The 144,179-nt window shown below is 35.6% G+C and overlaps 2 long non-coding RNA genes across 3 annotated transcripts; one reads left to right on the top strand and one right to left on the bottom strand.

Moving 5' to 3' along the window:
- Window positions 1-52,011: 52,011 nt before the first annotated feature.
- LOC141423077 (uncharacterized) lies at window positions 52,012-88,713 on the bottom strand. 2 transcript variants are annotated; one of them, XR_012447733.1, is made up of 4 exons: window positions 88,678-88,713; window positions 88,092-88,209; window positions 77,974-78,124; window positions 52,012-55,546 (listed from the first exon to the last, which is right to left on the bottom strand). It is a non-coding gene; the product is annotated as an uncharacterized lncRNA (long non-coding RNA). The 2 variants fall into 2 exon arrangements; XR_012447732.1 differs by lacking the exon at window positions 88,678-88,713 and adding an exon at window positions 88,463-88,649.
- Window positions 88,714-90,713: 2,000 nt separating this feature from the next.
- On the top strand, window positions 90,714-142,120 carry LOC141423076 (uncharacterized). Its single transcript, XR_012447731.1, has 3 exons — window positions 90,714-90,938; window positions 136,166-136,230; window positions 141,816-142,120. It is a non-coding gene; the product is annotated as an uncharacterized lncRNA (long non-coding RNA).
- Window positions 142,121-144,179: the final 2,059 nt, after the last annotated feature.

Here is a 144,179-nt window from a genome sequence, read left to right as displayed (position 1 = left end):
GGTTTTGTGTCTGAAATTAACTTGGAAATTTCATAGTTATTATTACTTCAAATATTGTTTCTGCTCCTTTCTATCTTCCTCCATGTTTTAGTATTTCTATTACGCATGTGTTATAATTTTTGTAGTTTTCTCAGTTCTTGAATATGTGTTCTGTTTTCCTCACTCATTTTCTCTTTGTTTTTTAGAAATTTTAAAAGTTACTATTGTGATATACTTAGGCAGAGAGAGTCTTTCCTCAGTCATGTTCTTTCTACTAATCATCCTATCAGACATTCTTCATTTTTTTTTTACATTTTTGATCTCTAACATTTCTTTTTATTCTTCCTAGAATTTTCATCTCTGCTCACATTATTCACTTGGTCTTGCATGATGTCTGCCCTTTTTTACGTTAAAGCTCTAACATACCAATTACAGTTTTAAAAAAAACTTGTCTGATTATTTCCAACACACCTGCCATATTTGACTCTGCTTCTAATGTTTGTTCAGTCTCTTCAAATTGTGTGTGTGTGTGTGTGTGTATTTAATGTTGTTGCTTTTGACTTTTGGTATGTCTTATAACTTTTTGTTAGAAGGTAGATATGGCAAACTGGCTAAAAAGAGTTGTGGTAAGTGAGATGATAATAATGTAGTAGTAAGGTGTGATTCTACGAGTCCTATGATTAGCTCTCTCTCTTGAGCTGAGCCTGTTTCCCTAAACTGTGAACTCCATAAGACATTTTCAGTTTCATTTTGATTTTGTTTTTACCTCATTAGGTAGAACAGGATGGCTGGAGTGAATCAGAATTATATACTTCTCCCTCATGTGAAAGTCCATAGAGGGCTAGAGTTGGATGTTTCCCTTCCCCTAGGTAGGCTAGATTTAGACAGGCTGTCCTGAGGACAGGCCTTGGTAAGAACAGAATGACTGAAATACTTCAGAATGATTCCTTTTGCCTTACCCATGTTGGAGGCATGAGAGAGATTTTTCTTTGTTATTCAACCAACAGTGAGGAGTTGGTTGTCTTTGGGCAGGATAAGTAGTCCTTCAGAGATCTTATTTCGCAGGCTTGTCTGCTCTGAGCCTCCGGCAAGCCATCGATGACACTAGGTTTTTCCACCTGGTATGGTCCCCACAATGGTTTCTGCTCATAGATTTCTGCTTGGGTGAAGTTACAATTCACTGTATCCATTTTTCTTTCTCTAATTTGGGGTACTGTGGTCTACTGTATAACCTCACTTCTGTGACATATGTAAGAAGAATTATTGATTTCTTTTTTACTTGTTAGGATGAAGACTCTAAGCTCTTTGCATGATGGACCACAAACTTAAACTTTACCTTTTTTCTTTTTTTTTAAATAAGTGATTTTTAAATTAAGATAAATTTTTTTTTCTTTTTCATTAAACTTTTTTTTATTTATTCATGTATTCATATGTGCATACATTATTTGAGCCATTTCTCCCCCCTGCCCCTACACCTTCCCACGCCCCCCCACCCCCTTGCTTCCAGGCATAACCTGAAGAGTATATATAAGCAATAATAAGAAAGACAAAGCGTTTTTCTAGTTGAGATAACGACAGCTATGCAGAGATTCCTAGCATTGCTTCCATGCACTTGTGTATTACAACCCAAATTGATTTATCTCTACCAGACCTTTTCACTACTTCCCAGTCACTTTCCCATAGGGACCTCTGCCATTTTAAGGTCACTATATTAACTCCTCTATAGTGGGCATATCAAACACTTTCAAGTTTTGGGTGTCCTACCTTTCCCTATTCTTCCTGTATGTATTCTCCCCTTAGCATGTGACCCAGTCCAATAATATTTCTGCATTTGTTTTAGATCTAAAGTCCACATATGAGGGAGAACATATGATTTTTGGCCTTCTGAGCCTGGCTAACTTTGCTTAAGATGATGTTCTCCAGTTTCATCCATTTACTTGAGAATGACAAGATTTCATTCTTCTTAAATGAAGAGAAAACTTTAAGAAAATAATATTTCTTGTAGCAAAGGAACATTACAAATATCAGTGACTTCAGGCTCATTTCACTTTGTGTTACTGCTTCCCTATTTAAATGCAGTAAAATTAATCACTTAAAATTAACGTAGTCCATATATAGAGACAGATACAGATATAAATGTATAAAATGCATGTTTATATGTTTTCTGAAAAGGACATTTCTTATTTTTTTATTTCTCTTTGTTATATCTATCTCTTTGTTTGGTCAATTCCTAAGAGTAAAGATTTGTCTGAAATGACTTTATTCTACTGTAGTCATAGGATCCATGGTTATTATTTTATTCTTCTTCTACTTTACTGGGCTAAATGAATAACTAAAATGAAATCCCCAATTGATATATACAAAAACACTATTATCTTTAGGAAGTAAACCTAATCAATACCACTATCATTCCAAATTCTCCAAGTTCTTGCATGGTAGAAATGAATTTATTTAATCCTCATGTTTAAAGAATAATTTTGTTAGTTGTGAAGATATAAAAGTAATGTTTTCTCAGATTGTGAAGACATGTTTCAATGGTATTCTAGTATGTAGGATTGAGGATCTGATTAAAAATTAATCTATATTACATAAATAAGCATTTTATATGTAATATGTTTATAATTTTGCATAGATATACACATATACATACAACATACAGTGACTACTAAAGGTATAAAAGGTGAGAATAAGATACTCAGTCCAGCATTTAATCATACTGCATATATCTTTGAGACTTTAATTTCTTATTTTTTAAAGTTACATTTAATGCAATGATAGACTGTAAGTATCTGTCATTTTAGGAATTCAAAATAGCATGTGCCAGGCTTAAGTATGTATGTGTGCTAAGGATTTAAAATAAACCTTGTAGAATATGTATTACTTTCAGAAATAAAAAAAGAAATGTATTTTTCATAACATTTTATTGATAACAGAATAAAGGAAATTAGATTTATTTAAATTTAATTTATTAGAAGGCCATGTTTAATTTTAGGAATATGAGAATGGCATTTCATTAATATTTTATGACATTAAATACATTATTTACTATCTTATCATAGTTACAGTTTGACATTAAAATATTATGCTTTCTACAATGAGCAACATTACTGAATACATCCCATTAACATGATTTCTTGATTTGTCTTTAATGTTGGTGTTTAGTGGTATGGAGTTATCTTGGCTTTACCTCAGAGAGAACCTAAATTTCCCTGAAATTTACTGTGCTCAGGACTTCTTATTAGGAGATAGAGGGGGAAAAAAATCCTTCCGTATTACTTAAGTTACATTAGATGGCCTTTGTGTTACTTATCAAGGAAAGTATCCTAATGGGAAAAAAACCCTAATTTTAAAAAACTTACTGACAAAATGTATTTTTTTCATTTAAGGAAACGTACATGTTTCATGTGTAAGTTAAATTTCATTGATAAATATTATTCTGTTTGCTTTCCTTGCTGCTTGAAAAGGACTAAAATGGATCATGGGCAGATGCTAAGGAACAATTCCAGAATGGAGTTAAATGTTTATATCACAAAACTACCTAGCCTGGCTCTCAGTAATAATGGCCATGAGTGACTTATTTTGAAATGGATTATAACATGCAGTATTGGCAAGGTAGTTTTTCAGGCTACATAGCTATGAATTGTTATCAAATGTCCCATTTGCTAAAACATCTCTGGCATGAGCCTTTATCTATTACATGTCCTTGTCCAGAGAAAACATTGACTTGCATAGAGCCACAAAAAAAATCATATTTTACACTAAAGTAGATTAGGTATAGACTTAAATAAGTCAAATAAAATTTAATAAAACTCTACACTGACTAAGTATGAAGCAGTAGTAATAATAATAATAATAGTAACTATTATTAATAGTAATAAAAGAGGGATACTAAGTTACTCGGAGAGTTTGAGGAAAAGTTTTTTTTCTGACCAGCAATCTCTCTCTCTTTTTAACTTAACTTTATTGTCTAGAGGAATTGCTATGCACTTTTGCATTTTAATTTTTGATAATAATATGTTTAACTAAGGTGTTTAATTTAATCTTTACTCACAGCTGATGGAGGCTAGTAAAGGAGGCCCTAACTTTTTTTTTTTGGTGGTACTGGAATTTTATCTCAAAGTCTTGCACTTTCTAAGCAGTTGCGATACCATTTGAGCCCCAGCTCAAGCCCTTTTTGCTTTAGTTATTTCTCAGATAGGGTCTTTTTGCCCAGACTGACTTCAGAAAGCTATGCTTTTACTTTCATATCCCAAGTAGCTGGGATTACAGGCATGAGCCACAGTGCCTGGCTTGAGGCCCACTTGATAGTGTTTGCAATTGCTATATGATAGATTATGTAAAATATTCCTTATTTAAGAAAAGAAAACAGATGACTCAGTTAGCACTCATTCTGAAAGAGTTCTGTTTATAGCTTTGACTTTGTACATCGTTTAGTTTTTGCTATGTGGGACAACCCAAAGAAGAAATTTCGTTCAGGGTCATTTATTTTTAAGTTCTCAACTTATTCTGATGATTAAATGTTTTTGGGGAAGTCCCACACAGCCATCTTCACAGAATCTTACAAGCAATAGAATTGGAATCTAAGAAACCTGGTGTCTGTTATAGATGACACAGTAACTGGGTGGCTTTACCACATCACTTTGACCACTGATTTTGGGCAAACCCAGAACTTGGTGGATAATAAATGTGAAAGTGCTCTGTTGACTGCCAAGTTCAACAGCAGGGTGAAGCTGCCCAGAGTTTCTGTTTGGGTCAAGAAAACCAGGAGTTCTGACTTTGAATACATCTCCAGTTTCCTTTGTGAACCTGGACATGAGGTTTTCTGACTGGCTCTTATCTCATCTATAAAGTGAAAAAGATGGATTATATCATCTCATAAATTCCTCCCAGTATTTATATTGAATGAATCCATCATTCACATTTAAACAACTTAAAAATTGTTTAAATAGTTCTGGGAGTTGATATAGAGCTGTTTGCTATTATTACTGTTAGAGCAGGAAGATAACACTGCTGAAAGGATAGTGATATCTGGGACTGCTGTGGGTTTTATTATGTTTTCTCCACCTTACTCCATTTTTCTGTTTGTAGGAATCACATAAAATATGGTGATAGGATGTTCTAGGAATAAAGACAATGACAAGCTCCCTCACACTGACTATCACTTTTCTGTCAAAGGAGGTTGTCATTTTAGGAAGCTTAAAGTAAGGTTGAGACCTAACGTATCAGGCACTTTTGTACCTTAACTTAGATCAGCTGGAGGTCCTCATTTAAAGCAGAATTCCTGGCCTGTTTACAATAAAGATGGATCTATTTTCATACTTTTGATGCCACCAAAAGATCTACTTGCCAAAAGGAAATTTAAAGAACATTGGAGGTCTTTTTATTTGTTTATTTTTCATAGTTTCTAGCCCTTTATGAAACTTCCAAATTTCAAGGTGTTTCCTGAGGAAAGGGAAGAATCTATGGAACATCAGAGAGGAGAGAAACATGGTCATACTCCTCAGGTGTATCACGGAAGAGTTTCTTAAAGAAAAGAAAGTATAGGATGACTATGGCAACGGTAGGGTTGAGAGATGTCACTGTGAATTTTTTTCAGGAAAACATACTCTGCTGCACACTTTCAAGGCCCCCACATTCCCACAGGCAGGTTCTTTCTTCACGTTCTCACTGTCTGACCTCTTAGACCTGGTCAATTAGGATCTTGAAGTTCCATATCCCACTTTAGGAAGACAAAGGTGAGATTATCCAAGCACTCTAAATTGAAGCACATTTTCCCACACAAACTTAGTTTTATATGATGTTCTGTCTTACATTTATTTTAGTTAAAAAAAATGTATATACACTGTGGATTAAGTAGCTTTTTTGTGGGATAAACATGGATGCTTAACCAACATACATATCATGGTTTCCCTAAGAAAATGGGACTTCAGTTCCAGAGCACAAGTTTGCACTTCATCTTCTGAACATGCCCTTCAGAGACTGGGATGAAAGATGGAGTTCTGGTCTCCCTATGGCTTGGTACTTGGTGTCTCTTGACAATCTTGGGAGGACGGCTTGATCTCCCTGAGCTTTTACTTGCTTGGTTACAAAGTGAAGTAGGGCATTTCCTCCAGTTCATGGTGAGATGCCAAGCATCTTCTAATAATCCTTACTTTTGATTCTGTACTTGACCATATTGAATTCCTCATTCCCCAGAAAAACCATGCTTCTCTTACCTCTGATGTCATACACTCTCAACATCTTTAAAGATTCAGTCCAAATGTCATGTCCAAGAAAACCATTCCAAACACTGTACATGTACAAAACAAACACACACCATACATTTCCCACAAGAGTTTCCACTGGTGTTTACCACGGTTGCAGTACATATCTCACTGCATAAAATAAGGCTCTTTGCTTGTTATCTCTAACATTAGTTACTGTAAACTTTTTTGAGAACAGGGGTCATATTACTTGCCTTTGTATACTTGTCATAGTATTTGCCTTTATATACTTGTTCATTTGCATAATAAATACCTCTGGCATAAATGAATGAATGCATGAATAATAATAAAGCATTTTCCTTACTAAGCACACCTCTTTCTCCGCTTTCTACACTGAGTCCCCTCCTAGTTTACTGTTCGGTCTACCTGAGCCAAACTTAGCCTGAGTTGAATGAGTAATCCAAACTGCTTCATCTCCCAGAACTCATTAGCAAAAACCCTGCAGGGCGAGACCATACTCCTTCCCCTTAGACACCAGTCATGCTGACAAAACTTAGGAGATGTGGGGAAGTGCCCAGGGCCCACACCCTTCTTTTAGGCTGTACCACGTCCCCTTAGGCACAAAGTGTTCCAAAGTCTGAGTCAGCCATCCCTGCCCATTCACATGCCTGGCTGCTATCCAAGACTCAGATAAGAAACCACCCAGGTGCTTTGCCCCAGAATGCCAGCAACAAGGTGGTCTTGGCCAGCAGAGACCAAATTAACCAAGTACAGAATAAAGGAGGAAGTAAGAGCCAGATGGGATTGAGGATACCCTGTCTAGTTTCTATACAAACATTTCACATATGGCAAGTCATTTCTCTCTGGGTCTACTTTCATCATCAGGACAGTTAGTGGGTTTAGTCAGATGACCTCAGGATCTTATTTAATTCTGAAATCAAGGGCAGGCTAAGCAAGTCCCACACCTTCATGGTAATGCTATTTATGTGCCTATAGCAAAGCACTCCCAGGGCAGGGTCCAGCTCAAGCTTACTGTAGGCAGAGGTTCAACACACACACAAGACTTTGTCTTAGTCCTGATTTCACTGAGGCTTAGATTCTAAGAAAGCTTAGACTCACTCTTCTCATCAAACCTTATTTATTGCAATGGGTAGTGTTATTCTAGAACCAAGCAACAGTATGCCCTGGGCCATATTTATTACTTAAGTGAGCAACCTACTGCTCTATCCCACACACAATATGTGTACCTGCACTATCTTCTCTGCAGAGTCTACCTGAAGAGTCTCCAGTGATCATTGCATTTGTATCCTACAGATAGGCTGGAATAAAAAATGGATACTTGGTGTGGACCAACAAGTATAATATAAACAGCCATATTTCTACCAAGAGTAGCATCTTTAAAAAATTTTTTAATTAGGATCTATTCATTATTCATGGGGAATTCATGACAATTCTGATTACACTTACATTGTACATTATTTACATTGCCCCCATCGTCTCTCCCCCTCCACCCCAGTTAAAGCAATTGCAAGAGGTTTTTTAGTTCTGTTTCATATATGTATAGGAAGTTCAGCACCATATACCATCACTTTAATCTCCTTCCTTCACTCTCCTGCCTCCCTCTAAAACCCTCCCACACACACTGTACCTATTTTACAGTCCTGGTTTTCATTATTAAGATTGAAGTTTTTTAGTTTATGAAGTCCCATTTGTCTATATTTTCCCTTAGTTGCTGAGCTGCTGGGGTTCTATTGAGGAAGTCCTTGCCTATACCTATTACTTCCAGAGTGTTTCCTGCTCTGTCCTGTACCAACTTTAGAGTTTGGGATCTGATATTAAGGTCCTTGATCCATTTTGAGTTGATACTAGTACAAGGTGATAAACATGGATCTATTTTCACTTTTTTACAGGCAGCTAACCACTTTTCCCAACAACTGAAGAGACTACTCATAGAGTGGGAGAAAATATTTGCCAGCTATACATCAGACAAAGAACTGATAACCAGAATATATAGGGAACTTAAAAAACTAAACTCTCTCAAAATTAATGAACCAATAAAGAAATGGGCAACTGAACAAAACAGAACTTTCTCAAAAGAAGAAATTCAAATGGCCAAAAAAACAAATGAAAAAATGCTCACCATCTCTAGCCATAAAGGAAATGCAAAGCAAAACCACAGTAAGATTCCACCTCACCCCTGTTAGAATAGCCATCATTAAAAACACCATCAACAACAGGTGTTGGCGAGGATGTGGGGAAAAAGGAACCCTCATACACTGCCGGTGGGAATGCAAACTAATGCATTGGAGGCTTTTAAAAATATAAACTTAGATCTGCATTATGATCCAGCAATCCCACTCCTAGGGATATACCCAAAAGAATGAGACACAGGTTACTCCAGAGGAACCCGTACACCCATGTTTATTGCAGCACTATTCACAATAGCCAAGTTATGGAAACAGCCAAGATGTCCCACTACTGATGAGTGGATTAAGAAAATGTGGTATTTATACATGATGGACTTCTACTCAGCCATGAAGAAGAATGAAATCTTATAATTCACAAGTAAATGGATGGAACTGGAGAACATCATTCTGAGCAAGTTTAGCCAGGCTCAGAAGACCAAAAATAGTATGTACTCCCTCATTTGTGGACTTTAGATCTAGGGCAAATACACCAATGTGATTGGACTTGGGTCACATGATAAGTTGAGAGCACACACAGGAGGTATGGGGATAGGTAAGAAACAAACAAACAAAAAAAAACATGATAGTTTTTGAGGTCCTCAATGCAGAGGAACTAATACAGAAACTCTAAAGCAGCAGAGGTCAATAGGAAAAGGGGATCAGGAACTAGAGAAAAGATCAGTTACAGATGAATCATCTTAGAATGTAACACATTTATACATGGAAGCAATTCTAGGAATCTCCCTGTATAGCTATCCTTAACTCAACTAGCAAAAGAGCTTTATCTTTCTTATTATTGTTTATACTCTCTCTTCAACAAAATTAAAAATAAGGGCAGAATAGATTCTGCCTGGAAGCAAGGAGGATTGGGGGAAGAGGAAGGGAGAAGGAGGTATGAGGGAGAAATGGTCCAAACACTGTATGCACATATGAATAAACAAGAAAAAAAAAAGATTTAAGTTGATGTTCAAAGGGGTGTCTCAATGCATGCCCACTGCGGATATACTTTACTTTGGTCCATTCAACCCCTTCCATTATTCTCTCTTACCCCTTTACCTCCCACACCCGATTTTTCAACAGCTTTTAGTACACATCCTTATATCCTGTGTCTTTACATCTTATGCCATGTTACAGAAGCAGTAGCACCTTTAATTCAGTGCTTCCAAGACTTGTGCAATGTGATCCTTTACTGATATTATTCTCATAATCACTCCATTAAGGCAACATTTTTATCCTTACACTAAAAAAGAAGAAGCTGAAGTCAATTTTAATGTGATTTAGATAAAATGTATAAACTGGCTAGGAAAGGCTAGAGGACAGTTATAATTCCCAACATTTGTGTGGCATTTTAAGCATACAAAGAACATTTTACAGCATCATTCTTTTGGAGTTTCATTATGATGTAGTAGCTGAGTAATGACTCTACTTCAAGGAGTGAAAATTATATACAAGGTGAGATGAAGTGATGGTATTTCTGATTCTTGATTCTCAGTTGTGGGCCTTCTTAGCAAGCTAGTAATGTGTATCAAGATACCTCAGAGATAAAGTATGGGTTGGTTCAGGGATATTCCTGAAAATTACTATCCAAAAATGGGGTATCAATTTCTAAAGCAGCAGATGGTTCAGGGTATGAACACATGGGAAGGTGAAGGAGGACAAGTGAGCTGAGACCATTTTAGCAGTGTCAAGGATTATATGTAAATAATGCCAACAGTGCAGAGTTGGATCTGTGCTTAGCTCATTTTCAGCAGCACAGAAAAAAAAATCACAGTGTAGTAAAAGAGGTCATTCTGGGTAAAGATGGTTCTGTTTCTGCAGGGACTTTTGTGCTCATTCAATTCGAAACTTCTAAAATAACTCATTATGTGTGCAATAGCAGGTGTTCACATTCAGTATATTTGTCACAGTAAGTTCTCCTCTTCTTTTTTACCTAGTGCCACACCATTAGAATGAACCATTCACAATGTTTAGAAAAGAGTTACTTGTCTGAGTCGTTATGAAAAGGAAGATTGGCATCTCAACTTCTGAGTAAAACTAGGATTGGTAAAGTTGACAGTGGTCATTCTGATATTTGATGAAAATGATATCCTAGAAAAGTCAGGCTTGCTCTTATTCTGTCAGAGCTTAATGCAAAAAAGAAGGGCAGATAAAACTTTTATGAAGAAATTAGGATATCTATTTATGCTTTAGCCTCTCAATTATATTCCAGATGTCCATAACTTGAAGAATGACCAAGTCAAAGTCAGCCCTCGGCAATGTCTATGTTCCTTGAACTTCCCGCTGAACATTTCATGTGAATGAACACAAACATTTGAATGTGAATATTTTATATGAAAACCATAACAATAATCCCTATCCAGAGTGTATTATTTTTCCTGCCCTGATACTGATTTATCAGCCTTCCTTCTAACTTTCTTCTCTTTTCATCTACCTTTGACTGCTCCCTTCATCAGCCATCAATAAGCCATTTATCCTTTGGCAATGAACACAATTTTCTCTTAGTTTTAAGCTTCAACATCATTTCAGTACATTTATTTGTTCATTCACTAAACTGTGAATTCCTCCAATTCTATAATTATGTGTGCTTTTATATCTTTCTATTCAGATAGAAAGCCTCAAAAATACTATTAGAATGGGTATTGGGAAATATATTTCAAAAAATTTCCCATATTGCAAGGAGGGAATTTGCTTCATTTCTTTCTTACTGAATGATCCAGCAAAACCTTGCCTCTTGACTTCTTTTTTTTATAAGATAATCCTTATATATAATAATGGCTGGTTATTTTAAGTTGATTTAACTCAGGCTCCACGGTGATGGACTGAACATAAGGCTCAGAAGGTTCGTGTCTTTCCTCTTTAATGCTGAAATCCAGGGAATAAACACTTGGAGATTCTGTGTGGCCCTGACATATTTCAGTGTTATTCATACCTTCAAATTTCCATTCTTTCTTTACATTAAAACATTGGCTATTGAACCATTGAAAGATTCTGGAAAGAAATGTTTTTAATCTATAGCATGAGGAGCAAAATGTCACTTTCTAATGAAACATCATTTTTTATTTAGGGACATTGGTAATATCTTGGAAATGTAAACTTGTTTTTGTTTGTTCCTATGGGGTAAGGAAGTTAAATGCCATTTTTACCTATTCTCTTTCATTTGTGGGTAATAACTAGAATCTGAAAACTCTCACTTTATATTCTGGCTTTTCCCCATAGTATGTTTGTTTGTTTGTTTGTTTTTTCACTTCAAACAAGATATCTAACTCAGTTTCCTTAATATATATCAAGTGTCTATGTATGTAATGCCTGGAAAGGAATAAGATAGCTATTAATCTTTCCTTTTTGAACATATCATATAGGTATTTCTCACCTTGGATCATTTTGTCATTAGACAAGTATAAATTACAGATTCTGGAATTATACAAATGATAAAAGTTATAAATGTAAGATTGTTTTGGTCAGTGTAGATCCTTTCTATTCTCACTCAAATTTTAGAATTACTTTGTTAATTTCTTCAAAGAGCTTGTTGGGATCTTGATTGACATTGCACTGAATTGGGAGACTTACCTGGAGAAGGCAGAAATCTGATCAAATTCAAGTGTTCTGATCTATGAATATTGTATGTATGTGCAATATTTTTTCAGCCATGTCTTGTAATTTTCAGCAAAGATATCATCCTCAATTTTGTTAAACTTATTCCTGAATATTTGAAGGGTTTGATGATTTTTAAAAAATTTTCATTTTCCCATTGTTTATTTCTTAAACATAAAAAGAGAATTTTTTTACTATTAACTTTGCTCCATCTGAACTTAGCAAATTCATGTATTCTACAGAAACTTTTTGTGATTTTACATTAATAATATGTTATTTATGAATAATGATAATTTTATTTTCTACTTTTCAATCTTTAATTTCATTTTTCTTGCCTCATCACACTGGTTAAGCCTCCCATCAAAACGTTAAAGGCCAATGTTGAAGAGATTGACATCCTAACCTTGTTCCCTTGTTGTGCTAGCTGGGGGTTATTTTGTGGATAACAAGTGTCAAATTGAAAAACATTCCCTCTATTTCTGGCTTGTTGAAAGCTTTTTCATGAATGTTGCTTTTGTACCTATTTTACCTATTGTATGCTTGATGATTTTTCTATTTATATAGCAAGTGACCGTGATTTATTTTTATTTTAAAACTACTTAGTAGCTTTAAAAACTACTTAGTCATCATATATTGTTTTTTCAAAAAATATAGTGTAATCATGTAATTTATGGTTTTTTGTGACTGGCTTAATTCACTTACCATAAAATTTCAAAATTCATCCATTTTGTTCCATATGCCAGTGCTTTATTTATTTTTGGTGTTTTTTAAAATTTTACTTTTGAATTAGCAGATGTTAATAAGAAAAGAGGGCTTCATTGTGACAATGCCTGGATTGTCTTTTAAAAATAAATTCTTGGATTTGATTTGAGGATATTTTGTTAGAGTTTTTTTCCCCCCTTGGGTCATGATACCTATTTGTACATAATTTTATTTTATTATAATAACTGTGTCAGATTTTGTTGCCAGGATTATATTAGTTTCATAAAATATTTTGGGACATGTTTCTTCTTTCTCTATATTCTGCAGAATTGATAATGTCTCTTCCTTAGAGGTTTGTTAGAATCTGTGACAAGATTTCATTTTGTGGGATGGTTTTCAATTAAGAATTCATCTTCTTTAATGAATACATGAATATTTGGATTTCCTATTTCTTACTGTGTTCACGTTAGTAAGTTATGTTTATCAAGGAATTTTTCCATTCCACTTAAGATGTCAAATTTTCTGACATAATATCACTACTTGTATTCTCTAGTGATACCTTCTTTTTTTTTTTATCACCGATAGTGCTTATTGTTCTCTCTCTCTCTCTCTCTCTCTCACACACACACCAGTCATGATTTTCCCTATTGTTTGACTATTTTATTTTAGTATTTTTATTCTTTCAATCACCTTCTCTTTTTCTAGACTTTTGTTTATGATTGAAAATTAGCACACTGATTTTAGAAATATAGTAATTTAAAACCATGAATTCCTGTCTTAGTTGCCTTTCTCTTTCCTTTTATTCCTGAACAATTCAGTACAAAATAAGTCTCATACATATATTGAGAATAGGAAAAAGTATGTCTAAATGACAGAAAAGTCAGCTTGAACGTACTCCCATTGGCCAAATCTGGGGCTGTTTAAACATTGAAATAAATAATGATATTGGAGAATAGTCACAAAATAAAAATCTGTGAACCCACACAAATATGAATAAATGATTAAGTGGAAAGTTTGATGCATCATACAAGGTGTAATATTTTTAAAGGAAAATACAGCAATGCATACGTTGAGAAAACAGATCAAATGCTGTAGAACATCAGTGTGCATTAGCCCTTGCTTCTCAATTGCCTTGGGTGCTGTGGTACCTGATCCTTAATTCAGGTTCTTCGTAATGTATTTTGACATCTTTTCCTGCTCATTTCACTGAATCTTCCAGTGAAGTTTTTTCAATAATTGACCTTTACTCCTGTCTTTATCATCAACATTTCTGTCTTGGAAAAATGCTAAATGAACAATCATAATTTAGTTTTTTTGTTTTGAATCTGGCCATTTCAACTTTTTAATAGTAATAAAGGAGAGGGAAATTTATTATAACTGTGATTATTGCTAGATGCCTCATAGAAAAGATAGTATTTAAATGGAGCATCCTCAAATTAGTAGACATATTTTATGTCTTTATATAAACACATAGTTTAGTTTTTAACTTTTATATCGTTAAAAATTGCATATATTCATTATTACTCAAGCAATTCAGAACTTTTAAAAGAATCCCTACCACTAATGAAATAACTAGTGTTTATAAATTATTTACATGTCACTTCAGATCTCACTAGATAGATAATAAAAATAAATTTATATGTAGATTTATGGAATAATTGGAGATATTTAAAATGCTATTAAATTCCAATTTCATACAATACCAAATATAATATTACCTCAATATAATGGACATCAAATTGAAGGTATTTAAAATGTAGCTGAAGTGAAATCTATGTATTTGCAGATAAGTATTTGTTTACTACAAGCTTTATTAGTGTATATATTTAAAAGGTAACGTTTAAAAAATTTACTTTACCTAGTTAACTTTCACATAGTTAACCTTCCCATCTTAGATAATATCTTTATTGGATGTTCTTCATGCTTCTCTGATTACATTTTCCATCATTCTCTATCCTGCATGATGAACCAAGAGGCTGACCTGTCAATGTCACTGTCTATGATGCCATGCCCTCTGTTTTTCAGATGGGTTTGGTCAATGAAGGCATCATCAGGAGACTGGAGGAAGAGAATTTGTTTCCCTGGGTGACTTTCTGTCTTGTCATTTAGTTGGCAATGGCTCCCACCTATGACTGTAGCTCTGTTCATCCACGTCTCTATTACTGGCCCTCCCCTGCAGCTATAGGTCTTGCCATAAGCTGGTAATTGCTTCTTCTTTCTGTTCCTTAGTAGAATCTGGGCATTTCATCATCCCTCTTTGTTTTACCTAAACATTGTCCACAGCTTTATAAATTGTTTTTTATTAAGCTCTCTTCAACGACAGTTGCCATCTGTTTTTTCTGCTCAGACTCCGACTGACATAGTAGCTAATGACTCCCTTCCATGAAAATTATACCTTCTTTCAACATTGACTCACAGATTTATAGACTTTATTTTCTTTACTGCCCTGCTAAATACCTTTATGATTCTATACAATAGACTTTAATTTCTATTTCTTCATTTATACACTTTAAGTGTTCATTGACTTCCCAGTAGGAAAGATGAATAATTTAGCACCCCTACAGTTCCTAAGAGAAGAGATTTGTCACCCAGAGAGAAAAATTTCATGTTAAAAATGCTTTTGACCATGGTCTTTCCATCAATATATCCTCTATTCCAGATGGGATTTTATCTTGATTATATGTAAAAATCTAAGGCATTAAAATATTGTTGGGCTGTGAATTGTAACATATATCCAAAGGGTTTTTCCCCACAAATGTGAAATGTATTTGATAATAAGATAACTAGAGAAAAGGTTAGTTCGAGAAGAATTAACTTAGAATGTAACACATATGTACAGGAAAGCAATGTGAGTAAACTCCCTGTATAGCTATCCTTATCTCAACTAGCAAAAACCCTTGGTCCTTCCTATTATTGCTTATACTTTCTCTTCAACAAAATTAGAGATAAGGGAAAAAAATTTTCTGCCTGGTAGTGAAGGGGTAAGGGGGGAGAGGGAAGGGGTAGGGGGAAAGGGAAAGGGTGGGGGGAAGGGGGGAGAAATGACCCAAATATTGTATGCACATATGAATAAAAGAAATTTTAAAAAGCATAAAAAGTGTACATCAAGAAAAAAATATACATATACATATTCATTCATTCATTCTTAGGCAGGGGTTTGAACTCAGGGCCTTGTGCTTGCTGGGCAGGTGATCTACCACCTGACAAATGCCTCCAGCCCTTTTGCCTTTAGTTATTTTTCTGATAGAGTATTGTGCTTTTTGCCCAGGCTGGTCTCAGACCATGATCCTCTTCCTATGCTTCTGCATAGTTGGGATTACAGGTATGTAGCACCACCCCTGGCTTATTTATTGAGATGTGGGTCTTGCTAACATTTTGTGCTGGCTGAACTTGAACTCTGTCCTCTCAATCTCCCTTCCTGTATAGATGGGATTACAGGCATAAAACACTGTGCCCTGCCTTAATAGTATCCTTTAGGTGATTATTACCTTCCTTTCTAGGGGTAATATTATTTGGGGTACGAGAAAAGAACTAGGAGAGACTCTTCATGTTGAAATATCTTGAACACCAACATATAAAAATAGGTCCTTGAGAAACCCAACAAGTCCTAATGCATGTGTTCTAGACTCAGATAAAAAACAGATTGCATAGACTTTCTTGAGTTCCTGGATTCTTGCTGCTACGAGCACTCAGTGAGTGGAGGCAGTCACTGATGGAAGCCTGTGTGTCTTTGACTTGTTCCCTCCACAGGCTTTTCCAACTGCATCTATGGTCACTTCATCCTTTTATTTCCTTAGGCCAAATACCTTGAAATGATTCTTGATGTCTCTCTTTCGCTCATCTCTACATTCTGACTTTAGAACATTTTGTTCACCCTTTCTTCAAAATGTAGATCAGACAACAGGTCTGATATATACTGATTCAATTTTATACTATAGTGACAGGGGAAACTCAAGGAGGTTGAGTAATCAGACCAAATTCACAGAGCCAAAATGTTTTCTGAAAAATTAGAAGCAAACAGGAAAATACTTCTTCCTTCCTCTGCAAATGCTCTTCTGCAATGTCATATCAAAAACATTTGTGGGCTAGGGATATAGCTCAGAGGTAGAGTACTTTCTTAGCATGTGTGAAACCTTGAGTTTAAGCCCTCACAACACACACACACACACACACACACACACACACACACACACACACACACAAAGACAAGAAAAAAGACACTCCACATTTGTTATAATAATGTTTGCCTGTAATTCATGCTGATGAATGTTATTTTCTTATTTATAAAAAAAAAAAATCCCTTTTTCCTAACCACAGTACACAACTCTTATGTTCTCAGGGCACAGGAGTTTGAACTTGTAAGTTTCACTATTGGCATTTTCCCTTGTTCTTTTACTGTACTTTTTACCAGGTAGTGATACTAAGAGTTTTGTGTTTTGTCTTTAAGTTTGTTTAAATGGATTATAAGTGGGTGAGGTTTAATTAAAGTAAAATCTTTATAAAATACACTTCAGCATAGCTTGCATTAGCTATTGTTAAGTTGAACATGACAGCTCTGAGAAAATATTTCAATTGTATTTTTGAGAAGGTAGGTCCCACTGTCCTGCGTGTTGTCCTTTGTGTTTAGCTGGTATTTTTGTGTCTTTGTGATGAGGATAAAGTCCCTTTGTTAACCCTCAATTATTCCTGCATTTTTTATGTCTTTAAATAAAGAAAGTAACCAGAAAGTGTCTTTCACCTTTATTTTAGGAAATGTTTGACACTGGGGTAAAGCAAACAATTTTTTTTAATTGTAATTGAGAATTGGGACAAATAAAAAATGAGAAAGTACCAAAGAAATAGAATTATGGGAATTCAATAAGGCAAAAAATGGCTTTTAAGAGATTTTAAAAATAATACATTAACAACCAGATAATTTTAGAAGACTTTAGAAATAAGGCAAAGTAACTTATGGAAATAAGGGATGTAGCTACAAGAAGATTGGGACAGCCAGATCTATTTCTTGCAATCTATTTTTCTGTTGGTATGAAATGAGTTTGAAGAGTTATCTATGGGAATTTAGAGTATTTCTGATCATTGCTATAAGGTGTTATATGAAGGTAAAGGGAGAATTTGGATTAGTTTCAGGTTTATGTCCCCTACTCTTAAGCTATCAATGAGATGGAGAGAGTAACATGACCAACTAGATACTGGAAGGCTAAGCCTCACTTTACAGGGGACACCTTAGCAAAGTCTCTCCTCTATAGGGATAAATGTCCCTGTTTGAAAAAACAAGTGTATTGGACATTTAATCTCTCTTTCTTATTCTGTTCCCTTTCCAACTAACAAGTATTCTGATTGGCTGAATTGTCCTAAGTAGAAAAGTTTGTGAAATTCTATTTGTAAATGTTTCAGTGTTACTGGCATAAATTTGTTTTAGAAGAAGGGAATAAGAGAAGCTCAAAAGTACTTTAGTTTAGCCTTGCCTCCTAAGGGATATTCTGGCCTTTAATTAACTACTATCCTTCAATATCAACAAATTCCTACAATAATTTACAACTACACGAATGAAATAGATTTGTAGTATACCATCATACCAGAAACTGGAGCCAGATATTATGAGCATTTACTTATGCCAAATATTTGGGTGCTCCATGTACAGTTTTATTATAATGAGTTTACAAATATAATATTATTCTTACTTTCAGATAGCTTTTGGAATATTTGGCAATTGCATATGTTCACAGAAACCATGACAAAACAAATGACAGAATTTATTAATTTTAATTTCAAAATAAAAATTACTTTTTCAGATAAGAATTCAAACAGAAGTTCTACTAACATTAAAGTTCTTATTCTTTCCTTTAAACTAATTCAGTGAGGTAGCAGTCATCAGTTTACAATTCAATTCTTTTCCAACAATATACCCTGTCACAATGAGTGAGATACTTCCTTCTTCTGGGTCTTGATTACTCTCTCTATAAACAGAAGTATTAAAGCAGATGATCTCTGTTTGCTCCCATAATCTTAAAATAACAAAGTACTAATGTACTCCTTTGTGCTTTCATCTCCCGCTTTCCTCTCTCCAGTGCATATAGGCATTATCAGTGATGATACTTTTGAAGCATTAATGATGTAATTTTTACTTTTGATGCTTCCTCTTTCACTCCTGTTCCATTCAGCCAAGTAAGCATTCCTTGAGTTGCTTTCAAAAGAGATGACATAGCAGAAAAAAAATTGTATAGTTTGTTGGCTTTTGAGTTTTGAAAGTGTTTATTTCAGAGGGTCAAATAGGATTTACCCACATAAAGTCACAGACTTGAATGAATATAGGATGGAATGGGGAAGGGAAATAGTTCCCATACTGGAAACTTGAAAAGATCCCTTGTACAGTGGGGAAAAAGAGAGAATGTTATGATGTGAGTGAGGAGCTCAAGCAGTCCTGAGAAGGCAGAACTAAGTGACCTTGAGTGATGCAGAGAGGAGTAGCATCAGTAGCCGATGACCATCAACTTCGCCTTCATCCACTCTCAGGTGAGGGCCATTGCTGGCGAGGGTTTAGGAGCCGCATGGGAATAGAACCAGATTCATAGCCACTCACTCCTTTTTTCCTAGAAAGAGGCATATACATCACTTGGGACAAGGAGTTTTGTTACCTGTGTTTCTTGTCGGCTAGCTGCCACAAAGCAGCCAGCAAGTCACCCCACTGGCCACCTAACAGAAGTGCTGTTCATCCAGTCCTAACTCTTTGCTCGGTCCCCATCTGACTTGCTCCATAGAGGAACACTCATTTTAAAATTCCAGAATATTTATAAGCACTCTAGATGGGAGAAGGGGGATTACAAAAGGACAGCTAGATGAATAGAACCAGTGTGGAAGAGGAAGTTCCTCCCACCCTTATTTGTAAAGGGAGGATGGAACGCAGGCAGCTCAAGAGCTTTTCCATGACAGATCAGTGACATAACACACTTTGTAAAAAAATAAGTTTTAAGTGTTAAAGTAGAATATAGTGCAGATCTTCTGTAAGTGAGATTTTCCTTTAGGAATGACACACAATGTTCCAAATATACTTTCTTATGAAGAAAAATTTAGAGTGAAAGAGATACGTACTGGGTAACTAGGTCTCACTGGTCTTGCCAAAGAACTTTTGTTAAGCAGACTTTGATGGCTTAAGTGAGCTTTTTGTTGTTGTTGTTTTCAGAACCTCTCCATGGTGCATTATTTCAAGTTGGCATTTGTTAATAATGTGACATTTAGGCAAGCATAAATACATATAATTGCAAACACCAAGCACAACCAACACCAGCAAGTTGGAGAACTTGTTATGGTTATAAAATATGCCTGATTTAGTACACAAGTCCTGCTCATAAGGGGATGATAACATGAGTACATATAGTATACTAGAGGGAGCAAAATAGGATGTTTGCAAAACAGAAATCTCTATCTCTTTAGCAATACTCTGGGGATAGGATGTTGGCAGCTAAAATTACTTCAATGTCAGCTCCTGGTATAATCTATTGTGTATATAATGCATTTTCATTACAGTAACAGTATAGAGTAACTGGTTGAGAATTAGAACTTTGGCAACAGCTCAAGTTAATTTTTATTCTTCACTCAGTAAATATTAACATTACATTCTTATTTCAGCAACCCAAAAATAAGTGGCCTCTACCTTCATCTGTATTACCACGTACTATTATATTATTCTTCAGACATGAACTGAATATGTATGAGAGTTCTCTTTCTCTGCAAGAATTGGAAATAGTGTTGTGAGATTCTAAGGCAAGTAAGATGTAGTTTCTTTGCTCAAATTACTTTAAGCCTGAGGGGAAGAGACGAGGACTCTGAGTTATGTATGTTACCCAACTCAATCACTAATTTTGTGAATTTGATCTTTTTTCGTAATATTTGCTATCTTCAACAATTAAATCTCTTATGAAAAGCTAAACATTGGCAAAATTTAAACAAAAATTTTACTATGTGCTAAATATTAAGATAAATTCTGGAGATAAAGTCAGAATTAATTAAATGAAGACTGGGCCCTTAATGAGCTAACAGTCTGTTAATTAATCAAACCACTAATAAGGGCCATAGACTAGATATAATACCTAAAGAAGAACCTTAAATATGATTGGAATGACAGGAGTATTCAAATAGCTGAAAACGTCTAAAAGGAAATTTTTTTATGTGCTGGGAGAGGAAAATTTTTGAATGGACAAAAATTAATCTACATTTATTTGGAAATGTTTTCTCTGCACTATTTTAAACACACACACATATCCACAAATAGTACATTGCAAAAGTCAGTACTTGGAATCTTGAAAACTAGCTTCTGGTTCTACTTTTTCTGTGTGATCTTGGAAACTCTCTTTAAACTCTGGGCTTTAGTGTACCGTGTGGCAAAACTAAAAGAGATGGATCACTTTCTAACATGTAAGCCAATCCAGTATTCTTTAACTGAAGAGAAGTTGTACATTTGACTTCTTCAATTGCAGTGGTGAAAAATCTGCCTATGTTGATCTGAAATGATAGGGCCAGCTGTATTAACAGCTTCATGAAGTGAACTGAGAAGTGAAACCTAGAAACCACAGGGACTTCCCATTGAGCTGGAGAAAATCCCTTCTTCCCCAAAGTCTAGTTAGTAGCTTTCATTTGAGGGGTGACAGTTTCAATGCAAAGAAGACTGCTTAAATGAGTCTACTTGTGATTACAAATACTGTCCTTAAGGTCCAGGACACTCTAATATCATGCCTTGAAGTTGTATTTAATATAAAGGTTGGGGGTGTATTTGATTGAAAGGTGATGTATCCTGAGGTTAAGAGTCTTGAGATGGTATCACTGGCTTGGGCTTTACTTATGAGACCTCAAGCAAATTCTAGGCCAATGCAAGTTATATTCTCTTCCTATTTTGTTTGTCATAAGTCCTGGACCAGTAGCTATTTGTTTGCCTAATATTTTCCTTTGAACCTTATTGGACTGTTGCAGAGGAGGGGCTAGTACAAGTGCCAGAAAAGGGATAGTGGCATTTTAACTAGTTTTCTTGGGGGAAGTAATAGGCTTAAAAAATGAATATATTTTCTCTGGCCTATTTTCCTTCCTTCCTAAGTATTGATTTTGAGTTTATTTTTGGTACTATTATTACTTTTTATTTGAATGTAGATTACTAGGTTGAAAGTTTATATTACAATTTTCTTTCCTTAGTGTAAAAAAATATTTCATAGTTGTTTCAACCAGAACCCATTTTGTGGACAATTGTATAGAGAAGACTTTTGATTGTTTGGTTCCTCTGATCTGTAGTTCTCTCAATGCAAAGTGGAAACATGACGAACGTTGCTTCTCCCTCAGAGCAACGGAGTTTTCCTTAAATTCTCCAAGGGGTAATAGCTTAACTTTTAAACTTATTTTTCTAGCCAAATATTTCTCATATGCCACTGGAGACATTGCACAATGAGAAGGCTTTAGTCACTAGAGGGAGATGTACTCACAAACTCCCTTCAGCAGGTTGGCGTCCATTGGATAAGTGGAAAGGCAAACTAGCCAGGCACTGACATGGCCCCAATCCTGCCAGAAATGACAGAGGTAAGAAAGCTCCAATGAGTATCTTGTGTTAAGCTCACACTCTGGTATTCTGATGGCTACTTACCAGAAAACAGCTCATCCATCCAAATCTGCAAGGACATCTCTACTGAAAATTTAGCACTGCCAAGGGACAATAATTTCCATTCGTATTTAAGTAGACACCTGTTAGTGTTAGATGTCCTAAGTTGTTGAAAGACTAGACTATTTACTAGGATCATGAAATATAAATATTTTGGAGAATATGCATGGGCTCTACTAAATACTTTTTAAAGAATAAGAATCTTTGATGGCAGAAAAGGAAGGAAACTTACAGATCATCTAGTTCCCTCTCCTAAACTAACAATGAAGAGACAGAGTTTTAGAAGAAATTTTCCAAAGGCACATAACTAGCTACTTGATGAACTGGAATTTAGTTCTCCTAACTCCCCATTCAGTGTTCACTTCACCACCTTCCTTTCTGCATTTCTTAAGTACCTACTGTTCGCTGCAACCAATTAGTTATGCAAAGGTTAGTAAGAAGTACCTCTAACCTAAAGTAGCTCACGGTTTAGTGGAGAAGGCAGAGACATGGATAATAACTACTAGGAAAGGTACGTAAGTTTACAGTGGAGGCACACATCAAGATTATGTGAAAACCAAAGATTAGATGCCCTTGGTTTAGATTGCAGGCATCTTAAATATATAGTGTAAAAGAAAATTTTCATGCAAATTCCTTCTCAAAACCTTGGAACTCTAGATTCTCCAACCTCAACTTGTCTTTCTGTGCTATGATTTAAAAAATATTAACTGTTACTCAATAAAAAAGTGCATAAAATGTAGAGAATTTATCATCTCACATATATAATAAAACAATACATATACAGAAGTGAAATGGGAAATAGAGTAAAGGTTAATAGTGGTAGGGCTAAAACTACAGATTATTTTTACTTTAAGTTGTTTTACAATGATATTAATCATCAATTATGGAAGTAGTTAACACAACATATATAAATATACTTTTGTTAAAAACACAACTGAAAAATTTAAAAGTTTAAGAGAATCAAAGAATATTTGTTGGTGACACTGGAATTTGAAAGGATTTTATGCATAAGTCCCTAAGAGCCACATACGTGAAAAGAAAAACGTTAATAATTTCTAGTACATAAAAATTTTAAATAATTGTGACAGGCCTCTTTGAGTTTAAGATTAAATCAAAGGCTGGAAAAAGATTCTTATTACTCAAATAAATGATAATGAATGATAAAAATAAAATGTTCAGAATTTGTTTTTAAAAATTCCTAAAAATAAAGAGAAAATGTGAAATAACCTAATATAAATATAAACAGATGTTGCATATAGGAATTTTAAACAATGGGAAATCTGAAAGACTGGTAAATACGTGAAATCCTACAACAGCAATCAGTCAAATCTTAATTAAAGTCACAGTGAAATACTGTCCAAATCCATTAGGTTAGCAAATTCAAAACTTGGAAAATAGCAAGGGCTGGTGAGGATGTGGTAGAAAAATAAGAAGCTCACATCATGCTAGAGGAAGAGTAAACTGAGAAAATAACTTAGTAGCACAATTTGGCAATATCAAATAAAATTTAAAAAGCCATATTCAATGACTCTGAAATTCTATTTCTAGAATTATTCCTTAGAGAAACTCTTAAATATCTATATGAAGACATAGGTAAAAGAATGATCACTAGGACAGTTTATGAGACTAAAGATGAGATAATTCAAATGTCCTAGGATAGGAAAATAGACATACAATCAGTGAAGTTCTAGGTAGTCATTAAAATAAGTAAACTTGATTTTCACGTATCAAGATAGGAAAATATCAGATCACATAATGTTAAAGGGGAAAAATACAAAATTTGGCACATCAAATATGACATCATTTAAAATTTATAAAATTAGTGAAAGGTACTATTTGTGCAAACATACAAATAAACATATGACAAGAAAGATACATATGAATCTTAGTACAAATATGATCTTTGGGGAGAATAACAGAATTTCAGGGGATTGTAGGATAAATTTGTATCATTCACCATCTATTTCTCAGTATTTTATGTCTTTTAAAAAGTTTTACTTCTTAAAATAATTATTGTAGTTTTTATCTTAAAAAGATGTTTTATTTCTTTAAAATTCTGAAGCCTGCAGGACAAAACAGAAGTGACATAAATCTGACTGATATTTGCATATATATATATATATATATATACACACATATAAGCTAATTGTTTTTCACATTGTGTTTCTTTGAAATATTTTGTGATAAAAATTAAAATATTTAAAAATCAGAACATATTGTATAAATATTTAAACTAACAAACTGTGGGACTGAGTTATAACTCAGCACTTGTCTAGCAAGTGTGAGGTCCTGGGTTTGATCTCCAGCATCACAAACACACAAAAACACATTTAGCTGAACTAACAAAGTGTAGAAATGTGTTTATAAATCTAGTGGTATATTGAACACTGAGTAGTTTATGTTACATAATTGCTTTTAAGTTTGGTAACTATCTTGTAACATCATAAAACAAGTATTGAGTATAAGATGTCCAAGATTTTCTTCAAAATTACCTAGAAAGGGTAGAAATGGGTAGGAATATAAGTGGAGCAAGATTGGCCTTAGTTGATGGTTAATGAAGCTGGGAGATTCATACAGGGGATGGGAGGATGTTTATATTAATATTCTACTTTCCCACCATATAAAGTTAAAAACAGAAAGTCATTGAGAGAAAACCAAAAATTATAGTACAGCTCTAGTTCTCTTTCACCACTCCCTTCTGAAGTGATGGCAGCTCCTCTTCCTAAAAGTCTATGTTCCTTCGTGCCTGTTGAAATGGACAGCTATTTTACTTCATACATAGTATCACATTGAGCATACTCTCCAGTTTTCCCTTTCCCCCTGCCACAAGCAAAATTTTTAGACATCAATTCAGTTTTCCCATATAGCTCATTTTAAGGCTGCTTTAAACTCCATACAGAATGTTTTGTATTTTCTTACTGATTGATGAATAGATACATTTTTTTCTTTATTCATTTATTCATATGTGCATACATTGTTTGGGTCATTTCTCCCCCCTGCCCCTATTCCTTCCCTCTCCCCCCCACCCACCTCACTTCCAGGCAGAACTTGTTCTGCCCTTTTCTTCAATTTTGTTGAAGAGTAGACATAAGCAATAATAAGAAAGGCATAATGTTTTTGCTAGTTGAGATAAGGATAGCTATACAGAGAGATTCCTAGCATTGCTTCCATACACAAGTGTATTACAACCCGAATTGATTCATCTCTACCAGACCTCTTCACTAGTTCCCAGTCACCTTCCCATATTGAGCTCTGTCATTTTAAGGTTATTGTATTAACTCCTCTACAGTGGGCACATCAAACACTTTCAAGTTTTAGGTTTCCTACCTTTCCTTATTCCTCCTGTATGTGTTCTCCCCAAGCATGTAACCCAAGTCTGATAATATTACTGCATGTTTTTTTAGATCTAAAGTCCTCATATGAGGGAGAACATATGATTTTTGGTCTTCTGAGCCTGGCTAACTTCACTTAAGATGATGTTCTCCAGTTCCATCTATTTACTTGCGAATGGTAAGATTTCATTCTTCTTTATGGCTGACTAAAATTCCATTGCATCTAAATACAACATTTCCTTAATCCACTCATCAGTAGTGGGGCATCTTGGCTGTTTCCATAACTTGGCTATTGTGAATAGCACTGCAATAAACATGGGTGTGCAGGTGCCTCTGGAGTAACCTGAGTTGCATTCCTTTGGGGGGTATATCCCCAGGAGTGGGATTGCTGGATCATATGACAGATCTACATTTAGTTTTTTAAGAAGCCTCCATATTGTTTTCCAGAGTGGTTGTACTAGTTTACATTCCCACCAGTAGTGTATGAGGGTTCCTTTTTCTCCACATCCTCGACAACACCTGTTGTTGATGGTGTTTTTGATGATGGCTATTCTAACAAGGGTGAGGTGGAATCTTAGTGTGGATTTCCTTTATGGCTAGAGATGGTGTGCATTTTTCATGTGTTTTGGGCCATTTGAATTTCTTCTTTTGAAAAAGCTCTGTTTAGTTCAGCTGTCCATTTCTTTATTGGTTCATTGATTTTGGGGGTGTTTAGTTTTTTGAGTTCCCTGTATATTCTGGTTATCACTCCTTTCTTTGTCTAATGTATAGCTGGCAAATATTTTCTCCCACTCTGTGGGTGTTCTCTTCAGTTTAGAGACCATTTCTTTTGTTGTGCAGAAGCTTTTTAGTTTTATGAAGTCCCATTTGTCCATCCGTTCTCTTAGCTGCTGAGCTGCTGGGGTTCCATTGAGAAAGTCCTTGCTTATACCTATTGCTTCCAGAGTATTCCCTGCTCCTTCCTATACTAACTTCAGAGTTTCGGGTCTGATATTAAGGTCCTTGATCCATTTTGAGTTGATTCTAGTACAGGATGATAAACATGGATCTTGTTTCAGTTTTCTGCATGCGGATAACCACTTTTCCCAACTTTTTGTTGAAGAGACTGTCTCCATTGTATGTTTTTTGAGCCTGTGTCAAAAATAAGGTGGGCATAGCTGTGTGGATTCATATCTGGGTCCTCTATTCTGTCCCACTGGTCTTCATATCTATTTTTGTGCCAGTACCATGCTGTTTCTATTGCTATGGCTTTGTAATGTAGTTTGAAGTTGGGTATTGTGATACCTCCAGCATTGCTCTTTTTGCTGAGTATTGCCTTGGCTATTCACAGTCTCTTGTGCTTCCAAATAAACTTTAGGGTAGATTTTTCAATCTCTGTGATGAATGTCATTGGGATTTTGATGGGAATTGCATTAAACATGTAGATTGCTTTTGGTAGTTTAGCCATTCTTACTATGTTGATTCTACCAATCCATGAGCACAGGAGATCTTTCCACCTTCTGTAAGTCTTCCTCGATCTCTTTCTTCAGGGGTTTGTAGTTCTCCTTGCAGAGTTTACTCCTAGGTATTTGATTTTTTTGAGGCTATTGTAAATGGAATTGTTTCCATATATTCTTTCTCAATTTGTTCATTGTTATTATATAGAAAAGCTAATGATTTTTGTAATTTGATTTTGGAATAGATACATTTTTAATACTATCTGAAACTCTGAAAAATACACAGCAACTAACATACTTTCATAAACATTGTGTATATCTTTTAATGATTCTTAACCTTTAAAAATCAAATTTTCTACAATGAATATGTATTTAATATTATTTAAAATGTGCATATTATAAAAAATAAAAATCTTCTAGTGAAAATCAGCCATCTTCTGACCTATACTTTTATACTGTCCAGGAAATTTAACCTTTTATAAGTTTAGTTCATCTGCTTGCTACTTACAAAATCCTAAATAATGTGCCAAAATGTCTATTTTTTATACTCCTATATTTTAATAACACCTATTGATTCCCCATTTGTACATGATGAGGATTTAGCATTATTATATTATTTCCCTTTTCTTTTCAATATTTGAAGAGATTTATTATTATTTTTGGTTCTTCTGTTGGTTATAATTGTAGCTTTATATGTAAGCTTATACCTGTGCTTTTTTGTTTTTGTTTTTAGCAGCACTGGGGCAGGTGCTTTTACAGTTTAAGCCATTCTACCAGCCCTTTTTTGAGTGATGGGTTTTTCCGAGATAGGGCCTCCAAACTATTTGCCAAGGGCTGGCTTCAAATGGAGATTCTCCTGATCTCTGCTTCATGAGTAGCTAGGATTACAGGTGTGAACCATCAGTGTGCCACATTTGTGTTTCTTGATTCACCAACTTCAGACAGTTTTGTTCAGCTCTTCAAAAGGAAAATGAGGTAATTAGTATCCCTCTCCTTATTTTCACATGACCTTTCTCCTTCAATACCTAACTCCTGTCAGTCATGTGTTTTCAAAGTTAATATGTGCATTACCTTCCAAAACTAAATATAACACTTTTGTACTTTGTGTATAAGTTGACTCTAATATCCATAAACAGTTTCATTATGATTCTATAAATCTTATTCATTTCAGTCATAGCAAAATAAACTAACATTTTACATGATTAATTTTCTATTATAAAGATTGAATGATCTGATCCTTTTGCATTACTTAGTGGATGATTTAAGATCCACTAAGTAGAATCTGTGTAACTGGATTAACTTTTCTTATACTTCACCAAATGCTCAAAATTATTCACTGCTTTAGTTTACTTTATATCATCACTTTTCCGTGTAATTTCTCTCTTTTTAAATTAACATATTTTTGTTCTTGAAAACTAGGTCATGTGGTTTTACCATATCCCTACATTTTTCAGGATTATAATCACACAGTTAAGTCCTCCTTGAAATCCTCTCTACCAGGTTCCAGGACCTCTTACTACAAGGAGACAGTTTTTCCTTCTTGCCTACCTTCAAGGATAGTATCCAAGAGCCTTATGCTCATAAATCAGATCCTCTCTTTCCTAGATTCTATGGTTTCTTCTTTCTTCATTATTGCCTTGCTCTTCTAGAGTATGTTTTAAATTGACTTGCTGATATAAAGTATATGGAAGACAAAATATTGAGGTTGCCTATCAGAAAACCCCTTTATTTTATAGTAATACTGGACTAATGATTTGGCAAGATATAGAATTACGTGCTACAATCTTCCCTCACAATTTTGAAGAAATTGTTCTACTCCTGTCAGTATGGAAAGCTGCTGTGTGCAAGTCAACTGTCAGTCCCATGCACATTCTATTCTGTGACTGTATATTTTTCTTTTTCTCTGTCCACTTTGTGGATTTTAAGATTTTTATTTTGCTTGGTATTCTCAGGTTATGAAGGTTAGTAGTATATTAATTCATTTATTTCTGCTCTCCATATATTATATGAGACTTAAATTTGAGGATCAGGGTCCACTTCTATTCCTATGAAATATTATTCTATTATTAGTACATGATACCCTTTCTGAAACGTTTTTGGTGGGTGTTACACTTCCTGACTGTTTTGCCATGTTTTTTCCATTTTCCTTGCATGCTTTCTATTTCTTTTTCCTTTACCTTTACATTCTAAGTTTTAAAAAAAAACCACAAACTTTTTTCACATACTTTTATTTCTATGAATGGAATTATTTTTTGAGACAGGGTCTCACTATGTAGCCCAGAGGCCTTGAATTTTCTTTATATCCCAGGCTGACCTCAAACTCAAGTTCCTCCTGCGTTTGCCTCCTGACTGCTAGGATTGCAAGCATGCCTCACCACACTCAGCCTTATGTGTGCATTTTTAATCCCCAACAGCTCTTTTTCCTTCTTTAATTGCTAACTTATTTTTTCCTGAGTTATTTCATAAATTAAAATCTTCTTTATACTGTCTGATAATATAAATAAAACATAAAAATTATGACTCTTTCCTACGTCATTTTTCTCCCTTTTGGGTTGCTTATTCTTTTCTCATCTTTTTCTTTCATTTGATGGTATTTTCCCTACATCTCTTGCTACTTTGTTCCTATTCATAGATAAAAATAAGAAATTAACTTGCTAACTGGCTGTGTGGATTTTTTCTGCTTTTATAAATGTGGGATATTTTTCTTGTGGGCTTTTTTCTTAATGGAAGGCTGAGAAAAGTTTAGAGTGCTTAGCAAAGCTTTGCAATTGGTAATTGGTAGTTCTTTCATTCAACTGTGGGCCAGAAAATTAACTTTTACACTAAGAAATGTCCAAATGTCAGAAGAGGGAGGACTTAATCTTGATTTACTAGCACCCATATTGAAGACATCTCAAGGATTTATTTTCTTTAGAGAATTGCTCCCATTTGTTTTTTTTTTTGCTACCAACAATGCATTTTATGTTTGGATTTATTTCAAAGTAAATTTCAGACATTGGTATACTTTCTCCCCATATACTTTGGCAAAGTTAGCACTAAAGTTCAATTTTAATACATGGTTGTTTCTTTTTGCTGGCTTTTTTGAGTATGATTAACAAATATTCTAAATATTTGATGTTTTGATATACCATACACATTGTGAAACGCTTGTGACGAGGTAGCTAATTAACATATCCATCATCTTAGATAGTTATCTTTTTTTGTTTTTGGTAAGAACACTTGTGATCTGTCTTAGTAAATTTCAAGTGTATAATACATTATTAGTGATAATCGCCCATTATACATTAAATATAGCTGTATCTTTTATAAAATTCATATACTACACAAATCTTGAATGCATAATCACTGAATTTTGACAAATGCATGTGTGTATAACTCAAAACCCTGTCAAGATATAGAATGTTACCTTCAGTCTGGAAAGTTTCCTCATGTACCTTTCTAGCCAATCTCTACCTTATAGAGGCAAACACTTGTGATTTTCTTCTATCACAGATCACTTGTGATGCATAGAGCTTCATGTAAATGGAGTTGTATTGTATATGCTCTTTTGTACTGGAGTTCTTCATGAGATTTATCCATATTTGGTGCTCTCATCTGTAGTTTGTTCCTTTTTCAAAGCTGAAGAGCATCACCTAGTTTATCCAATTTCCTATTGCAGGATTTCTGGGTTATTTTCAGTACAGGGCAATTATAGATAGAGCTGCTATGAACATTCTTATATAAACCTTTTTGTAAACAAATATGTTCTTTTGGGGATGGAATTGTTGGATTGCAGAAAAGGTGTATGTTTAATTTTATAAAAATACTAGAACTTTTCCCATTTGTTTTTAAACTTTAATTCATAATTTAAGTAGTTGGCAAAAGAATTCTAATTTCTGAATCTTCTGATCTTGAAAATTCTAGTTTCTTTGAGAAAAACTGTCTCTCATAACTGTAATTGGGCAGAAATTTTTGTCTGCTATGTCCCATCATCCAGGGTGGGTACCAGGGTGAGGAAGGAGGGTAAGTGGAGAGGGTGAAGAAGGGAGAATATTAGTTGTACCTTCTGTACAACTAATATGTGTTACTAAAACAAAAAAATTACAATATGCCCACAATTTGTTAAACTTCTCATACTTTTTAAATTTTTTGCTATTATTAGTTTTTTATTTGTTTTAATTTATGTGAGATTATTTCAACAGAATCTTCAGAGAGAGAGAAAATAAATATATGTGTATGGTTACTTTTGAATATGAAGCTAGCTCACCCTATAAGAGCTTTTCAGACTCCTTTTTGGTGGTGGTATTTGCAGTATGGGAGACTCGTATAAAGTGCTATGCAATGTTTGTACTATTTTATATTAAAAAGAGTGACTAAGATGAATTTTTGAATGTATATATTAACATTTTTTTGATTAACTAATCATAATTTTATACATTTATGGGGTACAATGTGATGCTTTGGTATAGGTATACAATATGAAGTGATAAATCAATGTAATTAAGATATCCAGCATTTAGTTATCTACCATTTTTTGATAAGATTTTTGAAATTTACTCTTAGTTATTAGGAAATAAACAGTACATTATTATTGACTGTAGACTACTGTGCAATAGCTCTCCAAAAAAAAATATATATATATATATCTTTTCTATCTGAAACTGTACCATTTGGTCAACAATGATGCATTCCCTCTTTCCCCATCCTTCCAGTATCTCACAACCATTATTCTACTTTGTATTTCTATGATTCCATTTCAATAGATTCTACTTCACATTCTTTCTCCCAAATTCACCCATATTATCACAAATGGCAGATTTCCCCCTTTTAAGGCTTAATAATATTCCATTTTGGATGTACACACAGTTTCCTTTCCCATTCATCCACTGATGGACACAGTTAATTCTATTCCTTGGCTATTGTGAATAATGTTGTAAAGAACAAAGTAATCCAGATATCCCATATTTTTAGCTTTTGAATAACCTACGTATAGTTTCCATGGTGGCTGCTAATTTACATTTCCATCCACAATGTATAAGCATTCTCTTTTCTCCATATTTCATCTAACACTTGTTATCTTTCATCTTTTTGATAAAAACCATTGTAGTATCAATGTGATATCTCATTATATTTTTAATTTGCATCATCCTAATAATTAATAATGCTGAACATTTTAATGTACTTATGGGTAATTTGTACTGTTTTTTTAGTACTAAAGATAGAACCAGGGCCTCAAACATGCTAGGCAAGCACTCTATCATTGAGCCATACCTCCAGCTGCTGTATGTCTTTTTTATTGAGAAATGTCTATTCATTTCCTGTGACCATGTTTAATCAAGTTATTTGTTTACTTACTTTTACTTTTGAGTTGCTTGAGTTGCATTTATATTTTGGGTAGTAACTCCTTATCAAATACAGATCTACAAATATTTTCCCCCATATCTGTGTTGTCTCTCCATTTCATTAGTAGTTTCTTTGGCCATGAAGAAGATTTTTTGTCTGTCTTTTCTTTTATTATCTGTGCTTTTGAGCTCGCATTTAAAAAATCATTTCTCAGACCAATGCCATTGATCTTGTCCTCTGTGTTCTTTGTGTATTAGTTTCAACTCTCCCAGGTTGTGTATTGAATTCTGTAGTACAATTTGAGCTGATTTTTATATATGGCATAAGATAAAGATCTAATTTAAATGATACTTGTGAATATTCACTTTTCCCAATATCATTTATTGAAGAGACTGTCCTTTCCCCATTGTGTATTATTGGCACTTTTGCCAAATGAAAATCAATGATAGGAATGGAGGTGCTGCTCAAGTGGTAGGGTGCCTGCTTTGCAAGTGTGAAGCCTTGAGTTCACACCCCAGTATCACAAAGAAAGCCAATAATAAAAAGAACATTTTTTAAAATAAATAACTGTAAACTACATATTTACATATGTGTTTTTTATTATATGCTTACATATGCATTCAGTTACATGTAGATTTTCTGAGAGACAGGATAAAAATGAGACTCAGGACTTACCATTCAAGGGCTTTTTTTCTTTCAAGTTTTACAGGATATAGCAGAACCAGTTTCTATCTCCTTTCTTTATGCTGATAGTTCCTTTTTTGTGTGCATGTCTGCTATTTGGTGTGAGTAATCTTTTCTCAGTGCATCACTGGGCTGGATATATAATACAAATCTCTTTTCTACATTATAAAAACCATTTATGTAAGTAAGAAATTCCTAAACTCAATGTGTTATCATGGATTGGATTATTGACAGAAAAATGAATATTTGAAAAACTAGTAAAACTATAGGGTATGGTAACACATGTTGATAATCTCAGTACTCGAGGTCGATACAGGAAAATTATGAACCAAGAGCAGCCTGTGCTACATATTGAAACTGTCTAAAAAAATACAAAAACAAAAAACAATAACGACAATGAGAAAGCATCTAGTAAATTTCAGCTAAAGTCTGAAATTTAGTTTATAGAAAAGGATTAACATTGGTATTATAATTATGACAAATATATAAGATATTAACATTAGGGGAAACTGGGTATATGTACATATATATAGATGTCTCTGTGTATATAAAACCTTTCTACACTATTTTATACTTTTCTTTAAATATAAAATCACTCTACAATAAAAGTTTTACTTAATAAAAACACACACAAACACATACAGATGATTCTGTTCCTCTATTTTATTTCTTTCCCTTAGCCATTTTCTCAGGATTACAAGACTTTAGCTTATCTAGCAAAATTTGTAAAGCATCTACTCTATGCCAGACACCAATATGAGTACTATATTTTATTTGCATGACTTAAAAGAAGAACAATAAAAGTACTAGTCCTAAAACCAATAAATTCCCAATATCTTTAAAAGTTCTGCAAGTACCCTGCATCCTTTAATCTAATGGTCTCATTACCTCATTGCAAAGGTAATAGCATTCTTTCTTTTCTTGCCTTGCAGTTCACCACAAGATATTTGTGCCCCTAATCAATATATTGTTTAGATTTGACTGCTTCGACCTTTATATAAATGAAGCCATATCAGATGTGTTCTTTTGTGACTTGTTTTCTCCCATTTAGGTACCCTGCTAAGCTTCTGAGATCAGATGAGATTGGGCACGTTGAGGGTGGTATAGCTGTAGACTGTGACTTGTATTCTAACCATCATGTTTGAAATTCATTAGTATTGATCTGTGCAGCTGTAATTCATTCACAAATTTGTGTAGTTTCTGGTTTATCAATTTCTACTGCAAACAGTGTTACTTGATCATGTTCATATGTGACATCTGGTTGCATGCATCCAATATTTGCATATGTTCTGTAGCTTCATGTAGGTGTGGAAATGCTAGGTCCTAAAATATGTAATCACACGTTTATGCATAACAACTAAGCAAACTGGTTTTCTTTTTTTCTCATAGTGGGTTTGCCACTTTATTCTCATATTGGAAGTGTGTGACAGTTCCATCATTTCATATTCTTGCAAGCAGAATCCACCTTATTTTTGTATGCATTCAAATTCCATAGCACACACAAGTAACAAAAGTGCTTTGTCTTCAGCAACAAGGATCCTAATGAGACCTTTGGAAAGGCTAAGTCCTCTGAGTGTCAGGCTTCTGAAGGTATTGCTCAGTTAACCTTGAGACCACACTACTTGACTGAATCATGCATTCCAGATTCCAGAACTCTTATAGAGATGCTGATGAGTTAAAAGGTTGCTAAGCTAGTTTCAAGTAGTAAGAACTGATTCCTTAAGATTGAATGAAATGCTAAAATGATCATGGGTTTATTTGAACATTATAGATGTGATTGTGTCCTATAATCCTGATAGTCTTTTCTTAAGCTGTCTAGAATTCATTAAGAATTGAACAGATTATAAAAAACAAATACCGTATCAGCACTTGGCATGTGGCTAGTATATGTTTGTTGGTCAGCTGAATGAATGAGATATGATACTTATGCAAATTCAGAGGAAGAAGATGTAGACTCTTTTAGGGTTTGTCATAAAACAAACATTTTTTTCTCTCATTGAGTGGAGATAGATGACTTTGTTGATAAATAAAGGCAAAATTAATGTTTTGTACCTAATGTTAGAAGTGTTGGGTAAATTTCTATCTTGTCTTCTGATCCCTTCTAATACCATTCTTTCCTTTCCTCCTGCCTTGGACAAAGCTTCTTCCTTTTTATTATTTTTTATTAGATAGAATGCATATTTGTGAGAAGTAAATAAGAAACTGTAACCAAAGATAACACCAATAGTGAATAACCATGATTAGCATCATAATCTAGTTAATTGTTACTGAGGACATTTTGATGGCAATGACTTCAAGGTTGGAAAAAGCGACTTTTGGGAAAGTGTGTGTTGATTCAGATTGCATATATGATGACAGAACTTTTGGGCTTTCAGTATAATCAAGCAATTAAGGAAGCAGAATAGCATATGAATTCTTGAAATATTAAAGAAGGAATTTATGGAGCATCTATACAAGCCCATTATTTTCTATATGAAAATACAGAGCCAAGAGTATGAATCTCAGTTCTGACAATTGCATTCCCTTGCTCTGAAACTGCAGATCACTACTACAAAGTTGAAATATCAAACTTCATGGAGGGTTTCTATATAGTGCTGTTTCTGTACACTGGATTCAGAGTCAATAAAAAAACTGCTACCCACTCTATGCTAAACTGTCAGAGATACTTTTTATTATGACTATTAATAAATGTTAATTGGTTAATTGTACAAATTAATGGATTTCTCTGTGACATTTCCATATAAGTATATGTCATGCACTGATCATGCCCACCCTCCTTTCTCTTACCATCTCCCTTTCCCTTGCCCTTCCCACAACTCCCTTCCCAGTCTCTAATACCTAATTATCACTGTTCTGCTTTGAAGTGATTTTTCTTTTTGTTTGCTTTTTTTTTTTTAGTTTCCACACTTAAGGAAAACAAATAATACTTATCTTCCTGTGACTAGCTTATTTCACTTAACCTAATGTCACCCAGTTTAATCTATTTTCTTGCAAATGACTGGATTTCGGTCTTCTTTGAGGATAAATAATACTTTATTGTGTATATTTTCTTTATACATTCATTTGTTGATGGATACCTAGGTTGATTCAGTATCTTGACTATTGTGAATAGTGCTGCAATTAACATAGGTATGCGGGTAGCTCTTTTTTATGCTGATTTCATTTCCTTTACTTATATACCTAGGAGTAGTACAGTTGGATCATATGGTAGCTCCATCTTTATTTTTTTTAGGAATCCATATATTGTTTTCCATAGTGGCTGTACTAATGTACATTCCTTCCAACAGTGTAAAAAAGTTCCTTTTCCTCCACAACCATGCCAGCATCTGTTTATTTCTTTTTTATAATAGCCATTCTAACTAGGAGGAGATAAATTTAAATATACTTTTGATTTGCATGTCCTTGATGATAAAAAATATTGAGCATTTAAAAAATATTTATTGGATATTTGTACTTCCTCTTTTGAGAAGTATCTATTTAGATCATTTTCCATTAATCTAACTTGAGACATTTTAAAGCTTAAACCCAATAACAACTGTGATATGGGAAGTGAAGAAACAGTGAACACACAGTTAATTTTTGGTGAAGGTTAAGAACAAATCAGTGCAGTTTCTAGATAAAGCAAGTGCCCCTATCCCCAGGACACTACAGGGAAATTATTCTATTCTAGAGATTATGAAGCACATAGCACATTCTAGTTTCACTGAACCAAGGGCAAGTGATACCTAGATTTTCCACCTGGCATTATTCTTTCCCATTTGGCTGTCTCTTCTCTCCAGTCACTTACGGATGGCTCTGTTCTTACCTTCAGCTTGCCTCCTGTCTGGAGTGTGGCTGGGACACACAGGGCAGAGAAGGGTGGGACATGGATGGATAGGCAGTTGGAGGATGAAGAGTAGATGATTGGTGTTGTTTTGCTCTGATATTGTTGTCTAGTCAAGATCCAAGATGCTGTCCCTCTCCTGTTGCTGTGCACACTTTGCTTTGTAACTCAAAAGTGTTTTTCATGACCAGCTATGAGCAGATGGACTGGAGAGAGGAGAGAAACTTGACATGAGAAGATGTCACTTAAACAGCTGAGGCTAATATTTCACCAGAAGTCTATTAAGGGCTTTAGGAATATCAATAGCAATATTTTTTATTTGCCTATATAGTAATGATGTTTTTCTACTTAGATTGTGGTAGTATTTATAGGTTATATAGCATATTTTGTATGTGCAGGTATTTGTATTTCATATCCTCTTTGATGTATTTGTCAATTCAGAGAGAAAATCAGGACAAATAGTCCTAGTCCTAGATTACTGATGAGTAAACTGAGGTCAGACATCCAAAGTCACATTGATAGACAGAGAAAGAGTTCAGACCACTAAAGGAAGAGAGAAGTTGAGAGAGACTTCCACAACTATTAAAAAATAAGTGTTCAACAAACAACAAATCAAGAACTAAATGGATATGATTTATTGAGGCTCCCTCAGTGACTTGGGAGTTTGTACGGGACTTGAACTCAGGCCATCTTCCTGCACTAGATCTTTCAGCTCCTGCCCATCCAGTGTCCCAACATGTCTGCCCCATTCGCTGGCAAAGGAGCAATCCAAGGTGCTGGCTGAAGATGAAGGGAAAAAGGGACTGCCATGTTCTACCCAGTCATCCTGTACAATTGTGTCAAGTTTCAAAAGCTCTCATGACTCTTAATAAGTAAATGGGTTACCTGAAAGATTGAAATCAAGCATTCCTAGTAATTTTAAGAATTGCTTAACTTTCTGATTAAAAAAAAAGTTCATCTATATGATTTAATCACTCTGCCAATATTGGAGGGAATTGAGAAAAAAAATCTTATTTTAAATTATCCTGAAGGAAAATTAGAAAATAGAGAAAAGTAATGTAGAGTGAAAAAAGAAATAGCAGATCAGCAGCCAAACAACCATAAATTTCAACTATGTGCTCCTCTAAATGCTACTTTGATTGTATGATTCTCAGTTTCTTCTAATGTAAATGAGATTAACAAAAATTTATCTAACTGTTGGGACTTTTGGTGAGAACCTGTGGTTAATAGCTATGACTGCTCTATACAAGTAAATATTATTATAAAAACATAAAGCATTATTAAACATAGCATTAATAGACACCTTTTGCTTGGTAAGAGGCAGCAAAGCTTAGGAGCTCAGGGCAGCAGACTGAAGACAACTGTCTGGATTTTAATTCTGGTTTTGGGTGGCCTTGGTCAAGCTACATTCATCAATAAATTATGGGTAATAGAATATTTGTACTGCTATATTATGAAGATTAAATTGATGGTGTTTGTAGTGTTCTGAGAATGATGCCTTTTGTATAGTAAATGTTATATAAGTGCTTGTTAATGAAATACTTTTAGAAAAAAATTCACTACTTCAAGGCATATATATGTCCAGGAAAAAGGGATTTTTCTCTTAAGAGTGCTTGTTAGCATTCATCCTATTTTAATTTCTAGACTTTTCAGGAGCAGAGCATGCCCTGGGCAGTCTGAATCTCCTTTTGTTTGGGATCCAGGTCTACATGTGCTCTGGAATGAACTCCATGTTGGCATTTCTGATGGATTTGGTGATGCTTATATTTTTTGAATTCTAAGAGTAAACATTTATTAATTTGTTTTAAATCTTAAAGCTCTGAGATAGGCACTATTATACTATTTATTTTACAGACGAGAAGTTAGATGCTAGGCAACTTACTCAAGACTATGAACCAGTAGGGAATTTAAACTTTGACCCTAGAGAATTTGAGCAGTCATGGGAAGAGCCTACATTAATTCTGCACCTATATCATTCTCTGAAACTTAATATCTGGCTCAATGTAAATATGAAAGTTGCTGAGAAGCCACTTTTCAGTAACAACTCTGGCCAATGGAGAGGGAATACAGATAAGCCTCTCTTCAGAAATCCACATTATTTAGAATAATTTTCCCAAGATGTTAATAATGATAAATAATTATTTCTATGTGTAATTGAAATATATATTCTGAAGATTTCACATAGTAATTAATGACAGTGCCTATTTCACTGTGAACTGGATAGCATTATGTATTATCATTAAATGTTTTTAATCTGTTAGTTGAAAATAATATCATTTTATTTTGCTTTCTTACTAATGAGGTGAATATATTTCTGTTTGTGATCTAACTTTCTCTCCATTTATTTTAGGGCTTTTTTTCTCCACTGATTTTCATAGGTCTTTGGGAACAAATTGTGACAAAGTTTAAGAAAATCTTCTTCCTTTATCTTATTCTTATTTGTTGAGTTTTTTTTTTTTTGCTATAATAATATGAAGATAGTCTATCAAAGTTTTTAATGGTGTATCCTCAATTTATTACCTATCTTACTTTCAAATTCCTGAAAATTGTCTACTATCAATGGTAAGTTTGAAACACACTCTCCTGTGTGCATATATGTACACACACATATATGTACATAATTATGATTACATCTTAAAATGATGATGAAAATTTGAGTGGTTATTAAAATTTATAAATAAAATAAAGTACAGTGTTAGAAATCTAAATAAACTTTATCTAAAAGGCAGTCAAAATTCCTTATTCTATGCCCTACTTTTGATTTTTAATGTTTTTCTACTGATGTCTGCAGAATATTTCATCTGACAATAGCACAATATATATTCTTCTCAGCAGCCCATGGAACTTTCTCCAAAATAGATCATATCTTAGGGCCCAAAGGAAGCCTCAGCAAATATAAGAAAATGGAAATAACCCCCTGCATTCTGTCTGATCACAATGCATTAAAACTAGAACTTAACAACAAAAACAACAGCAGAAAACACTCAAATAATTGGAGGCTGAATAACACATTGCTCAATGATCAGTGGGTTATAGAAGAGATAAGAGATACTTACGACCATCCAAAACTGAACAAGAGGATATTAACCACCTAAACAGATCTATAACATGCAATGAAATTGAAGCAGCAATAAAGAGTCTCCCAAAAAAGTAAACTCCAGGACCTGACAGATTCTTAGCTGAATTCTATCATACCTTCAAAGAACTAATACCAACACTCCTTAAATTTTTCCATGAAATAGAGAGGGAAGGAACACTTCCTAACTTACTCTATGAGGCCAGCATTATATTCATCCTGAAAACAGACAAGGACACATCCAAAAAGAAGAACTATGGGCCAATGAACATTGATGCAAAAATCTCAATAAAATAATGACAAACTGAATCCAACAGCATATCTGAATGATCATTCACCATGACAAACTTGGCTTCATTCCAGGAATGCAGGGATGGTTTAACACATACAAATCAATAAATGTAATACAGCTCATTAATAGAAGCAAGACAAAAACCACTTGATCATCTCAATAGATACAGAAAAAGCCTTTGATATGATTCAACACTACTTCATGATAAAACCTCTAAGAAAACTAGGAATAGAAGGAATGTACATCAACATTATAGAGGCTACAAATGGCAAACCTATAGCCAACATCATACTTAATGAGACAAGAATGTCCACTCTCCCCACTCCTATTCAACATAGTTCTGGAATTCTTAACCAGAGCAATAAGGCAAGAAGAAGAAATAAAAGGAATACAAATAGGAAAAAAAAAATAGTCAAAGTATCTCTGTTTGCAGATAACATGATCCTATACCTAAAGACTCAAAAAAACTCCACCTGAAAACTCCTAGACATCATAAATAGCTTAAGCAATGTAGCAGGATTCAAAGTCAACTTACAAAAATCAGTAGTCTTTCTATACAGTAACAATGAACAAATTGAGAAAGAATATAGGAAAATAATTCCATTTATAATAGCCTCAAAAAAACCAAATACCTAGGAATAATCTTAACAAAGGATGTAAATGACCTCTACAAGGAGAACCACAAACCACTGAAGAAAGAGATTGAGGAAGACTACAGAAGATGGAAACATCTCCCATGTTCATGGATTGGCAGAGTCAACATAGAAAAAATAACTATAGTAAAAAAGCAATCTATGTGTTGAATGCAATTCCCATCAAAATCCCAATGACATTCATCACAGAGATTGAAAAATCTACACTAATGTTCATTTGGAAACACAAAAGACTGTGACTAGCCAAGGTAGTACTGAGCAAAAAGAGCAATACTGGAGGTATCACAATACCTGACTTCAAAGTATACTACAAAGACATAGCAATAAAACCAGAATGGTACTGGCACAAAAATAGATATGAAGACCAGTGGAACAGAATACAGGGCCTGGTTATGAATCCACCCAGCTATGTCCACCTTATTTTTGACAAAGGCACCAAAAGCATACAATGGAGAAAAGACAGACTCTTCAACAAATGTTGCTGGGGAAAGTGGTTATCTGCTTGCAGAAAGCTGAACTAGATCCATGCCTGTCACCCTGTACTAGTATCAACTCAAAGTGGATTGAGGACCTTAATAGCAGGCTTGAAACCTTGCAGTTACTACAGGAAAGAGCAGGGAATACCCTGGACACAATAGGTATAGGCAAGGACTTCCTCAGTAGAACTCCAGCAGCCCAGCAGCTAAGAGAGAGGATGGACAGATGGCACCACATGAAATTTAAAAGCTTCAGCTTTTTAAAGCTGAAGAAATGGTCTCTAAACTGAAGAAACCACCCATAGAGTGGGAGAAAATATTTGCCAGCTATACATTAAACCAAGGACTGATAACCAGAATATACAGTGAGCTCAAAAAACTAAACGCCACCCCCCAAATCAATGAACCCATAAAGAAGTGAGCAAGTGAACTAAACAGAACTTTTTCAAAGGAAGAAATCCAAATGACCCAAAAACACATGAAAAAATGTTCACCATCCCTGGCCATAAAGGAAATGCAAATCAAAACCACAGTAAGATTCCACCTCATCCCTGTTTGAATAGTTGTCATCAAACACACCATCAACAACAGGTGTTAGCCAGGATGTGGGGAAAAAGGAACCCTCGTACACTGCTGGTGGGAATGCAAGCTAGTGAAACCATTCTGGAAAAAAATATGGTGGCGTCTTAAAAATTTAAACATAGATCTACCATATGATCCAGCAATCCCACTCCTGGGGATATACCCAAAAGACTGTGACACAGGTTACTGCAGAGGCACCTGCGTTATTGCAGCACTATTCACAATAGCCAAGTTATGAAAACAGTCAAGATGCCCCACTACTGATGAATGGGTTAAGAAAATGTGGTATTTATACACAATGGAGTTTTACTCAGCCATGAAAAAGAATGAAATCTTATCATATGCAAGTAAATGGATTGATGGAGATCATCACCCTGAGTGAGGTTAGCCAGGCTCAGAAGACCAAAAATCATATGTTCTCTCTCATATGCAGACTTTAGATCTAGGGCAAACACAGCAATGTTGTTGGACTTGGGTCACATGCTAAGGGGAGAGCACATAAGGGAGAAATGGAGATAGGTAGGAAACCCAAAATTTGAAAGTGTTTGATGTCCCCACTGCAGAGAAGCTAATACAGTAAACTTAAGATGACAGAGGATGGGAAGGTGACCAGGAAGTAGTGAAGAAGTCAGGTAGAGATGAATCAATTCGGGTTGTAATACACCTGTGCATGGAAGCAATGCTAGGAATCTCTCTGTATAGCTATACTTATCTCAACTAGCAAAAACGCTATATCTTTCTTATTATTGCTTATGTCTTCTCTTCAACAAAATTGGAGAAAAGGGCAGAACAGGTTCTGCCTGGAAGTGAGGAAGGTGGGGTAGAGGGAGTGGGAAGATGGCAGGGGGGAGAAATGGCCCAAACAATGTATGTACATATGAATAAATGAATAAAAAAAACACAGTAAGATTCCACCTCACTCCTGTTAGAACGGCTATCATGAAGAACACTACCTATAGCAGGTGTTGGCGAGGATGCAGGGAAAAAGGAACCCTCATACACTGCTGGTAGGAATGTAAGCTAGTACAACCACTTTGGAAAACAAATATGGAGGCTTCTTAAAAAACTAAACATAGATCTGCCATATGATCCATCAATACCACTCCTAGGCATATGCCCAAAGGAATGAGACTCAGGTTACTCCAGAGGCACCTGCACACCCATGTTTATTGCAGTGCTAATTTTGTTGAAGAGAGAGTATAAGCAATAATAGGAAGGACCAAGGGTTTTTGCTAGTTGAGATAAGGATAGCTATACAGGGAGTTGACTCTCATTGATTTCCTGGGCATATGTTACCTTCTAAGTTAATTCTTCTTGAACTAACCTTTTCTCTAGTTCCTGGTCCCCTTCTCCTATTGGCCTCAGTTGCTTTAAAGTATCTGCTTTAGTTTCTCTGTGTTGAGGGCAACAAATGCTATCTAGTTTTTTAGATGTATTACCTATCTTCATACCTCCCTTGTGTGCTCTTGCTTTATCATGTAATCAAAGTCAAATCCCCTTATTGTGTTTGCCCTTGATCTAATGTCCACATATGAGGGAAAACATACAATTTTTGGTCTTTTGGTTCAGGCTAACCTCACTCAGAATGATGTTCTCCAGTTCCATCCATTTACCAGCAAATGATAACATTTTGTTCTTCATGGCTGCATAAAATTCCATTGCATATAGATAACACATTTTCTTAATCCATTCGTCAGTGCTGGGGCATCTTGGCTGTTTCCATAACTTGGCTATTGTGAATAGTGCTGCAATAAACATGGATGTGCAGGTGCCTCTGGAGTAATCTGTGTCACAGTCTTTTGGGTATATCCCCAAGAGTGGTATTGCTGGATCATATGGTAGACCAATGTTTAGCTTTTTAAGTAGCCTCCAAATTAGTGTGACCTGTTTTCATTCTTGTCCTTCCTTGTTTAGGTGTCTGTTTTTCTGTGGGATTTTTGCTTTGGTATTATACTTGTGCATGCATTGTGCTCAAGTCAATGTAACCTTGCTCCATTGTACTTCCTCACCTTTTTCCCAGTAGCCTGTGTTGTTTAATAGTTTTCATTGTGTTTTCTTGTGTCTTGTTCCTATGTAGACGTGATGTATTTCATTCTTATTAGCTATCCTTTTTTTCCTTCTGTTTTTCCTCCCTTAGTCTCCTCTACCAGTCCCACTTTTGGGTACATGTCCGCATATATTTATATGCATATATAATATTGCTTATATTTATATTGATGCCTCTCTTTTTAAAAATATTTCTATTTATGGTGAGGTCTATCTCTGATCTATTTCACTGAAATACTTATTCTTGTGTTGAAATCACATTGTGGCTTTATAATATGCTTTCAAAACTCTTTGGGTTTCCCAATAGTAATTAATAATAATTGTGTAACTAATATTTAAAGCTTTTAAAAAACTACTCTTGATATATTTTTCTGGTAAAACTTTAGGAAGATGTTTGCCAAAACAAATTATAAAGTTTGGTTTTTCAGCTATAAATACATCTGTGTAATATAAATATTTACAATATAGTAAAAGTGAATATAAACTATAAGTAAGTTCTAGAAGAGGGCATCAAAGAAGAAATTTGGCAGTTGGTGCTTTTAGAATTACCAAGAGTTTTCTATGTAGAAAAGGAAACAGTTGTTTTGAGAGACTTTATATAATAGAGCATGAGGTAAAAAATAATGACCCAGCACTCAGGAAGTTGAGGTAGGAGGATAACAAGTTAAAGGGCAGTCTGGTATATATAGGGACAAAGAAGTGAGATTATAATCAATTAGATATTATATATGTGTTAGATACATATCCAACTTTGAATATAAGAAAGTGCTTTCTGAAATTTCCAAGTAGGATTTTTTTTTCTTTTGATAGAGAGAGGCTTGAAACAGGGTTTGCCATGTAGCTCAGCTGGACCTTGAACTCATGATCCTCCTGCCTTTCCCTCCTGAGTGCTAAGATTACAGGCTGGTGCCACCACAACTATTGTCCCATTAGGATTTGTAATAATAATAATAATAATGATACATTTTGAAGGAGAAACTGTTTTATACTAAACAAATACAAAAATATAGCATCTAGAATTGTTAAAAAATTCTCACCTAATTAAATATTGGACAAGGAAGCCAGAAGCAATTTACAAATAGGAAAAATATCTGGGTATCAATACTTGCAATGTATACAGAGGGATAAAGATGTACTATGCTTTTGTGTGTGAGCTTGTGTGTGTCTGCGTGTGCATGTATGCAAAAAAAATTTTCTTCCAAGTACCTAGAAAGAGGCAGTCTTTTCTCTTTTGCTGCAGAATAAGTTCATGCTTCACAAATTAATATATTTTCCACTTACTAGTATTTGCACTGTAGAGAAATCTCCATAGTTCTTATGTGAGAAAATAACTAGTAGGTTCTAAGTTCAGAAGTTGTAGGTATCCATAATTATTCAGTTAATTTATGAATTAAATGTATATAAACAGTAATGAAGAATGAATGAATTATATGAATTATAGAGAAGAAAAATGATACTTTTTCAGAAATATTTTTTTAAAATGTAAAGTATGTGCATACATAAAAAATTTATGAAACTTTGATATGATGCCAAGGCATTTTCTAGTTTCAATATATTTAAAGAACAAAGAAATTATGAAACACCTGTGAAGCATACTTATGCTAGTTATAGAATTTTATACTCTCTCCTCACCTCCAGTCTTCTAACCTGACAGACATCTAACCCAACAACACTTTTTAAAGGACAAAAACAAAAACCCCAAACAGAAAACACTACTCTTTATTTCCAAAGTATTTGACATGCTTTTCAGAGAAAACCAAACTCATTTATTTACATGTTTATTTCAGTAGTTATCTAATATTTAATTAGACTACGTTGAAAAGAAGAGAATAATAAGCAAGTTGGAAGCAATCATATCTGACTCTTGATAATCCAGTTGGAGGAGCTGTATTGTGCAAGTGCCTTTGAAGTGTGAATGCCATGGGGTGGTCCCCAATCCAGCCTCATCAGTATCACCTCAGACATATTAATAACTTAGATTATGAGCCCCTAATAGGCTGGGCATAGTGGCACCTGTGATTCCATTTACACTGGAAGTGCAGGTACAAGTACTGCTAGGCAAAAAGCATGAGTCCCTATCTGAAAAATAACTAAAGCAAAAAGAAATGGGAGTGTGGCTCAAGTGATAGAGCACTTGCCTAGCAAGCACAAGGCCCTGAGTTCAAACCACAGTACCACCAAGATAATAATGATAATGATGACAATAATAAAGTCACTTAATAGACCTAATAAATCTGGAACTCTAGGCTGAGACCACTGGTGTTTAATTAGGTGATAGTTTTACACTTCTGTGATGCTTATGTTTTGTATTTGCTTATTATCTATGCTTATAAAACTTACTGAGCTCATCTTTGTGGCTCTGCATGTAGTTAACTGTAAGCTTCCTAGGTCATTTTGATACATGTTAAAGTTAGAGAACACTTAGTCTAGTGGCTAAGAGATGTCAGCGTGTAGCTAACAGGATTAAATATATTCTATGTGCTTGAGGAAGCTCCTTCGTCATCTTCACATCCTTTCAGTACCACTGAAAGCTGGCAGAGACTCCATTACAAATTGACACAGGAGGACAGAATGCTATGTACAACTGCACAGAGTTCTCAACTTTCAACAAAGATTCACAAAATGTTTATTCCTGTTCTTAACACCAGATGCTTTTCCAAGCCACCAGGCAAAGGGAAAAGCTTCCTGGAAGAGGCCATTTTTGCACAGGAAAGTGGGTGAAGTGTCAAAGATTGTAGTTCCTGGACTTCAGGATGCTCTTCACAGTACATCCAACACATAAGGCTATACAAGGGATCAAGCTCCTTCCTTAAGCTGTTTCAGTATTCTCAGTTAGTAAAGCTTTGCTTGTCTGAAGAGAGTTTTTCCTTGTTTTGCTGCTGTTGAGTCATTCTAATGCCAGCAATAGGCAGAGGTGCAAGAGAGCCTGCTTGCTCTTCTGATCTAATCTAATGTAGCTCTATGATCTGCTAGCTAGGCCAATGTGAAGGGCAGTGCACTGTGGTTGGATGTCTATTACACGATGAACTTTTTCCACAGTCTGTACCTGGACTGGTTTTATTTGAGACAATCATTTCTACTGTGGCTATACATTAAAAATCACTTGAGGAGGTTTTTTTTAGAAAATATAAATCACTTGTTAGGTAGCAGTTAGCCATAAGTGATGGGGATATGTAAAGGAAACCTAAAATGGAGGGTTTTTCATGGTCTCTGAAAGGAAAACACTTATTCCCTCTTAGGATCAAACTAGCTTGCCAAGGTCACAAGATGTTTTTGAGTCATCTACCCTAAGGTGGCTCAACTTCAGTTCTTGAAACAATAGATCTTTACTAAACAAAGATCCAGGCCTGTAAATGATACCCTAGTGGTCAGGTTGACAATGTATATATATAATACATATATATAATGGTATATATATTATTATACATATAGATAATGAATGTAAATCTGTAGGCCTACCTTAGCCTCTGCACCTTAACCTTAACTTTCAGCCATGTGGGCTGGTTTTAAGGAGGAACTTTCTGCTTCAAACCCCTTCCACCTCAATAAAAACGTGTGCCAGGGTAAAAATAATTGTTCTTGTTTTCACTCTAGAGACAACCTGCTTTCAGTCTATTGAAAATATACTCCTTTCCATGAACTTTGCTATCACTTTCACTACATTTCTACACCTTGCCTGAATTCTTCTCTCACCAGACACATGAATGGAGATAAATAGCTGCTCTGATTTTCTTGTAACACCCTGGTCCATTTAGTCAGAATCTTCAAGAATGGGACATTGATTGAAGGTCTTTCTAAAATGCCCTTCAGCCTGAACCATTTGTTAAAGGACCACAGTAAGGGAATTCCAGCTGCGACTGGTGTCTACAATTCACAGATAAGCAGATTGAGATCCAGTGAGGCTTCCTTACATCTGCAATCCTAAACTAAATGAGAGAGTGCTGGCCATGAGCTGATATTCCTTTAAGGACCCAGAAAAGGGAGTCATTTAACTGGAGCAAGTGCATTTGGTGATCCAATTTATGACTTTATTCTTTTTCCTAAGAAGAATCTCTTAGCAAAGAGCTGTCTTCTATTTAACTAAGTTACAATTCCTTACAGAACTGGAATTCAGTGTTTCAGCTCAGGAAGGTTTTCTTATAGTTTCTCATGTCCATGTTCCTCAATGGCAATTCTAGTCTCTAAGACTTATCCCTGTTGAAGTAATTATATTCTCTGCATCTATAATCTTCCTGATTTTCCAAAATCTAAAGCTATCTTCTCTTCTCCCCATCAAAAAAGTAAAGCATACTCTCAAGAGTGATTTTTAAAAAATATCTTCCTCTTTCAAAAGAACACTTGGTTCAGAACTTGGAGTATTAACACTGGAATTTCTCCAGAAGTCTATAAATCTTTTGAAGATACGGTTTTGTTATCTAAAGAAAGATTTTTTTTTCTGAATGGGTTAAGGACAGGGAATACAAGAATGTGCATTGTCAGTTCAACTTGCTCAGTGCACAACAAATCACTTCATTCTCCTGATTAAAACCCTTTGATGACTTCCTATTGCCTGCAGGCATCATTGGTTTTAAAGGCTTCTGCTTGTCTGGCCTCTGTAGCTTAACCTTCTGGCACATTCATTTCCTTCTCAAACTCAGTCCATTTACTGAAATCTGCCCATCTCCTTGTCCTCACACAGGCCTTTTGCCTGAAAGATTCTCCTCCACATTTTCATAGTTAACTACTTTCGCAAAAATCCAGTTCAATTATCACCTTGTCCTGGAAGGATTTCCGACTTTTCTAGTTCACTTTTAATCACTACCTCCATTCTTGCCTATCTAAAATCCCATATCTATTTGATGTAGAAGCCTCTTCTCTGTGTTTTCAAAATATGTTGAATTATTATTGCTATTATGATTGTTTTAATTTTCTTCTCTCATTCTTCTGTGAGAGATATCTTCTTTATCTACTAGTCCTTTCAAACAACACCTGTCTAAAATTTAAAAGGATCTTAAGACTTACAAAAACTAATGAGGCAGAGACATGAAATATAAATTTCCCAGGTGTGTCACTGGCAATGATGATATTAGACCACCTTTTGTCCTATTTCCTTAACTTCTGTATTCTGCTACATTCACTCACTTAGTTGTATACTACTTTCTGGAGGATAGCATCACAGCCTCAAAGTGTCATCTGTAAGCTGGTGCATCACATGTGCTTTCAAAAGACCAGCTTCTTACTCTCTGGCAGCAGAGTTTGGGTTATGTAATATGTCTTGAGACTATTGGTCATTTACTCATTACTATACCTCATTTGACACAAGGATTAGTTTTTGTCCTGATACCAAGTGGTCCAGTATACTGATGTACTTATGGTTGGTGATGTCAGTGAGATCCCTTTAGGCATGAAAGAGAAACATATACTTGGGACACAGGCCAATTCAGGTATATTTGAATTTCTGTTTTTCCATGATGGAAGGAGTATAATGGAATCAACTTCTAAGTGATGACTTGTGATGCTTAAAGAATGGAATTATACTTGGGGTTCAGCTTTAGTCTTCTTTTCTGGGAAGTTTGGCATTAGGCAGCGGCAGTAGTTAGATAGCCTTGGTAAGTAGGGTCCCACGCCATTTGACTCATCATTTCCTTCAAGCTTATATCCATGGATTTCTCCCCAAGTACCCCTTTTGACAATGGACAGGAATGAGAGAAGACAATGATACTGGCTGACAATATCTAGCTGAATGGTTTTACCTATTTGCTTGTTTACTGACTTTGCTATGGTAGGTGCTCTCTGGTGGGCATTGACATGCAATGCAAAATCTTTACGCTTCTTACTGATATCCATATGTCCTCCCATAACCTTCTTCTACAGTCATCCTTGTTTTGATTTTCCAGTCTTTCTTCTTTCTAGGTTCTAAGCAACCAGCTAAACCAATCTCAACTGACCAGGGAGATACACACACACACACACACACACACACACACACACACACAATCTTATCTCTGAACACTTTCTTTCACATAAAGTCAAAGACTAGGTATACTAGCTCCTAGCTCTGCACATTTGAAAGATTTTTCTTTACAACTATCTCTCAGGGTTACCCTTGAGTGGTGCTTTAGTATAGTTAAATATTCATTTTTGGAACAAAAAATATATTTTCATATAGCTCTAAGAAGAAATTAGAAAATATTTTAAATTAAGCAAATGAAAATATAATACTACATGTCAAAACTTGTAAGATGTAGCTAAAGCAGTAATTATAAAAAAATTTTTAGTCTTTAAATGTAATATATTAAAAGGAAGACATACTGAAAATTAATGAATTAAATGTATTTATCTAATATCTTATTGTTGATATACCAGATAAAGTCCAAAGGCTAAATGACTTATTAAAGTCGTTACTTATGTGAAAATGCAGTGCAAGTATTTTTTTCTTGTTGTGATTTTTGAGACAGTAGCATCTTAGTATGTTGCCCAGGCTGGTCTCAAACTCCTAGTCTCAAGTGAGTCTCTCACCTCAGGGGGTAATAAGCACATTCCCACCGTCCCTGGAAAAGTGTGAATGTTCTTGATTAGGTGGAAAACAATGTGGCATTCAGGTACTTAGGCTTCTTTCAACTTGTCGTTTTCCCTACACTAGGTCCTCAGAGTCTCTTCCATTTACAGATAGAAAGAAAGCGAGGAAGTGAGGATCATGTGTTGTTATTAGATATTTAAGGCTTGGAAACAGAATGCTACTCTTTGTCCCATAGGCCACTGGCAAGGATTGAGTCACACATCCACCTGTAATTACAGAATGTAGCTTAGAACTGTAGTATAGCCTCTGTGTCCAAGAGAATTCTGACTCTCACAATTTCTATTTACCACCTTACTGGAGGACGAAGTCTATAGAGCAAGGCAAGATAAAGAAATGTAAGTTAAAAAAATGAACTGCAAGAAACAAAATGAATTACATATTATCATGCACATGGAAAATCTAGAAAAAAAATCCACTAATACATAACTAAAATGAATAAGAAAAGTTAGATACTGCTAGATACAAAAACAAAATAAATAGTAATTGCAAAATTTTACCTAGTAGAATAAGCAATTAGGAGCTGAGTATCCTTTATGATATTATAAAATATGATATACCTACTAATAAAGCTAGCAAAAGATTTTCTCTGTGGAGAAAATTCTAAAACTTCTTGGGTGACATGAAGGAAAGCTCAACAAATGATCAAATATTATATACTTAGATTAGAAGACTCAATATTATAGAGATGTTTAATTCTTAAGATTGATCTAGAGTTTTACTAGGATTCAAACCAAAATCACAAGTTGTATGTATATTGAAAAGTAGTTTTTAAATTTTTTTCAGAAGTAAAATAGACAAGAATACCTAAGATGATCTTAAAAAAATTAATCAATTGGAAGAACTTGTACCAGATATTAAGAAACATCATAAAGTTAATCAACACAGTATAATAATAGTGCTTACTTAAACAAATAGACTAATGAAACTGATGTTTAAAAAAGTTCCCACAGTATTAGGAAGAATCTATTATTCTGTAGTTATTATAACAAGTTGTCATCTGAACAGGTTATAAATCTGCTTAAATAATCAACAATAGCTTGGCTTAATGGGAAGCACTTTTCTAAACCAACCTATGAATGTCACCATTTTTTTCTGAAAGGCAGCCCGTCAGTGATGGGCTCACGCATACCCACAAGTGCCAACCCACCAGGGACAACCCAATTTCCTAGATTATGGGAATTCATTTACACATCTAAAAGATCCCCAATTCCCTGCATTCTGTGATTTCCAAAAACCTTAAATAAGGTCAGCTACTTGTTTTCCTGAGACGTCATAATAAGCATATTTCCCATTCCCTTCCTAAACAGTAAATATAGCTTTGCTTTCTTATTTTATAGAGCAGTGATGTCATCATGTTTCCAATGAATAGCATGAGGAACTTACAAACAGACTTCCACATAAATAGACACTTGATTTATTACAGAGATGGCACTGCAGATAAGGAAGGAATCAATGGTGCTAAGGCAATCAGTTGACATTTATCATACAACATAAACACAATGAATTTAAGTAGATTAAAATCTTACATGTAGAGGTAAAATTTTTAAACCTTTTGTAAGATAATGTAGAATATCTCCATGACTTCAGTTTAAGAAAGGATTTCTTAAGCTCATTTGAAAACTAGTTATCATAACCAGAAAGAAATGCAATAAAAGTTTGAACTAATATAATCTGAATCACCATAAAGAAAATAAAAGGAATCCCCAGATGACAGAAGTTATTTGTACCACTGTGTCAGGAAGCAATACCCAGAATATATAATGAGCTCCTGCAAATAAACTCTAAAAAGGTACACAACATAATAAATAAATGGGTAAATTATTTGAACTTGCAAATCACAATAGAACATAGCCAAATGATCCATTAACATATAAAAAGATCACCAGCTTAACTAATAATCAGAAAAATGCAAATTAAAAGTATAATAGATTACCTTCTCAACTCTTTAGTAAAGATTTTAAAATCTGATAATACCAAGTGTTGCAGTGAATGTGGTACAATTGATGTTCTCACATACGTTTAGTGGGTGTATGAATTAGTATGGCATTTTGAAAAGAATGTTTGGCAGTTGAAAATATGCACATCTTATGACACAGAAATTCTAATTCTAGGTGTATAATCTAGAAAACATCTTAGAGATAGAAAGTAAGTTGTCTTTGCAAGAATGTGGGTGTCAGAATTTTTATTGTTTCTCTGAAATAAGAACAACCCAAATGGCCACCCACCTTGGCATGGATAAATAAATGGTGGCATAATAATACAATGGAATACTATGCAACAATGCAAATGAAAAAACATGGAAGTTTCACACGATACTGATGAATGACAAAGAAGATAATTAAAAAACAATACATATGGTATCCTTCCATTTATAGAAAATTCAAAAATTGGCAAAGCTATCTTATATTGATTAAGGAATGAATTCTTGGGGAGAGGTTATGAAGAAACATGACAATATCTGTGACAAAATACCGAATATGGGTCATGTCTAGGAGATATTGAGGGTTTGTCATGGTGATAGCCACACAAGGTCCTTTTGGACCCTTATAACAATGCAGTTGGTGATTTGGGTTTTGCTTTATTTAAAGGTATAATTTAATACCTATATTTTTAATGATTTCTTCTGTGTGATAGCATAACAAAATTATAGCAAAAGAATTAATTGGTGACCTATGTCAGGGTAGTGGGTAGAGTGTAAGTCTTATTGTAGTGGGTTAAAGAGGGAATGTACGGTGAGTCAGTGAACAATAGACAATGTTCAGTGGTTCCTACATTAGCAGGGAGAATGTGGAATAATATAAACAGAAAAATTCCCCCCAAATTTCCTTAAACAATATGGAAATATAGTCTCCTGCACAGTACCACTTCCCTTACTTCAGCTCCTTACATCAAGGTTAGTTCCTCCCCTTTGTGGCTCTTTTGTCTCTGGTTTCTCCAGATGTGGCTTTTGTCTTTCTCAAGATGGTTTTAGCAAGATGGCTAAAATGTTTCCTTCCAACTACCATGTTAGGGTTTCATGATTGCATTCCACCAGAGGAAAAAGATGCTCATTTTTCCTCTTCAATTTAAAAAGATCTGGAAGCCATATCTCATGCCCCAACTCACATTGCTTTGCCAATTTGGTATCACATGATATTTGCAAACCACTCTTCATCAAATAGGAATGAGATTAAATTAATTCTTGGTGATGAAAGGGCTCTTGGTAAATAAGTTACTGAGAGGGGCATAGAATTTTATTAAGAGCTAACAAATTAAACTGCCACAATTTATGTGTGGTAGTAGAAGACACAGGGCTGTTGAGTCAGAGATGATAGTTTCTTAGCAACAGCAAGAGAAACATCCAGAGAATCAGCATTTTTATACTGTTTCCCTGAGGCCTAACTCCTTTAAGCCAGCAATGAAGGGGCCAAATGACACTGACACACACAGTGGGTACATTAAGGAGATGAAACCTGAGCTTAGAGAACTTTGCTGCTTTGTAATGGCCTTTGAGCTGCCTGCCCTTTTCTAGCAGAGAGACACTATCACTGCATAACAAAGCAGTTTGACATGTGAACTTCCTTGAACATCTACAATAGAGGAAATACAGAAGCACCACAGGGCCCTATGGGTAACTGTTTCCCAACAGTTGGTGCAACTTTTATACCTTGAAATTGTCCATGAGTGAATTGAGTGAATGAAGGCATACTGGAAATACCTGATTAGTTTGTATGTAGGTTCTCTACTAAAGAACGCCAAGATATCAATGATGATGGGGCACAGCTCAGTGACAGAGTGCTTGCCTAACATGTGCAGGTTCCTTTGTCCAATCCCTAGCAGTTCAAAATAATAATAAAAATAGAATACCAGTGTGAGCAAAGTAAAAGCTCAAAGGAAGCACTGGGGAATAGCTATAATCATTGGAGTTCAGAAGCTTGGATATTTCCAAAACATATATTTATAGAACTACAATTGTTAATTTTTAATCTATGTCTCATTGTCCTGAGAGAGAGCTTTCCTCGAGAAAGTATTCTTTTAGAGCAGAAAACCAAAGCTAAAAACTACCCAGTAAATTCATAGGCTGAGTATTCAAAATGGAACTATCAAAACCCAAAGAAAGCAAAAGTCGTTGGAACAGTTATTGTGGTAAAAATCCCTGAACCCAGGCAACCTCGGTATGACTGTTACTTCCAGTTCTCAGTATTTTGCTAAAAAGTATGTATGTATAATATAGTGCAAATCTTAATATTTTCTCTAATGGCTCTTGGTTGCTTCATCTATAAAGTAAGAAGATGGGACTAAGTTATCTCCAAGGTCCCTGTAGGTCTGAATTGATGTGACACTTCCTACTCCCTACACTCCTTCCATAGCAGAAGCAGGACTCTACTTCAAGACCCTGGGTGTGGATCTAGGTACTTCATATCCTCCTAAGCTATTGTTCTTAGAGAATCCTCAAATTTCCTCCTGAACACCAGGAAAACAACCGTCAAGGACAGTCACAGAGCTCTGTATAAAAAGTCAGTTGGCTTCAGAAATGGCCCAATAATTATAAAACAAATGAACATATTTTTTCACTACCCTTTGCTCAATATCAGCAAGGCTTTTTGAAACCTCTCACAATTAGCTGTTTGCCATATGGAAAGTAACTCTAAATGAAATCCAATGAGAAAATACTACCATTCTTATCTTCTGGGATAGCATTTCTTTAATTATGAATTATCAATTGGAATCTGTCTTTGTTTGAACTTTTCTGTAATTAATTTGTGTGTGTTACATACCCATATATTACAGGGAAAAGGGAAACATTCATTTCATTTATAACTGGATGAGCCATTAGAGTTCATCACATTGATTGTTGTTACTGGCTTCTGCCTCTTTCTTCTACCAGATGCTGTGGTCCTTCAAGCAGGCAACATAGATTCATCCATGTCTTCACCACCAACTTCAAGAATATGACATGGCATATGATGGGTTCCAACTGATGCTTCCTAAATAAAACACAGCAGTTATCTCGTCCAACCTTGTCATATTTTAAATGAGGAAAAAATGAGGACCCCAAAACATAAGTCTAATTTCACATAATTAGTTTGTAGCAAAAGCATGTATAGAACTTGGGTTTTGACATTAATATTACACTTTCTTACCACATTGCTATTTTCAAATTATGGAAGAAATGTTTCTCTAAGATACTACCTCATATGAGGGTGAGGTTAACTGTTTAGTTAAATTAAGGTGTGAGAGGATATTGGGTCCTTCTACTTTACCACAATATCCCCTGTGTCCCTGATTAGCTACCCTGAATGATATGGGAGAGGTGTGGGGGCTCACCAAAGACTGCATTGCTGATAACCCTGACAAGGAGTTTGAAACTCAATTGTAGTTCCAATGCTGTTTCAAAAAGCAAGTGATTGTATCAAAGAAAAATGAAACTCTTTCCATAGGAGGCAAACTATAAGGGAGATGGATCATAAAGACTGACAAACTTCAGTTTTTTATACTTTGTGCTAAGCATTTTCACTTCCATCTATTAACTCCTCTGATCTCCTCAAATGGTCAGTGAGAGTAGGCAGTGCAGTTACTAATAGCCCTCACTTAAGGGTGGGGAACTAAAAATTGGGAAAAATTAATCCCAATAAATGGCAGATATTGTGTAATTTACTTAAAAGTCCAAGAGCAATGTGATATACTTTGATTTGAGTTGATTTTGATTTTTTGGGGGACAGTTCTAGGGTTAGAAGTCAGGGCCTTGTGCTTTCTAGCAAGTAAGCTCTGCCACTTGAGCTATGCCCCTAGCTCTTTTTTTTATCAGTTACTTTTTCAGATAGGACCTCCTGCTTTTTCCCTGGGATCTGTCCCAAACCACTATCCTCCTCCATACAATTCCCACCTAGGTGAGTTTACAGTAGCAAACCACCACTCTTGGATTGTTTGTTGAGCTTAAGTATCCTCAACTTTTTGACTGACTGGTCTTGAACTGCAATCTTCTTATCTCTGCCTCTGGAATATATGGGATTTCAGATATTAGCCACCCTACCCAGCTTGTGTGGTTATTGAGAATAATGTTTGGAAGAATCCTTTACATTTACCAAAAGGCAGGTATAATTTTATCATCTGGCAGTATTATTTGAGAAAGAATTCTCTCCAGTACCTTCTGTTAAGGTGATTGTTTTCATTGAAATTACATTGTGGGGGTAGAAGTTGGGGAGAAGGGGTGACCCAGATGATCAGACAACATATTTGCATAAGAAAAGCTGATGTTAGTTGCAAACTTAAGCCAAATCCATAAGAAAGAAAAATGAAATGTGTTACAATAGCAATGGACTTTTTTTTTTTTCCATAAAGAAGTTTCAAAATATGGTTCTGTCAGCAGACAGACAAAGAGGACAACAAATGGAATCTGTTAAAATTTCATTCTGAAGAATAGATTGCTCATATTCACCAACCTCAACAAAACAGGAAAGTAATGTCATAGACACCATTTTCTTAGTCCTTGGGTAAAAGTCACCCATTTGACTAAGTCTGTTTTTTTTTACTTGTCAGGTATGTGTTCTTAGGGGAGCTTGTAAGGGATTCTGGGAGTGTTTTTTCATTTGGTAAATAGGCACTAATCCTTCAAATTTAGAGATTTGCAGAAGTCATACAAAAAGTATCCAGCACAATGGCTGGTATACAATGATTTCTCCAAAAATATTCCCTAAAATTCACGTGGCAGCTAGTCCTTACATCTTACAGCAATTTTCAACTCATTGGAGCTAATAGACCTTACTTACTTTTTAACGTAAGATTTACCTTAGTTCACTTTTTGTTGTTATAATAGAATACCTGATAATTTATAAAGGCTAGAAGTCCAAGATTGAGGACCAAATTTCCATATGAATTTTAGAAGGGATAAAGTACATCCTAACCATAGCAATATAAAATACATATTTATAGTCATTAAATGTATTCTTTGAAGAAAATTATTCATATTGTACATTATAACAAATAAGACATAGGTGATTAAAAATATACAGAAAGTTATAAAATGTTAGAAAAATTAAAAGTTTCAATATGAGATTTAATGAAAATACATGGAAAATTATGCATAGCTGACTAATGAGCTGAACCAATTCCTTGGCTCCTAGTAAATGTCATAGAAATCAGAAAATTTATTCCCAGATGTCAGGATCTATTTATCTACTTGCTGATACAGACAAAGAGTATTGTTGGAATATTAAATTGCTAAAATAAAGAAAAGGCAAATATCTAAGAAATAAATTATAAAAATGACCAGTACAAGTGCTAAGCTGAACAAGTGATCATGGAGGAGTAAAGACCTAAAGATTATTTCATTTGTACAATATATTCTGGAACTATAGCTATAGTGTAGGGTAAACAAAAAAAGCTCTTATGTAATCTAGGGCAAATGACAAGACTCAATCTTTGTGCTTGTTGGTTTGTTGTTTCCTTTGTTTGGTTTTTATCTGAGCTTGAGATAATAATAACAACTTTATCAATTTTTGCTGAGCTTCATATAATAGACATGATTAACATTTGTCAAATGTAGACTATAAATGTGATTATATTCCCCTCACAATAAATAGAGATCTATATCTTATAGTCATACCCAGAATTTGATATATCTACTTCATAGTAGATACTTACCAAACATTTGTGAAAGCCATGTTGAGTCCAACTTCATTTTATTGTAGTATTAACTCAAATTATCCTTACAATTCAAATTCCACATCAATTAGCCCAACCCCATTTAAACTATAAGCAAGAAAAATTATCCTTCATAATTCTGTTACCTTCCATTCCCTTTCAAATGCTTTTGTGACCAACTCTAGCAGAAGCATTCTCTTTCTATTTTAAAATATGTTGGTAATTGCTTATATATAATTCCTTTAATGACTATTTCACCACCATTTCATATACAAGTCTTTCATTTCTACCATTCTGCTAACTGAATATAAATTCCTGGAGGTTAAGATTAGGTGTTAAATGTGTTTGCACCTTTCCCAGGACTTTACTTGTCTATATTTGTTAAATAAATTGATGTTGTTGACATTGCAGATATGGATCTTCAGCCTATGAACCAATAGAAACAAGAAACTGGTAACCAGTAATATAGTGCTTGTTATCTTATGATGAAAGAGCAATTCTTTTCTCAAACTGATCACAATTTGCCTTCTTCCTCAATTAACTTACAACTTTCTCAATAGTAGAAATGTTCAAGTTATATTCCCTACAGGAACCAGCACAATCCCTAGCTTGTCCAGTCTCAGTAAATATTTGAGAAATAATTATGCAACACACAAAAATGACTAAATTTAAGTTCTTCACATTAGCCCATCAAATAGGATCCTCTATTCCCTTTCCTATTTTATTCTTCAAATAAGGAAAAGTTCTTGCTGAGTACACTAAGTTGCCTACATAATAAAAGGGTTAAGACAATGTTATTATAGTTGTAAGATTAAGGAAAGCTGCTAAAATGTTGAAACCATTCCTATAGATTGGTTATTTGGGTCGCTTTCATAGTCCTTATATGGGTAAAAGTAAGGAATACAATTTCTTTAATTACTTTCACCTGTTGAACTATACTAGTTGAACTTGGCATGGCTCATGTACTGATCCACACGGGTCTCTGAGTGCTTTAGGACTATAATTAAAGAGATGAAAGAATTAAAGAAACTATGGCTCAATTAAAGTCTGAGAGAGTCTTGGGGCACGTTGTTTAATAAGTAGGAATTTTGGCAAATGTAAACTGTGGGCTGTAATGAGTAGAGAGAACAGGCAATTGTAGGTTCAGAATTTTACTTTTCCTCCTTCTCTTTCCATAAGTTTCCTAAACCTCCCACAGTCCAGTCTTAGATCTGTTGGCTAAGTGTGAGAATCCAAATTCAATATCATATCTTACAAAGTAGAAAGAGAACTCATTCTCTTCTATTGAATCCTAACGAATACTTGCAACAGAAGATCTTATACAAGATATGTGTCATTGGGTTGTATGTAATAAGAAGAAATAGACTCTAAATATTCAAAGGTGTAGAACTAAATAAATTTTGTAAGACTTATAATGTGATTCATTATAAGTAATCATTATACCATAAGAAAAATGTAATATAAAGACTTTAATGTATCATTAAGTAAAAGGTGTAAATTGCTTATATCAAATGAATAATTAAATATAATTATGTTTACATTTGTATAACATATCTAAAGAGAGATGCATGTATATAAATGATAAAATTTCCAAAACTTCTATAATCAGCATATTATTTTTGTACACAGAAAATGAAAACACCACAGACAACTTTTTTTACATGGGGATGATAATGCATTGCATACTTATTTCATATTCTCTGTTGAGAACTTAATATTGAAGAAACATGCACGTTTATTGAAATTAAATCCACAAACCTCTGTTAACATCCGATTAGAACAAAATTCTTTCCTGGGGGTAAGAGAAAGAGGAGAGGTGGAGGGAGGGAAGGTGGAGCCTGAAGGCCGCTCAGATGTCCTGTTAAATGGAATCTGTCTGAGCATGCTGTGCTTAAGCTGCCAAACATCTTTTCTCAAAGAAATATTAAGGTACTGTTACTATGGCTGATGAAATCAACCTGACCAATTCTTTTTGTCTCCCTTCTTCTTCCGCCTCCAGTGCATTGTGCAAGAGAAAACTTAAACCATCTTCCTGTCAGGTGGAAGGAGAGAAAAGCACCAGGTGGTCATGTCCCTGGTCCTCGTGCTTAGGGTGCAGCTGCTGGAGTAGAGGGCCAGGCTTTGGCCCAGGGCACACTGTCCCTGCACTGAGGGCAAAGCGTGCTCGTGGTGTGTCCAAAAGCCTGGGTATTTGGATTGAGGAGCCAGATTCTTGTGCTTTGGGGCTGAATGAATATTAGGAATGCATGGAGCAAATTAATTATTTTGCAAGAGGAATTTTACCTGACAATGTCAAGTCAGACACCCTTTGGTGACTATAATGAAAACTAGAACATAGGGAATAGCTAAGGGGTAGCAGAAGAGTGCATTAATTCAATGGAAGATGGACTGAACCTTTAATAAGGTAAAGTGCTTTCCAGGTGCTATGAGACGAACCAGCAAATTGAGGTTCTTTGACAACCAGGTCCTTACTGGTCCTGCCTGGATGGTAAACATACAAACAGCTAAGTCTGATATGATTGCAGGATGGGAAAGGAGGCCCTGGATTGAGATTCAGAGATGCAATCTCTGAATCTTTGTTCTAAGATCAATACCATTTAAATATGGATTTCTGAATTCAGGTGTCTAAGTCAGTAAGGAGATGGCTAAAACAATAACAGTAAATATAGGACATACTAAATATCAGAATAAATAGTGTCTGACATGTTTGAATGGATGCCTCATATTTGTACTTTGAAGGTAGGTATTACCTTGCTTTGAATTGCATTTTTTCCAGCTCCACTTAGTTCTGGAATTTTTCTGATTATGATAGAAAACAGTATTTCTATGAAAGTCAGTGAAGGTTCGCCATATCATATCTGGCTTCCTCCACGCGAAAATTACAGAAGGAATCACAGACAAAAGATTATGATGGGCCTTGATTTCTTCCTTCTCCTTTTTGCTTCTTTTTTTCAGATTCCCCACTGCAACCCCACTCAATTCACACTGTTACTAAACTATTTGCTGTGTTGATTTCCCCAGCGGTACTCACTGACAAGTAGGTAGAATGACAAATAGAATACCTGAAGTGTGCTTCAATAAGTAAACCAGGAACTCAGAAGTTGTTTTAACAAAACTATTTGACTATTGATTTTCTGCCCAGTTTCTTTCAGCCTGACTGAGCACCTCACAGAGTTCTGCTTCTGGTCTAGCTCAATTCTCTCTCATCCACCATGGAGCATGTGATAGGCAAAATATAAACCTCACCTTCATATTACTGAGTCTGGAAGAAGAGTAACAACTGGCCAAATTAGGAAACGTAACACAGTTAATGCCCTTCCTTAGAAGGAGAACGGCAACAGCCTGTGGTGATTAGAAGTTAAGCAACATGTAATGAAAGAGAAGTCATTTAAAAACTGTATCTTGGAAATAGTAATTAATATAATGGGTATAGAGAAATAAAGCTAAATGAATTAGAAATGTTAGAAAGATGTCTGGTTGGGGGAATGTTTGGATTGTATTTCACCGCTCACTTAACAGAAGTACACAGAGCTGGAGTTATTGGCTGTGCCCAGTTGCAGAATACTTTGGATGCCAGTGTTTAAAATAAGGGAATATGGGATAATAAACAGAGATCCTTTCAGTGTTTCTGAATAAAGAGGTGTGACATAATTAGAATGGAGCATGTGCCTGATAAAATAGCTCAGGAACAGAGCATAAAAAGCTAAGGTATTTGTCCAAAAAGTGGTGATGAGATTTATCTACATGGTGAGGAGAAAATCTCTTGGACTTGAACATTGACGAGCAGTGGAACTCCAGAAAAGAAATCAGAGGTGAATTAAAATCTTTGAGTGAGATTATGAGGGTGCATGTTAGCAGAGCTGGAAAAGTTAGGGGGCCCGGAATACATGCTGTTATTGTAGGAGATAATGAAACCAGTATGGATCACATGGAGTTTCAAGGACACAGCAGAGATGTTGATTAGTCAGTTTAAAAAGTAGAAGATGAGCGAAACTTCAATTCAGGCTAGATTTCCTGAGTTGGTAATCATCACTGTTAGTTTATAGTTGATTGAAGCCATGAGTATACATGAGAGATAGGTAGTAAGAACTGTGTAAAGAGGAAAGAAGAGGGAAGCTCTTCTATCTAAAGCCTTTCTTGGACTCTGGTTGATGTGTCTGCCTGGCATGTGCAGAAGCCCAAATTTGTGGCTTTCTTGGATCCACTCACATCAGTGACTAGTCTAATCCAAAGCCCTGGCAGCTGGTTTGGTTATGAGTTTGACCATAGGAATCTGACTTAGGCCAGAATAAGCCCTAGAGGTACATTCTGCTTTAGAGATGGCCCCATGTGTAGGATCCACACCTTCAGTTTGCCCTCTTGTCAATACTTCCTGGTCACAGAATTGTGTTTTTGAAAGCATGGTTTCAGACTTGAAATACTAGAGAACAGTACACCCATAAATCCCTTACAAATTATAAATCATACCATTATTATGAACATTCATAATAAAAATGATAGGCCACTCAAAATTAAGTTTTGGCAGCCAAGAAGACTGGGACTCCCAGGCAACAGCTTGCTAATGCATTCTTTTTTTGGGGGAAAAGGGGAGTTGCTAGGATTTGAACTCATGGCTTTGCACCTGTTAGGCAGGCACTCTATTACTTTAGCCATGCTCCTAGCCCAACAACTTGCTAATAATCAGACAGAAGAGGTAGAGCTCAGACCTCTGAACTTCTGGTCAAGTCTTCTTTCCATTTCTTATCCAAATAATTCCTCTCCTCACCCTAGCATTTTTAAAATATAATCTGGTATTTGGTGGAGAAAGGTCTTATTTCTTCCCTTTCACCTTTAATTCTAAGTTTAAAGGTATTTTGTAAATGTTGCCAGCAAATTGGAGGAAATGGGGAACAGCTTGAGTAGCAGAAGTTTAAATTCAATACAATTGAACCTGATTAAGTATTTGATAAAGCTCCTGATAGGTGATCTGGTAGATAAAGAGATGAGTCAGTGGGACTTTGTCTTCCAGCATAGTTCCTGTTTGGAGACAGACATGCAAATAGAACAAAGCTGAGGAAGATAAGAACTACCCTAGAAAAAAATGAAAAAAAAATTTTTGGTTTTGTTCACTTCCTGAATGGATAAAATGCTCGGAGTTCTAGTATTTGGCACCCCTCCCAAGACATTCCAGGAGAGAAGACAGGTAACCCTTAAACAGGGCAGTGCAAGGCATTTTTAGGATCACTTTATTTAAAAAGTGGAACAAATTTCTCTCCTCACCTGACTATATACTTTCAAACTTCAGTGGCCTTAAAAGTAGACATTAGGAGAGGCAAGTGGAACCATCCTAATGACCCAGCACACTGAGGACAAGAAGCTACAGGGTTTTGGGACCATTGCCAAGGGGTGAGAAGAATCTGAGAGGGCTCCTAAAAAACAGCATGCCCTCAGCCTCAGGCCTGACTTCATGTTATTCCAGTGGTGTGACCTGTCTTCTACAGTGATCTAAGATAACACTTATCACAGGCTGCCTTGGAATCGAGTTACTTGTGTGTGTGCCTGCTTTCACCACTAAGTGAGAGAGCAATGACCATGACTTACTGAACTCTATCCCCCAGAGCACTTGGCACAGGCCCTGGCACACAGTAGATGCCCAGAAAATGTGCAAACTTGGCTGGAATTTTGGCACAGCTCCTCATTTATCATTGGTAAAACTTGTGGTTCTTGGCTGATTTGAGAAGGACAAAACACACATTGTATTGGAAACCCTGGGATCTGATTTTGGAGACTAGGACTCTAAAGAGAAAAGCAGGTCACCACTTTACTCCCCGTGGAACCCTAGGCCAGTGCTCTACCCTTCCAACATGTGCCTTTCTATAAGTAGTTAGAGGGGTAAATATAATTCTAGCTTTTTATGTTTCTGTTATTTTGTAAGGAAATTTAAACGTAAAAATCTTTTGGGTTTAATTTCTCTTTCTTTGTTTCTGCTGATCCTTGATATTTAATGATATTTAAAATAGTAAGTCATGAATTTAAGAAACTTATTAAAGAAAATACAGTGAAATCTAAAAGAAAGATGCTGGCACTGTTATTCAATAAGAGAAATCATTCATTAATTGCTTGTATCCCTCTACGCACTGAATGAAAAATCCTTTATAAGTATTTATTTCCTATTACAACCCTTCACTAATTTTGCTTGACAGATAAGGAAGCAGCTTGAAGACATTAAGAACTTCTGTAAAATCATAGCATGAGTCAGTGGTAGAATCAGAATTTCAATTTAGACTGAGCTTCTAGTACTTATCTCTCTGGGTCTCAGTTTGACTGTAAAATGCAATTAGCAGCATTTTGTAGTATTTATGGGAAATTAAAATCATATATGTAAAGCCATGAAAATATCTAGAAACTTAAAGAACTAAACAAATTTAGAAGATTATCCACAGTACTAAATTGCCCAGGTAACTAAATCCTGCTTTGAAATAAAAGTAAAATTGGAAAGCTGTTGATCTCATTAACAAAAATTTCACAATCCTGGTTGTGCTCAATGCTTTGTCAGGTTACACTTTTAGATCGACTTACTAAATTGCATTTCTCATTAGTTCAAACTTGCTTGTAGAATTAGAGAGGTTAGTATTAAAACAGAAATTACAAATATTATTCCTTGGTAATTGTTTGATTACTAAATTAGCAGAATTTTCAAAATGGTAATCTTCACAAGGGTACATAAAACCAAGACACTCTCATGTATAGGAAATTCTTTTATAATTCAACTTGTCAATATTATCAAATGGCAATATTTATACTTACATGCTTTTGAGCTGGCAATTATTTTTTAATAATGTATCGTAAGGAAGGATCATAATTTTGTAAATATATAAATATATTGGTGCCTTTTGCATATCCTTGCACCTGACTTTCACCAAAGCTAGCCTGAAGCATCCATTCGGGGATGCAGAGTAGGGAACTTTAGGAGGGAATTATGATTGTAATAACAGGAATACAGAGAAAAATTTAATATTGTTTCATGCAGCCAAAATAGAAATTTTATGTCTACATGAAGGTAATTAGATTTAAAGTAAGGATTGTCAACAAGGGAAAGATTTTCTTAATTCCCCCATCTACTACTTTAACAAGGCTTGAATGACTTGGTCATGTCATTTTGTTTAAGGAAGGTAATCGTCATTAAGAAAGGAAGGTTGTGGGATGAAGAGAAACCTAGAACGGACACCAAGCTTCTCTTTCTTATGTCGGGAGTGCATTGTATAGTTACATGTGATACATAGATTACTCAGGAAATGTCCATCTAAGCACGGGGACACCAAAGACAATGGGATAATGGTTTACTTTCAAAGCCACAGAGTGCTGGAGCCTAATACACTAAAAAATTCTGGCCCAGTGCCACGTCCAAGATTGTGCCCAAGCAATGATGATGAGATTGTCTAGGAAGGTAGAAGTGCCAGAGGTAATTAAAATATGTTCCTTACCCTCTTTTTTACTATGGCAGAAGAGTATGCAGACCTCATATATTAAGTAGAAAAGTAATGTTTCAGTAAGTTGAGGTATTCCCTTTGACAGAAAATTGTGTGAAGAAGCTGACTCTGACTATATACAGTAATGCAGCATGGGAGTGTGAACTTTTTCTCTTTGCTTTGCTTGTCATCCATTGATACTTAAACGTATTTGAATTTTTCCTTTTTCGACTTTTGGAGACAGGGTCTCTCTGTGTCACCCAAGCTGGCCTTGAACTCTCAATCTTCCTGCCTACACTTCCCAAGTTCTGGGATTACAAACATTTATTTGCCTGACTCAGAATTTTTCAGAACTAGTTTTAAAATAAATGTAAGTGTCCTGAAATAGCAAACTTTTTTGTAAAGGAGTCCTACACATTTTGTTTACATTCCACTTAAAATCAGTTGAAAATTTTTAATCTTAGTATTCAATGAATAGAGTGACAAAATTTCAAAACTCGGAGAAGTGTAATTATTACAAATAAAACTTATAAACAAGATGTTGAAATGTATCCTCATATAAACAAACAGGAACAAAACAAATTAAATGATGAAAGTTAAAACTGTAAAAATTAAATTTGAAATTACTTCATTGTGCTTTGGAATATGTAAAGTTGTGGAAACAGACAGTTAATGAACTTCATTGTATTAAATAAATTTATATCCTGTTTTATAATGAAATAAAATAGAGAAATCCTTTTATTTTTGTAATATGTAAGGGTGGTGAAGCTTTCAAATAAATAAAAATGAGGCAACTATTTTGATAAGTTTTGACTTCTAAAAATATTGAAGAGGTATTCTAAATAGGGCTAAAAAATTTGTGAGAGTATTTGAGCTGAAATAGCTATACATTTTCTATAACTATATTAGAATAGAGAATATCCTCCATTTAGTAAATTTTGCAATGAGCTTATCAAATACTTCAAGTTTTATAGAGAATATTTCCTCAATTAAAATGTCTGCAAAGAAGAAAGTGGAAAATGTCAGCAATTTCAAATTGATTGATTGTAGAATATAACTTTGCAGAAATATTTCAGACTATTTTCTAAAAACATTAATATGGTAAGATCACTGATAAAATACATTCTGAAAAAAGTATCATTCTATTAGAAATAATTTATAAGTAAGAAAGTTAGTAAAGCTTAGTGAACATATTCAAGAAATAGGTTGTCGAGGTCAGGTAATTAATATAAATAAACTTTCCCCCTACTTTAATATACACAAATATATTACTTACATGTTGTGGAATAAATTTCATTTTGAAAATAGAAAATTCATTCAAAATTTCATTTTTCAAAATTTCTGTTTGAAAATATTATAACTTTATTTTGCAAATTTTTATTTTATATCAGTACTATACAACCAACATATTGGTTAATGTAAAAAAAGTTTAAATTTTATAATTAGCTAGTTTTCTTTTTATTCTCAAATTGTCTTGGGTTGTGTACATTATATGATCATCCTAGATACAGCATAGGAATTTGTCCATGCTGCAGCTTTAGGTCCAGAACAAAAGCTAGAGATAAAACATAATTCTTTTAAAGCATAAGGAAAGACCATAAGGAGATTTTTTTCAAAGTGCTAAGATGTACTACTTGTTAGAGATTATGAATTTCTTTCTCTTTTCTAATGTATATTTTAAACATTGATCATGCCTGTTTTATAAGGAGCAATTATGTTAGAGAAAAATAACCAAATAAACCAACAGCAGAAATGCTTGGAACTTCCTGGAGAAAAAGGCCAGGCAATAGAAGGCAGTATGGCTTCATCTGAGCTTCTTCCACATCTAGGGCATGCGTGCCCCTCCTGCATCTGTCAAAGCTTCAGCTGGTCAAGTTGCCCTTCTTTCCTTCACCTCCAATCCCAGCCAAAGTAGCACTGACAAATGAGGTCAGACTTGGGGGCTGAAGTGAGTGAAGCATTTTATATTTATAACCACAGACACGCACTCGGTGTATGTTCCAGTGACTTCAGGGGACTTTCCACAGCCATTGGTGTCCTGTGTCCAGTGTGAGATAACTCTGCCTGGCCCAGTGAGTTCTCTGAACACAAATCACTAGAAGAAGATTGGGTTCCAGGGTTTATATATTGATGCTCACTAACACTTTTCTTTCTTTTGTACTCTCTGTTTAGTGTGATTCAAACATATATGTAGGATTTCTTGGTAGGGAGTTCGGGGTTGTTTTCCTGTCTCTATAATTGGCTGGCTCCAAGTATGAGGATACACTGAATATAGTTACTTCACTACTTCCAACTTGGAAAGGTTGTGGCTTTTATGGATGATTATTCTGATAAATTTAAATAGAGGGAATATATATATATATATATATATATATATAATACAAATAAAATATTTAGACAAGTGACACAAAATCACTACTATATACACATTGAGTTGATTTTGACACTTTATGCAGAAACAAGGCTTTCTGTTTAGAGAAAAGAGTTAGTGGGGACAAATGGGAGATTTGAAGATGAAAAGAAGTGATATAAAATAATAATAAGACATGTTGAGTACATATATGTAAGGCACTGGTTAATATCCAGAGATGGAATCATAAAGAGTATAACTTATATTACTGCCTTCAAAGAAACGACAGTCAGGAGAATTAAATTTAACTGAGTTAAATAAATGTAATGCTGCTTATTTACAATCCTGCTACACAGTCATGAGAGATGCACAAATAATATCATATATATTCATAGGTATATATATATATATGTGTGTGTGTATATATATATATATATATATATATATGCTACAAACTGGTGAGTATTCAAAGGAAATAGAGAAAATTGAAAAAATTCAAGAAACTGAGGGAACTGTGAGTATTCTCTCTTTATTACTGCATTTGCAAGGCAAGATCTGCATCATGTACTTTTTCCCCACCTTGCTCCATCCAGCACACAGAGGAATAAAGGTATAGTATGGTTAAAGGTATACCATGTTTGCTATGGAAGAGACAGACTGCCCACACTGCAGCCACTTCAATGTCTTTTTTGTTTACAGTATTTGTTCTTTGCTTGAGGTGTAGCAATGGGCTCAGAAAAGGTGACGCCCTCCAACCTTCAACAACCTCAGTGTGGAGCTTGATTATTTTAAGGGCAAGGCTTATGCAGGTGTTTTCCCTCTTGTTACTAACATTCCTGTATGGCCAATGGGAAATGAGGAAAAAAGAATTGGGAAATTCCAAAATAAAGGAGCTTGAGAATTAGGTTAAAATGCAAAATTCATCTGACATTTAAATGTATAAAATAACTTGCTATATGGGCTTGGGAATATCATTTAACTTCTCTAGATCTCAGTTTATCCATCATATTACAGTATGTTAGTAATTCTTGCACTGCCTAATAAATAGGAAAGTTGTTAGTAGTATAGGAAACAATAGATGTTAAATGTTAAAGAAACTTCCAATTGTAAATGCATATAATATGAAAATGATTATCATTAATGATTATTTTGAGCTCTTTAGTTCAAAAACTGATATACAAATAAATCAGTGATACCATGAGGTAAATACTAATATGTTAACCTTAGGAAATTGTAATTTTCACTTTAAAAGGCTTAAGGTAATTGTGTACTTTTTCACACAGTAATTGTGTGTAAAAGACTTTTTGTGCATTTAACCATGCCATGCATACTTCACTTTCATTTTCTTAATTAATTTCCTTTAAAATCCATTATAGAATTTTAGAATTACATATTTTTAAAAGCTTGATATCTCATGTTTGTTAAAAATTTGGGACCTTTAAGAGCATAATTACAGATGCAATAAATGTAGATTCAGATGTTTTATGCTATGCTCCAATGAAAACATTCATTTTGTTAAAAAAAAATCAGACATATAGAAAATAACACGATATGCACCAAGCAAGTACTATGCACTTGTAACAAAGGTTAATACTTAGACATATATTTTTCAAATATATTTTTAACATAAATAAAATAATACATGTACATTTGAAGTCACTTTGTACATATCTTGTTAACTTGCGTTGCTACAACATACTACCACAGTCTGGGTATATTATAAACAACAGACACATCTCACATTTCTGGATGCTACAAGTCCGACATCAGAATGCCAGTATGGTCAAATACTGGTGAGAACCCTCATCCAGTTGCAGCCTGCTAACTTTGACTTGTAACCTCACATGGTAGAAAGAGACTTAGCCAGTCCTCTGGTCTCTTCTTACGAAGGCACTAAATTCATTCACAAGGACTCCATCCATATAATCTCATTGCCTCCCAAAAGCCCTGCCCTCTAATATACTATCATATTGGGTTTCAGTATGTGAACTTTGAGGTTCAGTTCATTGTAATACCCTTTATAAATCACATTATATATATATATAAATATATATTTATATATGCCAAGGGTGATATTTATATATCACATTTTATACCTTTCTATGTGTCTCTATTACTTAGGGTATTTAATAAACTGCTAACCCACAGTCCCTAAAACACACTGGTCCAGAGAAGTTGGAAGTTTGTTTTCCCTCAAATGGTAGCTCATAGGAAAGTAGCAGGTCCAGCACAGGTTCATGAGATTTTGTTATTTCACAATTTCCTACAGCAACAGTTTTCCCGTACAATTTCAGGATTTGTGGGGTCTCTGGAATTCTTTCTGAGTGTCTTCAATCCTGGTTTTTTTTTTTTTTTTTTTACTACAAATTCATGTAGGACCAAATTTTCTCCATGTGTTTCAATAAAAACAATATTTGTTATAGGTTGAATGCAGCCATTTGAGACTCCACTTGCCTTGAATGAAGTCAGACATTAAAAACTTTTACAAAAATTTAAAACAGTGCTGTTCTTTCACTAAACTTGGTTTTTAGTTTTCAGAAAAAAATAATGTTAATAAATATATTTAACATTGTTTTTAAAAGTAAAATAAATCCATGTCTTAAGTATCTCAATTTTAACTTTGAATATGATAAGATCAATGGGTAGTCCAATGTAACTAAAACTCTTTTAACCATTAATAGGGAGAATGAATTTGTGGAAATAATTAATAGTTCAATGCAATGTATGTGTTTACAAACACTACATAATTGTTGTGAGCATTAAGAATTTCCATGAATGGTACATTTCTGGGTATATTCCTCTGCCTGTCACTTTTTACTAAAATTATGTGATTTAGATTTATCATTGCTAACACACATAGACCAAGCTCATTTATTTTAACTATTTATTACTAACATATTATAGGACTATACCACAATTCATTTAAACATTTATTTAATGGGTGGGTATATAGATTTCCAATTATTCACTTTGGAAAGTAATGCTATAATAAATATCCTTTTGCATATCTCTGTGTAATATCAGAATGTTTCTCTAGAGAATTGAAAATTAAGTACTCTGTTGTAGGATATGCATGACTCTAAACATTACTAGCTATTAAGTATTTCTAGAATGTATGAGCCAATTTACAAATCTGCTTACTTGGCATGAGACTATCTTTACCCTCTCTTTCTCCTTTTTGACATAAAATTTGTCAATTTTGTCAACATAATGATAGAGGAATTGAAAGTTACAATTGCTTAATTTGCAATTTTTGGGAAATTAGAAGGTTATAAATAAGTATAATGACAATCAAAAGAATATTGGATAACAGTGATCACATAATTGAGATTTATTTTTCTGACATAGTCTGGAGGTAGGTGGTTGATAGTGCTGGTTTTACAGATCATTAATGTAATCAAGAGAATTACATTCAGCCATCTTCCTATTATATTATCCTAAGCATGTTGTCTTTGCTTCTTCATGTTTATCATTATGCTTTTCAAGATGATTGCCACTGTCATTTATGAATTCAATAGAAAAGGAGTTGACCAGTGGGAGATGACTCATCCACTCTTTTCTTGAGTCTGCTCCATTTGACCAGCACAAGGACTATCTGTAATGCTCACCTCAGGAGATAAGCTAAATAAAAGATGGGGTATACCCCTCATATCTCTTCTTATACAAAAGTTAAACTTTCAAAGATCTTATATGGATTATTCTATATGTAGGGAGTTTTGAATCTTTGTATATCCTAACCAAAATCAGAAGTCTATAGTTCACTTTTAGTAATTGTTAAATTGCTATTTGTTCCATAATCTAGTTTACTGACATAGAGGGAGTTTGATGTCTCTCATATAGAGTTCTAATTGCATTTTACCTTATGTGATATTGCTTGAATTTTTAGAAGTTGTGCTTTCTATTTGTTATCACTGGGAAATGGTATATGGTTCTGGATCTCTGTCTGTCATTTTGTCTACAAATATGCATTATGCCTAAAAATGAAGCCAACAAAGAACTGAGAAATGAAGAAAGAGAAAGAGCTAATTCTCTTAGCCCATGAATCAAGTTGCTTCTACTATCTCACTTGGCCTTTTCTAGTTGCCTCAAGCCACTTAGTGTTGGATTTTTTTTGTTGCTGTTATTATTATCTTGAGTTCACTTTTAGGATTTTGAGCTTGTATTGTGAAGATGTAAATTAAGGAAAGTGTATCAAGAGTTTAGGGTCATAATGGTCTGGAGCTTGTTCTTCCAGACAGTGTGTTAACTTAGTGCTACAATAAAGTTCCTTATCCTTTGAAATCAAAATCACAAACTTCCATTTCATTATTTTAAAGAGTTGGAAATTATGTATCATCTTTCTGTTTTTATTACTCAGGAACTTTTTTTCCAAACAAAATCTTACTTTAAATGTCTCTCTTGCCACCACTTACATTCTGAGTTTTTAGCTTGGTATCACCAAAGACAAGAGATAGTACTCTGGGTTTGGTGGCTGTTCTCATTAATTTCCCTGGTCATTGCCAATATTTAGCAAACAGTATTTGTTTGCTATAGTTACGAAGGAATCAGTGTGTTTCCACTTTAGCTTGCAGTGTACTATACCTGAGCGTGCATGTCCAAAAATAGACTTGCAGCATTTCTTGGAATAGCCACATATTGTAATGGGATTTTAAATTATTCTGTAAATTTCTTCCAGAGAAAATCAGAGAAATAAAGGCCATCTGTCAGGACATGTTTTCTCTCAGTAAGAATGTAAACAGAATGCACCCATGAGTAAGTCACTTCTTGCTAGGTTTTCTGTACACAATCTCTTTTCCATTCCCTGGCTGCTGAACTTTGCCCAGTCCCTCATTTTCTCTTATATTATTAGTAGCCAATCTGTATGTTGCTTACAGCTTACATAAGAACTTATGCAAATGAAATAGAAGGTCTTTTCAACAACCCTCTAGTGTGGATGATATTTCCCTTAGCTTTCCAGTGATGTACTAAATTTAAGAGAGATCATTTCCCCTAGGTTATATAGGTAATTTGTTGCAGGGCTCAGCCTTCCCCCTATAGCACTTTTCATGGTTGTACAGTATTTTGACTCTTTGATGCTCTTGTTTGAATTCAGCTGAATTAGTCATGGTAGGTCAATTACTGTAATAATAATCCCAGTTCTCAGTGGGTTAACACAATGGAAACTTATTTCTCCAATATATAAAATTCAATTCTGGTGATTTTCTTTTTTTTTCCTGGTTTGTCTCTAATTTATTTATTTTATTTTATTTTTTTCATTTTTCTTTTATTATTCATATGTGCATACAAGGCTTGGTTCATTTCTCCCCCCTGCCCCCACCCCCTCCCTTACCACCCACTCCGCCCCCTCCTTCTTCCCCAATTCTGGTGATTTTCTATGTAATCATCTAGGAACCTAGGCCTCTTCTACTTTTAAATACATTTTTATTAGCATTATGTTAATTGCAAAAAAGGATTTTATTGTGATATTTCCATACATGTATATAGTGTACCAGGATCAAATTCACCACTTCTGTTACTCCTTCTCATTACCTCCTCCTTTTAAAACAATTTCTGTAAGAGTTTTTGTTCTATTTTCATACCTGTGTATAAAGTATAGTCATATTCACCCCCCTTCACTCTCTCTTTTCACACTCCCTGCTCCAACTATTGTGTGTTTTTACCAGACTCTTATGTCCTCTCCTTTCAGCCGAACTGGGGAAAAAGAGGGAGCATAGGATTATGTGTTGAAAGCTTATGGGACAGTTTGGATATAGTACATGTCACTTTATTCCTTTTCCATTGGACAGAACTCAGTCATGTGGCCACAATAACATCAGGGGAATCTGAAAAATTTATTCTAGTTATGTGGAAAGAGATGTTCCCAACACCTATATTTGTTATTGAATGTAGATTGATCTAATTTGTTGCAGAGATATTTGGCTTAAAATTTTTTTTTTAATTTTATTATTCATATGTGCATACAAGGCTTGGGTCATTTCTCCCCCCTGCCCCCACCCCCTCCCTTACCATCCACTCCGCCCCCTCCCTCTCCCCTCACCCCCTCAATACCCAGCAGAAACTATTTTGCCCTTATTTCTAATTTAGTTGTAGAGAGAGTATAAGCAATAATAGGAAGGAACAAGGGTTTTTGCTGGTTGAGATAAGGATAGCTATACAGGGCATTGACTCACATTGATTTCCTGTGCGTGTGTGTTACCTTCTAGGTTAATTCTTTTTGATCTCACCTTTTCTCTAGTTCCTGGTCCCCTTCTCCTGTTGGCCTCAGTTGCTTTACCTTAAAATATTTTTATAATTAAATGTTACAAAATTGATAAGTATATTTTGAAATGGATACTCTTAGCCTATATATTATTCTCAGGTCATCTCTGAGTCTTCTGTTAAAACAATTAGAAAAACATTCAAATACAACTAACAATAAGCACAAAGTAGCATTGGTTTCAGTGTTGTAGAAATTTGTCTCGTCCACTTTTGTATAAAAGAAGTTTTAAATTAAGCTTAGTATTACACCAATCTCTGTAGTTTGAGTTCTATACTAAAAGTCATCTCATGGACCAAATTGGTCTTTAGAGTTCCCTCCTTCTATCCATATTGCAGGTTAGAACAAGGAAAGGAAAAATGAGGGCTTTTCCCAACTATCTGTCCTACTTCTTTTATGGAAAATTCTAAGAAACCGTCTAAACTTTGTGTTATAGCTCTTTGGCCAAGACCTATTCACACAGCCACTCTAGCTTTTAGGAAATTGGAAAATTTTGTCTTTCGACTGGGTGAAATATTAGCTTCAATGATATAGAGATTTACTAGTAAGAAAGAAAAAAAAGAAATATTTTTGGTGTGGATAGAATTCTAAGCTGAACTTTTATTTCTCCTCTTACTTGGCACTTGAACATCACTTAATTGTTCTCTTATTCCATTATTTCTGAATATCAGTCTGGGATAATTCTTATGTTTCTTCCTTTGTATATAAACTCTCTTTCTCATGGCTTTGTTTGAGTTTGTGCCTTTATTTGTAGACTTTTAGCAGTTTTATGTTGATATTTACTGGTGTGGATTTCTTTATATTTATCCAGTATGGGTGCTTACTTATGCCATTAAGTGTGATTTTTGTATCTGCAATGAGCTTTCCAACCTTCTCCATCCATGTTTCAGACTTATCCACTTCCTGGTCATTTTTTTAAAAGGGAAAATAACAGAAATGTGATGAGATTGAAGTTAATGGAAAAAGAAAGGTATAGGCTGAAGTAAAATAAGGAATTGAGCATATTATTTGATAATCAGGATCAGGATTATATATTTTGATAAAGTTTGCTTTCCAAGGTTGGCCAAAAGATCTGTCACAATGTTCTACTAAACAACTCATTCTACAGATAACTCCAACCTTCTCTCTTCTCTTTTATTCCTTCTTTCCTTTCTTTATTTAAATGTATTTATTGCTGTTTTATCTCATACATTGAATTTTCATGATTCTTGTTGTGCTGGAGCTTATAGACTTTGTCTTCCACATATCCTGTTAGTCTTTCCAAAACTGATCACACTGATCATAAAGGGTGTGAGTGTGTAACTCTTTCTCACTCATAAAAGTGTACTTAGAGATGTAGTGTACACAGTGGTTGAGAATACAAATAATGAATCTGGCTTCTAACTCCATCATTTACTAATCAGTTTACTTGAGAATATTACTTAATACTTTTTTACTGTAATATTTTAGCATTAAAATTAGGATAATAATATATAATTAATTGAGGTACTATGAGTAGAGTTTTAAGTAGAACATAAGGTTCAGGCCTTATCTCAGTGCATCATGCTGTAGAAAAGCTACATGGCACATGTGCATCCACACATACATCAAGATTATCCAGCATTAAATTCAAGTAAATTATCAAGAATACAGAGTTAAAATGCAAAGATATAATATATCTTAGAAGACTGGTAATATACACCCCAAAAGCACATATTGAATATGTTTATTTTTGGATGCAATTCTTACTTTTTGCTTATATAGTTTGTGATAAATATTGGTTAGAATTTGTTTAATATTCTTAGCAGTTTCCATGGACAATCCATGGAATCCCACCACCCCATCATCATCAATGCCAGGGTTTGTGTCCTTGGCTATTCATACCTTTGCCTGTATAAGCAGTAGCAGTGATTCTCTTCTAACCCCAAGAACACAGCAAAAGTAAAGAGATGTCACTCCCATGATTACATTATTTTATAAAATTCCATGCTGCAGTAGACACACTCAAAAGACTCTTTGTTGATATAATTAAGTAAGCAGCTATGTTGGATCTATGAGGGTTCTCTAGGAATTATGGGCAGTTTCTTGCCTCCAGCAAGAAAAGAATGAGGTTCTCAGCACTATAACTATAAGAAAATTTTTTAGGCCAGCTACTCAAGTGAACCTAGCAATAGTCTTTCCCAGTCAAGCCTTTAGTTAAGAATACTGTCATCAAATACCTTAAGCTCAGTTATATTTTAAAAAATCTTCAAAAGCTATGACCAGATTCATTACATACAGCTACTATAAAAATGTGTATTCACTGAATTTATGGAATTTGTTGTGCCTTCACACATAAAAAGCATTCACAAGAACAATAATTTAAAAAATTACTAAAATAGTAAAGTTTAATCTCACCATGTCACTTAAGGATATTCTATCACTAATGTATTTCAAGAGATTAATTTCCTAAGCCCTGAGCATAAAACATACTGGAGAACATGCTATTTTTGAAACATTTTCACATTTCCTGACTTTGCTCATGGGTGTTTCATTTACCTTAAATGCTCTACTTTCTATTTTCTTACCTGGAAATACTTTTAATTCTTTAAGGTCCACTTTAGTTTCTATCTATTTTATGGAGAATTTCTAAGTGTGCTGGCGGGCATCAATTTACACTTCTTCCATGTTTCCCTAACATCTACTTTTTCTGTTCTCAAAACTCTCATCACATTGTCATACTATGAATTATATTGCATTTACTATATTTGTATTTAATTAATTTAAAAAGAAAATTCAATTTCAATTATAATGATATAATCTTTAAAAGATTTAATAGTTTAATAATTCTCTCTAGATAACTCAGTCTCTCTGTGCCTGAGGGACTAAGGTTCATACTCAGTTTTTAAGATTTCGGGTCACTCACCCTTCCCCTGACTTCTCTCCAAAATAACATCTATAAATAAGTTGGGTAGGAAAAGCTGGTGAAGTAGTCTCATGACTGCAGGAGTGGTATGTCTTGATTTAGGATCTTAAGTATTATTGCAGTGATGGTCTTGACATCAGATGAGCTGTTCTTCCCTAGGGACCAGTGATAATTAAAATATTGTAGTTCTATGTATTTTTTTTCAGTGGGGAAAACATGGTGGTATCTGAAGATAAAATCTCTTCCCATTTAATTCCTCCTCATAACTCTGGGTTCCATTCCCAACGGGGAGATTCTTCCCACACAGGTACAGAAACAGTTGCATGGCTCAGGGTCTTTACGTTGTTGATCACTATCTGTTTGTCATTGATCCTGAACCTGCAGTTGCCATCCTGAAGGTGTGCCCAGCTGAAGGTTAGAGTTTTTTTATGGTCTTTACATCTTCTACATCTTTAAAAGGCATATTCTAGCAGTTCTCATTTTCTTAGTTTCCTCTTTCCTAGTGGTGTGTTTCTATAATCTCTAACAGTTTCCACAATTGTTAGTGTTATAGTGAAGTAGAAAAATAAGAACATTGTTTCCTGATCACATACATTTTCTGGTATCTCACTTCTTTTTCTCAAAATTCCCTTTCTTGAAAATTCTCTCTTTGCTCTATCTTTTTTTTTTTTTTCTGACTCAGTCAACAAGATCACAAAATAGGCAAAAGGCAACATTTTCCATTCTATATTTAAAAGTCTTCTGAGCATAGTCCTGATGCTTGTGAAAGCAAAATAAATTTTGAAAATTCAAATTTGTCTCAAAAAAGTCTTAAGTTATGATTATTGTCTTACCTCAGAACTCTGTTATGGAGGCTTATTCCAGCTCCAGCAAAGTAATTAGTGGGATATTTTCCCTTTCACTATAAATGACTGTGAAGCTTGACAAAATGTATGAAGCAACTCTTCTCCAGCCTTAGACCTCAAGTAGCACAGGAATACAATCCTAAAACAAAGGAAACTCATGGTCAACCTTACAGCATGCCTGAAGTCACCTTCAGAAGATGCAAGAAGAGAAGACAGAGAACAGTCTTGCAGAGTTCAGAAGACAGATACTGGTGTTCTGGAAATTGAGGGTTCTAGAATTTGTGGTACAGATTACCTGAGAGGGTAGACCTGTATGAAAAAAAAAAAATGCACTCCAGAGCTGTTTGTGGGAATTTTCTTCAGTCAGTTGATTTATGTTTATAAGGAAAAACCCTATGAATCTTGGAAAATAATTATTGCCAAAACTTACATAGGGCAAGGATATGTTCAATTTTCAATCAGTCAAAATTGAAAAGCCTTACTGAACACACTGGTGTTCATTAGAGATCACAGGAATTCTATGCCTTAGTCATAAAACTAAGTTAATGTTAGAATAAAGGTTACTCTAGAATTACTGTAATAAGGCTTAAAAACTTTTTGTGGAAGAATAATGCTGATTCACAAGTAATGTCACTGTCTGCCAAAATAAATGGCCATATTCTTTAAAGAAAAAATTAAAAATTCAAACACTTAACTACATAATAACACAACGTGGCATCTAAGTAGAAGTTACTAGACATAAAAGAAGGAAAAAAAAAAATGTGAGCAATTTCCAGGGGAGTAACCAACAAAGAACTCTCCAAAACACAGACGATAGAATGATCAGAATAGGACTTCTATATGCAATAGCACACAATAGAAAAGGCAAGGAGTTATAAGTAAGCAGAAATATGAGCAAGGAACTTGAAGACAAAGAAGCAGAAATTAAGTTGAAGCACAAACATAGTAGACTGAAAAAAATTCTTGTACATTGCAATCTGTGGGATAGTATAAAGTAGATTAAAATATATCTACTTAGGTCTCCAGGTATGTCTGATGTAAGGTAGGAAGAAATATTTGAAGAAATAATAGCCTTTTTTTTCAAGATTTGGTGCAATCTACAAATCTAGAGATTTAATAATATCAATAAGCACTGAAGCAAGTTAAACCCAATGAAATTCATGCCAAACATCAAATAACAAAATTAACATAAAAATTAGGGAACATAAAAAATTAAATTACTAAAAAGAAATACTCAGATGAGGTCAGAGGAAAAAATATTTTACATACAGAGATAAGAACAAAGATAAGAATTATCACAGATTGATATTCAGAAATAATAGAAACCAGAGAACAATGAATTAGTATCTAAGTGTTGAGTGTGCTTGTCAGATTTTGCTTACTGTGACAAAATACCTGAGATAAACAATTTATAGGAAAGAAAAGGTTTACTTTGGCTCATGGTTTCAGAAGATGCAGTGCCTTTGGGTCTGTGTCAAGTCAGTACACTATGGCAGGGAGGTGGTTGCTTACATCCTAGGGAGCCAGTAAGCAAAGAGAGAGACAAGATGAGGCCCGAGTACTAATTCCATTAAGGGCATACCCCCAGTCACCTAACTTCTTTACATAGGCCCCACATTCAGAAGTTTCTGCCACTTCCCAATGGGGCCACAGGCTAACAACCAAGCCTTTAGCACCTGGGCCTCTAGAGGACACCTCAGATCTAAGCTATAGTAATAACAGAATGGGAACAGAAAAGGCCAGCCTAGAATTCTATATTGACTGAAAACATATTTCAAAAATGAAAGTAAAATCCTTTGATTTTTACATATACAAAAACGTAGTGATTCCATTGCAACAACCTTTGCTACCATGTTAATGGGAACCATTGAGGTAAATAATTATGTTATCAGATAGATATTTGGACCTAAATAAAGGAATAAAGAGCCCAGATGATTAATAAAATGGTGAGTATAAGATGTTACTATCTTTCTAATTATTCTAAAGAGGGTAGTTTAAAAAGAAAGCAGTATCAATCTATTAAAGAATTCATGAACATATAGATATATAACATCTAGCAACCATAGAAAAAATAAATGTCAGGGGATGAAATGGAAGCATAGAATTGTGTGGCTTTTCCATTACATGCATAGTGATATATTGTTGATTCAAGATAGACTGTATTAGATTAAAGATGTACATTTAAAAACCTCAGAGCAACTATAAACTAAACAAGCAAGTCAAAAAAGAAGTATATCCAACTAGCCAATAGTACTTATTAGGAAAAAAGATAAAGTGAAAACTAACTGCTCTGAAGGTATACAGAAAATTAACATAAAAAAGAGGGGGAAAAAACCCCCACAATAACAAAGGAGTAGATTTCAAAGCCATCATGAGCTGGGGGAGTAGCGCCAGTGGTAGAGTGCTACCTAGCAAGTATGAGGCCCTGAGTTCAAAACCCTAGTACAGCCAAGTCCATCACATAAATACTTGCTTTATAATAAATGGTCTAAACACTTTGATTAAAGGTCAGCGATTATCCAACCAGATGAAAATTTGAGAGCTAAACATTTACTATTTATAAGAAATAAATCTTAAAAACAGATACAGATAGGTTGAAAGTAAAAAGGTTGATAGGTAAATGTATAATTAGAGATGCACATGTATAAGACAGATAGATAAAAAACATATGTGTGTATACGTAGCCAGTGACATGCTAGCAGCAGTGAGCAAGCCTATTACTTAGATCTTAGTTTTTAAATAACTTTCTCCACTTTCTCTTTCAATTTCTGACATAGAAAGAGCTTGGACATCATTACAACAAGAAAAACTGCACAATCTGAAAATCAATGACTTTTGACCCATCAGAGAATTGAAGTCAGAAGACACACCACCACCCTGACTCAAAGGGAGGCTGGTACATTCAGAGAGATAGTGCTCACCTGGAATAGAAGCCACTGGAGCCACAAACTTTTCCACGTGCTTACATGGTAATTTTTAATGAACTACTGGAGGCTGGCTGTGGGCTAGCATGAGAGAAAAACTCCTGGGTCTTGCAGTCATAGGAGACCCACACACTTCTGTGGGCTTTATCTCCAGAGACTCAACCAGATCCAAGAAGCAGATTAGTCAGGTGTAGAGGGAAAGTAATTATTTTAGTTTTTAGGGCTGCTATTTAAAAAAAATAAAAATACCTCCAATAGCATGGCTTTAAACAAGAGATTATTCTTAGACATTTCTAGAGTCTAGAATCATGAAATCAAGGTGTCATCAGGGGCATGCCCTCTCTGAATTTGTACAGGAGAATCCTTTCTTATCTCTCCTGTCTTCTAGTAGTGGCCATAGTAAAGTTCCTTGGCTTGTGGCCACGTTGCTCTCATCTATGCCTCTCTGTGTGGTGACTGTTCAAATTTCCCTCTTTTTACAAGGATACCAATAACAGTGGATTAAAGTCCGCCTTAATTACTCATCCTAACTTGAAGAAATCTGCCATGATCCCACTTCCAAATAAGGTTATATTTATATTTGCAAAGTTCTGGGAGGGAGTTACGATCTCTTTTTTAGGCGGAGCCCCATAATTCATAGCACTAATCATTGAGAAATACACTCAGAGACTTAGTAATAAAGGCTGACTACTCAGGAAAAAGGATGTTTCCAGAGTTTATTCCAGATCAATAAGGAAAATCTTCTCTATTATCTTCCAGTCTTTTTCATACCTGAGAGAAAAAAATTAATAATCCATATTCAGTAGATATTGGCGTATTAAGAGAGTAGTAGGAAATATTGCAGCCAGGAAAGGGAACATGGCAGAAAGTGAAAAAAAGAATAAAGAAAAGCAATATAATGGTAGACGCATTTGTGAAGGTCACAGTTCTGAGACACAGGCTCACTGAAGACTGAGATTTAATGAGAGGATTAAGGACAACTCCCTCTCCCATACACCTTCCCCTCATACCAAGGGGGCTCCAGTGTAATAACACTGGATCACAGCTGAAAGAGCTGCAAGACACAGACTTTCTTTGAAGAGAAGTACTTAAGGAAGCCTAAAGTTGAAAAAGGAGACAAAAACAAGGGCACTAAAGAATTTGAATCTTCTGGCATTCGCAGAAGAGTGAACATTAAACACAGCCCAAGTCTTAGTCAGATTAGCATAAATCCTCACACTAAAGACTGATTTATCTCAGTCTCTGGTAGTCAATAAAATGTATCTAGCTGTCAGCGCTTGCCAAAAGACAACAAAAAACACAGTCTGAAGAGACAAGTCTTCCTGAAATCCATCGTTAGATATGACACAGGTATGGAAATTATCACACAGAGAACTTAAAATAAGTGATGAATATGTTAAAGGCGCTAAGGGGAAAGTAGCTAATGTACAGTTGGGATAGCAGAGAGATGGAAACACTAACAATCAAAAGGAATTTCTAGAAATCAAAAAGACTATACAAGAAACGAAGAATGCCTTTGATGCCTCATCAGTATGGCATTGCTCAAGAATCACTAAAATTTAAGAAAGGCAAATAGGAAATTTCCAAAATGAAAAACAGGGGCAAAAGAAAGGAAAGGACAGAAGAAAAAAAAGGGAGAGAGGGAGGAAGGGAGAGGCATGTGAATGAATATCCATGAATTATTGGAAATTCTCTACGTGACAGAAGGGAGAGAACAGATAATATTTGTATGTATGCATGTTCGTATATCTAATATTGGCTAAGAACTTCCCCAAATCAATTACAACTGCAATTCCAAAGCAATAGAAAAAGGTCAGTGAAAGCATATACTTGTCTTCAAAAAGATCAATAAAATTTATCAACCACCAGCTGTTTTGATTAAAAGAAGGAAAAGTCACAGATTACAAATATCAAGATGAGACAGGATATAATACTAAGGACAATAAAAATGTGACAGGAAATATGAAAAACTTCAGGCTAATAAATTTAACAAACTAGATGAAATGGGCAAATTGTAGTTTGAAAGACTGTCAATAAGAAGGCTGGTGAGGATGTGGAATAGGTAGAATTTTCTTTATTTCTGGTGAGGTCACAACATGGCACAGCCATTCGAAAACACTGTAGAAGCCTCTTATTAAACAAAGCATCCTTCCCCTGGGTGCAGAGAGTGTTGGCAGCTCACTAATGTCACTCAGACTGCCTGTGACATTGCCTAGAGGCTAAACCCAATCCCATCCCACCCCCCACCCCCACACAAACATCCTCATTCTATCCACCACCAACTGACTGGGTGTGAATGTCCAACCCCTTCCCTCTGATTTGGGACACCTTTGAAGTATCAGCCAGGTCCAAGGCCTGCTGTAAGATTGTTCTGTTTTGGTTTTTCTCCCTCATATGTTTTGTTTCCAAGGACATTCAACTCCTCAGCTGCCTTTCTTCTGGAAATCCTTATCTTAAAACCCAAAATTATCATCTAAAAATCTCCATCTCAGATTACTTTGTAGGGCACCTGAATTGTGAATAGTGGCCAAACTTGGTAATTCACATTGCTCTCATTTGGCTGAAAGTGTCCCATAAGGAACTACTGTGGCCAAAGTCAATATTTTCTTTCATCCTGCCCCATCACAATTCTAGCCTCATAAACTGTTACAGTCAGCCCAAAAGTTGTTATGATTTCTTATGTCGTCTAAGGTTGACTTACATTAACCATTTAAAAAATGCTTATATTTTCACCGTTTTGGTGGATGTGCAGTAGGGTTTTAATGAGCATCATTTTTCTGGTAACTAATATTATGACCATCTTTCCCTCTGTTTCCTAGATTTCTAGACATTTTCCTCTTAAAGAATGTGTTTTAATAATTTGTCTATTTTCCAATGGAGCTTTCTGTTTTTTTCTTATAGAGTTGTGGGATTTTATGTCTTTTGGATATAAGGCCTTTGACAAAGGCCTTTCCCATTCTCTCCATGGTGTCTTCTGTAGAATAAATGTTCTTAATTTTAAAGCCACATGTGATAACTAATACCTTTAGTCCCAGCTACTTGGAAGACTGAGTCAGGAATATCTCTTGAGCTCAGGAGTTTGAGGTCAATCTATGAAAACATAACAAGACTGAATTTCAAAAGAAAATATTAATTTTAATATAGTCCAATTGATACAACAACTTTGGAAAATTATGTGACAAAGGATCCATTATTCATTGTGTGCATGTATGAAAGGTAATGAAACCCATCTTAAAAATTATAAGAAAGATATTAAAAAGGGGGGATGGAAGAAGAGGGAGAAGAAAGAGGAAAAAGGGGAAGAAAGAGTAACAGAAGGGGAAATACTGTCAAAGTATATTATACGCTTGTATGGAAATAGAATGAAATCCCTACATCATACAATTAATATGTACTAATTTTTTAAAAAAACTAAGTGTATGTATACTTCTAGAGATTTATTCGGTTGAAATGCATCCATATGTCCATAAAAGATATTTAATAGATGGTGTATAAATGGATTATTGATAACAGTCAAAATAAAATGAACCTGAAAATTCCTATCGTTGGTAGACTGTGTAAATATGGTCTCAAAATGGAATATTATGCATTGGTGACAAAGCATGATCTAAAATTATATCAAAAATGTGAATGAATTTCACAAATAAGCAATAGAATAAAAGAACCCATACACAAGGGCACATGTACTGCTGTACTTAAGTAAAGAACAAAAGCAGGCAACATTTTCATATACTGTTAGATGCTGGGATGGTGGTTATATTTGGGATGAGGGTATTTAATGACAGGAAGGAAACACTAGGAGAGTTTTGAAATTCTGGAAATACTCTGTTTCCCAATCTGGATGCTGGATGTTCATTTTGTTGTATTCATTGACTATAATTATGACACCTATACCAATCATTATGCATGCAATGTATTTATATGTAAAGTATGTTTTAAAAAACACTTCCAAGTACAGGATTGACCCTCATTAGACTGCTGATGTTAAAAACAGTGATTACAATCACTTTACAGTTGAAGAAAATGAAGATTTGAAAATTCAATTCAATATAACTAATAGTTTTAAGGCACTCAATGTATGCCAGAAAAAGAGGACACCTGAGAAATATTATATAAATGGTTCTTATAGCTCAAAACAATGAAATTCACTCCCAGAGCAAATAGCTTGACAGGATCATAAAAATTTGAAGACATAAGGGACCCCAGGGACAGCAACCGCTGTCATTTTCTAGACTAATTTAGAACCCTGATTTCAGATTGGATTTCTTGTCCACATGTAATCATTGAATGACTCTAGACAAGTTACCTAGACTGTGCTCTTCTATTATGTGAAATATACTAAAAACAAAAACAAAAAATTATCTCAAATCATAGCTCTGAAGGCAAATTTTAAAAATCCAGGAGCATGCTCCAGCACGCCAGGCAGGGACTAGCAGTTACTATAAAAGTAATTACCACTCCCTTCAGGTAATTTGAGGTGAGGGACTCAGAGCCAACACCCCTTCTATCACACTTTTCTGCTCTTCTAATTATGTACAGCCAAGATGTGAAGTGTTGGGTACACTGGAGAAGTGAGGGGCACGCTGCACAGCCCTGTCCCCTTTCCAGGGCATTTGCCCGTGGAGCGCGAGTTTCATGAACTGTGGGTGGAGAGCCTCTGGCTCTCCCTGGAGTGGACGACATGACTGTGAGGGTACAGATGAGTAATGCTTTCTGGGAGGAAAGCAGATACAGCCGCCTGGAAAGCACACGCTCAGGGAGGCTGAGCTGTGTAGTGAGCGTGGATGAGTAAGGACCACAGTCCTGGGTATGTGACGCAGAGCCTCTGGAATGTGTGCAAATCCAATCCAGTGGCTGTTCTTATGCTCTGCAGCTTTCTGAGCCCTGGCAGCTGTCACTGTGACTGATAAGTGACATCCAGACCTTTGCTGACACGGTCCTTCCTTCTCTTTCACCGACTGCTGATCCTATTTTCCACTTGAGAACTGAAGTTCACTGAAAACTAGCCCATAGCCTTTCACTGCGCTGGCTCTTGACTCCACAGGTATAGTTCCATGACTGCTCATGCTTAGCATTCTGTTCTTACCTAATTTGTAATTGTGTCAGGAAGGCTACCAGCAAAGGGACTCTCTCCTGCACCTATTACATTCCATGAAATTGAGGAAAGGGAGTACAGAAAGCAAGTGAAGAGTCTGATAGAGCTTTGAGGGACATCCATAGGAAGCTGTATCTAATAACTTCAATTTAAGATAAGTCCACTCCCCTCTTCATGCTTCAGCAACACCTTGTGCATATATTTACATTTAAATAATCTATTTATGCATTTCTCACCATCACCTAGATGTAAGATCCTTGAGTTCAAGGAGGACGTTTTACTCATCCTCATATATTCTGGTACCTGAACATAGTAAGCATAGACATCTGACTGAACAGTTGCTTGAATATAGAATAATGCAGTCAACAGTAACTAAGAAAAAGGTGATAGAATTTGACCCTTATTTTACTGAGGGGAACTCTGAGCTTAGAGAGTGAACAGGACAGAAAGAGTAAGATGAAGGGATATTGCTATTTAAGTTCTGTTGAACTTGTCTTTCCAAATCACTGCTTCATAATATCTAAACATAATATACAAGGCATGTCTGTAACTACATTGCTACAGGAGGTCTTCTCTTCCAGGGGAACTGAAGGAGGGCACTGGCCTAACAAAGCTTCATTTTTTGTCCTTCTTTGCCACTTCAACCTTCTATTTCCTCTGAGTCACCCCCCACCTCCCAGTCACCTTGGGACTCCAGGAAGGACAAGATGAATGTATAAACATTGCATGACAAAAGACAAAACTGCTCCCACCCAAACAACAGTTCCTGCCCGGGACTGGGCTCGTGCAACCATCCTGAATAATAATCAATTACCTCTTGTCCCTGTCCCTAACGCCTTCCCTACTTAAACCCAAAATTTATATCAGTATCATGAAGATAATCTTGAATCTGGGGTGTGGGGGGATTGAATTTCTTTGTCTTCCCCATGTGGCCACATTGGATCAAACCTTTTTCTGCCATTCACCAGACGTCTTCTCTTCAATTGGTGTATAAGAATGGGTGGCCCAGCCTTGTCCAGTTGCGACTTACAGCGCCTGGGCTTTGTATCTTAAAACTTTGGTTTGAGAACCTCTCAGCATTTTTTGGAGATGTGTAGCTATTGCATTTATCCAGGCTACTGGTAAAGCTTAGTGCTTTGGTTCAACTGCTGAGATCTCATAGCCACTTTTGGTTGGTTGCTTGTCTTTTCCCCTAGTGATTCCTCCAATCGTGGATGTGCATTGTTTCAGTGTGAATATGAGATACTCTCCACAGGCTCATGTTTTAATCATTTGATTCTCACTTGGTGGTGCTATTTTGAGAGGTTGTGGAAACTTTGGGAGGTAGGTCCTAACTGGACAAAGTAAATGACTGGGGGTGTGCCTTCGAAGGTTACATTAGGTCCCCAACCCCTGTCTTCTCTTGGTTCCCTGTCCACCAACAAGTAGAGAATGTCCTCTACCACATGCTCTTGCTGTCCTGATGTGCTGATGTGCTGCCCAAGTGCATGAGCCCAACTAAGCTACCATGGAGTGAACCCACTGAAGCCATGAACCAAAATAATCATTATTCCCTTTAAGTTATTCTCAGGTACTTTGGTCACAGCAACACAGAAGTAACTAATACATGCTTCCATTGCAATTCTCTAATCATTGAGCATGAGGTTCAAGACATGAAGATAGGTGGGCACACTGCTGATAATCCTAGCTACTCAGGAGGCAGAGATCAGAAGGATCATGGTTCGAGGTTAGTTGCAGGTAAATAGTTCATAGTTTCTGCCTAGTAGCTAGGGGATGGAGGGGAGAGGGAGGGGGCGGGGGAGTAAGGGAGAGGGAGGAGGAAAGGGGGGAGAAATGACCCAAACATTGTATGTACATATGAATAAAATAAATAAATAAATAAATAAATAAAAGAAAAAACTCACCACAAAAATAGGGCTGGTGGAGTGGCTCAAGTGGTAAGAGTGCCTGCCTAGCAAGTAAGACTGTGAGTTCAAACTGCAGTACCACCAAAACAAAACAAAACAAACAAAAAGATATAAAGACAGAAAAAGAAATTGAAAAATCAGAATGAGAAACTAAATATTGCATGTTACAGAAATACTTACACTTGTAGCCTCCCTGCAAAATCATACCAGAAGAGGTTTCTGACTGCAGTTCCTGGCCTTCCCACACTGCGAGGGCCTGTTCTTCAGGGCTGCTGCCTTCAGACTTTTGCCTCGAGTCCTGAAAAAGAAAATATAAAAGAAATTTTAATATAGAAAAAAAACTTTGGTACGATATGCTTCACTCCCTACTTTCACAATTCATTAAGCAAAGTCTCTCAAGGCAAGTCTGAGGACTTTGCATTTACATCTTTTCATCAGTATTGTCTACTCAAAGGTCAGAGTGTAGACCATTATACATGCATAGCTAGAGCATTCCACAAAGTAGAGCTTCCCATAAAAGCATGGTATGTCTTAAAAAAAAAAAATCTTACTTCCATAAGGAACCACTGCATAAAATATCCATTTTGTTCTGGTTTCTGCTAATCAAATATTCAGATGGCTCACTCTAGAAACCTTTTACCAAAACCCGGGGAATATCTGAACAAGTACATAGCGTCAATGGCAAGTGTTTGTGATTCTTGCGTATTTCCAACAGCAATTTTCATTGAGTGGGTACTAAGTGCCAGAGACTGTGCTAAGCACTTACCTGCATTCTCTTCTTTAATCCTCCCCAAATCCTATGAAATGGAACAATGATGTGTTCTGGGTGTGGCTTAGGGTGTGGTTGGTTTGGTGCCCAAATCTAAGCAATCATTCCTTCCTTTCCCAGTGAAAGAGTCTATTCACCAAAGAATCAGAAGCCAAGTGGGAACGAAAATGCTGATATTATTAATGTCTGGGGAAGCCCACAGATGAAAATGCTTATGAAGTAGGCTTAGAGAATACAGCTTAGCCTGGGGCTTAGGAGAGTGGAAGAGAGTGAAGATTTTGTAGGTACAGCATGTACTCAGCCAGGCTTCAACTTAAACAGAAGCTACAACAAAGCACATGTGGTCAACTTCCTAAAGGGACACCAGGAGTGGAAAACACAATCTACAAATCTGACTGAGCCTGATGACCTTGGGTTCTGACCAAGAGATTAATATTTCTGCTCCCAAGGGAGGATCTAACAAGGCCAGATAGAGCAGTGTGATATAAGGAAGGTCGTTGTTATCCTCCACTATGGATCAGGCATATGAGAATACAGAGCACACATGTGTTCCATCTCATATGTTAGAGAGGAAGAAAACAAAGTTTAGTAAGGTTGAATATCTTGCCCACAATCACATGGCTAAAAAATGGTATTTAAAAGCAGGCTCCTCATCTTTAGCTCTTAACATAATGACACCTTCAGTAGATCTTTGGATTTTGCTACATACAATTTAATGTATAGGACCTTAACCCTTTCATACATCTCCCTGATTATATCTAGGAACCTCCATGGGTTCTTTCATTGGTGTTCACGAACTTGCTGTGACTTCATCATATCACATCTATCACTACTTTTATTTCTTGGTCCAGCATCTTTGGAGGTGCTACTATTTATGAACCAGCTAAATGATTCTCTTCCATGGTATCTGCAGTCCAATTTGACTTTCCTGGGATCCATCTTCACCTCTCTCCCTACCTATATATCCCAGACCTTAAGGGGATTAAGGAGTCTTGTACTGGAATTTGTAATCCTCTTGTAATGGCGTCTATGGAGAGGTAAGAAGAAATCCCTCCCTTACGATTCTTTGACATGGGTTTTAAGGAAATGCCAGGTTTTTCTGGGAGTTTTATAGAAATCTGTTCTTTCAAAGTCTCAGTGCTTTTTGCCAGATCAGATGCTGCCTATAGGACTGGTTGGGATGACAATGTGTTACCCAGCCAACACCTTCCATTTTGGTGTCCAGTATCTTGAATCAAATGCTTTTGCAATTTATTTTTTATGCCTATCCCCAAGTTTTTAAGATTTCCTGAGACAGTTCAGAATTCCAAGGACAGATTAGCTTTAATTCAAACAAGGAGTCTAAATATTGAAAAATTGTTATAGTAATCTTTAGGGAGACCTAACATACTCCTCATTATTAAGATATAAGAAAGGGGAAGCCAGTGTGAAAGGCTGTGGACTATAGCACTTCTTTTAAATATTTGTTGAGCATTGGACTCCTGATTTAGCAGATTCTCTTACTCCTCCTTTCTTTGTGATCTCTAGTTTCCTGGTTGTGATCTCCACCCTTACAATGCTACTTGCTCAGGGTGCCTCTTTGTAGAGATACCTCTTTACACCAGACACATACTCTAGTCACCTACTCCTCTGAATCGGAGACCCTTTTCTGTCAGTTTTGGCTTCATGGATGGATTCAACTTCATACAGCTCTGTTTGATATGATACACTTCTGGTTTTTGAATATTAAAGTTTCTAACTGCTTTCTGATCCAAAATCAAGATGTAGTTAAAAACAAACAATGATCTAGATTTTTAGGTTATAAAAGCAGTATGTCTTAGAACATGAGAGGGTTTTTGAATAATTCCATTCAATCCTCTCTTGCTGAGTACCTACGATATGCCAACTCTTCACTATGTACTGTGATAGTGAATCAATGGAGCCAGATAAGACCATACCTCAAAGACTACTAATTAGGGAAACAGATAATACCTGTAGTGACCTCTGTGCAAAATAATTTATTTTTATACCTAATATAGACCAATAACCTGGAAAACTATAATTGAAGGCAGTATGGTATAAAGGTCATAAAATATATATGCAAGTTACTCACTCAGCTGAGGCAATAAGAAGGACAGGAGCAATTCTAATTATAGTTTGACACAAGAAGTAGAGAATGGTGCTTTTCTAAAAGGAAAATGGCAGGGCTCAAGTTCTTACAAGTGGAATGATGAATTCGGTGTTATTTGACCTGAGTGTGTAACTTCTGTGGAGAAAAAGTGAGTCATAAGTATAAACACACATTCGGGACAGAAATGGAGAGCTTGGTTACTCATGTCAATGATTTCAGACTCCATTTCATGAGCAGTGAAGAATCTTGGTGGAGTTCTGATTTGGGGAGCTCTGTGATTACAAAGTGATTCTTAAGAACCTACCAGCGGTGTGGAGAATGGAATGGGACACAGACCAGGAGAGAGGCAAGGATGGCAGCTGGAATTTTCTTGGCTAGTCTAGAGAGGGCATGTGGGTATGAACAGTCCTTGTGGCATTAACCTTTATAGTGAATAATGTCTATTGCTTGTCTACTTCTTACAAAGTCCATTTTATCTCATTGCAGAAAGTTGTGAAAATGCCAGAGAAAGTAAAATCAATTATAAATCTATGCTAGAAATCCAGTACTTTGTAGTTTTGTCTGTTTGCCCCTTGTCTTTTTCTCTGTGTAATTGTGTATGTGTGTAATTTATGTTTTTTCAGAGTAAAGATTATATTGTACATTTAATAATGGTTTTTTGACTTAATATATTATATCATAAGCAGTTTCCATACATATTAGCTATTATTTTAATAATATTAATTCAAAAGAAATTTTTTCTTAAATGACTGTAATAGTACATCATTTTTTTATAATTGAAAAATATAAAGGCACAAGAAAAAGACAAATTTAGCTATAATACCATGATTTGGAGATAAGCACTAATGAATATCCTGCAAGTATATTTTAAGCATAAAATACATTTAAAAATTGGTATGGTATGATGTAAATGGTTTAGAAACTTTTTTTCTTAGCAACGCATTATAAATATTTTTTGCTTGTGATAAAAACCATTTAGAAGCCCTTAAATGTTGCATAATATTACACCATACAGATATGTCACTTATTCATGCCTGACTAGAAGTATTTATTAATGCGTCACAAAAAAATACATTTAAAGAGGGTCTATTCTTCAAATCAAGAGCAACTAAGCATGACAGATAAGAAGTTACAAAGTTACCAACAGAATGAACTTGAGAAAAGTAGTAGAAAGAATTCAGTAGAGATGATATCAAATAAGAAAGAACTGAGAAACAGAAAAATAATAGACTTCATAAATAAACATAATTGGTCATACTGCTCTTTGAAATCAACAATGAATTTTGATCTTCAGTCTTGAATTAAGTGAATTCTTCTTCTAGCTCATTGACAACTGTCCCAGACAAGCAAACATAGTCTGACCTAATTCCTGGACTCTCTTACCTCACTGTATCACGTTGTCTGCTTTTCAGTTTTTCAAGAATTAATGAGTATTCAATTAGTTTAAGGGAGACTAAAGAACTAGAATGTGTTTTGAAAAATTAGATAGTTGTTATTTCAACTTAAAAATATGTAAGCCTAAACTAAAACATACTTTGGAAAAGTCAGATCTCATGTGTATGAAAGATATATCTCCAAATCTCAGCAACAGGTTCAGAGTTACAGGCTTTTGCACAGGCTTTAATCTGGGGAAAGTTTGAAAACTTCCTTCTTAGATTATTCTTGAGGTACAAAGAGAACTATTTTCATTTTCCAGAAGAGGCAACTTAAGAGTGCTTAGTTAAGGCATCAGAACAGGAGTCCAGTGCCAAACACCTGCTTTCCTATTGCTTCTCCACTATTGACTGCCCATGGACTTGAGTGAGTTCATCTCTGTACCTTGGTTTCTTCAACTGTAACATGAAACACTAAGGATGCTCTGTCTCCCAAAGACTCTAAGAGACAGAAAAGGAAATTACCATTTTGAAGAATTGCCACCACTTTTATGATTTCAAAACCAAAAAGTTCATCTTACTTCAAATCCTATTTTTAATTCTCTGCAAGCCCAGCTTTCTAAATTTATAAAATTAGTTTTGGATGGGACACTAAGAACAAGTACCAGGGTGGATCTGGAACTATGAAAGTGGTCTATCTATGTGTTATGATTTCTTACCTCTTAATGATCGTAACTTCATGATACTTCTTGTCTTCCCTTTTTAGAGATTATCTTTTAAGATGGGTATTTTTAGGGAAAACAGGTATGCTGAAATATTTCTTATCTTTAGTGACAAGAAATTCATTTCTTCAGTCACTCATTAATTAACATAAGGACTTCCTTGATTGGCCACTTTCTGATGCTTTGCAAGATACAATAGTATATAGGACATTGTTTTTGATTTGTGGACTATTTTAATTTTTAAGAAAGGAGCTCAATACAAAATACAGAAAAAGTATTCATCTGAGTTGGGATACTTCTCTGAAAGTGATAATGGAGATTTACCCTGAAAAATGAAGAATTATGGGAGTCTCTTGGGGTAGGGAAAGGCATTCCTGCTTGAAATGAAGTAGGTCTCAAAATTTTTGTTCCATTTTCCTAGAAGGTGAAATTGTTTTAGATCCTTATAAAAACTTGTAAGAGTACACTCTGTATTTTATGAATACGGTTCTGGCCCCAAATTGAGAGATAAGAGATAGGAAGTTTATGACAAGGGTTCCTTCTAGAGGGGAGTGACTTTGTAGAGAACTGAGAGGCTTTGTGTTTTTAACAGTTCCTACCAAAAAGAAGCTTTCTTTTTCATTAATGCCATTTCAGAGATGTGAAGCACAGTTTTGTGGCATGAATTAGCCTGTATTTACCTTCTCTAAAATGGTTAGCAGGTTCTATAACAATTAGATCTTGCTGACATGTTAGATTACAGAGACTTTTTCTTCCTTCCAAGGGTGAAGAGGATGTTAGACTCAATCTGTAAAGTCTTCTTGCATGACTGAAATAATGCTTTCTACAAAAGCTTTAGATGGAGCCATGCGCTGGTATCTTTGTAATTGTCATCCTTGTTGTAATAAACTAAAAATGTGATGCTTGATCTGGAACACATCCAACTCACTATTTGGCTGTGAGTTCATGCAGGAAAACATCACAACCTATCCCAACAGAAAGACTGGAAGTTTATTTTGCTCAAAGATTGGAAGCAGACTAATGTTTGAGCAATTTAGAAAAAATAGCTATTTTTAACCATGGTATAATTTGAAAAATTTTTTGTGTCGTTTATAGGAAAATGGTTGCAGTTTATTTTAGGAGTAATCAGTTTTATCGTGAGTAGTATAATGTTTCTGAGTACAAATTAGCTATTATCGAAGTTTGAGCTATGCTCTTATGTGTTTTCTTTTTATGCCAATCCCTAGTACTGTATATAGTATTCAGTGATTGATTTTTGCTATATCTGTTAGTTCTAAATTTAGAAATGAGCACAATAAGGATAAAACAGAAATTGTATTTATTTAGCTGGGGGCATGGCTCAAGTGACAAAGCACCTGTCTAGCAAGTGCAAGACCCTGTGTTCAATCCCCAATACCATAAAAATAATTAAAACTAACTAAAAAAATAAAAACATTAGGCATACTAGTGCATACTAGAGAAGTGTTTTAACGAAGAAAGTACTTATTTATGTAGCCATCAAGTCCAAAAGACATTTAATGAACAGCTACGGTGTTCCAGCCACTGTACTAAACACCAGGTGCTGACATTATCCTTTCCTTAGAAACTTGCATTCCTGTAAAAGTATAAGGCATACACAAAAAATCACTACTGCACTACTGTAAGTCATCGAGTAATATTAATCTTCATTAAAATAAGTTGCAAAAATTCCCATTGGACATGATATTTTAAGTGGATTAAAGAATGAATGAGATTCAAACAAGTATATATGGAAAAACATTCCAGATTGAAGAGACAGCATGTGTAAAAAAGTGAAACTGTAACTTCTTTGAAAAGGCAGCATGAGCAAGTAAAAAAAAACGTGGCAGTACAGACCTGTTTTGAGTTCTGTTCCACCCTTAAATAGCTGAGCAACCTCAGGCCAGTTACCCAACTTCTCTTGAAAACTGATAATGCCTACTGCAAAGTGTTATTCTTTGATTAAGTGAGATGAAGTGTTTTAAAGCTTCTGGCACCTTGAGAATGTTCAGTGAGTACACTATAATATTATTCTAGAGGAGCACATTCCCCTGGGGTGGAACATGGGGCCTGTGGGGGGAGTGGGGCAGGAACTGAGATTACAAAGATAGGTTGTAGCCAGACCATGTGAAAGTAAAGCTGAGTTACTTAGGATTTATTCTGAAGGTAACCAGGAGCCATTGGTGGTTTTTGTTTTTGTTTTTTTCTTAACAGCTTACCTTTATTTCTTCTCTTTTCTTGGTTTTAGTTTCTAGAGTAGACTAGATTTTGTTAATAGCTATTTGTTAAAAGGAAAGGAAGCTAATGGAGGCCAAACCCTAGGTCTCAAGTTGTTTCAAGAAGCACACCACAGTCAGCTGGTTACTTGCCTGTCCTTCACTCGCCCAGCAGTTAGAACCTCCTCCTGGGTGCCTCCTGGACTCCTTACACGGCCCTCTCTTGATCACATAATGAATTCCTTAAATTGAGCACTCGGTAATATGGTTATTCTTTATTTAAAATTGGTGTATGTTAATTCTACAAGGGAGTTTCATCCTGTTATTTCCATCACATGTGCATATTGTACTCTGATCAAATTCACCTCCTTTATTACTCCCATCGGCTTTGTAAGTAAGTCTAGGCTGTGACCACATTTGTGTTCTAGAGAAATCAACCTAGGGCAAGGAGAAGCACAGACTGAGGAAAATTGAACTCAACCATGGATTGGAAGGCTGCTATAGGCATCCATGTCAAAGAGGCTGAGGATTTGAACTATTCACTAGCAATGGCTAGAAGGAGGGAATGTACCCATAAGAAATATAATGTATGTGCAAAAACTGAATTGGCAGTGTTTGTGGACCACAAGAATGTGAGAGTGAAAACTCCCAAATTATCTCCAGTGAAATCCTGCTGCCTAAATTATACACAACTTTGTGTTTTCTTCTGCAGTAGCACAAATGCATCTGTCTATTTGTCCAGCTGCTTGGCATTGGAGAAAGCTAAATCCACATCGAGAGGAACACAGCTATTTTCTGCTGCTAAGTCATTCATAGGCACGTGGGGGTGTAGAAGGAATTTAATTGTGCCATCTCCTAAACCTTTTGGTCTTTATTGACAGATCTTTGACTTCTTGGGAGAGGGCTTTGAATCATTTAGCATATTTCATTCTTATTTTACATGTCAAGAAACAGAACCCTCAAACAGGAAGTGATCTAACAATCAGTGGGGAGTACAAAGGATCCAGATTTTCATGGTTTTAGCCCTTTGCAGCTTTCTTTCTTCTTCTTGATACAATAAATTGGTGGAGAATGTAAGAGGACATCACAAGTAGCTAAGAAGTAAGCATTAATTTTGCACACTTCCATTTATATAGAGATAAATAAATTCAGTTGTTTAGCTGTTCTTTTGATGTGTGACTGCCAATTAAATCTTCCTGGTTTATATATAAACCAATAGTAAAATAGTTCACTTATGAAAGAAGCACATTGCTGGAGTAAAATCAGCCAAGATGATTTCTGTTTTCTTGATTTTGATTACAAATTCATGGAGATTTTTTTACAAAATATTGAGCCATGAGCTACCAATTAGAATTAGTCCAGGGATCATTTTACATAAATACAAAATATTAATTCCTCCAAATTAAGGGTATAATTAGAAAAACTACTATTTAAAAACTGTAATTTTATAATTATCTACAATTTCCAGTGACATCCTCTACCCCTTTTGCTTAGGAACAAAATATTTTCCAGAATATAGTTCTAAATAATTGATACTTATCTTTAAGGGGCATTTAAAAAGACATCTTGGAGGTTATTTTTTGCACATATTTCCCTGGTATCTTAACAGTATAAGTCAGAGCCATTCCAGATTATCTGGTATGAGATCATTATTTTGAATAAAGAGTCATAGAATTTTAGATCTGGGAGTATCCTTAGAGATCTACTTTTTTAAATCACCTATATGATAAAATATATAGAGTGTGTCATGAGAACCATCAGTAAAATAGGAAGAATGAATACAAATCAATAGGATTCCCTAATCTAAAGGCAGAGCTATATATCTTATCCTCAGGGGGCTAAGAGCATTTAATGCAGATAGAAATTTTTTAAATGGGCCAATTCATAGAAGTAGAATAGAGCAGTGGCTGCTAAGGGCTGCGTGGGTAGGAAATGAGGAGCTGTTGATCAAAGCATCCAAAGTTTCAGTTATAAGATGAACAAGTTCTGGGAATCCAGTGGACACCCTGGATGGGGAAGGATGTGTTAATTTGATTGTAATAACCATTAATAATATACATAAATATCAAATGACCACATTGTACACCTTGAGACTATTCAATCTTTGTGTGTTAAATAAATATGGTTAAATTAAAAATTAAATGAGTCTAACGCAAAGCTGTCAGAGAAGAAAGAAGAAATGGACTGATTAAACAGAAATCTGGATTCTAATTCTAGTTCTTTCTCTGCCCTGGATTAAATCTCCTAGTCTGTTCCTGTTTTTCTTTCTTTATGGCTTTACTGGCTTCATTTGTAACCAAGAATCTCAATGAATATTCCTTTCAAGTCTAACCTATGGTGGTTTGATTCTTCCATTGACACAGTGTTACTATATGCCGTGTAGGACTGACTGAGTGGCGAACAGCACAATTTCACTCAGAAAACCAAATATCCAAATTCACTCTCACTTTGATGAGTTTTTAAATTTTAAGACATGCCATTTAATAAATGCTGCTAAGTGCCACAGAGTATGTACAAAGAACGTTAAGTGTATTCACTCATTAAATCTTTCAACTCTATGAAGTAGGTACTATTCGGCCTTAGCAACTTCTTCGCATCATAGGATATTTTTGTCATGTATCTAACAGGAAATTTAAGCAGCCTTGCTAGTGTTACTGTAAGCAGGATGTGAATCCAAGACAGCCTCTGAAAGTATTACCAGAGCATCCTCTTCACTGCAGAGAGCTCATTGGCCACACACGTGCCTGCTGTGGCCAATAGCATGTCCTCCTACCCGACGTTACCAGTATCACTAGGGTAGCAACAAGTCTTAGGAAGTTTACATCATCTCGATATTTTTGAAGTTACTAAATGTGAAAAATATCATGACCTCAATGTTCCCTTGCCGAGCCAGACACATAGCATTACTACCACCTGCTCTTCCAAAGGTTTCCATTTAACACAGGTTTAAAAATAAGGCCTCGGAACTCTCTCGTGCTTTCTTTAGAGAAAAGGTGTAAGTCTGGTTGGAGTGTTTAAGAAATTCCAGCGTGATGCAGTGGAAAGAACATGTCTCAGTTCTCAATATGACCTCTTGCAAATCAAATTCACAGACATTTCATCTCCTCGTCTCTGAGACTGCTGAGAGTGGTCAAACAAGACAAGTTGGTAGGAGGAGAAGATATATGGAGTAGACTGTGGATCCGTTTATTGATCTTTAAAATCCACTCTGTGGTAGAGGGCTTGCCTAGCATGTGTAAAACTTTATGTTTCACACCAAGCATTACCCTGCTCTCCCCACCCCAACAAATCCACACCAAACATTTGAACACTGCAATATGCAGTGCTTGATTAATACGTATTGGCTAATGAACTGCTTAAAGCAGGTAGTTTAAAACCTTTAATTCCCCTCCTTCTCCCTCTCCTTTCTTTCCCCCTCTCCTTTCCTTCCTTCTACCTAAAGGCCATTTTGAGTTCTAAGATACAATTAAATATCCCATAAATAAGGTGGTAAGAGGGACCTTAAAAAAATACAATGGGTAAATGGATTTTAACATGACTGTTTTGAGTCAGGTATTTTCCCTTGTGGAAAGGGTGGTTAGGATGGGTTTATTTACAAGAGAAACTTTTTTACTGATGTCTGGATGATGAAATGGGCCCAGTATTACTCTGAGGGGAGAGCATCACAGACAGACAGAATAACAAGAACAGAGTGACTAAGGAAGGGATGAACGTGGCCTCAATTCTGGAACATGTGAACATGGAGCAGAGTGGCAGGAATGAGACCAGACTGGTGTCACCACTAGAGTTAGGCCACCAAAGCATGTTAAGTAAGAATAAAGTTTCTATTCCAAGCATATTTAAAAGTCATTGAAATGTTTTAAGTAGTGGTGTTATGTGTCTTACATTTTTGTTTGTTTGTTTTGGGGACTTGAACCTAGGGTCTTAAGTGTGCTAGACAGGTACCACACTTAAAATTTTTATTCTAACTGACTGCAATGAATTTCAGAAGGTAATAGCATAAGGAGGGAAAGATGAGGTAGAAAAATAAATAAAACAAGTACCAGAATTCAGAGAATAGGAGAAACCACAAGGCTTGTTGGAAGAGGTGAAAATTGAACTTGAATCTGGTGTAAATGCCACCAGTAGCAAACATCCATTTTCTTTTAAGGCAGGTAACTCTGTTTTTAGACAACTCTATCCCTCAGAAACTGCATGCCACATGTTTTACCCCCTATATACAGTGGCTAGGTGGCAAATGCTAATTCTCCCAACTTTGTTTTGTAGTGTCCAAGTAAGAGTTCTGGAGTCGTCCCTTATGATGACAGAGTATGAGTCAAAGGCACTCACTGAAGCACACTGAGTGGGCAGGTACTGAACACTCCTATTTTCTTTCTTCAGTTCCATTCTGAGCCACTTTGTACTCTCTACATGAACAACACCATTGCTTATTTCTCATAGCTTGATTACTGTAGGTGGACAGTGCTCTTTATGTACATGTTAGATTTGCTTCTTTTCTTTCCTGTCTGTGGGAAGAATCCAGTGACCCTTTTCTCGGATCTTTCCCAGACAAAGGTTTTTCTTTGATTCTTTTACCTTATATTTTGCCTTAAACAAGTGAGGGCATTTTCTTGCATCCTCAATTCTAAACAAAATCCCCTCTTCTAAATAAATGCACTAGTTCAGTTCTTTTTAAAGTGTGGTACCCAGGGCAGAAACATCAGCACATCTTGAAATGAAAATTCCTGGACTCCAAGAAGACTTTCTGATACTCTTGGAAGTAGACCTGAGCAACTTCTATTTAACAAGTTCCTCCTGATCCTTTTAATGAACATTAAACTGAAAAAAGACAAAAACAAACAAAAAACCCCCAACAAACCCTGTTTGAATTGTTCCAAATAGGAGGAAGGTGAATAAGCTTTCCTGCCTCCATAGAGCTGGAGGCAGATCTAGGGAAAAGTCAGTTCTCTTGGGTTCCAGGTCAGGACTGTTTCCATTGTATCATGCTCTGGTCATCAGACTTAGTAAAGAAAATTCATTTTAAGGTAATTTGTAGCATTATCCTTCTTTAAATTTTATAGCTTTATCAAACTGAACAAATCTAAGAGAAATTGCATATTTTGATAAGAGAGTAAGGAGAGATTTGCATATAGATACAGGCACATGGATATTCATTGAAGGATCATTTATGACAGAAAATTTAAAAATAAACATATGAAAACAACTTAAGTGATCAATAATTCAAAAAATGGGTAAAAAATTTTATGATTTGTACAAATATTCTATTATTTTCAGCAATTAAAAAGCATCTTTTCCAAGGATATATACTGATATGGAGTAATATACATGTTATAAATTATAAAAGCATTATATAATGCTGTACATTTATAATTATCCTGATGCTTTAAACAAATACTCTTATAGGTTATATCAATAGGATATATGTGTTTTAAATAATAGAAAGGAGAAAGTATTAGTATTTTAAGTGTATTTATCATTGATTAATGAACACTTTTCTTTCTTTTATTTCTTATCCAATACTTGTTCAAGCTTCATTATGCATAGGGTCCCTTTCACACACACCCACAACAGTTTCTTATTTCAACATCAGCACTCAACTGATGGATAAACTCAGACAACCTAGTCTCTTTATGACTTTGTGTCCTTCCTCCCCATCTGAGATGTTAATCAAGGATGCAAAGCAATTTATAAAGAACTCTGGTACTATTAAGATCCATTATTAAATTTGATTATCAACTCTAAAGTATTTTGTTTCCATTCATATGTCTCAGCAATACGAAATACTACAAATAAATTTCAGGTTTCTGTGTTTCTGCATATTTATTCTTCATTTATATGACAGTGAAAGACAACTATTTTAGGGACTAACAAGAGCTTTTCTCTCATGATCTTCCTGCAACCAATTCTTTTTTTTCTTCAACATGGCTTTGCAAAAATTAAGAGAAATTGTTTGTTTTCACAACTTTTGAAATATTATGTAAAAACTGTTGCCCAATATCAATTAATAAGAAGTAGAATAATAGTAATGATAAATATTTTATCAAGGCAAATGCTAATATCTGTAGATACAGCTCATTCCTATATTCTTATAAATATTCCTCATTAAAAGGAGAGAGAGGAAAAGAGGAAAGACAGAATAAGAGAAAAACAACCAATGTCTACTGGAAATAGCTTTATTGATTAATTTAAAAACTATTTATTCAATGCATACCACAAAACACTGTACTAAATATTACAATGAAAACTTGTGATGTTTATAATATATCAGATCTATAAAACATTATTGGACATTAGACATCAGAACTCAAATAGAAGGTTTTTTCTTTTTTAAAGATCTAGAAGAGAGGTTTATAACTATGAGCATTCAGAGGGAAATGCATATTCCCACTGAATCTAGAAGTTTTGTTTTGGAACTTGGTGTTGGGGTGATGGTGTAGAGGAGGTCTTTCCAAAAGAAGCAAGAACTTCTAGGTACAAATGATGTCACATAGATGTGAATACAGTCGTTTCCCTTTGCTAGAGAATATCCTCTTGTAGAGTGCTATTGTGAGATTTACCAACCCAGAACGTCCTATAGTAAGCCCTCAGGAAACAGTAACTCCTAAGATTACCATACTTGGAGCAGATATATTTTGGGAGGAAGATGAGTGTATCTTGACTGCCCTGAGAACTGTTTCTGCAGTTTGCCAAACTTCAAACTGACCAACTAAGTAAGCCAAAAAAACTTAAAAATAATGTATCTTTAGAGTAGATTTTTTTTTGAAGGGGCCATAGAGGAATTTCTATAGCCTATCACACACTGAAATTTACAGATATTTTCTTATTCTTACTCTCATACCTCCACTCCTCCCTTCTTATGACATGCTCACCAAGTAAGCAGAATGTAGTTGGTTTCCTTCTCTGGAACAGAAATTTTTCCCCAGGAAATATTCCTAGGACACTGGTGAGTAAAGGAACAGAGGGAAAGGTAGGAAAGAGAAATAGGGAAATAGGGAATGACCAAGAGTTCCTCTTGCAGGGCATCCATGGCTCATGCCTCAGGAGGCAGAGATCAGCAGGATTGTAGTTCAAACTAGCCTAGGTAGAGTGGCTTAAGTGATGGAACACCTGCCTAGCAAACATGAGGCCTTGAGTTCAAACCCCAGTACCACCAAAAAAAAAAAAAAAAAGAAAAGTTACACCTAAGATGTTCCAGGTAGTTCTCTGTGCTTACACTGACTTATTAAATCCTCCCATCTGAAAGGTGGTGGAGTTCAACCCCAAACCCACTACCACTTTATTCCAGAACATTTTATTCACTTATTTTTGCATGAGTAGGCTGCCTAGAATATTGGAAAGGGCAGTGTCAAAGAAGATGCACGAGGAATGAGAGTTTAGAAGCAGAGAATTTAACACAAAAGTACTATTAGGCAAAACATTTTTAAAGGTTGGTTTTTGTATGTGTGTGTGCCTTTGTATATTTGCTAAGTGGTAATTCGTAATCTTCCAAAGAAAGGAAGAAAGGTAATATGTGAGCCCAGCAAAGAGCTGAGGCCTGTAGTTCTGGTGACTTTTCCCAGAGCCTTGCTGGTAAGAAGCGATTCATTTGGCAGGACCGTGGTTTTAAGATAGGAAAGATGAGGTCTTCCTTGTGAAGCAAGGGAAGATTCAGTCTCTTCTGATCTGTGGTGGTCAACTTTGGGTGTAAGTTAAAATTACCTGGGGAGACTTAAAAACTATGCATGCCACCCCTAACCCACATCATTTGGTAATTGATTTGAGATGAAGCCTGGGAGTCAGTATTTTTTTTTTTTTTACAACTTTTCAGGTGATTCTAATGTGCAGTCAGTGTTGAGAATCCTGTCTGAACAATTAAAGGAAAGTGAAAATGATAATTTTTATAAAGCCCACTATTAATGAGCAAGTAACCAGTGATTTTCTCATAGAAAATTTCACATATACTAAGTATACGTGTGTAAACCAGAAATACTTGCTTTTATTTTAATTTCAATGGTATACCTGATGTTAAAAATTATTTCAAAGATAATGTGACAAAATAACAGATGCTTTTGGGTGATGTATATAAGTGAGGTTTTTTCTGTTCCTCTGTAATTTTTGATTCGTTCAAAAACAGATTTAGAGTGTGTTAATTTTATAATCAGAAGATATAAATAAGATACAAAAATCTGCATATTGAATACATAGAAATGTATACCTATAATTACATGATTATGGAGATCAATTCCTGTAAGAAAACATCTTTTAAACATAATAGCAATTCAAGCTTAAAAATTTCACTGACTTTAACTATCTTTTGCTTTTGTTAATAGAAAAACCTATTCACCTGGACACTAAATGTTAGTGTCCACAGAGTACTTTGGAATTGGTCTTTTCAGTCTCTACAATAACTAGAGTAGGTACTTGCAATTAACCCTATCTTATAAGTGAGGAAACAAAGACATGGATTGGAACAAGAGGCTACAAAACAGCAGAGGTAAGGTTTGACCTGCCTCACTCCATGGCCTAAAACTATTTGGTGCTAATATTCCCACAGGCATTTTAGAGCCCTTCAGAGCACACACAGAGGTCACCTCTGATTTCATCAGGAAATCATGTCAAATTATTTTAATGGCAAGGCAGTCACCTAAGCTGTGTTTATAGACAGGTCCACAGTAACGCTCCCCATCTGAAAGAATCATAAAAAGAACTTCAAATCTGTAGTAGTGAATGAATTTTAAACCAATTGCACAGTGTAGACAGTCAAGGGTTATTTTCCACTTAAATAGCAACAATCCTGGGAGGTGCTGGTTATAAGTCATCATTAGCCCTCACTTTACTTTAATAGCCATTAGTGACAACAGAGATAAATTTTATAGGTGCTAATTGACCCTGCAGGAAGCCTTTGAAGTGTTCCCACTAGCTTAGGATTTCTTTGAAGTTTTGTTTTAGCTAAAGTGTTCCAGCAAAGACCTGGGAAAAATGTACATTAGAGAATTAGACACGGGTACCATACCGTTGCACTATATGAGTAATTGTAAAACAATTACTGTCACAATTAGTGACAGTGACCAAATTGAACCTGAACTATACTTGACCATATAGGACTTTCCAAATTGCTCTAAAATTGTTTTGAGGGAGTGCTTAAGAATAAAATATGTTAGCATTCTATTTTCATAACATTAGAAAGAGAGGAGAAAACAGCCTGCATATTTACAGTGCTATACAGATTTCACATTTTATTTGATCCACATAAAAAACTCATAAGTAATCTGAAGTTCAGAGAACTAAAAATTTATACAAGCTCTGGGGATGTGGCTCAATATTTGAGCACATGCCTAGTATACATGAGGTCTGGGTTCAATTCCCAGCACCACAAAATAATAATAATAATTAACCAAGTTTACTCCACCAAAGAATAGAGGAAATGACATTAAACCAGAGGAGTGCAGGATATCTGTCACTACAACACAACTACTGTGCACGTTTACTATATTGCTGAGTTGGAGGAGTTGAATGCGAAGACAGAAAGGAGTTACAAACTTGGCCATGATGATGTAAGGAGAAAGTGAAGAGGTAAAAAGAAAAAAAAAGGCATTAGTCCTAAGAGTTCACATTTCAGTTAAACTCTGTGTTGAATGCTATCCAACTGAAAACAAGACATAATGAGAACAGAATAAAAAGCATATGTATGACTAGAATTTGATTCTTTCCCATCCATTATCTTCCACCTTCTTCAATCCTAGTCTCCACATGCTTGCCACATTATTTACAAGATGTGAATTTGAGAAATGGAAAAGAAAATGGCTGTTTTAGGGAGGTTGGTATGCTAGACAAGTTGCAAAGAAAGCAAGTCAAACAAAGAACTTTATCAAAGACTCAGGTTTTGTTGTGATGGGGTGTCAAGGATGAGAAGAAACAGAGTTAGTACAGAGCCACAGTGTCAGCATTAAACTGGCGATGAGTGTACCTTGAGGTATTTTTCCAGAGCATTGTTCCAGAGTGTTGAACTAGATTCAAATCATCTACATGGCTAGAGTGAAGACTGACCCTAGAGCTCTGAGCAGAACTGAATCTGTACCCTATAGGAGGGGTATATGTTACAGAAGCTGGTGACAGGAGAGGCAAACAAGTTAGAGCAAAGCCATCCAAGCAGGCTTTATACAGCAGGGAAATCTCCCCTCTTGCAAATGTCCTCATCATATCCACAAAACGTTCCTCCATTAAGTGGAAAACTGATTTTTTTATAAGTATTCCAAATTAAATCTTATATTTCAATTTTGCATCATTAAAATGAAAGAGAACTGCTTGAGGGAAATAAGTGGGAAGAACTGATCTCCCAGTGAATTCCTTCTGGCTGTTGATGATGACCAGCTATTCCTTATTTCCATAGATGGTAGAGCAAGATCATGTGTTCTTAAACACTAATTTCAGAAATATGGTATAAATATAGAAATATTGATAGAGATCAGGGTTATCTAGATTTTGCCTGGTTTCTAAGGATAACAGAATTAAATTCTCTAGAGTCAAAGTAGTTCACTCTTTAGTGGAGAAATGGAGTTCTTGGTAACAGAAGAAACCAGTGGGTGGGGAGAATGGGGAAAAGAGGTGGCCAACTTAGCAGCAATTATCTTGCCCTAAGGCTCCATACCCACACCTGAGAACAGGAAAAATTTTAAATCCTGCCTCCTCAGCAAGGTAAACACTGGTAGGAGGTCTTCTAGAGAAAAACACAGTGGGCTGGATAGAAAAAAGTACCATGAAATCATGTAGAATTGAGTTTGCCAAGGGGAAGAAGAAAAATGGTTTGGCATCATCATAACTATGCCTGAGACCCGAAGTGTGGAGGAGATGACCCCTTGCAGCCACTTCCACTTGCCTCATTTTATATACAAAATCCCTCATCTTTTATCCCTCTGAACATTGGAAAGCTTTCAAAAGACAAATAATCTTAGCACATTCTGTGTCTTTTGAGAACTGGGGATGAAAGGGGCACATAAACTTTTGTTATTATTACTTACGTGCAGTAATTTTAGTTGGATTTCCCTGACACACCTTCTCCTTTGTAATATTTTTCAGGGAGTATGTGTATGTGTGTGTACGTGTGTGTGTCTAAGTGGCTTTGACCCTAGGGCTCTCTTTGATTTATAGGCAGCTCTATAAGTTATGTTGGGGTGGTTTCAGAGCCTGTTTGTTCTGGCATCCCAATAAAGCCTTGCTTCCCATGGCAACTTCAGCCTACAAAGCAAGGCCTAAGGGAAAACACAGTTTTTGTTGCCAGAATGAGGCAATAGCACTTTTGGGGTGCTATTTTGTTGAGTGGTGTATTATTTCTCAAGTATCCCCTCTCATAGAAACTTAAAAAAAATTTAAAAGCTTTAGGGTCTGAATATTTCCACAAGAAGTAGAATTCTCAGTTTTCTTCAAGTAAATCAAGTTATTTCATGAGAATATATTTAGTTTGGGATATTTTTGGTTTGCTATTTGCAGAGTGGTAAGATTTTGGGACATGACTTAGATGAATAGGAAGAACAAATGCATGTCCACTTCTAAAATCCTTCCTAATTATATTGTGGAGCTCAAAATTTAAGTATAAGGTAAATTTTCTACTGTCATTGTTGCCCTCCATGCTTGCTTTTGGAGAGAACCTGTGATTCTCAGCCTTAGATGCATATCAGAATCACACGGGGAATTTTAAACATATATCACCTCACTATGCCTATACCTCACCAGTAGAGATTTTAAGGTATGAGGCAATGCTTGGTCATTAACCATTCACATTGGTCCCCAGGATAATTTAATGTGCAGCCAATGTCAAGCACCATTGATCTGGTTCAATCTCTTTGACACTCTGAGAGAGGAAGTATCTTCCTAATGGTTGTTTAGGAAATGGGCTATCTTTAGACCACACATGTTGTCTCATGGTTATAAAATCCTTATGTGTAGTTACTTGTGCTCTATTATTTTCTAAATCGTTTTCATGATATTCACATGGTAAATCAGATCATGTATGGAAGCTGAGTCTTAAAATATAGAGTGCTGACTTCCATTCCTTTTACACGGAACATGTATCTTCCAGTTTGCTATAATGAGTGCAAACATGGCTGAGGGACGAGGAAAACTAGTGTGGAGGTAGACCATACTGACACACCCTCCTGTTTTACTGACATTATATGTCCTCTATATTGGAAAAGTGACTCATTCCAGTGGTAGGGAAAACTTCCAGGTATTTTAATGGATTTATCTCCAGGGTGACAGAGTGAAGAAAATTCTCTTATGGACTCTGTATAACCCATCCCCCTTTCTTGATGGTTCAGGCTGGTGTGTGTGCATGTGCATTGTGTGTGTCAAAAAGTGTGAGACTTTTGAGGCATTCTAAGCTAATTAGTGTATGATGATGATGTGCTTGTGCCAATAAGTCTCACTTTAAAAGTGTGTGTTTAAAGAAGGAAGTTAAGAAGGTGATTGTGGTTGATGTACTTTCTATACAAGAATGAATATAGAACTTTTAAAACTGTTGAAAGTCCCCATAAAAAGGGGACTAAAGTAGAAAGGAGAAAAATAGAGGGGATGAACCAATTTAGGTTATACTACATATATATGGAAATGTCACGATGAAACCCTTGTAAAGCTATCTTAAACAAACAAAAATATCTTTTTTTCAAAAATGGAGAACAGGAAGGTAAAATAGGTCCTTTCTGGGGGTTAGTAGCAGTGGGACTGGAGAGGATATAAGGAAAAGGTGTAGGAGGGTCAATGTGGTAGAAATATTATGTACTCATGTATAAAAATGAAAAAATAAGACCTGTTAAAAGTATTCAAGGAATAGGGAGAGGGGGGATAAAGAAGAATGATGAATGGGGTGAATTCAGCTATAATAAATTGTAACAACTTTTGTAAATGTTACAACGTACCCCCAGTACAATAATAATATGATAATTTTTAAAAAGTGTGTATGTGTGTGTGTTTGAAGCCCAGAAACAACATGTTTGATTTTTTGCCATTGTTTCTTTGTAATGTTCACTAGGAAACAAGAGGTATTTGTAATGATTTTTAAATTTTTGATGTATCTTAATTATTTTCTATTAAGAAATTTCTTTCAATTTTAACTCATTATCTAGATGAATGTTCTTATGTTTTCTTTTGAACTTTTTTCTTTTCTTAAAAATCAATGAATCATTTAGATAAAGTTACTATTACTGTAATGAGAATGGATTTGATTTAAATTAATTTGGTTTAAATTAAGAGTTTGTAATATTGATCTTATATATATATGTGATTAAGAATGTGGGTTTCTGGATATATAATTGTGCTCCTATGAGTAATACTACTCTTACTCTGTAGGGCTTGCTGCTTCTAAAGAGAAGCAAATTCAGAGTACAAGAAGGGTGAAGCAGAAGTCTTTATTTTATTTTTTTTTAATTTTTCTTTTATTATTCATATGTGCATACAAGGCTTGGTTCATTTCTCCCCCCTGCCCCCACCCCCTCCCTTACCACCCACTCCGCCACCTCCCTCTCCCCCCACTCAATACCCAGCAGAAACTATTTTGCCCTTATTTCTAATTTTGTTGTAGAGAGAGTATAAGCAATAATAGGAAGGAACAAGGGTTTTTGCTGGTTGAGATAAGGATAGCTATACAGGGCATTGACTCACATTGATTTCCTGTGTGTGGGTGTTACCTTCTAGGTTAATTCTTTTTGATCTAACCTTTTCTCTAGTTCCTGGTCCCCTTTTCCTATTGGCCTCAGTTGCTTTAAGGTATCTGCTTTAGTTTCTCTGCGTTAAGGGCAACAAATGCTAGCTAGTTTTTTAGGTGTCTTACCTATCCTCACCCCTCCCTTGTGTGCTCTCGCTTTTATCATGTGCTCATAGTCCAATCCCCTTGTTGTGTTTGCCCTTGATCTAATGTCCACATATGAGGGAGAACATACGATGTTTGGTTTTTTGAGCCAGGCTAACCTCACTCAGAATGATGTTCTCCAATTCCATCCAGGACTGATAACCAGAATATACAGGGAACTTAAAAAACTAAATTCTCCTAAAACTAATGAACCAATAAAGAAATGGGCAAGTGAACTAAACAGAACTTTCTCAAAAGAAGAAATTCAAATGGCCAGAAAACACATGAAAAAATGCTCACCATCTCTAGCAATAAAGGAAATGCAAATTAAAACCACGCTAAGATTCCACCTCACCCCTGTTAGAATAGCCATCATCAGCAACACCATCAACAACAGGTGTTGGTGAGGATGCGGGGAAAAAGGAACCCTCTTACACTGTTGGTGGGAATGTAGACTAGTACAACCACTCTGGAAAAAAATTTGGAGGCTACTTAAAAAGCTGGACATCGATCTACCATTTGATCCAGCAATACCACTCTTGGGGATATACCCAAAAGACTGTTACTCCAGAGGCACCTGCACATCCATGTTTATTGCGGCACTATTCACAATAGCCAAGTTATGGAAACAGCCAAGATGCCCCAGCACTGACGAATGGATTAAGAAAATGTGGTATCTATACACAATGGAATTTTATGCAACCATGAAGAAGAACGAAATGTTATCATTCGCTGGTAAACAGAAGTCTTTAAAGGAGAGACGATATGTTAACATTTGGCTTCTTGTTCCTTCCAGCCATGCTGTTCCTCTTCCTCTAACAATCATGTACCTTTACCGACAAAGGAGGCATTGTAGCCATTGTCTCCAATCCTTTTTATTCCAATCTTTTGCTTTCTATATCAAAATAACCTATATAATTCCATGTACAATGCTGTGAATATTTATGCCAGATTTCTGATTTTGAATGGTAGAGTTAGGACTCTTAGAGAAAATGGAGTATAAAATCCCTGCTTGTTCTCTGCTCTACCATGTGCTCCCATTTTACAGATGTCACTGAGGCTCAGGGAAGTTAAATGATTTGCTCACAGTCATATAGTAAAATGAAATAGTAAGGCTGACTGAAAAATTAGGACTTAAAATTTCAGGTTCAGAATTTCTAGGCAGTTTGCCCTACAAAATGAAATAAATAATAATATAAAATTAACTTAATGTTAAGGCAAGTTGTAGTACATTAGGGATTGTCTTACATGTGAGATAAATTTATATTAATCTGCATACACAAAATGTTTAACCACTGATTATCCACACAAAGACAGGCAATAATCACTTTGATAATCATCAGTCATTAAAAGCAGAACAAGAACAGTAGAGTTTGTGGCCACATTCATTATTACTGCTTCAACTTTCTCTTAAGAGCAAAACATAGGTCTCCCAGAGGCAAGTGAATTCTCAAAACCACTCAGACGGCAAAAAAGGCTCAGAACAATTTACAATTAGTCTTGTTTTATTTTAGGCATAATATGTTCAGAATTCCATGGTAAATATTGTTAGCATTGTCCTGTATACCATACCAAGTATACTATAAGAGAAACTACTTTTAAAAAGTTCAGAGTATGAGTTGAGTACTGTTATTAATCTCATACAAATATCCTCCTTTCTCTGCTTGTCAGCTCCAACAATTGTCAAATGGGGCATTGCAGTATATGTCCTTTCCAGCTCTTTTCCTGAAAGGCTTTCTTTCCTATGAGTCTAGAAGTTTTGAGGGCCAAGCAGTAGACTGTGACTACTGAGTGGTGGCAGGGGACCTCCACATTGGAGCCATGCTCTACCTCAAGGTGTTTTTTGCTAGGTTGAGGAAAAAAATGTGAAGCTACTGAGATTTAAAAATTGTACATGTCATACATATAATTATTTTATGGTGAGTCTTTTGTTTTCCTAAAAGGAAAGCATCCTAGAAGAGGTCTCTGTGTAAGTACCTAGGGCCACATGCACTGTTTCCAATCACAAATATCTCACAAGCTTAATTTTTCAAGAGTATAAGAGAATATCTCCCAATCTGTATCAAATGGTGGAGTGGGCCTAGAGCTCTTTTTTGTTTGTTTTTGTTTGTTTGGGTTTTTTCTTTTTCTTTTTTTTACAGTACTGGGATTTAGACTCAGGGACTCACACTTGCTAGGCAGGCACTCTACCATTTCTACCATTTGAGCCACTCTGCCAGCCCTAACTTAGAGCTCTTGAGAAGAGAAGGTAGATATAACACAATCTTGGTGATTTGTTCTTGGGATTTATAATGGCTCTAGGGGAGAAAGTGCAGATGTGAGCAGCCCCATTCAAACTGAATGAATGCCCTCAAAGTCTGCATGTTTTAATGAATGTTCTGGAAGGAAAAGCCCCAGTGCAGGTGATCTGTAAAGCAGTTCTGGGAGTTATAATGCCTACCAAGCAATGGGGTAGTCCTTCTAGCACAGATGAAAATATACTTATATACAAATAAGATATCCTTATATCAGATCCTTGCCCTTAGAGCTGGGTACCCTATCAAGTCAAGGAGTCTTATTTTTGATATTCTGAATGCTAGGGATATAGAAAAATAGGTGATTTTTGCTTTCAGGAGTTGGAAAAAATTTTGACAAACTCTTCTCCCCATTGTAAATGGGAGAGTGAGTGTAGGTGTTTGCTTTGCATTAGGATGACAAGCTGTGCATACCTTTCCGAGGCGAGGTCTGGATATACTGGGGCGTGCCTAGGGGAAGTCAGTGTTCAGAGCTTTATTTTTTGTGTGTAAGCTATTCAGTCTAATTATACCCATGCTACTAACTTGCATTTTATTGTTACTCTTATTCAGTTTAATTTCTCCTTCCCTTGGCTAAGAATAGAGAAAAAAATTCATTTATTATTTGAACAGCTTCAAATTTATGATGCCCTAGTAGTCTACAATGCTCAAGACTCCACTATGAAAATGCCTTAATGATACTCAGGGAAAATGAGCTCTAATCTAGTTCTAGCTCGGGACAGAGAATTTAAAGGCACTTAACTGATTGGAGGAAGGAAAAAGAAAAAATAGGGCAGAAGGGGGAACTCAGGGCCAGGAGAAGGATCAGAGGAATAAGACTGACAGTGCATATGTCTCTGTTCAGTTTTAAATTGGTAAGTAGAATAACAGATTATACATTGACATCCTGAAAACAGCAGCTGTCAAAACTGTCAGTCAGCAAGAGATTGATTCCTTTCAATTACTGTTGAACCAAGAAGTTAAGAGAAAAGATCTATAAGGCCATCCAACTCTCTTCCAGTCTCTCTGCTCTGGCAAATTTCTTTGTTAAAATCAGTGACGGAGGGTGAAATAAGAGTGTATTATTATTATTTTGTGTTAACATAATAGAAAAAGTGAAAAATAACATCTGTTCATTCATCTCATCATTTCAATCGTTTCCTCACAATTTTCCATCTATTCCCCACACTCTCTGTGCCAGACCAGGTTCTATATTGTGATGATGCAAAGATACAGTAAGTGTTAAATGTTTGTGAATCAAAGCCCGTATGATTCTATCACTATTCTCAAGAATTGGGAGTCAGCTTTGAGTTCCAGTGATTCAAATGCAAACGCAAAATAAGAGTGCCAGGGGCTGAAGTGAAATAAGAAAAAGAAGTGATTACATCTCCTTACAGTATTCAAAGAATATACTCCCGTCCAAAATAAAAGCCACTCAACAGAGTCTTGGAGGAAGAGGAAGAACAGGCTCCCTGTTCCTTTTCCAGACAGACTCAGAGCCTTCTCATTATCTTAGAGACAACAGAATAATCAGCATTTCCCTTTGTCATTGTCTCTGAGATAGAACGCTCTTGAAAAAGTGGTCCACTTTTATCATGACTACCTGAGAAGCTTTAGGAAATACACATTTCAACCTTCTGAGTTCTGTTTCAGTAAAACTGGAATGAATTGTAATCATCTGTAATTTTATATAGTTAATGAAATAATTCTGGCATGCAATCATTAGGAATCACTATGAGGCAGTTATTCTCCAAATGTGGCCTCCAGAACAGCAGAATCACTATCACCTGGGAATTTATCAGCAATGCAAATTCTTGGGCACCAGCTTAAATTCATTGAATCAGAAATTCTAGGAGTAAGGTCCAATAACATGGACATTAACAAGCCTACTAGGTGATTCTGATTTAGTTTAAAGAATGGAAGCCATTTCTCTGAGGCAAGAACCCACAAAGTAATTGCAAAGTGTTTATTGTGTGGGTGGTGTTAGTGATAGTGGATTGTCAATTTCAAGTTCATGTCCTGGTGTAGTCGATAATTAAAGAGACTCGACCAGGAGTTAAAAGTAAAGCAAGCACAAAGTTTATTGAAAGGATAGCAAAAGCTCCCAATATGGAGGGGCTTAGTGAAAAGAGCTAAGCCATAGTATAGCTGAAGTCTAGGAGTGATATAGGTAGGGCACATATCACTGGCTTAGGTCCAACTATTCTACCTTGAAACTGTATTTGTAATTGGTTGGCAACGAGTCAGCTTCTCCCTGAACTTGGTCACCTGTCTGTCCCTCTCCTTATGGAACAGAGCATTTCAAGATCTGGTCAGCTTGTCCTGGCTTGAAAGTCTGCTCAACTCATCCTGGCCTTGGGGCCCACTACCCACATTGTGCAGTTGTGTTCCATTATTTTGGTAAGGGACTTCTTATTTTCTCTGAGAAGTTTGTTGTTTCCAATGTTCTTTTATATATCTGTTTCCAAAGTGCCTCTCTCATCCAAAATGGAGTCACTTCTGTCATTGCTCCTTTACATTCAGAGGAGCAAAAAGGTATTAAACAGCCAGCACTAAGAACATTCAAAGTGGCCTGATGGATCACTGGAAAGAAATGATGTTATAGGGTCCTGATCAGTTGGGGTTTGAAAGAGGGCTCATGTAACAGGACATGCCACAGATATAGGGAGAGATTGGTAAAGGACAGAACAAACATATAGTGTGTTCTCTTCTTTTACCCTCCAGTCTCTTACCTGCATCTTCCACTTTGCAAATCTAATCAGAAGCGGGCAGGCAAAAATATCGCAGTAATAAAGTCTAGATAGCTCAACTTCCCAGGGCACGAAAAGTACAGACAATTAATTGGGCATAGCAGCAGAAAGCAAAGTGTAAAGAGCATATAACCAAAACTTCTAGATCCTTCTCCCCTCCAATTTAACCATAAGACTTTCTTTTACACATTTCATGTCACCTTGATTATATCTATTTCCCGAATCTGTTCAATCTGCTTAGACCTTGCTGTTTGGAAACTATTTCTGGAAAAGAGTCCTAAAATATCTTTCCTCTCTTTTTTACCTATTGAAACCCACTGTGCTCTTTATAGATGGAGGGAAACACTTCTGTTTTTTAACTATTTGAAGATGCCCATCTTGGTCCACCAATATCATTTATTATTTGCATTAAACATTTGCTATTTGTTTTATTGTTCTTCCTTTGACTATGTTTGGAGTATCTTCAAGTCTTAGTTATTCTACCGTGCTCACAGTATAATATGCTATCCTTTTAGTTATAAGGGAACACTAGTTTTATGTTTCCCACAGAAATCTGAACAGACCAATCTAATTCAATGAGCATTTATCCATCATGTACTATGTTAGGCTATGTGCTTAAACATGATAGGGAGGTGTGAGAGCTCTGACTTTAGCTATCTTACTGCAAAGTTTGTATCTTGAAGTGTTTCTAAACTATATTGTGCTTCTTGAAGAACTATAAAATCTCTGTATTATTTCATGTATCATTTAATTTTTCTGGATAAATAGAAACCAGTGATGAAATTTATGCCTGTATTTTATGTCGGGGGTGTAAGGCACAACTAGGTACAAAGTCATTAAGTAATTGGAGGAATAGCTCTGAGTGCCATGTTTGTTGATTTCCTGTTCTTGTCAACTATGCTTCTAAAATGTGAGCTTCAGAAAAAAGGATTAGTGCATTTTATTCAGAAGAGAGACATTACACTGTGTTGTCTTGTATATTGATTCCTATAGCTTCTGTATGCTTGTAGTTCAAATTCTTTGCCACTAAAATAAAGACTGATACCTACTTTTTCTTCACAAGACATGAAAATGAACTAATACGTGTTCCAAAGAATCTGAAATATCTTTATTTTATCTGACATAAGTCATCATCTTAATATAACATGATGGATTCAGAATCTTAGTACTGGAAAGTGTTTAGAACTTTTAGCCCAGTAGTTCTTAAGTCATCATAATCAGTGGAAGTCTTCATAAAACAGATTTCAGGCCCCACTTGATCCAGCAAGATATTGGTGGAACCTGAAAATTTGCATTTCTAACAAGTTCCTGGTGCTGGTGCTGGCTTGGGAACCAGGCTTTGAGAACCACTAATATTGTCCGCCTCCTTCATTTTAAAGATAAGATCAGGCAAGCTCAGAGTAACAATGAAAGTTGCCTAAGAAAGCAGGGCCATGACCAAGCATTGAGTCTTCCTTTTCACATTTCAGGGATCCTCCATTACTCAATTGCTTTGCCTTTTTTGAATGGCCACTTTGTTTATTTTCTTCATATCAGTTTTATGTCACTGGCAGTACCCAAACATTGTCTTCTCCATGCTACCCCAAATAGACACACAATCTTATTAAAGACTGGTTTTGCTATGCAAAATGGCTTAAAGATAATTCCTTTAACCATATCTCAGCCAGCAATCCCCACCTAACAGAGCAAAAACTAGAGTCATTGCAATTTCCTTTTTCCAACTTTAATAAAAGACTAGTATGACTTACTTAGTTAACTCCTGCCCAATGGCAGATGTCTGAAAACCAATTGGAAACTTTGAGAAGTTCATTTCATCTCTCCATGTTTCTATTCTCTCCATCTGTAAAACGGGGTCGGCTGTATTGTGCCTCATGTGCAAATCTGTGTGCGATGAGGTTTAGCGGGTAAGTGACTGCAAAACATGTTGCAGATGGATGTGTTATGGAGGAATGCTTAATATCAAAGTGAGATGTCATTTTCTTTCACTCTGCATCTGTAGTTTGTAAAACAAATGCTTCTAAATTCACAGTGTTTTTCTCACATGTACTATTTTTTTCCAGGGTGATATTTTCCCAAAGACTCATGCTGACTTAAGCTTCTGGAACCTTGTGGGTGGATCTGCTAAATTAAATACTTGTATTTAAATTTTCTGCATAACACTGGTGGGCTGAAGGCATCAAAGTGACTGAGGGAAGTAGAGAAGATTTCTAATTCTGAGGGGCATGAGTTGAACACTGTTGGCCAGGGAACTGTGAGTCCAGCAAAAAATTGAAGCCATTTCTTTACAAAAATGAATAAACAGAAGCATCACTGGTATTCTCAAAATGTCTGAAACCTAGCAAAAAAAAAGCTAACTAGCTAGATGATAGATGGATGAATAAATAGATAAAATTAGTATCAAAGTGTCTTTCTAGAAAGAATTGTGATAAAGAGCGTCCTGGGTTTAAGTTGTGGTGAGCTAGTCTTCAGTTCTGGCTCTATTCTCCTACATGTAATACTGAACACGAATTTGAAGTTGAGTTTATCCATTTACGAGGTAGGTTAACAGAAATTGTTCTGCCTACTAATGAGTCCATTTTAAGTACTGAATGAGATAATGAAAACAAAAACTCTTTGTAAAGTACTGTCCATATATAAAATATTTCTTCTGTCATTATTCTCCATTCCTTAACTAATCCTCATTTCCCACATAGGTAACTTAGTATTTTATACTTCAAATAGCCTATGACCATATGCTTAAACTATTTAAACAATAATGATGAGTGAAATTAAGAAGTGAACTAAATTCTAATACGAATATATATCTGTGCATGTAGGTATATGTACATATATATGTGCGTGTATTTGTATGTGTATATATCTATGTATGGTTACAGTTCATAAGTAATTTCTAGTTTTAGAAATATTTGTGGAAACCTATGTAGAAAATAAAGAGAGAAAAGAAATTCTTGTGTAGTAGTGAAATAGATCCGGTGGCTTTAATCAGAGAGATTCTGTCACTCTCTGTAGCACAGGCCTGAGTTACTCATGTGCAGACCCTTTGCCCATTTCCTATAATTCAAGATTAGAAGCTAACATTGTAAGTAATTGGGACTCTTCCTTGAGGGGTCCTTGACGATGTGTATTGATACCTATTACTGAGCATAGTCTTTTAGCTCATATGTCAACATCGCTTCAGTCATTTGTATAACCACCATCTTGACTATGGCTTTATCTACCATTAAAATGCACATACTTTATTCTAAGAGTTTAGCTGTCAGCCAGAAAAATGCACTCACCCAAAATATGCATCTTTGTGTTACATGAAAACAACCAAAAGATCTGGAAGTACTGCTGTCTGGTAGTTGAGGAATTGCTGGTAATGTTATATATATTTATATTTATTTGTTACTGATTATAATCCCTCACCTGAACTTTTAGGGAACATGAGATAAGGTGCTAAAGAAATGCAATGGTCATGTGGGAAAAGCAGATCTACCAGGGCCTGAGAATTTCTCTTAGGCTCAAGGACCTCATGAAAGTGTGAGGATAATATAGTGTTATCAAGAGAAGTTAAATGACCAAATCACACATAGACTACTTGGTGAAAAATATATGCTTAAGGATATTATTCCTTCTTTCCTCAGTGAGTTTGGTCAGAAGCATTCCATCTAGATCTGAGAGAGTCTTCGCATATAGATCATTGAGACAGAGACGTTACATGAAACAAGTACTTCATGGGATAGAGATGAATTGAAGTGTCTGGGTAGTGACAAGAAATCTACAAAACCAGGGAAACATTTCTCCTGGGAGCAGAATGAGGATGTACATTTTTTTTCTTGATTTTTTTTCCCCAGATTATTTGGGTGGCAAGAAGGGAGCACTTGTCTTTACTAATGCCTAGTATGCAAAACTGTCAGACCTTCACTTCGGAGCATTCCAATTCTCTCGAGAGAATCAGACTTTGGTGTAAACCTTCAAATACACTGAACAATAAACAAAAACATGAAGTAATCTTTCTACTCAGTATTCTAATCTTCACCAATGAGTCACTTTATTCACAGGTGCCTGAGACTTTTGTTATACTTTTTTTGTTTTTTGGTGGTACATGGGTTTGAAATAGGACATTCATGCTTACTAGGCAGGGACTCTACCACTTGAGCCACTCCTGCAGCTCTTTTTGCTCTGGCTATTTTGGAGGAAAAGTCTCACATTTTGGCCAGGCCAGCCTGGACCATGATTGTCCTATTTTAGGCTTCCCATCATTGTTAGGATGATAGGTCAGTGCTATCAGGCAGGCACACATATGAAAACCATACTTTAATGGGTGCAACTGAAAGTTTTGTAAACAAATAAAGCAACTCGGGGAACTTCTGAAGATCTTCTGACTATAGCTCTTCTAGTTTTAGTTGAATCCATAAGTGGAGTAAAGGGTAATTTTGTTATATCTTATTGCCACATTGGCAACTTTGAAAAGATTTGAAGGATCCCTGGATGGCATCTTGCATGGGGACTTTACACGTGACTTAGTAAGTCAATTTAATCCAAGGCATTTTGATCACCAAGCTTGTATTTCTACCCACTATCCTCTTTTTAAAAAGTAAGTTCTAGTCTTCTTTATCTCCTTTGAAAATTCATCTGTTTTTTCAGATTTTGCATAAGGACTCTCCTCTTCTCCAAGACTTATCTATTGTGCCCTGTGACAGTAACTGAGTTGTGACTTACTGAATTAACTGCATTTATGAGCCCAGGCCCTTGGTCCTTGCTGTTCTTTTCTCTCTTCTTCTTTTTACTTGTCCTCCACTTTTGTTCCCCATCCTTGGATGCAGAAATACATGTTTATCTACATATGTATAGGACCAGAAAAATCTCAGGAATATCTATTTTACTGCTTACTTGTTCGGGGGATAATTCAACAATGTAGCATAAAGTCAGCAGCAAAATATAAAATCAACATTTAAATCATTCACTCTCACAAGTACATCATTGGTATTTTTTCTTGAATTTCCTCCATTTCTGCCTTCCTAGTAGATAGCATACACACATACAAACATTAATTGTTTAATTAATCATTGCTCTGTTATAAACAATGTTTCCTTAGAGTTTCATTTAATAGGAAAACCAACATTTCTATTTCCAGTGGTTGCGTATTGCTTTTTACACAGTAAATTAATAGATATCTTTGATCCAGTTTACTAGATTATATATCTATCTCTGTATAATATAAAAAAGAGTTGAGATGGATTCTCCTGATTTCTGATTTCTATTCATGGGCACTAAGAAAATGATTTCAGAGTTGGGTTTTGGTAGAAAATATCATTCTTCCACACATGGAATGAGAAGCTCAAACCTGGAGACTAAAGTTAATTTCTTAGGATCTTTCTGGTAATCTTTAGAGCTACTCACTGAATATTCTAGGCACATAACATAACTGTATTTCCTTGAGCACCTTGAAATAAAATGTGCTTTTTGACTAGCTTTCTTCAGTAGAATGTGATGCTATTGGTGCATTATAAATGTTAAATGTCATTTCCAGACAAAAGCCTTACAGAAAGATGCCTGATTCATCCTTTCCTTTTCTGCCTGCACTATGGCTGATACTTCAGGGATCAGGGGCTCTGTCATCTTGCATACCTGAGTCAGAATCATCTAGAAGAGAGTCTCTAATTAATCCACAGTAGACTCACATTATGAATGACAAATAACCCTTTACTATTTGAAATTACTGAAATTTGAAATTATTTGTACAGGAATACCATCTAGCTTATCCGGGTTATGCAATCATCAGTTATTCACTCTATGACAACAGCTTAGTTATTCACTTGCTACCAAATACATTGTCCTCCCAAGAGGTTCTGTTCAGTCATGATTAGTGTTTGGTGGCAAAATGAATAAGACAGATCCTGTGCCCTCAAGGCCTTATAGAGAAGGTAGGACATTTACCCAAAGCTATGAAGCAAGACTGTACGAAGTCATAATTGTTTCCTGTCTGACTGCCTAGAAACCCCCAAGAGCATGTGACCATGGAGCAAGCCTTAAAGGATAGATAATACTTACCTGTGCAGAGATGGCAGTGTGGGATCCCTATGATATGATGTAGGGTAAACAGTCCCAAAGCAACCAAATGCAGAGCATAATCCAAAAGAAAGAATATGTCAGGTGACAGTAATGTACCTATTGATACCTTGGTGCTGAATTCTCAGAAGAATAGAAGCCAACCTCACTTTTAGGGTTAGGATGACTATTCCTTAAAACAAATCAAGCTCTGCTTGTCTCTTAGTGTCAGAAGTACCCATGACTGGAAGCTTGTCTTCCTCTTGTAGAAACAACAGTTTATCCAATGGGACCAGGAAAACTCCTTTCCAATCAGGTGGCTGCATATTCACTTTTAAAGAGAACTGTGCCCAAGCAGTTATTTTTCTTTTAATTAGTTGAGGGCAAATAAAGTATTCTTTTTTATCTAACATAATTCTTTTCTTTTTCTATCAGTGACATTTCCTATTCCACAACTAAAATGAAACACTTTCTTTTTTCTTTTTTAAAATTTTTTATTTTTTCTTTTATTCATATGTGCATACAATGTTTGGGTCATTTCTCCCCCCGCCTCTTTCCTCTCCCCCACCACCCCTCGCTACCAGGCAGGAACTATTCTGCCCTTATCTCTAATTTTGTTGAAGAGAGAGTATAAGCAATAATAGGAAGGACCAAGGGATTTTGCTAGTTGAGATAAGGATAGCTATACAGGGAGTTGACTCACATTGATTTCCTGTGTGTGTGTGTTACCTTCTAAATTAATTCTTCTCAAACTAACCTTTTCTCTACTTCCTGGTCCCCTTCTCCTATTGACCTCAGTTGCTTTAAAGTATCTGCATTAGTTTCTATGCATTGAGAGCAACAAATGCTATCTGGTTTTTTTTTTGGGGGGGGGTATCTTACCTATCCTCATATCTCCCTTGTGTGCTCTTGCTTTATCTTGTGATCAAAGGCCAATTCCCTTGTTGTGTTTGCCCTTGATCTAATGTCCACATATGAGGGAGAACATACGATTTTTGGTCTTTTGGGTGAGGCTAACCCCACTCAGAATGATGTTCTCTAGTTCCATCCATTTACTTGTGAATCATAAGATTTCATTCTTCTTCATGGCTGCATAAAATTCCATTGTGTATCAATACCACATTTTCTTAATCTATTTGTGAGTAGTGGGGCATCTTGACTATTTCTATAACTTGGCTATTGTGAATAGTACTGCAATAAACATGGATGTGCAGGTGCCTCTGGAGTAACCTGTGTCACAGTCTTTTGGGTATATCCCTAAGAGTGGTATTGCTGGATCATATGGTAGATCTATGTTTAGATTTTAAAGATGCCTCCAAATTTTTTTCCAGAGTGGTTGTACTAGTTTTCATTCCCACCAGCAGTGTAAAAGGTTTCTTTTTTCCCCTACATCTTCGCCAACACCTGCTGTTAGTGGTGTTGTTAATGATGGCTATTCTAACAGGGGTGAGGTGGAATCTTAATGTGCTTTTAATTTGCATTTCCTCTATTGCTAGAGATGGTGAGCATTTTTTCATGTGTTTTTGGCCATTTGAATTTCTTCTTTTGAGAAAGTTCTGTTTAGTTGACTTGCCTATTTCTTTATTGGTTCACTAATTTTGGGAGAATTTAGTTTTTTGAGTTCCCTATATGTTCTGGTTATCAGTCTTTTGTCTGATGTGTAGTTGGCAAATATTTTCTCCCACTCTGTGGGTGTTCTCTTCAGTTTAGAGACCATTTCTTTTGTTGAGCAGAAGCTTTTTAGTTTTATGAAGTCCCATTTGTCTATGCTATCTCCTAGTTGCTGAACTGCTGGGGTTCCATTGAGAAAGTCCTTCCCTATACCTATTAATTCCAAAGTATTTCCTACTCTTTCCTGTACCAACTTTAGAGTTTGGGGTCTGATACTAAGATCCTTGATCCATTTTGAGTTAATATTGGTATAGAGTGATAAACATGGATCTGGTTTCAGTTTTTTGCAGACTGCTAACCACTTTTCCTAGCAGTTTTTGTTGAAGAGGCTGCTATTTCTCCATCGTATATTTTTAGCTCCTTTGTCAAAGATAAGTTGGTTATCGTTGTGTGGCTTCATAATCCGGGTCCTCTATTCTGTTCCACTGGTCTTCATGTCAGTTTTTGTGCCAGTACCATGCTGTTTTTATTGCTATTGCTTTGTAATATAGTTTGAAGTCAGGTATTGTGATACCTCCTGCATTGTTCTTTTGACTGAGTATTGCCTTGGCTATTCGTGGCCTCTTGTGTTTCCATATAAATTTAATGGTAGATTTTTCAATCTCTTTGATGAATGTCATTGGGATTTTGATGGGAATTGCATTAAACATGTAGATTACTTTTGGGAGTATAGACATTTTTACTATGTTGATTCTACCAATCCATGAGCATGGGAGATCTCTCCACTTTCTATAGTCTTCCTCAATCTCTTTCTTCAGAAGTTTATAGTTTTCCTTGTAGAGGTCATTCACATCTTTTGTTAAGTTTACATCTAGGCATTTGATTTTATTTGAGGCTACTGTAAATGGAATTGTTTTCATATATTCTTTCTCAGTTTGTTCATTATTAGTGTATAGAAATGCTAATGATTTTTCTATGTTGATTTTATATCCTGCTACCTTGCTATAGCTGTTGATGGTGTCTAGGAGCTTCTGAGTAGAGTTTTTTGGGACTTTAAGGTATAGGATCATATCATCTGCAAATAGGGATATTTTGACAGTTTCTTTACATATTTGTATTCCTTTTCTTCCTTCTTCTTGCCTAATTGCTCTGGCTAGGAATTCCAGTACTATGTTGAATAGGAGTGGAGATAGTGGGCATCTTTGTCTCATTCCTGATTTTAGAGAGAATGGTTTCAGTTTTTCACCATTAAGTATAATGCTGGCTGTAGGTTCGTCATATATAGCTTTTATAATGTTGAAGTACTTTCCTTCTATTTCTAGTTTTCTTAGGACTTTTATCATGAAATGGTATTGGATCTTATCAAAGGCTTTTTCTGCATCTATTGAGATGATCAAGTGATTTTTGTTTCAGCTTTTGTTAATGTGGTTTATTACATTTATTGATTTTCATATGTTGAACAACCATGCATTCCTGGGATGAAGCCTACTTGGTTGTGGTGAATGATCTTTTTGATGTGTTGTTGAATTCAATTTGCCATTATTTTATTGAGGATTTTTGCATTAATGTTCATTAAGGAGATTGGCCTATAGTTCTCCTTTTTGGAGAACTGGTTCTGGGATAAGTGTAATACTGGCTTCATAAAATGTGTTAGGCAATTTCCCTTCCCTTTCTGTTTCATGGAACAGTTTAAGGAGGGTTGCTATTGGTTCCTCTTTAAAGGTCTGATAAAATTCAGCAGAGAATCCATCAGATCCTGGACTTTTCTTTTTTTGGAGACTCTTAATTGCTGCTTCAATTTCATTTTGTGTTATAGATCTATTCAGGTGATTAATGTCCTCTTGGTTCAGTTTTGGATTATCATAAGTATCTAGAAATCTGTCCATTTCTTCAAGATTTTCAAATTTATTTGAATATAGGTTCTCAAAGTAGTCTCTGATGATTTCCTGGACTTCCATGGTGTTTGTTATCTCCCCTTTTGCATTGCTGATTTTACTAATTTGGGTTTTTTTCTCACCTCATTTTAGTCAGGTTTGACAGGGGTCTGTACATCTTGTTTATTTTTTCAAAGAACCAACTTTTTGTTTCATTAATTCTTTGTATGGTTTTTTTTGGTTTCTATTTCATCTCTTATTTTTATTATTTCTCTCCTTCTATTTGTTTTGGGATTTGCTTGTTCTTGTTTTTCTAGGAGTTTGATATGTATCATTAGGTCATTGATTTGAGACCTTTCAGTCTTTTTAATATAGGCACTCATTGCTATAAACTTTCCTCTCAGGACTGCCTTTGCTGTGTCCCATAGGTTCCGGTAGGTTGTGTTTTCATTTTCATTGACTTCCAGGAACCTTTTAATTTTCTCTTTTATTTCATCAATGACCCAGTGTTCATTAAACAATGAGTTGTTCAGTTTCCAGCTGTTTTCATGGTTTTTGTCTTTATTTTTGTTGTTGAGTTCTAGTTTTATTGCATTGTGATCAGATAGAATGCATGGTATAATTTCTATTTTCTTATATTTGCTGAGGCTTGCTTTGTGTCCTAGGATATTATCTATTTTGGACTTGGATGTCTTTATTGATTTTTTTGTTTGGATGACCTATCTATTGATGATAGTGGGGTGTTTAAAGTCTCCCACGACCACTGTGTTGGAGTTAATATATGCTTTTAGGTACTTCAGGGTATGTTTGATGAAATTGGGTGCATTGATATTGGGTGCATATAGGTTGATAATTGTTATTTCCTTTTGGTCTATTTCCCCTTTTATTAGTATGGAATGTCCTTCTTTATCTCATTTGATCAATGTAGTTTTGAAGCCTACTTTGTCAGAGGTAAGTATTGCTACTCCTGCCTATTTTTGGGGGCCATTGGCTTTGTAAATCTTCTTCCAGCCTTTCATACTAAGCCTATGCTTATTTCTGTCAGTGAGATGGGTATCCTGTAAGCAACAAATTGTTGGATCTTCCTTTTTAATCCAGTTCATCAAACAGTGCCTTTTGATGGGGGAATTAAGTCCGTTAACATTAAGTGTTAGTACTGATAGGTACGTGGTGATTCCTGTCATTTAGTTGTCTTAGTTGTTTGAGGGTTTGATTGTGTGTACCTAAGTTGAAGTTACTCTCTACTTTCTTGCTTTTTCTTTTCCTGTGGTTTGGTGCTGCCTGTCTTTTCATGGTTATGTTGGGTTTCACTTTCTGTGTGCAGAATCCCTTGAAGAATCTTCTGTAGTCGTGGATTTGTGGTGATATATTGTTTTAGTTTCTGCTTATCCTGGAAGACTTTTATTGCTCCATCTATTCTGAATGATAGTTTTGCTGGGTAGAGTATCCTAGGGTTGAAGTTATTTTCGTTCAGTGCCCAGAAGACCTCACCCCAAGCTCTTCTTGCTTTTAATGTATCTGTTGAAAAGTTTGCTGTGATGTTGATGGGTTTACCTTTGTATGTTATTTGTTTTTTCTCTCTTATAGCCTTCAATATTCTTTCTCTAGTCTCTGTACTTGTTGTTTTAATGATAATATGTCATGGGGTAGTTCTATTTTGGTCAGTCCTATTTGGAGTTCTGGAGGCTCCCTGTACCTGTATGGGCATTGTTTTCTCTAGATTTGGGAAATTTTCTGTAATTATTTTATTGAATATATAACACATTCCCTTTTCTTGCACCTCTTCTCCTTCTTCAGTGCTCATGAGTCTCAGGTTTGGTCTTTTGATGGAATCAGTAAGTTCTTGCATTTTCTTTTTACAGGTCTTGAGTTGTTTAACTAATAGTTCTTTGGTTTTTCTTTTAATTACCATTTCATCTTTGAGTCTGAGCTTCTGTCTTCTGTTTGTTCTAGTCTGCTGGATTGGCCTTCCATTTTATTTTGCATTTCTGTTTTGTTCTTTTTTCTGAGGTTTTCTGTATCCTTAGTCCCTTTCTCTTTAATATTGTCTATTTTCATCCTGAGTTCATTTATCTCTTTATTTATTGTGTTTATATAATGCTTCTATGGTTTATTTTATTTGTTCTTGTGCTTTCTCAAATTCTCTATTTTTTGTTGTCTTGAAATTTCTTGAGTGCCTCCTGTACATTTTGGTTGACCATATCCAGTATCATCTCTATAAAATTCTCATTGATTACTTGCAGGATTTCTTCTTTTAGGATGTTCTTGTGGGCCTCATTGGGTTCTTTGGCATAGTTTATCTTCATTTTGTTGGAGTCTGGATCTGGGTATCTGTTTTCTTATTTCTCTCTGGTTCCTATACTAATTTATTATTGGGGGGAAAATGGTTTCCCTCTTTTTTCCATCTTCCCATCATTGTCCTTGCTATTGTTACTGTCCCTGTACTATGTGTAATTAAGTATTGTCCAACTTGTAATAATAACAATGGTGATACCTAGAATGGAAGGGTAAGAGGAAAGGGAAAGCAAAGAAGGTAAAGAAAAGGGGAAAACAAAACCCAACCAAACAAACAAACAAAGAAAAAAACAGAACTAAAGAAATAAACAGGGAGAGATAGTGTACTAATCAATGGTAAGCTAAACAGGCATTAGAGAGACAGAGAGAGGATAATAATAATAAAAAAAAATCCCCAAGTTCAAATGCAATAAAGTTTAAGTCTTAATAATTTTGGTGTTAGTCCTTCAGCCTCCAGTTCTGAAGACTTCTCAGTGTCTGAGAAGTAGTTCTGTCATTTTCTCATAAAGGGGAAAAAACAAAAAGCAAAAAACAAAACAAACAAACAAAAAAATCCCAAGTTCAAATGCAATACAGTTTCAGTTAGTCCTTCAGCATCCAGTCCTAGTTCTGTCATTGTCTCATCAAAGGAACAGAAAAAAAATAAATAAAAATGGAGTCTAAAGACAGCTTTGTGAATATCTATCTGAGGCTGCAGCTCACCTGCCTCCTACTGTCAGCCATCTGCTGCTGCAGGCTTTGTTTATTTAGAGTTCTCCTGGCCACATGCCTCTTTTGTTTTCTCCAGTATACAGCCCTATCTGCCTTTTGCAATTGCAGTCTTTTGTTTTTAATTTAGGGTTTGCGTGAGGAGGTGCCCCTCCCCCACTCTCCAGTGGTGCATGCCACTCTTCAGCCACTGTTACAAGCCTTCCCCTCTCCAAGCACACTAGGGGAGGTGGCACCACTCCTGCCTTCTCTGGCCAGCTTGTTTATTTACAGTTTGAATGACAGAGTGCCCCTCCCCACTCTCAGGAGCTCAGGGTGCTCTGCTCTCTTTGCTATGTGTCTTTTTTTTTTTTTCAGCTGCTTGTTTATTATTCAGTTTGTTTTTTTGTCTTTTTTTTCACTGGGTGGGGTCAGTCTGTCCAGGGGGCTGTGCTGATCTGGCTCAGGGTTGTTTGTGGAAATACCGCATGCCACTTAGCTCACCTGGTGGTCTGCTTCTCCAAGCAGGTTAGGCGCTGGGGTCTGATAGTGCAGGAGCCCTCCTGGTTTCTCCGTTTAATGTAAAATGGGGATGCTATCCATGGGCTGGGGGTGTGGAGGTGTCAGAGTTTTGCCTCTTCTTGGTGGTTTTTCCTGCAAGGTGTATCTCCAGCGTCTCTCCAAGATTTTACTTTAGGAAGCACGCTTTCTGCTTCCTCCCTCTAGTCGCCATCTTGGAATCTCCAACACTTTCTTTTTTTATATATTATATATATACATTTATATATATATACATATACAAATATATAGTACTGTGATAATTTGATATACATTACAAGATGTAATGAAGAAGCCATAATAGTTAGTATTTCCATCTTCTTAACCATTTATTGTATCTTTATGTTAAGAAACTTTGAACTCTTCTAGCTAATATAAAACATATAAGAAATAGTTGTAAACTACAGTCAACATGTCATACCATAGGACACTACTACTTATTCCTTCTACCTACTTATACTTTAGTTCCTCTTACCTGACCCCCCTCTAATGTCCTTTCCCTTCTTCTTCCTATCCTTTACTGACAACTATTGTACTCTATTTCTATGAAATCAAATCTTTCATCTTCATCATATAAGGGAAAATGTTTTTCCTTCCATTCCTGAAGAAATAAGCACTTTCATTTGCCCTACTTTCTTTCCTTCTTTCCATCCTGCCTTTTTTTACATGCATTCATTGATGATCCACTAATGACAGGTCTAATGCTTTTTCTATAGGCTTTTTTCTATTTTATGTTGTACACAGCAGTTTCCATTTTGTGTTATGCCTAGCCTAGAGGGAAATATTCACTCCTTATTCTTCTTTTATTTTTCTTCCATTTCCTGGCTCCTCCCAATTCAGAAATTTCCAATGGGTACTAGATATTTTGCAGAATGAATACTTTTTCTTTTTTCCTTTTTTGCTCAGACATGAAACCTCACATTGTATCTCTCCAAAGACATATCTGGCCACATTTGACCACAGTGTGCATCCATCATCAATTTCTTTCCTTCCTGTGCTAACCAGGGGCTCTACCATCCCATTTCAGCTGTGTAAACTGTAGTCAGATCACATGGCTGCCAGGATATTTGTGGTTAAACCACTCGACCACCTTGGGATTGTGTCAACTCTGTGTTTTGGTTTGAGGGAGTGTATGTGGGTTAGAGATTGATTTGATTTGAACTGATTTTTTTTAGTTGAAACAAGATAGTGTGCTTCAGGTTCATTTTGGTAAAATAATACCAGCAGCTATGAAAATTGGTTTTGTTTGCTTTCCATCAATGTTTGATATAAAACTAGTGTTCAAGAAAGGCAAGGGGCCATGAAAGTAGTCTACTTAAAGACTTAAAGAGGAAAGTTCCTTCCTGGCATTCAAATGGCATATAATCTGAAGAGTCCTTGAAAAAAAAAAATCAATAGCAAGGAGAGGAGGGCACTGACTTCTTTTAGAATTCATGTTTGCCCCAAGATATGAAGATTTCTTGTTAGAAACAACTGTAGTTGAAAGAGTAGTGGCCACATAAAAAGTTTACCTAGAATTCAGTTTCAGTCAATGGGTTCTGATTTCTGAATAGTCTTTAGTTTCTTGGGCTTAAAATTGTTGATTGCAGTTTTGCTATGAAACTGAACTCTCTTTTGCTCCTTTTGACATTATCTTCTTTCCACTGAGAAATGGTTAAAAGTATATGCAGCTATCCTTTAAATAGTAGGCTGTGTCTTGCAATTGATGCTACATTCTGAATATGCAAATAAATGCCCATGTAATCATCCACAGGTTTTTACATTGCAAGATGAATAATAACCTGATTTAGGCAAGAAAACAACCTTGTGGAACACAATAAGCTTATGACAAATCCTAGAAATTTTAAATCTGGAAAGGGCCTTGGAAGTCATCATGTCCAACTCCTTTGCCAATGAAGACAATAGCATCTAATAGCATGGAGAAGTTACCTTACCCTTTAAAGTAACACAGCTATTCAATGACAATGTCAAGAATCATAGATCTCAAAAGTGTCAAAGTTAGGAGAATCAAAGAAAGGCTGAATCAATGCTTTAGATTGAAAAAATAAGGAAAAAATGATAACTAAAGACAACAAAGATTCTACCTTTTTAAAACAAAGGACATTTTGGGGACAGTTGAGTGAAAGATGAGTGAGACCTAAGGATTAGATGGTAGTAACAAACCATCATTACTTTCCCCATTTTGATTGTCTGTATAAGAGAATATCTTCTCTATGTCCTCACAAGAGCAACATTTTCTATAATGGACAAAAAATCTTTGTAACATTCCTGTAACTTTTCTTGAAGTTTAAAATTATTTTTTTTAAAAAGTCAATAACAAAAAAGAAAGAGAAAGAGAAAAAAAAGAGGTTGTTGTTTTTAATATGAGTTCCTCAGAATTATCTCTGAACATTAAAGATGTTACAAAAGATAATCTGGCATTACTCACAGTATTCCAGACCTTACTGAAGACCTCTGCTCACAACCTTCCATCAATAGCAATTAGACAATCAAAATATCTTTCTCCAAGATAGTAAAGTTAGGTTGAAATCATTCCTTTTTTATTCTCTTTGGCTTTCTTCATATACAATGGAATAATAAAAACATTACATTATACATCTCACAGCATTTGGGAGTAAAAGCTATTTTATTAGAATGTGATAATGCTTAGGGCTATTATGTCCCTTTCGATCTAGTACAGTCCCTTCTCATCTTTTGTTTTATTTGCCATTTTTTTTCACATAATCTTATTCAGGGATTCTGCAGCATGTCCTTCATTCTATACTTGTTTGTCTAGTTCCACATGGCATCATTTAATATTTTCCTCTATCTGTCATGTTGCCTGTGAAAGCATGAGTGATATGATACCTCTCTGTTATGGTGCAAAGCTTATTCAGTAACTTCAGCTTTGTGTTTAGTGACTAATTCTATCCTGATTCTAGCTCAAGACTGTTGCCTTCCACAATATAATTTGAAGAAAATGATAGGAATATTTTTTAAGTTCAAAATTAATGCCTTAGTGAAAAGATAGTGATGGCAGCTTAGTTTTTCAGTTAGGTGGACCCCATGTAAAAATAGAGAAGCTAGAAAGGAAAAGTAAAACAGTCAGAATACAAAAGCCCACGAACACCATATATAATTAAATTTAGTGACAAAGAAACTCCACTAATGCCAAAATATTCCAGTAATCAGCATGATATCAACCTGCGGGGGAACACAGAGGGAATCTGACAGGTATGAAAAGAGAAAAATCTCTATATAAACAATGAGTAATCACTGTAAATCATATCAGGTCAACTTTAAGAACAGTATTGCAAGCAGGAGCATCTGTCTAGCCCAATACCAGGTCAGTGGGACAGCTTATAGTAAGTAAGGTCAGAACAGGCTGATGCAGTCTAGCTCCTGTCAATACACGAAATTGGCAGTGAGGATTCCTTTCCACAGAAGTCCTTACACAGAGACGAAACTGCAATCAAGACTGAATGTAGATAAAAGAAAGAGAACAGGCTGATAAATTTGAGGAGGTAATCAGAACCAGGATGATCAAGGAGCAAGTCAATAATATTTTGTAAGAACTATAAGAAAACAACAGAAAAATCTGTTCAACATTAAGCCTTTTATTTGACAGTAGTGCTTTTGCTACAAATAATGGGGTAGCATATTTATGATGTTCAAGAAAATATGAGGTGAGGATTTTATAACCAGGAAGACTGACTTTTCATGTACAAAAGGCAATCACAATGTTACCAATATATAAGAATTCAGAGAGTTATTTTCCCACTAACTATTTTGCTAGAGAAGAAGCTTCAGAAAGTCAAAGTGATTAAAAAGACATCATCAAAAGGTCTGGGGTTGAATATTAAACATTTTACTCATAGAATGTTATAGTTTGGATACGAAATTTCCCTCTAGAAAAGTTCAAGTGTTGACGATTTGGTTCCCAAGTGGCGATGCTATTTAGAGGTGATTGAATCATGAGGGCACCAACTCTCATGATTATAGTTGAATGGTCTCTCAGGAGGTAGGGCCTAGTTGGAGAAAGTGGGCCACTGGGGGGGAGTCTGATTTTAAGGGTGTATCTTGTCCCAGACCCTTCTTCCCTTGCTTTCTTTGCTTCCTGGACATCACGAGGTAAATAGTGTTACTCAATCATGCTCTTCTGCCATTATGTATTGTACCACCTCATATCCAGAAACAATGCAGCCAGTGACCATGGACTGAAACCTCTGAAACTATGAGACAAAATAAATCGTTCCTCCTTTTAAATTGTTTATCTCAGGTATTGTGTCACAACAATGGAAATTGACTAAGATGAAGATCTTAAAGGAGCTAAGATGGTCAAAGGAGACCATAATAAGTAATGGTCATATGGTCAGGTGATTGATACACTACACTGATAAAAAATAGGAAAATAATGAGGAGAATCTATGCAAAACAAATTTTTCTGCTCTCATGAGGAGAATCTATGCAAAACAAATTTTTCTGCTCTCATTAATTATCTTAGAGATAGTAGGTTTAGTATTGTTACTTTGAGACTGGCACACGTACAATAAGGGATAAAGGAAATGAGTAAGTGTGGATACATTACTTCTGTCAGTTCCTATGTCATAGAGGATCATAATCTCCTTTTTTGGAATAAAGGAGGCACCCACGTAACACAGAAGAGGCTAAGTAAAAAAACTGTATAGTGTAAAACGATCTTGTGTTGTAATTTGTTTTAAATACATATATATTTCTTAGTTCTTTCCATTGAAGAAACCTAGAAATAATGTGCAATAAAGTAGCATTAAACATTGCTGGTGTCTAGGTTGTGATGATGAAATATTTCCTGCTAAAAGACTGCAGATTTTTGGAGATATGGGTAATTCCAGGGCTAAGGGAGTAAATACAGATGATGCGTCTGAAATAATTTGTCATAACGAAGATGTCATAACATGGGAGAATCTGGGCTAGAACTTGGATATGATAACCCCAGTCCTCTAAGGATCTTCCATGCACCATGTGTAGCCACTACTCTGTGATCATGAGTTTCCTTCACAAGTCTTGTCTAGATTATATCCAGATCTTTGTTCAGTGGCTCTTTCAGTCCTTACCCATCTGGTTCATAGTTATGGATGATGATTTTATGACAAGGACACCTGTTCCTTAGGATCTAAACTCTAATCCATTGTGAGATCCCTTCATATTGGCAGCAGTAACATGCAGCTCCTATCTACTTGGGATGGATTCAAACAGGTGTCTTAGAGGCAAAAGTCCCCTTATCATATTACAAAATGCCTTGGCATGTGGTAATGTCCATTAATGAAATCCGTCTTGAACTGGTACATGGTAGATGCCAATAGAAGATCTTTTTTCAGTAGAAGCTTTGAAAAATCACCATTGTCTTTCGCTTCATTTATGAATCAATCAACTAACTTAGTTAACAGATATAAATTAGAACCTACCATGAGCCACTAGCACAGAGTCCAGACACTGTGCTAGACTCTGAAGAGGAAGCACAAACCTAGCATATTTGAACCTTTGATCCCCAGTCTGAGAAGCTGAAAATTTCCTTATCCAGGACCATCATAGGGAAGCTCAAAAGGTCCAGGCTTTGTGAACGCTGACAATGTGCAATGTAGAACAGGGTTTATTATGAGTCTCAGGTAACTATAGCTCCAAAATTAGAATGGCAGACCTTTCTCCTTGAGAGAAGTAGATAGATGTATAGATGTGATTTTCTAAAGGATTGTACTCTTTCTCTCACACACACAAAGAGAAATACACACACCAAAAAAAAAAAAAAAACCAAAAACTATTTTAAAAATCCTTTCATTGTATTTAAAGACATATTTAGTACAATATATGTCTTGCAAAAATCAATATATTTAGATGAAAATCAATATATTTCGCACAATATATGCATATCAAATTCTTGTAAAGAGAGTAATATCTTAGAATTTCAAACAACTACCATACTCATTCTATACTGATGTGTTAGTTCCTGCTTGATCCCTTGTCTACAGTCACCAAGCCATCTTCTTCAGCTATCCCAATTAGACTCTTCACAGACTAAGTTCTTACCCATTTGTAACCCTCCCCTTGGGTCTGATGTTTAATATGCTTTAATTTCATTTCTTCAATAAGAGGTGAGGATATAAAGTAATTTCATATCTGTGGTGCTGGGCAGATAATAAGAAACCAAAAGTTGTTTCTAGAATAATGTTCAAGGCATTAAAACTTAAAAAAAAACCTTCCTTCTAGTCTTTCTATCAAACAAATAAAGTATAAATATCCTTTCATTAGTTCCACATTTAATTTTATGTTATGTTTGCTTTAAATGAAGGGTACCCATTCCTTCAAGCAAACTGGTTCAATTTATCATCCATCTACTTGAACTCCATATTTTGCTTAAAGCATGTAAAAGATGTAAAGGTATTATTTACATGAAGCCTTCTTCCTGCTTCTCATTGTTTTCTTTCATGGTAAAGCAAGTATCTTGTTTGTTTTTCTCTCTCTTGGCAGACAGCAGTGGATTTTAAAAATTTAATCTGAGGTCTGTATCTTTTCTAACATTTATTTGGCTCCAAATCTTTGCACAAAGAAAAATTGTCTATATTCTTCAGGAGCCGATAGCCAAGCATCTCATTTTTTTGTTATCTTAAGAGATTACTGATTATTTTTACATCTTATCAAGTCAACCTTTATTTTAGTATAATATTCTGTCTGGTTTGAAATGGAACTTCTTTGTTCAATAAGATATATGACTACATAGATGAAAGTTTTTAATACCATAACATCAGGTAAGTGAAGGTTGTCCTGTCGCACACCTATACTTAATTTAAGATTCCATGGCAGCATGCAGAAAATAAATGGTAACTGACATATGATGGACCTCTCATGTTTGTGTTACTGAGACTCACCACTCTGAAGGTGCAGTTCTTCTTAAGAGATATGCTTACATTTCCTTTTTCCTTCTACTATAAGCTTGAGACTTTAGCTTAATTAAAAAGACTGTAGATTCTTTCTCTTGCCTCTTCTTTCTTACATCTTCATTTTCTTCCTCTTTCATTCCTTCTTTCTTCCTACTTTTGTTCTAACTAAAACATTTAGATTTCTCCTTTCTTTATCCTTGTTTTCTTTCTTCCTTAAAAAATTACTGTCTTTATTTGGTGTGCCTTATTCTTATATGTATATGAATATATATATTCCCTATTTTACTACATATAATTGTACATAAAATAGGGTGGTATTATTTTGTGTGCTTAAGTTTTACATAATTGATGTATATTTTTCATGATCTTTTGCAGTTTGTCCTTACATTCAACATTATAACTTGTGTTTTCACAGTGGGTGCTTTAATAATGGCCCCATTTCCCTTTCTCAGTGTTTGGGAGTGGGCAAAATACCCACATTGGAGCAGCAATGGGATCCTTATTTCCTCCTTTTAAGTGATCGCTCCAGGATTGGATTGATCAGTTAGAGTCAGATGTTTCAATTTTAGTCCCTCTGCACTGACAGAGCAAGAGATAAGAGTCTGAGATTTACTGGCAGCTATATTTGTCACAAGGAAGAAGGGAGACATGATCTGAATGAATAGGGCAACTATCAGAAAGAAGCAAGAGGAGAGTTAAAGTCCTGAAGTTCTTAAAGTCTTTAATTCTGATCTCTGAGGGTTTGTTTGGAGCCTCTGTTTCTAGCAACAAATTTTCTTGACTAATGGAACAATATTGTTTTATTTACAAGAGAGACAGAGAGGGAGGAGTCAAAGAGAGACAGAGACAAGCATTTGTTGAAAGTCTACTATGTGCCACTCTTTGTTCAAAGACTTAAATGTAATATCTCAATCTTCACAACAGTCTTCTGAGGTAAATATTGCTATTTATGATTAAGAGATTTATAACTCAGAAGCTGAGACACAGAGAATGTAATGTAATTTATGTAAGTCAAACAGGTAATAAGTCAAACAGGTAATAAGAAACAGTTCAAGTCCAAGTTTTTATGACTTTAAAATCTATTGTTGTTCTCCATTATAACATGCTGTTTAGTAGGTAAGCCAATATCACATGCTAATCACCAGCAAAGCAGTATGATTTGCTGGAAGCTCATTACCTGGTTAGGAAGTTAAGTCCTGGCTCTCTCCCTTACTTGGCCATGTGACTGAACAAACCAAAACTCTTCTTTATTTTCCTTTATCTACAGAATTTTATCTTATAAAAAGAATGTAGTCATCCTCAGAATTAATATGAGCTTAGAATTTCTCAAATATAGCATAGATTTCCAGAAAGCACCCCACAATTCTCATCTCTGCATCTAGGGTCAAGTAGTTGTGATGGTTAACATTTTCATTTATCTGTAGTCAAGACCAAAAAGTGAGCTAAATGTCTTGATTAAGGATCAAGCCTCCAAAATCAAACTCATAATTGATAGAGGATATAGTTGTTAATCAATAAAAATATAATAAATTATTACCTGTCAGTTAGCAGTGGGTTTTTGTAACCTGTTGTTTTCAAAACTTCTTTGTCATTTATAGAATAATATCAATATTCCTTTATTTTAGTATAACCCAAAAGTAAGATGACAGTGTTCCATTTTAAAATTATATACTATTATTTTGTTTACATGTTGTAGGTTAAAACAAAACATAATCTCCTCTGGCAGATCCCAAAGCAAAATTTAACCTATAACTAGGTATCTGTGGTTCATGCCTATAATCCACTTGGGAGGCAGAGATCAGGAGAATCTCAGTTTGAAGTCAAGCCGGGCAAATAGTTTATGAGATCTTATCTCAGAAAGACCCAACACAAAAAGAGAGCTGATAGAGTGGCTCAAGTGGTAGAGTGCTTGCCTAGCAAGTAAGGAGCTATGAGTTCAAACCCCAGTACAGCCAAAACAAACAAACAAAATTAACCTATGTGCAAGGGCTAGTCAGATTCAAGAACATAAATGATTCTCAAAATATTTTTAACTCTTAAAAAGAAAAAAGTTATACTAACTGAAAAAAAGTTGTTTTCTCAAGGAATTGCTGTTTATCTGAGTACTTTGTAGGTGTAGTCAGGTTTTTCACACATCCCACGTTCACCTAGAATTTGAGTGAATATTAATATTTTTTCTTTTTATCTACTATAAATACTGTGTTTTCAGACTTCACATTGGTTGAGCTTTTATAATTTTCTTTTTAATCCATTTGAATATTTTGTTCATTTCAGATTTTCTTGTACTGACGTGACTGTTTTGACACATACAAGCCTGCATGAAGAATAAAAAAGAGAAGGTAGTTAATTCAGCCAGACAACTGGCTTGTTAATTACTATTGATACACTGATTTAACTTTTCTTTCTTTTCAGATTTGTGACAGAAAACAAGACTAAGTTCTGAAATGCCTCACTTTCTATAGAAAAACAAAGCTTTAGGTCACAACTGTTACACACTCCCATTTGTATAAAGCTCTCAATAGAATCAGATCAGGACGCATCACTCTCAGTTCCTGGAACTATCCAGAAAGATAAACATTTTAAACTTATAAGACATTTTCTTCCATAACTATACAAATTCTGAAAGGTTTACACTTGAGCACTTTATATTACCCCAGATTCCTACTCCCTCAAAAGCCCACCAGACCTTTGTACAAAACATTTCAGTTTCACACTTTCTTATCAGCAACTTTATTTATTCTGATTTTCATTGTCAATGTTTGTCCAAAGAGAAAACCTAGAATGGGCAATATAAAAGTGACCATGGCACATTAGAGCCTGAGGAGACAGAAAAAATGAAAACCTAGAATTTCCATCATCTTCCATGCTGTAACTCTAAAAATGATACATCTAAGGTTGCTCTCCAGTTACAAATTTATTGTAAAATAGACAGTGATTCCTTCATCTGAAATATTTTTGTTTGTTCTAAGACTTCAATAGGGGAATACTTCTTTGGTTTATTTATTAATGTATTTATTTTGGTGGAACTGGAGTTTGAACTCAGGGCTTCACGCTTGCAAAGTAGGCTCTCTACTGCTTGAGCCATACCCCCAGCCTGGGAATAAGTCTTCAGAACGTAGACATTTTTTTGGCCATTTTGCATATAGACTCTGGCTGTTAATTTTCCTTGCTTTTTAGCTCTCACACTGTTCTCTGCTTCCCTTTGTGTGCTCCTCCTTTTAATCTACTGGTTTCTTAAAATGTAATCAAAGCGTCTATCTATAGCCTTTTTCTCAGTCTGCACACACAGACAAACATCTCATGATTTCTATGTGTTGCTGACTCTACCATCAATTTTGGTGACTGATTTTTCCTTAAATCCAAACCTTTGTAGTCAAGGGCCCCTGAAGGTCTCTTCTTTGGGGACCTCAAGCTTGACATGTGTGAAAACTGAATTCATCTCTCTAGAAGTAGATGTAAATTGTAATATAGGAATTATTTCCCCACTTATAAGAAAGAAATTATAATATCAATATTATCAGACTGATTGAAACTACACAGAGGCAAAGCCAAGCTTCAACTCCAGAAATGAGTTGTTTACAGTGTATGACATGAGGTCGCACTGAACACCAGGGACAGGTTTTATGGTTGAGATGGTCCAAGGTGATGTGATGGAGAAGCAGCATTTAAACTGCTTCTTGAAGAATGGAGACATTAAGGACAAGCAGATGAGAAAGATAATTCCAAGTTGAGGGAAGATCCTGAGCAAGAGCCTAAATGTACAAATTCAGAACATATTTGGGGAAAGGTAAGACCATTCCAGGAGTTTATAAGATAGCTTAAATGCAGGGAAAGGAGAAAACAAGTTTAAAAGTATAGACTGAGAACAGGAGTTGGATGCTATCAAGGAACAAATGATGTATGAGAAAAAAAAAGGGAAGGAATGAATAAAGGAAACAACTGAGAAAGTAGGGAAAGAAAAGTAAAGAGAGAAGCAAAGATGAAATGAATTAGTTTGTAATGTGTAGCATAATTGCTTATTGTGTTCTGTGCATTTTTCTAGGACATGGAATTACCAGAATGTATTTTGATTGGGTTGAATGAGACATATGACTACTGGGCATTCTAATCAAACAATTATCCCCGAGAGGCAGGAAACAGAGGAAGAGCCCTACAATTACTACATCTTACTGCCTTGAAAGAGCTTCCTGGCTAGATTGCAGAAAAGGGGAATGCCTTGGGTTTCAAGTTTAAATTGAGCAGATGAAGTTGGGAATCTTGGGAAGCCAAGGAAGGTCAAGTTGAAAAAGCAGGATACCAGCAAGAAGATGGCTACAAGGACTTATGGATGTGTGCAGATAATTTCAAACATTCATCAGAACACTGATTAACACTTGCATGTGAGAGTTTCTTCAAGCAAGGAGATGGGTACAGCAGGAAAACATCTGAAAGTATCAAAGGGAAAAGTAATTAAAGCTTACAAAGAGTACTAGTGTCGGTTCTCAGCAGACAGAAAGGAAATCCTCATAATTTGGGTGGGGGAGGGTGTATTAGACGACTAAGGAAAGTCTCACCTCAGTTATGTGAAAACATTAACCCTAGACTAAATGCTGTGTTGTTGGTCTCACCTAATAAAGCTTAATAGTAATACCCAAAAGGATGAAAATGCTTTTGACTAAATTAACAGAACAAAGCCAACATATATATTTTAGGAATATAAAGTTTTTCAATACCCCACAAATTAAACCTAATAATAAAAATTAGCAGGAAAGTAAAAAGGCAAGAAAATATAACCTATTGTGAGAAGAAAATCAGCCTAAATTACCCAAGAATGGTATAAATCACAGAATTTTTCAAAACTATTCAGACATTTAAATAAGAAAGGGAAAAGCAAACTTGGAGAACTAGCAATAAAAATTATATGAAAGGAAATAGTTAAGGAAGGACCAAAGAAAGAAAAGATCCCTACAGTCTGAAGCTAAATGAGCCCCAAATGCAAAGAATATGAAGAAAATTACAAGACGACACTCTATAATCAAATTGTTTAAAGACGAGTGGTGAATAGAAAAATATTAAAATAGAAGAGCCAGAGGAAAAAGACATTTTGTAGATACTTGTATATACTATAAGATGCATCATTAACAAAGTCACAAAAAGAAATATAAACTAGAAAAACATATGGATGAATATTTCAAATAGCCTTAATCTATAAATAATTTTTACCCATCTATAAGAAAAACATGATACCAGGGTGAAATAAAGCATAAGTCATGAAAAGGAATTTCTCAAGAAAATACAAATGGCCAATGAAATACAGTAATCATCTCAACAGAAATCAAAACAATAAAAATTTAAATAAGGCATGAAGTACATTTTTAAATGTTAAGATTTTAAAATAATCTTAGAGATGTGATGTTGGGAAGTAAAGGGGCTCATGGTCTTGATGGAAGTAAACTGATGCACACATTCTAGAGGGTCCTGACTGTCTCTTAACCTTACAGTTGCACTTTAAGTTATTCATTTTAAGGTAGTAAGTAGTTAAGGATATGTGGAAAGATGTAGCTAAGAGAATGAGTACCACCACTTTCTTTATAATAATGAGATATTTTAAGTAATTTGAATGTCTAACAGGAGCGAATTGGTTCAGCATGTATATATATATATATATATATATATGCACATATATATGTGCATGCAGAACACATAATAATTAAATATTAACTGTCATGGAATGACTTGAGAGATATATAATTCTGAGGTGAAAAATGCAGATTTGAAACTGTGTTATGCTATTATCTCACTTTTGACTAAATATATATGTTTAGATAAATGCATATGTATTTCTGTGTGTATGTACACACATACACAAAATATATTAAGGTCTTGAAAAGTATAGTGCAAAACGACCTTTTATTTCAAGCACTTTTGTTTTTTTCTTTTAATTTTTGCCTATTTGTATTTAATTGCTCTACATTGAGCTTTCATTGCTTGTACAATAGAACTTATCCCCATACTTTTTCAGCACTTTATGAGTTTCATAATCAGGTGATTCAAGGACTTGTTAGTACTTAGATTCTTTGAAAATGCAACTGTTTTGCTTAGAGTTGCATTTGGAAGCAGCTCAGCTGGATACTTATAAGCTAGCAGGGCACTCCTGGAGAGGGGAGAATTCCTTGTGTTTGCACTTTTTTTGGCTACACAAATGCTGTGCTGACTCCCACAGCCTGCAGGTGGCTGCTCTCTTCTGACTTGGTGTGAAAATGTGGAGAGACTGACTCATTTTACTGGTGATGTGACTCTGGGTTTGGTTACCCACAGGCATTTCTACTGTGAATGGGTACCCTGGGGGAAGTTTTATTTTAACGTATTCACAGAGGCTTTTCCAGCCCAAGTGAAAGGTTGTGAATGGCAGTGAGGGAGACCACACCCATTCATGTTGTGTCCATTTACAGTTTACAAGGATTGGAGCAACCCAACCTCCTGGGCTGCTTTCCTTCTTTTATACCTCTAGGCAAAAAGCCTCAAGTTTCTGACTTCAAAGCTGGAATTTTGACTCTATACTTCTACCCTATCCTGAAGAAGCCTTTAGCCATCTACCATGAAAGCCTAATACTGGGCTACTTCTGGAGACTGGAGACTTGGTAGGGATAAATATGATTATTCATAGAGTCTGGGAATGTGGCATATATGCATGATAAATAACACATGTATAATGTCAAGGATATCCCCAGAATACAAAAACCTAGACTATTCTATCATCTACATCTCCAGACTTTATAGAACCCTGTTAAATATAAAATGATAAGTGTAATAGTGACAGTATAGAGTCAGATCTTATATTTCAGTGAATAATTAATTCTGTCTTGTGGAGACAAGCTGAGGAAAGAGATAGAAGGCTTTGGAGAATGAATAGATGTTTATAAGGTGAAAGAGTTAGAGAATGGTGCTCCATGTTAAGGAAACAGCACTTTAAAAGGGAGTAAATCTTGGTCGTGTGTGAAGATGGAGGTCACAAGAACTTTCCAAGAATTGGAGATCTAGACTATTGTTTATTGAAGTTGGGGGAGCTTAGGTATTGAAAACTCAAGAGAAAATAGCACCAGTTTCCTTCCATTCATGACCACTCTTCTGAAAGCCAGATTCAAAATCACCAGATTGATGCTGGTATGAAATGCAGCCAATAAATGTTCACTTAGAAGCCTAGGTAGTTAAGGGATGCCAGACTTTATATGAAAAGCATAATGGGATCAGAGATGTGCCTACTTAATAATTGGTTGTGGCCACCTACAATTTTCCAATGCTACAAAGTGAATCCTAAATCTCAGCCTATAGAGTCACACACAATGCCAGTATGTGTGTGAGATTAGGTGGAAGAATTTTTAAAGCCTGAGTGTTGGAGGCTTGGTGCATCAAAGTCATGAGGAAGATTGAGGTTGAAAGGTATCAAAGTCCTACTACTGAGTCTATTGATAGACACTGAGGAAGGAGACTAGAGACTCACCTGGCATCACTTGGACTTTTGTTAGAAACACTGACACTGCCCCACTACAAGCCTAATGAATCCAAATTTCCATTTGAACCAGATCCCTGGTGATTTATACGGTACTAGTCTCCAGGTGATTTGAGCAGTGAAAGTCTAAGCCACTGGTTCTCTAATTTGGATATACATTGAAATTAGCTATCCTTATCTCAACCAGCAAAAAACCTTGTTCCTTCCTATTATTGCTTATACTCTCTCTTCAACAAAATTAGAGATAAGGGCAAAATAGTTTCTGCCGGGTATCGAGGGGGTGGTGGGGAGAGGGAGGGGGCAGAGTGGGTGGTAAGGGAGGGGGTGGGGGCAGGGGGGAGAAATGACCCAAGCACTGTATGCACATATGAATAATAAAACAATAAAAAAAAATTAGCTGAGGAGTTTTAAGAAATATGGATCTCTGATCTCTAGGAAGAAGACAAGAGAGGTAATCAGGAAGAGATGAAATCAAGATATAGTTTCTCAGTGTCAGAACTAAATGACGAAGGACCAACAGACAGACCGATGGACAAACTGATGAGAAAAGTTTAAGAGTGCTATAAGGTAAAAGTCTACAAATTAGATAAGTAACTTCACACAGCATTATCTGCAGAATATAAAGAGATACACATTTTAAAAGGTAGATTCTGTATCACTACATACTGAATCAGCATCTTTAGAGGGAAGGTCAAGGGATCTACATTTTCTATGTATGCTTTAATAATGTGTGTGTGTGTGTGTGTGTGTGTGTGTGTATTAAAGCTTAAAATATCCTTGAGGACCTATCTGTACTGAAGGATTTCTCATTGAGAGAATTTTTGGTGTGTATTTGGACAGGACAATTCTTTATTGTGCAATATTGATGCACATGTTGGAAAATGTTTAAAATCCATTGCTCTGACTACTAAATGCTATGATTTACCTTTGTCATTGTGAAAGTAAAATACCCCCTCTTGCATTTCCAAATGCTACCTCCAAGCTGCAAAATGATAGTTCAAACTCTCTAGTTCTCTGCTAAGATAATGTGAAAATTGATAAAGTACATTGAACATTGCCTATGTGTAACTATAGCAAAGATTGCATTCCAGCCAGTTAAGTAAGACCTACTGAAGCTGTGAATTTGTGTAAATGAGGCAGTGTGGGGTAGAGTGCAGAGAACACTGAACCTGAGAATGCCTGAGTATGAAGCCACTCCTTATCAGGTTACCATTTATGTCTCCTTGGGTCTATTTCATTTTCCATAAAATGGAGATAAAAAAATGATTCAGAACTTACAGAACTCTTGGGTGATGATGAATACATAAATACTTATTGACATTCTATTTAAATGGAGCTTATTATTATTCTAAATAATTACTTTTCTTTCTTTGGTATGGGAAATGGTAGGTGTTGTCCTAAAACCTGACACAGGGTTTTAGAAGCTTTACTGCAGCCCTGATAGTACCAGGCAGCAAGCCCTTCCACTGTTTGAAATTGTGTATCAAAAGCTCAAATAAAAATAAATTGCAGCTGCAATGTCCTTTAGGACGTTTTTGACTTTAGCCCCAAAACCCCAAAGCCTCTTAGAATTTCCCTCATACATGTTCAAGAGCAGGTGGTCAATGGGAAATTCCCATAAGTCCCCTGCACAGCTTTTTTTTTAGCCTGCCTTAAAGAGTTCTTTTCTCTCACTTTCTTTTTTTGCTGTCTTTTCCTGTTGTTTTCTTGCTCTTATATATGTGTATATATAGAGAGGTATAAGTCATAACCTGTAACTTTATGACAGATGTAATCTATTTCCTTTTCCATACCCACTCTCTATCTCTGGAGCTGAGTCCTTGGGTACATCAACATACCCTCTACTTTCCAGATAGGTTCAGCCAGAGAGCCCTTCCAATGAGATGTCAAAATGGCAAAAGAGAAGTGAGGCTCTTTATCTCTATTTCCTAACTCCTGTCTATGCCCTTTTATAGAAGGTCACCTACTCCTCCTCCTTAAGGCAGCTTCCCTGAAGGTCTCACTTTTCCCAACTTCATTTCTCCCATTCCTTGACTCTTCAGGCCTTGGGATGGACATTGACACTGCTGCTAGTCCCAGTTTCAATGTTATCTCTTGAACCTCTCCTACACTCCATCTATACCTTTGTATTTGTTTTATTTTTGTGGATAAACTTTGAATCATCTTAGTTTAAGTGGAATATCTGTATCCTGTTGGCCCTTTTACTGTTGTAGTGGCATAAGGAACAATATTCAAAAGTGGACTTTGAGAATGTGGATCAAAGGTAGTCAAGTTTTTGCCAATGATTTGCTATGAGATGTTTCCCATTAAGGCTTCAGGTCTTTTCCATTTGTAATAAAATGAAAAATTTTGGCTGTAATTTTTTTCCCTTTGGTGCTGGGGTTTGAACTCAGGGTTTCATGATTGGTAGGCTGGTGCTCTACTCTTGAACCATGCTTCTAGTCCTTTTTGCACTGGTTGTTTTGGAGATAGGGTCTCTCATTTTGCCTGGGTTGACCTGGACTGTGACTTTTCTATTTATACTTCTCACCATCTGACCTTGGAATAACCAACACACACCACTACACCCAGGTTTTTCCCATTGAGATCAGGTCTTGAGAACTTTTTTTGCCCAGGCTATCTGCAAACTGCCCCCCTCCTCCTCTCAGCCTTCCAAGCAGATACAAGTACAAGGATGAGCCACTGACTCCTAACTTGATTGCGTGATCATAAAGGTCCCATGCCTAGCCACTAACAAAAGTGTTTACAATAGAATAAAGTGACAGAAATTGCTGTAGAGACATGAGGTTTTGTTATGAT

The sequence above is a fragment of the Castor canadensis genome, chromosome 5 (assembly GCF_047511655.1).
Source record: "Castor canadensis chromosome 5, mCasCan1.hap1v2, whole genome shotgun sequence".
NCBI classification, from domain to species: Eukaryota; Metazoa; Chordata; class Mammalia; order Rodentia; family Castoridae; genus Castor; species Castor canadensis.
The sequence above is the reverse complement of the archived record's forward strand: the minus strand, read 5'-3'. Positions and strand labels throughout refer to the sequence as shown.